Raw genomic sequence first — 141,322 nt, forward strand, 5'->3', positions numbered from 1 at the left:
GAGAGCAGAGACTGCTGTTTCTCAGATGTGTCCTTATTAGCAGCGCAGTCTCAGTGGCACATTATGCAGGAAGAGAGCAGAGACTGCTGTTTCTCAGATGTGTCCTTATTAGCAGCGCAGTCTCAGTGGCACATTATGCAGGAAGAGAGCAGAGACTGCAGTTTCTCAGATGTGTCCTTATTAGCAGCACAGTCTTAGTGGCACATCATGCAGGAAGAGAGCAGAGACTGCTTTGCTCAGATGTGTCCATATTAGCAGGCAAGTCTCAGTGGTACATCATGCAGGAAGGGAGCAGAGACTGCTGTTTCTCAGATGTGTCCTTATTAGCAGCGCATTCTCAGTGGTACATCATGCAGGAAGAGAGCAGAGACTGCTGTTTCTCAGATGTGTCCTTATTAGCTGCGCAGTCTCAGTGGCACATTATGCAGGAAGAGAGCAGAGACTGCAGTTTCTCAGATGTGTCCTTATTAGCAGTGCAGTCTCAGTGGCACATCATGCAGGAAGAGAGCGGAGACTGCAGTTTGTCAGATGTGTCCTTATTAGCAGCGCAGTCTCAGTGGCACATCATGCAGGAAGAGAGCAGAGACTGCTGTTTCTCAGATGTGTCCTTATTAGCTGCGCAGTCTCAGTGGCACATTATGCAGGAAGAGAGCAGAGACTGCAGTTTCTCAGATGTGTCCTTATTAGCAGCGCAGTCTCAGTGGCACATCATGCAGGAAGAGAGCGGAGACTGCAGTTTGTCAGATGTGTCCTTATTAGCAGCGCAGTCTCAGTGGCACATTATCCTGGAAGAGAGCGGAGACTGCTGTTTCTCAGATGTGTCCTTATTAGTAGCGCAGTCTCAGTGGCACATTATCCAGAAAGAGAGCGGAGACTGCAGTTTCTCAGATGTGTCCTTATTAGCAGTGCAGTCTCAGTGGCACATTATCCAGGAAGAGAGCGGAGACTGCTGTTGCTCAGATGTATCCCTTATTAGCAGTGCAGTCTCAGTGGCACATCATGCAGGAAGCGAGCGGAGACTGCTGTTTCTCAGATATGGCCTTATTAGCAGTGCAGTCTCAGTGGCACATTATGCAGGAAGAGAGCGGAGACTGCAGTTTCTCAGATGTGTCCTTATTAGCAGTGCAGTCTCAGTGGCACATTATCCTGGAAGAGAGCGGAGACTGCTGTTGCTCAGATGTGTCCCTTATTAGCAGTGCAGTCTCAGTGGCACATCATGCAGGAAGCGAGCGGAGACTGCTGTTTCTCAGATATGGCCTTATTAGCAGTGCAGTCTCAGTGGCACATTATGCAGGAAGAGAGCGGAGACTGCTGTTTCTCAGATGTGTCCTTATTAGCAGTGCAGTCTCAGTGGCACATTATGCAGGAAGAGAGCGGAGACTGCTGTTTCTCAGATGTGTCCTTATTAGCAGCACAGTCTCCATGGCACATTATGCAGGAAGAGAGCGGAGACTGCTGTTTCTCAGATGTGTCCTTATTAGCAGCGCAGTCTCAGTGGCACTTTATGCAGGAAGAGAGCATAGACTGCTGTTTCTCAGATGTGTCCTTATTAGCAGTGCAGTCTCAGTGGCACATTATGCAGGAAGACAGCGGAGACTGCTGTTGCTCAGATGTGTCCTTATTAGCAGCGCAGTCTCAGTGGCACATCATGCAGGAAGAGAGCGGAGACTGCAGTTTCTCAGATGTGTCCATATTAACAGCGCAGTCTCAGTGGCACATTATCCAGAAAGAGAGCGGAGACTGCTGTTTCTCAGATGTGTCCCTTATTAGCAGTGCAGTCTCAGTGGCACATTATGCAGGAAGGGATCGGAGACTGCTGTTTCTCAGATGTGTCCTTATTAGCAGTGCAGTCTCAGTGGCACATCATGCAGGAAGCGAGCGGAGACTGCTGTTTCTCAGATGTGTCCTTATTAGCAGTGCAGTCTCAGTGGCACATTATGCAGGAAGGGATCGGAGACTGCTGTTTCTCAGATGTGTCCTTATTAGCAGTGCAGTCTCAGTGGCACATTATCCAGGAAGAGAGCGGAGACTGCTGTTGCTCAGATGTATCCCTTATTAGCAGTGCAGTCTCAGTGGCACATCATGCAGGAAGCGAGCGGAGACTGCTGTTTCTCAGATATGGCCTTATTAGCAGTGCAGTCTCAGTGGCACATTATGCAGGAAGAGAGCGGAGACTGCAGTTTCTCAGATGTGTCCTTATTAGCAGTGCAGTCTCAGTGGCACATTATCCTGGAAGAGAGCGGAGACTGCTGTTGCTCAGATGTGTCCCTTATTAGCAGTGCAGTCTCAGTGGCACATCATGCAGGAAGCGAGCGGAGACTGCTGTTTCTCAGATATGGCCTTATTAGCAGTGCAGTCTCAGTGGCACATTATGCAGGAAGAGAGCGGAGACTGCTGTTTCTCAGATGTGTCCTTATTAGCAGTGCAGTCTCAGTGGCACATTATGCAGGAAGAGAGCGGAGACTGCTGTTTCTCAGATGTGTCCTTATTAGCAGCACAGTCTCCATGGCACATTATGCAGGAAGAGAGCGGAGACTGCTGTTTCTCAGATGTGTCCTTATTAGCAGCGCAGTCTCAGTGGCACTTTATGCAGGAAGAGAGCATAGACTGCTGTTTCTCAGATGTGTCCTTATTAGCAGTGCAGTCTCAGTGGCACATTATGCAGGAAGACAGCGGAGACTGCTGTTGCTCAGATGTGTCCTTATTAGCAGCGCAGTCTCAGTGGCACATCATGCAGGAAGAGAGCGGAGACTGCAGTTTCTCAGATGTGTCCATATTAACAGCGCAGTCTCAGTGGCACATTATCCAGAAAGAGAGCGGAGACTGCTGTTTCTCAGATGTGTCCCTTATTAGCAGTGCAGTCTCAGTGGCACATCATGCAGGAAGCGAGCGGAGACTGCTGTTTCTCAGATGTGTCCTTATTAGCAGAGCAGTTTCAGTGGCACATTATGCAGGAAGAGAGCGGAGACTGCTGTTTCTCAGATGTGTCCTTATTAGCAGCGCAGTCTCCGTGGCACATTACGCAGGAAGAGAGCGGAGACTGCTGTTTCTCAGATGTGTCCTTATTAGCAGCGCAGTCTCAGTGGCACATCAAGCAGGAAGAGAGCAGAGACTGATGTTTCTCAGATGTGTCCTTATTAGCAGCACAGTCTCAGTGGCACATCATGCAGGAATAGAGCAGAGACTGCTGTTTCTCAGATGTGTCCTTATTAGCAGCGCAGTCTCAGTGGCACATCATGCAGGAAGAGAGCAGAGACTGCAGTTTCTCAGATGTGTCCTTATTAGCAGCGCAATCTCAGTGGCACATTATGCAGGAAGAGAGCAGAGACTGCTGTTTCTCAGATGTGTCCTTATTAGCAGCGCAGTCTCAGTGGCACATTATGCAGGAAGAGAGCAGAGACTGCTGTTGCTCAGATGTGTCTTTATTAGCATCGCAGTCTCAGTGGAACATTATGCAGGAAGAGAGCAGAGACTGCAGTTTCTCAGATGTGTCCTTATTAGCAGCGCAGTCTCAGTGGCACATCATGCAGGAAGAGAGCAGAGACTGCTTTGCTCAGATGTGTCCATATTAGCAGTGCAGTCTCAGTGGTACATCATGCAGGAAGGGAGCAGAGACTGCTGTTTCTCAGATGTGTCCTTATTAGCAGCGTAGTCTCAGTGGTACATTATGCAGGAAGAGAGCAGAGACTGCTGTTTCTCAGATGTGTCCTTATTAGCTGCGCAGTCTCAGTGGCACATTATGCAGGAAGAGAGCAGAGACTGCAGTTTCTCAGATGTGTCCTTATTAGCAGCGCAGTCTCAGTGGCACATCATGCAGGAAGAGAGCGGAGACGGCAGTTTGTCAGATGTGTCCTTATTAGCAGCGCAGTCTCAGTGGCACATTATCCTGGAAGAGAGCGGAGACTGCTGTTTCTCAGATGTGTCCTTATTAGCAGCGCAGTCTCAGTGGCTCATTATCGAGGAAGAGAGCGGAGACTGCAGTTTCTCAGATGTGTCCTTATTAGCTGCGCAGTCTCAGTGGCACATTATCGAGGAAGAGAGCGGAGTCTGCAGTTTCTCAGATGTGTCCTTATTAGCAGTGCAGTCTCAGTGGCACATTATCCAGGAAGAGAGCGGAGACTGCTGTTGCTCAGATGTGTCCCTTATTAGCAGTGCAGTCTCAGTGGCACATCATGCAGGAAGCGAGCGGAGACTGCTGTTTCTCAGATGTGTCCTTATTAGCAGTGCAGTCTCAGTGGCACATTATGCAGGAAGAGATCGGAGGCTGCTGTTTCTCAGATGTGTCCTTATTAGCAGTGCAGTCTCAGTTGCACATTATGCAGGAAGAGAGCGGAGACTGCTGTTTCTCAGATGTGTCCTTATTAGCAGCGCAGTCTCCGTGGCACATTATGCAGGAAGAGAGCGGAGACTGCTGTTTCTCAGATGTGTCCTTATTAGCAGCGCAGTCTCAGTGGCACTTTATGCAGAAAGAGAGCATAGACTGCTGTTTCTCAGACGTGTCCTTATTAGCAGCGCAGTCTCAGTGGCACATTATGCAGGAAGAGAGTAGAGACTGCTGTTTCTCAGATGTGTCCTTATTAGCAGCGCAGTCTCAGTGGCACTTTATGCAGGAAGAGAGCAGAGACTGCAGTTTCTCAGATGTGTCCTTATTAGCAGCGCAGTCTCAGTGGCACATCATGCAGGAAGAGAGCAGAGACTGCTGTTTCTCAGATGTGTCCTTATTAGCTGCGCAGTCTCAGTGGCACATTATGCAGGAAGAGAGCAGAGACTGCAGTTTCTCAGATGTGTCCTTATTAGCAGCGCAGTCTCAGTGGCACATCATGCAGGAAGAGAGCGGAGACTGCAGTTTGTCAGATGTGTCCTTATTAGCAGTGCAGTCTCAGTGGCACATTATCCTGGAAGAGAGCGGAGACTGCTGTTTCTCAGATGTGTCCTTATTAGCAGCGCAGTCTCAGTGGCACATTATCCAGGAAGAGAGCGGAGACTGCAGTTTCTCAGATGTGTCCTTATTAGCAGTGCAGTCTCAGTGGCACATTATCCAGGAAGAGAGCGGAGACTGCTGTTGCTCAGATGTGTCCCTTATTAGCAGTGCAGTCTCAGTGGCACATCATGCAGGAAGCGAGAGGAGACTGCTGTTTCTCAGATATGGCCTTATTAGCAGTGCAGTCTCAGTGGCACATTATGCAGGAAGAGAGCGGAGACTGCAGTTTCTCAGATGTGTCCTTATTAGCAGTGCAGTCTCAGTGGCACATTATCCAGGAAGAGAGCGGAGACTGCTGTTGCTCAGATGTGTCCCTTATTAGCAGTGCAGTCTCAGTGGCATATCATGCAGGAAGCGAGCGGAGACTGCTGTTTCTCAGATATGGCCTTATTAGCAGTGCAGTCTCAGTGGCACATTATGCAGGAAGAGAGCGGAGACTGCTGTTTCTCAGATGTGTCCTTATTAGCAGTGCAGTCTCAGTGGCACATTATGCAGGAGAGAGCGGAGACTGCTGTTGCTCAGATGTGTCCTTATTAGCAGCGCATTCTCAGTGGCACTTTATGCAGGAAGAGAGCAGAGACTGCAGTTTCTCAGATGTGTCCTTATTAGCAGCGCAGTCTCAGTGGCACATTACGCAGGAATAGAGCAGAGACTGCTGTTTCTCAGATGTGTCCTTATTAGCAGCGCAGTCTCAGTGGCACATTATGCAGGAAGAGAGCAGAGACTGCTGTTTCTCAGATGTGTCCTTATTAGCAGCGCAGTCTCAGTGGCACATCATGCAGGAAGAGAGCAGAGACTGCTGTTTCTCAGATGTGTCCTTATTAGCTGCGCAGTCTCAGTGACACATTATGCAGGAAGAGAGCAGAGACTGCAGTTTCTCAGATGTGTCCTTATTAGCAGCGCAGTCTCAGTGGCACATCATGCAGGAAGAGAGCGGAGACTGCAGTTTCTCAGATGTGTCCTTATTAGCAGCGCAGTCTCAGTGGCACATTATCCAGGAAGAGAGCGGAGACTGCTGTTTCTCAGATGTGTCCTTATTAGCAGCGCATTCTCAGTGGCACATTATCCAGGAAATGAGCGGAGACTGCTGTTGCTCAGATGTGTCCCTTATTAGCAGTGCAGTCTCATCGGCACATCATGCAGGAAGCGAGCGGAGACTGCTGTTTCTCAGATGTGTCCTTATTAGCAGAGCAGTTTCAGTGGCACATTATGCAGGAAGAGAGCGGAGACTGCTGTTTCTCAGATGTGTCCTTATTAGCAGCGCAGTCTCCGTGGCACATTATGCAGGAAGAGAGTGGAGACTGCTGTTTCTCAGATGTGTCCTTATTAGCAGCACAGTCTCAGCGGCACTTTATGCAGGAAGAGAGCAGAGACTGCAGTTTCTCAGATGTGTCCTTATTAGCAGCGCAGTCTCAGTGGCACATTATGCAGGAAGAGAGCGGAGACTGCAGTTTCTCAGATGTGTCCTTATTAGCAGCGCAGTCTCAGTGGCACATCAAGCAGGAAGAGAGCAGAGACTGCTGTTTCTCAGATGTGTCCTTATTAGCAGCACAGTCTCAGTGGCTCATCATGCAGGAATAGAGCAGAGACTGCTGTTTCTCAGATGTGTCCTTATTAGCAGCGCAGTCTCAGTGGCACATCATGGAGGAAGAGAGCAGAGACTGCAGTTTCTCAGATGTGTCCTTATTAGCTGCGCAGTCTCAGTGGCACATTATGCAGGAAGAGAGCAGAGACTGCTGTTTCTCAGATGTGTCCTTATTAGCAGCGCAGTCTCAGTGGCACATTATGCAGGAAGAGAGCAGAGACTGCTGTTACTCAGATGTGTCTTTATTAGCAGCGCAGTCTCAGTGGAACATTATGCAGGAAGAGAGCAGAGACTGCAGTTTCTCAGATGTGTCCTTATTAGCAGCGCAGTCTCAGTGGCACATCATGCAGGAAGAGAGCAGAGACTGCTTTGCTCAGATGTGTCCATATTAGCAGCGCAGTCTCAGTGGTACATCATGCAGGAAGGGAGCAGAGACTGCTGTTTCTCAGATGTGTCCTTATTAGCAGCGCAGTCTCAGTGGTACATCATGCAGGAAGAGAGCAGAGACTGCTGTTTCTCAGATGTGTCCTTATTAGCTGCACAGTCTCAGTGGCACATTATGCAGGAAGACAGCAGAGACTGCAGTTTCTCAGATGTGTCCTTATTAGCAGCGCAGTCTCAGTGGCACATCATGCAGGAAAAGAGCGGAGACTGCAGTTTGTCAGATGTGTCCTTATTAGCAGCGCAGTCTCAGTGGCACATTATCCTGGAAGAGAGCGGAGACTGCTGTTTCTCAGATGTGTCCTTATTAGCAGCGCAGTCTCAGTGGCACATTATCGAGGAAGAGAGCGGAGACTGCAGTTTCTCAGATGTGTCCTTATTAGCTGCGCAGTCTCAGTGGCACATTATCGAGGAAGAGAGCGGAGTCTGCAGTTTCTCAGATGTGTCCTTATTAGCAGTGCAGTCTCAGGGGCACATTATCCAGGAAGAGAGCGGAGACTGCTGTTGCTCAGATGTGTCCCTTATTAGCAGTGCAGTCTCAGTGGCACATCATGCAGGAAGCGAGCGGAGACTGCTGTTTCTCAGATGTGTCCTTATTAGCAGTGCAGTCTCAGTGGCACATTATGCAGGAAGAGATCGGAGACTGCTGTTTCTCAGATGTGTCCTTATTAGCAGTGCAGTCTCAGTGGCACATTATGCAGGAAGAGAGCGGAGACTGCTGTTTCTCAGATGTGTCCTTATTAGCAGCGCAGTCTCCGTGGCACATTATGCAGTTAGAGAGCGGAGACTGCTGTTTCTCAGATGTGTCCTTATTAGCAGCGCAGTCTCAGTGGCACTTTATGCAGAAAGAGAGCATAGACTGCTGTTTCTCAGACGTGTCCTTATTAGCAGCGCAGTCTCAGTGGCACATTATGCAGGAAGAGAGTAGAGACTGCTGTTTCTCAGATGTGTCCTTATTAGCAGCGCAGTCTCAGTGGCACTTTATGCAGGAAGAGAGCAGAGACTGCAGTTTCTCAGATGTGTCCTTATTAGCAGCGCAGTCTCAGTGGCACATTATGCAGGAAGAGAGCAGAGACTGCTGTTTCTCAGATGTGTCCTTATTAGCAGCGCAGTCTCAGAGGCACATTATGCAGGAAGAGAGCAGAGACTGCTGTTTCTCAGATGTGTCCTTATTAGCAGCGCAGTCTCAGTGGCACATCATGCAGGAAGAGAGCAGAGACTGCTGTTTCTCAGATGTGTCCTTATTAGCTGCGCAGTCTCAGTGACACATTATGCAGGAAGAGAGCAGAGACTGCAGTTTCTCAGATGTGTCCTTAATAGCAGCGCAGTCTCAGTGGCACATCATGCAGGATGAGAGCGGAGACTGCAGTTTCTCAGATGTGTCCTTATTAGCAGCGCAGTCTCAGTGGCACATTATCCAGGAAGAGAGCGGAGACTGCTGTTTCTCAGATGTGTCCTTATTAGCAGCGCAGTCTCAGTGGCACATTATCCAGGAAGAGAGCGGAGACTGCAGTTTCTCAGATGTGTCCTTATTATCAGCGCAGTCTCAGTGGGTACATTATTCAGGAAGAGAGCGGAGACTGCTGTTGCTCTGAAGTGTCCCTTATTAGCAGTGCAGTCTCAGTGGCACATCATGCAGGAAGCGAGCGGAGACTGCTGTTTCTCAGATGTGTCCTTATTAGCAGTGCAGTCTCAGTGGCACATTATGCAGGAAGAGAGCGGAGACTGCTGTTTCTCAGATGTGTCCTTATTAGCAGAGCAGTCTCAGTGGCACATTATGCAGGAAGAGAGCAGAGACTGCTGTTTCTCAGATGTGTCCTTATTAGCAGCGCAGTCTCCGTGGCACATTATGCAGGAAGAGAGCGGAGACTGCTGTTTCTCAGAAGTGTCCTTATTAGCAGCGAAGTCTCAGTGGCACATCATGCAGGAAGAGAGCAGAGACTGCTGTTTCTCAGATGTGTCCTTATTAGCAGCACAGTCTCAGTGGCACATCATGCAGGAATAGAGCAGAGACAGCTGTTTCTCAGATGTGTCCTTATTCGCATCGCAGTCTCAGTGGCACATCATGCAGGAAGAGAGCAGAGACTGCAGTTTCTCAGATGTGTCCTTATTAGCTGCGCAGTCTCAGTGGCACATTATGCAGGAAGAGAGCAGAGACTGCTGTTTCTCAGATGTGTCCTTATTAGCAGCGCAGTCTCAGTGGCACATTATGCAGGAAGAGAGCAGAGACTGCTGTTGCTCAGATGTGTCCTTATTAGCAGCGCAGTCTCAGTGGCACATTATGCAGGAAGAGAGCAGATACTGCTGTTTCTCAGATGTGTCCTTATTAGCAGCGCAGTCTCAGTGGCACATCATGCAGGAAGAGAGCGGAGACTGCAGTTTCTCAGATGTGTCCTTATTAGCAGCGCAGTCTCAGTGGCACATTATGCAGGAAGAGAGCGGAGACTGCAGTTTCTCAGATGTGTCCTTATTAGCAGCGCAGTCTCAGTGGCACATCATGCAGGAAGAGAGCAGAGACTGCTGTTTCTCAGATGTGTCCTTATTAGCAGCACAGTCTCAGTGGCACATCATGCAGGAATAGAGCAGAGACTGCTGTTTCTCAGATGTGTCCTTATTAGCAGTGCAGTCTCAGTGGCACATCATGCAGGAAGAGAGCAGAGACTGCAGTTTCTCAGATGTGTCCTTATTAGCTGCGCAGTCTCAGTGGCACATTTTGCAGGAAGAGAGCAGAGACTGCTGTTTCTCAGATGTGTCCTTATTAGCAGCGCAGTCTAAGTGGCACATTATGCAGGAAGAGAGCAGAGACTGCTGTTTCTCAGATGTGACTTTATTAGCAGCGCAGTCTCAGTGGCACATTATGCAGGAAGAGAGCAGAGACTGCAGTTTCTCAGATGTGTCCTTATTAGCAGCGCAGTCTCAGTGGCACATCATGCAGGAAGAGAGCAGAGACTGCTTTGCTCAGATGTGTCCATATTAGCAGCGCAGTCTCAGTGGTACATCATGCAGGAAGGGAGCAGAGACTGCTGTTTCTCAGATGTGTCCTTATTAGCAGCGCAGTCTCAGTGGTACATCATGCAGGAAGAGAGCAGAGACTGCTGTTTCTCAGATGTGTCCTTATTAGCAGCGCAGTCTCAGTGGCACATCATGCAGGAAGAGAGCAGAGACTGCTTTGCTCAGATGTGTCCATATTAGCAGCGCAGTCTCAGTGGTACATCATGCAGGAAGAGAGCGGAGACTGCAGTTTCTCAGATGTGTCCTTATTAGCAGCGCAGTCTCAGTGGCACATTATCAAGGAAGAGAGCGGAGACTGCTGTTTCTCAGATGTGTCCTTATTAGCAGCGCAGTCTCAGTGGCACATTATCCAGGAAGAGAGCGGAGACTGCTGTTGCTCAGATGTGTCCCTTATTAGCAGTGCAGTCTCAGTGGCACATCATGCAGTTAGCGAGCGGAGACTGCTGTTTCTCAGATGTGTCCTTATTAGCAGAGCAGTTTCAGTGGCACATTATGCAGGAAGAGAGTGGAGACTGCTGTTTCTCAGATGTGTCCTTATTAGCAGCGCTGTCTCCGTGGCACATTATGCAGGAAGAGAGCGGAGACTGCTGTTTCTCAGATGTGTCCTTATTAGCAGCGCAGTCTCAGCGGCACTTTATGCAGGAAGAGAGCAGAGACTGCAGTTTCTCAGATGTGTCCTTATTAGCAGTGCAGTCTCAGTGGCACATTATGCAGGAAGAGAGCGGAGACTGCAGTTTCTCAGATGTGTCCTTATTAGCAGCGCAGTCTCAGTGGCACATCAAGCAGGAAGAGAGCAGAGACTGCTGTTTCTCAGATGTGTCCTTATTAGCAGCACAGTCTCAGTGGCACATAATGCAGGAATAGAGCAGAGACTGCTGTTTCTCAGATGTGTCCTTATTAGCAGCGCAGTCTCAGTGGCACATCATGCAGGAAGAGAGCAGAGACTGCAGTTTCTCAGATGTGTCCTTATTAGCTGCGCAGTCTCAGTGGCACATTATGCAGGAAGAGAGCAGAGACTGCTGTTTCTCAGATGTGTCCTTATTAGCAGCGCAGTCTCAGTGGCACATTATGCAGGAAGAGAGCAGAGACTGCTGTTTCTCAGATGTGTCATTATTAGCAGCGCAGTCTCAGTGGCACATTATGCAGGAAGAGAGCAGAGACTGCAGTTTCTCAGATGTGTCCTTATTAGCACCGCAGTCTCAGTGGCACATCATGCAGGAAGAGAGCAGAGACTGCTTTGCTCAGATGTGTCCATATTAGCAGCGCAGTCTCAGTGGTACATCATGCAGGAAGGGAGCAGAGACTGCTGTTTCTCAGATGTGTCCTTATTAGCAGCGCAGTCTCAGTGGTACATCATGCAGTAAGAGAGCAGAGACTGCTGTTTCTCAGATGTGTCCTTATTAGCTGCGCAGTCTCAGTGGCACATTATGCAGGAAGAGAGCAGAGACTGCAGTTTCTCAGATGTTTCCTTATTAGCAGCGCAGTCTCAGTGGCACATCATGCAGGAAGAGAGCAGAGACTGCTGTTTCTCAGATGTGTCCTTATTAGCAGCGCAGTCTCAGTGGCACATTATCCAAGAAGAGAGCGGAGACTGCTGTTTCTCAGATGTGTCCTTATTAGCAGCGCAGTCTCAGTGGCACATTATCCAGGAAGAGAACGGAGACTGCAGTTTCTCAGATGTGTCCTTATTAGCAGCGCAGTCTCAGTGGCACATTATCCAGGAAGAGAGCGGAGACTGCTGTTGCTCAGATGTGTCCCTTATTAGCAGTGCAGTCTCAGTGGCACATCATGCAGGAAGCGAGCGGAGACTGCTGTTTCTCAGATGTGTCCTTATTAGCAGTGCAGTCTCAGTGGCACATTATGCAGGAAGAGAGCGGAGACTGCTGTTTCTCAGATGTGTCCTTGTTAGCAGTGTAGTCTCAGTGGCACATTATGCAGGAAGAGAGTGGAGACTGCTGTTTCTCAGATGTGTCCTTATTAGCAGCGCAGTCTCCGTGGCACATTATGCAGGAAGAGAGCGGAGACTGCTGTTTCTCAGATGTGTCCTTATTAGCAGCGCAGTCTCAGTGGCACTTTATGCAGGAAGAGAGCATAGACTGCTGTTTCTCAGACGTGTCCTTATTAGCAGCGCAGTCTCAGTGGCATATTATGCAGGAGAGAGCGGAGACTGCTCTTGCTCAGATGTGTCCTTATTAGCAGCGCAGTCTCAGTGGCACTTTATGCAGGAAAAGAGCAGAGACTGCAGTTTCTCAGATGTGTCCTTATTAGCAGCGCAGTCTCAGTGGCACATTATGCAGGAAGAGAGCAGAGACTGCTGTTTCTCAGATGTGTCCTTACTAGCAGCGCAGTCTCAGTGGCACATTATGCAGGAAGAGAGCAGAGACTGCTGTTTCTCAGATGTGTCCTTATTAGCAGCGCAGTCTCAGTGGCACATCATGCAGGAAGAGAGCAGAGACTGCTGTTTCTCAGATGTGTCCTTATTAGCTGCGCAGTCTCAGTGGCACATTATGCAGGAAGAGAGCAGAGACTGCTGTTTTTCAGATGTGTACTAATTAGCAGCGCAGTCTCAGTGTCACATTATGCAGGAAGAGAGCAGAGACTGCTGTTGCTCAGATGTGTCCTTATTAGCAGCGCTGTCTCAGTGGCACATTATGCAGGAAGAGAGCGCAGACTGCAGTTTCTCAGATGTGTCCTTATTAGCAGCGCAGTCTCAGTGGCACATTATCCAGGAAGAGAGCAGAGACTGCTGTTGCTCAGATGTGTCGATATTAGCAGCGCAGTCTCAGTGGCACATTATGCAGGAAGAGAGCAGAGACTGCTGTTTCTCAGATGTGTCCTTATCCGCAGCGCACTCTCAGTGGCACATTATGCAGGAAGAGAGCAGAGACTGCAGTTGCTCAGATGTGTCCTTATTAGCAGTGCAGTCTCAGTGGCACATCATGCAGGAAGCGAGCGGAGACTGCTGTTTCTCAGATGTGTCCTTATTAGCAGTGCAGTCTCAGTGGCACATTATGCAGGAAGAGAGCGGAGACTGCTGTTTCTCAGATGTGTCCTTGTTAGCAGTGCAGTCTCAGTGGCACATTATGCAGGAAGAGAGCGGAGACTGCTGTTTCTCAGATGTGTCCTTATTAGCAGCGCAGTCTCCGTGGCACATTATGCAGGAAGAGAGCGGAGTCTGCTGTTTCTCAGATGTGTCCTTATTAGCAGCGCAGTCTCAGTGGCACTTTATGCAGGAAGAGAGCATAGACTGCTGTTTCTCAGACGTGTCCTTATTAGCAGCGCAGTCTCATTGACATATTATGCAGGAGAGAGCGGAGACTGCTCTTGCTCAGATGTGTACTTATTAGCAGCGCAGTCTCAGTGGCACTTTATGCAGGAAAAGAGCAGAGACTGCAGTTTCTCAGATGTGTCCTTATTAGCAGCGCAGTCTCAGTGGCACATTATGCAGGAAGAGAGCAGAGACTGCTGTTTCTCAGATGTGTCCTTACTAGCAGCGCAGTCTCAGTGGCACATTATGCAGGAAGAGAGCAGAGACTGCTGTTTCTCAGATGTGTCCTTATTAGCAGCGCAGTCTCAGTGGCACATTATCCAGGAAGAGAGCGGAGACTGCAGTTTCTCAGATGTGTCCTTATTAGCAGCGCAGTCTCAGTGGCACATTATCCAGGAAGAGAGCGGAGACTGCCGTTTCTCAGATGTGTCCCTTATTAGCAGTGCAGTCTCAGTGGCACATCATGCAGGAAGAGAGCAAAGACTGCTGTTTCTCAGATGTGTCCTTATTAGCTGCGCAGTCTCAGTGACACATTATGCAGGAAGAGAGCAGAGACTGCAGTTTCTCAGATGTGTCCTTATTAGCAGCGCAGTATCAGTGGCACATCATGCATGAAGAGAGCGGAGACTGCAGTTTCTCAGATGTGTCCTTATTAGCAGCACAGTCTCAGTGGCACATTATCCAGGAAGAGAGCGGAGACTGCTGTTTCTCAGATGTGTCCTTATTAGCAGCGCAGTCTCAGTGGCACATTATCCAGGAAGAGAGCGGAGACTGCAGTTTCTCAGATGTGTCCTTATTAGCAGCGCAGTCTCAGTGGCACATTATCCAGGAAGAGAGCGGAGACTGCCGTTTCTCAGATGTGTCCCTTATTAGCAGTGCAGTCTCAGTGGCACATCATGCAGGAAGCGAGCGGAGACTGCTGTTTCTCAGATGTGTCCTTATTAGCAGTGCAGTCTCAGTGGCACATTATGCAGGAAGAGAGCGGAGATTGCTGTTTCTCAGATGTGTCCTTATTTGCAGCGCAGTCTCAGTGGCACTTTATGCAGGAAGAGAGCATAGACTGCTGTTTCTCAGATGTGTCCTTATTAGCAGCGCAGTCTCAGTGGCACATTATGCAGGAAGAGAGCAGAGACTGCTGTTGCTCAGATGTGTCCTTATTATCAGCGCAGTCTCAGTGGCACTTTATGCAGGAAGAGAGCAGAGACTGCAGTTTCTCAGATGTGTCCTTATTAGCAGCGCAGTCTCAGTGGCACATTATGCAGGAGAGAGCGGAGACTGCTGTTTCTCAGATGTGTCCTTATTAGCAGCGCAGTCTCAGTGGCACATTATGCAGGAAGAGAGCGCAGACTGCAGTTTCTCAGATGTGTCCTTATTAGCAGCGCAGTCTCAGTGGCACATTATCCAGGAAGAGAGCAGAGACTGCTGTTGCTCAGATGTGTCGATATTAGCAGCGCAGTCTCAGTGGCACATTATGCAGGAAGAGAGCAGAGACTGCTGTTTCTCAGATGTGTCCTTATCCGCAGCGCACTCTCAGTGGCACATTATGCAGGAAGAGAGCAGAGACTGCAGTTGCTCAGATGTGTCCTTATTAGCAGCGCAGTCTCAGTGGCACATTATGCAGGAAGAGAGCAGAGACTGCAGTTGCTCATTTGTGTCCTTATTCGCATCGCAGTCTCAGTGGCAAATCATGCAGGAAGAGAGCGGAGACTGCAGTTTCTCAGATGTGTCCTTATTAGCAGCGCAGTCTCAGTGGCACATTATGCTGGAAGAGAGCAGAGACTGCTGTTGCTCAGATGTGTCCTTATTAGCAGCGCAGTCTCAGTGGCACATCATGCAGGAAGAGAGCAGAGACTGCAGTTTCTGAGATGTGTCCTAATTAGCAGCGCAGTCTCAGTGGCACATTATCCAGGAAGAGAGCAGAGACTGCTGTTGCTCAGATGTGTCGATATTAGCAGCGCAGTCTCAGTGGCACATCATGCAGGAAGATAGCAGAGACTGCTGTTTCTCAGATGTGTCCTTATCCGCAGCGCACTCTCAGTGGCACATTATGCAGGAAGAGAGCAGCGACTGCAGTTGCTCAGATGTGTCCTTATTAGCAGCGCAGTCTCAGTAGCACATTATGCTGGAAGAGAGCAGAGACTGCTGTTGCTCAGATGTGTCCTTATTAGCAGCGCAGTCTCAGTGGCACATCATGCAGGAAGAGAGCAGAGACTGCAGTTTCTCAGATGTGTCCTAATTAGCAGCGCAGTCTCAGTGTCACATTATGCAGGAAGAGAGCAGAGACTGCTGTTTCTCAGATGTGTCCTTATTAGCAGCGCAGTCTCAGTGGCACATTATGCAGGAAGAGAGCGGAGACTGCTGTTTCTCAGATGTGTCCTTATTAGCAGCGCAGTCTCAGTGGCACATTATGCAGGAGAGAGTGGAGACTGCTGTTGCTCAGATGTGTCCTTATTAGAAGCGCAGTCTCAGTGGCACATTATGCAGGAGAGAGCAGAGACTGCTGTTTCTCAGATGTGTCCTTATTAGCAGCGCAGTCTCAGTGGCACTTTATGCAGGAAGAGAGCGGAGACTGCTGTTTCTCAGATGTGTCATTATTAGCAGCGCAGTCTAAGTATCACATTATGCAGGAAGAGAGCGGAGACTGCTGTTTCTCAGATGTGTCCTTATTAGCAGCGCAGTCTCAGTGGCACATTATGCAGGAAGAGAGCGGAGACTGCTGTTTCTCAGATGTGTCCTAATTAGCAGCGCAGTCTCAGTGTCACATTATGCAGGAAGAGAGCAGAGACTGCTGTTGCTCAGATGTGTCCTTATTAGCTGCGCAGTCTCAGTGGCACATTATGCAGGAAGAGAGCGGAGACTGCTGTTTCTCAAATGTGTCCTTATTAGCAGCGCAGTGTCAGTGGCACATCATGCGGGAAGAGAGCGGAGACTGCAGTTTCTCAGATGTGTCCTTATTAGCAGCGCAGTCTCAGTGGCACATTATGCAGGAGAGAGCGGAGACTGCTGTTTCTCAGATGTGTCCTTATTAGCAGCGCAGTCTCAGTGGCACATTATGCAGGAGGAGAGCACAGACTGCAGTTTCTCAGATGTGTCCTTAATAGTAGCGCAGTCTCAGTGGCACATTATCCAGGAAGAGAGCAGAGACTGCTGTTGCTCAGATGTGTCGATATTAGCAGCGCAGTCTCAGTGGCACATCATGCAGGAAGAGAGCAGAGACTGCTGTTTCTCAGATGTGTCCTTATCCGCAACGCACTCTCAGTGGCACATTATACAGGAAGAGAGCAGAGACTGCAGTTGCTCAGATGTGTCCTTATTAGCAGCGCAGTCTCAGTGGCACATTATGCAGGAAGAGAGCAGAGACTGCAGTTGCTCATATGTGTCCTTATTTGCATCGCAGTCTCAGTGGCACATCATGCAGGAAGAGAGCGGAGACTGCAGTTTCTCAGATGTGTCCTTATTAGCAGCGCAGTCTCAGTGGCACATTATGCAGGAAGAGAGCAGAGACTGCTGTTGCTCAGATGTGTCCTTATTAGCAGCGCAGTCTCAGTGGCACATTATGCTGGAAGAGAGCAGAGACTGCTGTTGCTCAGATGTGTCCTTATTAGCAGCGCAGTCTCAGTGGCACATCATGCAGGAAGAGAGCAGAGACTGCAGTTTCTCAGATGTGTCCTTATTAGCTGCGCAGTCTCAGTGGCATATTATGCAGGAAGAGAGCAGAGACTGCTGTTTCTCAGATGTGTCCTTATTAGCAGCGCAGTCTCAGTGGAACATCATGCAGGAAGAGAGCAGAGACTGCTGTTTCTCAGATGTGTCCTTATTAGCAGCGCAGTCTCAGTGGCACATTATGCAGGAAGAGAGCGGAGACTGCTGTTTCTCAGATGTGTCCTTATTAGCAGCGCAGTCTCAGTGGCACATTATGCAGGAGAGAGTGGAGACTGCTGTTGCTCAGATGTGTCCTTATTAGAAGCGCAGTCTCAGTGGCACATTATGCAGGACAGAGCAGAGACTGCTGTTTCTCAGATGTGTCCTTATTAGCAGCGCAGTCTCAGTGGCACTTTATGCAGGAAGAGAGCAGAGACTGCTGTTTCTCAGATGTGTCATTATAAGCAGCGCAGTCTCAGTATAACATTATGCAGGAAGAGAGCGGAGACTGCTGTTTCTCAGATGTGTCCTTATTAGCAGCGCAGTCTCAGTGGCACATTATGTAGGAAGAGAGCGGAGACTGCTGTTTCTCAGATGTGTCCTTATTAGCAGTGCAGTCTCAGTGGCACATTATGCAGGAAGAGAGCAGAGACTGCTGTTTCTCAGATGTGTACTAATTAGCAGCGCAGTCTCAGTGTCACATTATGCAGGAAGAGAGCAGAGACTGCTGTTGCTCAGATGTGTCCTTATTAGCTGCGCAGTCTCAGTGGCACATTATGCAGGAAGAGAGCGGAGACTGCTGTTTCTCAAATGTGTCCTTATTAGCAGCGCAGTTTCAGTGGCACATCATGCGGGAAGAGAGCGGAGACTGCAGTTTCTCAGATGTGTCCTTATTAGCAGCGCAGTCTCAGTGGCACATTATGCAGGAGAGAGCGGAGACTGCTGTTTCTCAGATGTGTCCTTATTAGCAGTGCAGTCTCAGTGGCACATTATGCAGGAAGAGAGCAGAGACTGCTGTTTCTCAGATGTGTACTAATTAGCAGCGCAGTCTCAGTGTCACATTATGCAGGAAGAGAGCAGAGACTGCTGTTGCTCAGATGTGTCCTTATTAGCTGCGCAGTCTCAGTGGCACATTATGCAGGAAGAGAGCGGAGACTGCTGTTTCTCAAATGTGTCCTTATTAGCAGCGCAGTTTCAGTGGCACATCATGCGGGAAGAGAGCGGAGACTGCAGTTTCTCAGATGTGTCCTTATTAGCAGCGCAGTCTCAGTGGCACAATATGCAGGAGAGAGCGGAGACTGCTGTTTCTCAGATGTGTCCTTATTAGCAGCGCAGTCTCAGTGGCACATTATGCAGGAAGAGAGCGGAGACTGCAGTTTCTCAGATGTGTCCTTATTAGCAGCGCAGTCTCAGTGGCACATTATGCAGGAGAGAGCGGAGACTGCTGTTTCTCAGATGTGTCCTTATTAGCAGCGCAGTCTCAGTGGCACATTATGCAGGAAGAGAGCGCAGACTGCAGTTTCTCAGATGTGTCCTTATTAGCAGCGCAGTCTCAGTGGCACATTATCCAGGAAGAGAGCAGAGACTGCTGTTGCTCAGATGTGTCGATATTAGCAGCGCAGTCTCAGTGGCACATTATGCAGGAAGAGAGCAGAGACTGCTGTTTCTCAGATGTGTCCTTATCCGCAGCGCACTCTCAGTGGCACATTATGCAGGAAGAGAGCAGAGACTGCAGTTGCTCAGATGTGTCCTTATTAGCAGCGCAGTCTCAGTGGCACATTATGCAGGAAGAGAGCAGAGACTGCAGTTGCTCATATGTGTCCTTATTCGCATCGCAGTCTCAGTGGCAAATCATGCAGGAAGAGAGCGGAGACTGCAGTTTCTCAGATGTGTCCTTATTAGCAGCGCAGTCTCAGTGGCACATTATGCAGGAAGAGAGCAGAGACTGCTGTTGCTCAGATGTGTCCTTATTAGCAGCGCAGTCTCAGTGGCACATTATGCTGGAAGAGAGCAGAGACTGCTGTTGCTCAGATGTGTCCTTATTAGCAGCGCAGTCTCAGTGGCACATCATGCAGGAAGAGAGCAGAGACTGCAGTTTCTGAGATGTGTCCTAATTAGCAGCGCAGTCTCAGTGGCACATTATCCAGGAAGAGAGCAGAGACTGCTGTTGCTCAGATGTGTCGATATTAGCAGCGCAGTCTCAGTGGCACATCATGCAGGAAGAGAGCAGAGACTGCTGTTTCTCAGATGTGTCCTTATCCGCAGCGCACTCTCAGTGGCACATTATGCAGGAAGAGAGCAGCGACTGCAGTTGCTCAGATGTGTCCTTATTAGCAGCGCAGTCTCAGTAGCACATTATGCTGGAAGAGAGCAGAGACTGCTGTTGCTCAGATGTGTCCTTATTAGCAGCGCAGTCTCAGTGGCACATCATGCAGGAAGAGAGCAGAGACTGCAGTTTCTCAGATGTGTCCTAATTAGCAGCGCAGTCTCAGTGTCACATTATGCAGGAAGAGAGCAGAGACTGCAGTTTCTCAGATGTGTCCTTATTAGCAGCGCAGTCTCAGTGGCACATTATGCAGGAAGAGAGCGGAGACTGCTGTCTCTCAGATGTGTCCTTATAAGCAGCGCAGTCTCAGTAGCACATTATGCAGGAGAGAGTGGAGACTGCTGTTGCTCAGATGTGTCCTTATTAGAAGCGCCGTCTCAGTGGCACATTATGCAGGAGAGAGCAGAGACTGCTGTTTCTCAGATGTGTCCTTATTAGCAGCGCAGTCTCAGTGGCACTTTATGCAGGAAGAGAGCGGAGACTGCTGTTTCTCAGATGTGTCATTATTAGCAGCGCAGTCTAAGTATCACATTATGCAGGAAGAGAGCGGAGACTGCTGTTTCTCAGATGTGTCCTTATTAGCAGCGCAGTCTCAGTGGCACATTATGCAGGAAGAGAGCGGAGACTGCTGTTTCTCAGATGTGTCCTTATTAGCAGTGCAGTCTCAGTGGCACATTATGCAGGAAGAGAGCAGAGACTGCTGTTTCTCAGATGTGTCCTAATTAGCAGCGCAGTCTCAGTGTCACATTATGCAGGAAGAGAGCAGAGACTGCTGTTGCTCAGATGTGTCCTTATTAGCTGCGCAGTCTCAGTGGCACATTATGCAGGAAGAGAGCGGAGACTGCTGTTTCTCAAATGTGTCCTTATTAGCAGCGCAGTGTCAGTGGCACATCATGCGGGAAGAGAGCGGAGACTGCAGTTTCTCAGATGTGTCCTTATTAGCAGCGCAGTCTCAGTGGCACATTATGCAGGAGAGAGCGGAGACTGCTGTTTCTCAGATGTGTCCTTATTAGCAGCGCAGTCTCAGTGGCACATTATGCAGGAAGAGAGCACAGACTGCAGTTTCTCAGATGTGTCCTTATCCGCAACGCACTCTCAGTGGCACATTATACAGGAAGAGAGCAGAGACTGCAGTTGCTCAGATGTGTCCTTATTAGCAGCGCAGTCTCAGTGGCACATTATGCAGGAAGAGAGCAGAGACTGCAGTTGCTCATATGTGTCCTTATTTGCATCGCAGTCTCAGTGGCACATCATGCAGGAAGAGAGCGGAGACTGCAGTTTCTCAGATGTGTCCTTATTAGCAGCGCAGTCTCAGTGGCACATTATGCAGGAAGAGAGCAGAGACTGCTGTTGCTCAGATGTGTCCTTATTAGCAGCGCAGTCTCAGTGGCACATTATGCTGGAAGAGAGCAGAGACTGCTGTTGCTCAGATGTGTCCTTATTAGCAGCGCAGTCTCAGTGGCACATCATGCAGGAAGAGAGCAGAGACTGCAGTTTCTCAGATGTGTCCTTATTAGCTGCGCAGTCTCAGTGGCACATTATGCAGGAAGAGAGCAGAGACTGCTGTTTCTCAGATGTGTCCTTATTAGCAGCGCAGTCTCAGTGGAACATCATGCAGGAAGAGAGCAGAGACTGCTGTTTCTCAGATGTGTCCTTATTAGCAGCGCAGTCTCAGTGGCACATTATGCAGGAAGAGAGCGGAGACTGCTGTTTCTCAGATGTGTCCTTATTAGCAGCGCAGTCTCAGTGGGACATTATGCAGGACAGAGCAGAGACTGCTGTTTCTCAGATGTGTCCTTATTAGCAGCGCAGTCTCAGTGGCACTTTATGCAGGAAGAGAGCAGAGACTGCTGTTTCTCAGATGTGTAATTATAAGCAGCGCAGTCTCAGTATAACATTATGCAGGAAGAGGGCGGAGACTGCTGTTTCTCAGATGTGTCCTTATTAGCAGCGCAGTCTCAGTGGCACATTATGTAGAAAGAGAGTTGAGACTGCTGTTTCTCAGATGTGTCCTTATTAGCAGTGCAGTCTCAGTGGCACATTATGCAGGAAGAGAGCAGAGACTGCTGTTTCTCAGATGTGTACTAATTAGCAGCGCAGTCTCAGTGTCACATTATGCAGGAAGAGAGCAGAGACTGCTGTTGCTCAGATGTGTCCTTATTAGCTGCGCAGTCTCAGTGGCACATTATGCAGGAAGAGAGCGGAGACTGCTGTTTCTCAAATGTGTCCTTATTAGCAGCGCAGTTTCAGTGGCACATCATGCGGGAAGAGAGCGGAGAATGCAGTTTCTCAGATGTGTCCTTATTAGCAGCGCAGTCTCAGTGGCACATTATGCAGGAGAGAGCGGAGACTGCTGTTTCTCAGATGTGTCCTTACTAGCAGCGCAGTCTCAGTGGCACATTATGCAGGAAGAGAGCGGAGACTGCAGTTTCTCAGATGTGTCCTTATTAGCAGCGCAGTCTCAGTGGCACATTATGCAGGAGAGAGCGGAGACTGCTGCTTCTCAGATGTGTCCTTATTAGCAGCGCAGTCTCAGTGGCACATTATGCAGGAAGAGAGCGCAGACTGCAGTTTCTCAGATGTGTCCTTATTAGCAGCGCAGTCTCAGTGGCACATTATCCAGGAAGAGAGCAGAGACTGCTGTTGCTCAGATGTGTCGATATTAGCAGCGCAGTCTCAGTGGCACATTATGCAGGAAGAGAGCAGAGACTGCTGTTTCTCAGATGTGTCCTTATCCGCAGCGCACTCTCAGTGGCACATTATGCAGGAAGAGAGCAGAGACTGCAGTTTCTCAGATGTGTCCTTATTAGCAGCGCAGTCTCAGTGGCACATTATGCAGGAAGAGAGCAGAGACTGCAGTTGCTCATATGTGTCCTTATTCGCATTGCAGTCCCAGTGGCAAATCATGCAGGAAGAGAGCGGAGACTGCAGTTTCTCAGATGTGTCCTTATTAGCAGCGCAGTCTCAGTGGCACATTATGCAGGAAGAGAGCAGAGACTGCTGTTGCTCAGATGTGTCCTTATTAGCAGCGCAGTCTCAGTGGCACATTATGCTGGAAGAGAGCAGAGACTGCTGTTGCTCAGATGTGTCCTTATTAGCAGCGCAGTCTCAGTGGCACATCATGCAGGAAGAGAGCAGAGACTGCAGTTTCTGAGATGTGTCCTAATTAGCAGCGCAGTCTCAGTGGCACATTATCCAGGAAGAGAGCAGAGACTGCTGTTGCTCAGATGTGTCGATATTAGCAGCGCAGTCTCAGTGGCACATCATGCAGGAAGAGAGCAGAGACTGCTGTTTCTCAGATGTGTCCTTATCCGCAGCGCACTCTCAGTGGCACATTATGCAGGAAGAGAGCAGCGACTGCAGTTGCTCAGATGTGTCCTTATTAGCAGCGCAGTCTCAGTAGCACATTATGCTGGAAGAGAGCAGAGACTGCTGTTGCTCAGATGTGTCCTTATTAGCAGCGCAGTCTCAGTGGCACATCATGCAGGAAGAGAGCAGAGACTGCAGTTTCTCAGATGTGTCCTAATTAGCAGCGCAGTCTCAGTGTCACATTATGCAGGAAGAGAGCAGAGACTGCAGTTTCTCAGATGTGTCCTTATTAGCAGCGCAGTCTCAGTGGCACATTATGCAGGAAGAGAGCGGAGACTGCTGTCTCTCAGATGTGTCCTTATAAGCAGCGCAGTCTCAGTGGCACATTATGCAGGAGAGAGTGGAGACTGCTGTTGCCCAGATGTGTCCTTATTAGAAGCGCAGTCTCAGTGGCACATTATGCAGGAGAGAGCAGAGACTGCTGTTTCTCAGATGTGTCCTTATTAGCAGCGCAGTCTCAGTGGCACTTTATGCAGGAAGAGAGCGGAGACTGCTGTTTCTCAGATGTGTCATTATTAGCAGCGCAGTCTAAGTATCACATTATGCAGGAAGAGAGCGGAGACTGCTGTTTCTCAGATGTGTCCTTATTAGCAGCGCAGTCTCAGTGGCACATTATGCAGGAAGAGAGCGGAGACTGCTGTTTCTCAGATGTGTCCTTATTAGCAGTGCAGTCTCAGTGGCACATTATGCAGGAAGAGAGCAGAGACTGCTGTTTCTCAGATGTGTCCTAATTAGCAGCGCAGTCTCAGTGTCACATTATGCAGGAAGAGAGCAGAGACTGCTGTTGCTCAGATGTGTCCTTATTAGCTGCGCAGTCTCAGTGGCACATTATGCAGGAAGAGAGCGGAGACTGCTGTTTCTCAAATGTGTCCTTATTAGCAGCGCAGTGTCAGTGGCACATCATGCGGGAAGAGAGCGGAGACTGCAGTTTCTCAGATGTGTCCTTATTAGCAGCGCAGTCTCAGTGGCACATTATGCAGGAGAGAGCGGAGACTGCTGTTTCTCAGATGTGTCCTTATTAGCAGCGCAGTCTCAGTGGCACATTATGCAGGAAGAGAGCACAGACTGCAGTTTCTCAGATGTGTCCTTATCCGCAACGCACTCTCAGTGGCACATTATACAGGAAGAGAGCAGAGACTGCAGTTGCTCAGATGTGTCCTTATTAGCAGCGCAGTCTCAGTGGCACATTATGCAGGAAGAGAGCAGAGACTGCAGTTGCTCATATGTGTCCTTATTTGCATCGCAGTCTCAGTGGCACATCATGCAGGAAGAGAGCGGAGACTGCAGTTTCTCAGATGTGTCCTTATTAGCAGCGCAGTCTCAGTGGCACATTATGCAGGAAGAGAGCAGAGACTGCTGTTGCTCAGATGTGTCCTTATTAGCAGCGCAGTCTCAGTGGCACATTATGCTGGAAGAGAGCAGAGACTGCTGTTGCTCAGATGTGTCCTTATTAGCAGCGCAGTCTCAGTGGCACATCATGCAGGAAGAGAGCAGAGACTGCAGTTTCTCAGATGTGTCCTTATTAGCTGCGCAGTCTCAGTGGCACATTATGCAGGAAGAGAGCAGAGACTGCTGTTTCTCAGATGTGTCCTTATTAGCAGCGCAGTCTCAGTGGAACATCATGCAGGAAGAGAGCAGAGACTGCTGTTTCTCAGATGTGTCCTTATTAGCAGCGCAGTCTCAGTGGCACATTATGCAGGAAGAGAGCGTAGACTGCTGTTTCTCAGATGTGTCCTTATTAGCAGCGCAGTCTCAGTGGCACATTATGCAGGACAGAGCAGAGACTGCTGTTTCTCAGATGTGTCCTTATTAGCAGCGCAGTCTCAGTGGCACTTTATGCAGGAAGAGAGCAGAGACTGCTGTTTCTCAGATGTGTCATTATAAGCAGCGCAGTCTCAGTATAACATTATGCAGGAAGAGAGCGGAGACTGCTGTTTCTCAGATGTGTCCTTATTAGCAGCGCAGTCTCAGTGGCACATTATGTAGGAAGAGAGCGGAGACTGCTGTTTCTCAGATGTGTCCTTATTAGCAGTGCAGTCTCAGTGGCACATTATGCAGGAAGAGAGCAGAGACTGCTGTTTCTCAGATGTGTACTAATTAGCAGCGCAGTCTCAGTGTCACATTATGCAGGAAGAGAGCAGAGACTGCTGTTGCTCAGATGTGTCCTTATTAGCTGCGCAGTCTCAGTGGCACATTATGCAGGAAGAGAGCGGAGACTGCTGTTTCTCAAATGTGTCCTTATTAGCAGCGCAGTTTCAGTGGCACATCATGCGGGAAGAGAGCGGAGAATGCAGTTTCTCAGATGTGTCCTTATTAGCAGCGCAGTCTCAGTGGCACATTATGCAGGAGAGAGCGGAGACTGCTGTTTCTCAGATGTGTCCTTACTAGCAGCGCAGTCTCAGTGGCACATTATGCAGGAAGAGAGCGGAGACTGCAGTTTCTCAGATGTGTCCTTATTAGCAGCGCAGTCTCAGTGGCACATTATGCAGGAGAGAGCGGAGACTGCTGCTTCTCAGATGTGTCCTTATTAGCAGCGCAGTCTCAGTGGCACATTATGCAGGAAGAGAGCGCAGACTGCAGTTTCTCAGATGTGTCCTTATTAGCAGCGCAGTCTCAGTGGCACATTATCCAGGAAGAGAGCAGAGACTGCTGTTGCTCAGATGTGTCGATATTAGCAGCGCAGTCTCAGTGGCACATTATGCAGGAAGAGAGCAGAGACTGCTGTTTCTCAGATGTGTCCTTATCCGCAGCGCACTCTCAGTGGCACATTATGCAGGAAGAGAGCAGAGACTGCAGTTTCTCAGATGTGTCCTTATTAGCAGCGCAGTCTCAGTGGCACATTATGCAGGAAGAGAGCAGAGACTGCAGTTGCTCATATGTGTCCTTATTCGCATCGCAGTCCCAGTGGCAAATCATGCAGGAAGAGAGCGGAGACTGCAGTTTCTCAGATGTGTCCTTATTAGCAGCGCAGTCTCAGTGGCACATTATGCAGGAAGAGAGCAGAGACTGCTGTTGCTCAGATGTGTCCTTATTAGCAGCGCAGTCTCAGTGGCACATTATGCTGGAAGAGAGCAGAGACTGCTGTTGCTCAGATGTGTCCTTATTAGCAGCGCAGTCTCAGTGGCACATCATGCAGGAAGAGAGCAGAGACTGCAGTTTCTGAGATGTGTCCTAATTAGCAGCGCAGTCTCAGTGGCACATTATCCAGGAAGAGAGCAGAGACTGCTGTTGCTCAGATGTGTCGATATTAGCAGCGCAGTCTCAGTGGCACATCATGCAGGAAGAGAGCAGAGACTGCTGTTTCTCAGATGTGTCCTTATCCGCAGCGCACTCTCAGTGGCACATTATGCAGGAAGAGAGCAGCGACTGCAGTTGCTCAGATGTGTCCTTATTAGCAGCGCAGTCTCAGTAGCACATTATGCTGGAAGAGAGCAGAGACTGCTGTTGCTCGGATGTGTCCTTATTAGCAGCGCAGTCTCAGTGGCACATCATGCAGGAAGAGAGCAGAGACTGCAGTTTCTCAGATGTGTCCTAATTAGCAGCGCAGTCTCAGTGTCACATTATGCAGGAAGAGAGCAGAGACTGCAGTTTCTCAGATGTGTCCTTATTAGCAGCGCAGTCTCAGTGGCACATTATGCAGGAAGAGAGCGGAGACTGCTGTTTCTCAGATGTGTCCTTATTAGCAGCGCAGTCTCAGTGGCACATTATGCAGGAGAGAGTGGAGACTGCTGTTGCTCAGATGTGTCCTTATTAGAAGCGCAGTCTCAGTGGCACATTATGCAGGAGAGAGCAGAGACTGCTGTTTCTCAGATGTGTCCTTATTAGCAGCGCAGTCTCAGTGGCACTTTATGCAGGAAGAGAGCGGAGACTGCTGTTTCTCAGATGTGTCATTATTAGCAGCGCAGTCTTAGTATCACATTATGCAGGAAGAGAGCGGAGACTGCTGTTTCTCAGATGTGTCCTTATTAGCAGCGCAGTCTCAGTGGCACATTATGCAGGAAGAGAGCGGAGACTGCTGTTTCTCAGATGTGTCCTTATTAGCAGTGCAGTCTCAGTGGCACATTATGCAGGAAGAGAGCAGAGACTGCTGTTGCTCAGATGTGTCCTTATTAGCTGCGCAGTCTCAGTGGCACATTATGCAGGAAGAGAGCGGAGACTGCTGTTTCTCAAATGTGTCCTTATTAGCAGCGCAGTGTCAGTGGCACATCATGCAGGAAGAGAGCGGAGACTGCTGTTTCTCAGATGTGTCCTTATTAGCAGCGCAGTCTCAGTGGCACATTATGCAGGAGAGAGTGGAGACTGCTGTTGCTCAGATGTGTCCTTATTAAAAGCGCAGTCTCAGTGGCACATTATGCAGGAGAGAGCAGAGACTGCTGTTTCTCAGATGTGTCCTTATTAGCAGCGCAGTCTCAGTGGCACTTTATGCAGGAAGAGAGCGGAGACTGCTGTTTCTCAGATGTGTCATTATTAGCAGCGCAGTCTAAGTATCACATTATGCAGGAAGAGAGCGGAGACTGCTGTTTCTCAGATGTGTCCTTATTAGCAGCGCAGTCTCAGTGGCACATTATGCAGGAAGAGAGCGGAGACTGCAGTTTCTCAGATGTGTCCTTATTAGCAGCGCAGTCTCAGTGGCACATTATGCAGGAGAGAGCGGAGACTGCTGTTTCTCATATGTGTCCTTATTAGCAGCGCAGTCTCAGTGGCACATTATGCAGGAAGAGAGCACAGACTGCAGTTTCTCAGATGTGTCCTTAATAGTAGCGCAGTCTCAGTGGCATATTATCCAGGAAGAGAGCAGAGACTGCTGTTGCTCAGATGTGTCGATATTAGCAGCGCAGTCTCAGTGGCACATCATGCAGGAAGAGAGCAGAGACTGCTGTTTCTCAGATGTGTCCTTATCCGCAACGCACTCTCAGTGGCACATTATACAGGAAGAGAGCAGAGACTGCAGTTGCTCATATGTGTCCTTATTCGCATCGCAGTCTCAGTGACACATCATGCAGGAAGAGAGCGGGGACTGCAGTTTCTCAGATGTGTCCTTATTAGCAGCGCAGTCTCAGTGGCACATTATGCAGGAAGAGAGCAGAGACTGCTGTTGCTCAGATGTGTCCTTATTAGCAGCGCAGTCTCAGTGGCACATTATGCTGGAAGAGAGCAGAGACTGCTGTTGCTCAGATGTGTCCTTATTAGCAGCGCAGTCTCAGTGGCACATCATGCAGGAAGAGAGCAGAGACTGCAGTTTCTCAGATGTGTCCTTATTAGCTGCGCAGTCTCAGTGGCACATTATGCAGGAAGAGAGCAGAGACTGCTGTTTCTCAGATGTGTCCTTATTAGCAGCGCAGTCTCAGTGGCACATTATGCAGGAAGAGAGCAGAGACTGCTGTTTCTCAGATGTGTCTTTATTAGCAGCGCAGTCTCAGTGGCACATTATGCAGGAAGAGAGCAGAGACTGCAGTTTCTCAGATGTGTCCTTATTAGCAGCGCAGTCTCAGTGGCACATCATGCAGGAAGAGAGCAGAGCCTGCTTTGCTCAGATTTGTCCATATTAGCAGCGCAGTCTCAGTGGTACATCATGCTGGAAGGGAGCAGAGACTGCTGTTTCTCAGATGTGTCCTTATTAGCAGTGCAGTCTCAGTGGAACATCATGCAGGAAGAGAGCAGAGACTGCTGTTTCTCAGATGTGTCCTTATTAGCTGCGCAGTCTCAGTGACACATTATGCAGGAAGAGAGCAGAGACTGCAGTTTCTCAGATGTGTCCTTATTAGCAGCGCAGTCTCAGTGGCACATCATGCAGGAAGAGAGCGGAGTCTGCAGTTTCTCAGATGTGTCCTTATTAGCAGCGCAGTCTCAGTGGCACATTATCCAGGAAGAGAGCGGAGACTGCTGTTTCTCAGATGTGTCCTTATTAGCAGCGCAGTCTCAGTGGCACATTATCCAGGAAGAGAGCGGAGACTGCAGATTCTCAGATGTGTCCTTATTAGCAGCACAGTCTCAGTGGCACATTATCCAGGAAGAGAGCGGAGACTGCTGTTTCTCAGATGTGTCCCTTATTAGCAGTGCAGTCTCAGTGGCACATCATGCAGGAAGCGAGCGGAGACTGCTGTTTCTCAGATGTGTCCTTATTAGCAGTGCAGTCTCAGTGGCACATTATGCAGGAAGAGAGCGGAGACTGCTGTTTCTCAGATGTGTCCTTATTAGCAGCGCAGTCTCAGTGGCACATTATGCAGGAAGAGAGCGGAGACTGCTGTTTCTCAGATGTGTCCTTATTAGCAGCGCAGTCTCCGTGGCACATTATGCAGGAAGAGAGCGGAGACTGCTGTTTCTCAGATGTGTCCTTATTTGCAGCGCAGTCTCAGTGGCACTTTATGCAGGAAGAGAGCATAGACTGCTGTTTCTCAGACGTGTCCTTATTAGCAGCGCAGTCTCAGTGGCACATTATGCAGGAAGAGAGCAGAGACTGCTGTTGCTCAGATGTGTCCTTATTAGCAGCGCAGTCTCAGTTGTACTTTATGCAGGAAGAGAGCAGAGACTGCTGTTTCTCAGATGTGTCCTTATTAGCAGCGCAGTCTCAGTGGCACATTATGCAGGAAGAGAGCGGAGACTGCTGTTTCTCAGATGTGTCCTTATTAGCAGCGCAGTCTCAGTGGCACATTATGCAGGAAGAGAGCAGAGACTGCTGTTTCTCAGATGTGTCCTAATAAGCAGCGCAGTCTCAGTGTCACATTATGCAGGAAGAGAGCAGAGACTGCTGTTGCTCAGATGTGTCCTTATTAGCTGCGCAGTCTCAGTGGCACATTATGCAGGAAGAGAGCGGAGACTGCTGTTTCTCAAATGTGTCCTTATTAGCAGCGCAGTCTCAGTGGCACATCATGCGGGAAGAGAGCGGAGACTGCAGTTTCTCAGATGTGTCCTTATTAGCAGCGCAGTCTCAGTGGCACATTATGCAGGAGAAACGGAGACTGCTGTTTCTCAGATGTGTCCTTATTAGCAGCGCAGTCTCAGTGGCACATTATGCAGGAAGAGAGCGCAGACTGCAGTTTCTCAGATGTGTCCTTATTAGCAGCGGTCTCAGTGGCACATTATCCAGGAAGAGAGTAGAGACTGCTGTTGCTCAGATGTATCGATATTAGCAGCGCAGTCTCAGTGGCACATCATGCAGGAAGAGAGCAGAGACTGCTGTTTCTCAGATGTGTCCTTATCCGCAGCGCACTCTCAGTGGCACATTATGCAGGAAGAGAGCAGAGACTGCAGTTGCTCAGATGTGTCCTTATTAGCTGCGCAGTCTCAGTGGCACATTATGCAGGAAGAGAGCGGAGACTGCTGTTTCTCAGATGTGTCCTTATTAGCAGCGCAGTCTCAGTGGCACATTATGCAGGAAGAGAGCGGAGACTGCTGTTTCTTAGATGTGTCCTTATTAGCAGCGCAGTCTCAGTGGCACATTATGCAGGAAGAGAGCAGAGACTGCTGTTTCTCAGATGTGTCTTTATTAGCAGCGCAGTCTCAGTGGAACATCATGCAGGAAGAGAGCGGAGACTGCAGTTTCTCAGATGTGTCCTTATTAGCAGCGCAGTCTCAGTGGCACATTATGCAGGAAGAGAGCAGAGACTGCTGTTGCTCAGATGTGTCCTTATTAGCAGCGTAGTCTCAGTGGCACATTATGCTGGAAGAGAGCAGAGACTGCTGTTGCTCAGATGTGTCCTTATTAGCAGCGCAGTCTCAGTGGCACATTATGCTGGAAGAGAGCAGAGACTGCTGTTGCTCAGATGTGTCCTTATTAGCAGCGCAGTCTCAGTGGCACATTATCCAGGAAGAGAGCGGAGACTGCTGTTTCTCAGATGTGTCCTTATTAGCAGCGCAGTCTCAGTGGCACATTATCCAGGAAGAGAGCGGAGACTGCAGTTTCTCAGATGTGTCCTTATTAGCAGCACAGTCTCAGTGGCACATTATCCAGGAAGAGAGCGGAGACTGCTGTTTCTCAGATGTGTCCCTTATTAGCAGTGCAGTCTCAGTGGCACATCATGCAGGAAGCGAGCGGAGACTGCTGTTTCTCAGATGTGTCCTTATTAGCAGTGCAGTCTCAGTGGCACATTATGCAGGAAGAGAGCGGAGACTGCTGTTTCTCAGATGTGTCCTTATTAGCAGCGCAGTCTCAGTGGCACATTATGCAGGAAGAGAGCGGAGACTGCTGTTTCTCAGATGTGTCCTTATTAGCAGCGCAGTCTCCGTGGCACATTATGCAGGAAGAGAGCGGAGACTGCTGTTTCTCAGATGTGTCCTTATTTGCAGCGCAGTCTCAGTGGCACTTTATGCAGGAAGAGAGCATAGACTGCTGTTTCTCAGACGTGTCCTTATTAGCAGCGCAGTCTCAGTGGCACATTATGCAGGAAGAGAGCAGAGACTGCTGTTGCTCAGATGTGTCCTTATTAGCAGCGCAGTCTCAGTTGTACTTTATGCAGGAAGAGAGCAGAGACTGCTGTTTCTCAGATGTGTCCTTATTAGCAGCGCAGTCTCAGTGGCACATTATGCAGGAAGAGAGCGGAGACTGCTGTTTCTCAGATGTGTTCTTATTAGCAGCGCAGTCTCAGTGGCACATTATGCAGGAAGAGAGCAGAGACTGCTGTTGCTCAGATGTGTCCTAATAAGCAGCGCAGTCTCAGTGTCACATTATGCAGGAAGAGAGCAGAGACTGCTGTTGCTCAGATGTGTCCTTATTAGCTGCGCAGTCTCAGTGGCACATTATGCAGGAAGAGAGCGGAGACTGCTGTTTCTCAAATGTGTCCTTATTAGCAGCGCAGTCTCAGTGGCACATCATGCGGGAAGAGAGCGGAGACTGCAGTTTCTCAGATGTGTCCTTATTAGCAGCGCAGTCTCAGTGGCACATTATGCAGGAGAAACGGAGACTGCTGTTTCTCAGATGTGTCCTTATTAGCAGCGCAGTCTCAGTGGCACATTATGCAGGAAGAGAGCGCAGACTGCAGTTTATCAGATGTGTCCTTATTAGCAGCGGTCTCAGTGGCACATTATCCAGGAAGATAGCAGAGACTGCTGTTGCTCAGATGTATCGATATTAGCAGCGCAGTCTCAGTGGCACATCATGCAGGAAGAGAGCAGAGACTGCTGTTTCTCAGATGTGTCCTTATCCGCAGCGCACTCTCAGTGGCACATTATGCAGGAAGAGAGCAGAGACTGCAGTTGCTCAGATGTGTCCTTATTAGCAGCGCAGTCTCAGTGGCACATTATGCAGGAAGACAGCAGAGACTGCAGTTGCTCATATGTGTCCTTATTCGCATCGCAGTCTCAGTGGCACATCATGCAGGAAGAGAGCGGAGACTGCAGTTTCTCAGATGTGTCCTTATTAGCAGCGCAGTCTCAGTGGCACATTATGCAGGAAGAGAGCAGAGACTGCTGTTGCTCAGATGTGTCCTTATTAGCAGCGCAGTCTCAGTGGCACATTATGCTGGAAGAGAGCAGAGACTGCTGTTGCTCAGATGTGTCCTTATTAGCAGCGCAGTCTCAGTGGCACATCATGCAGGAAGAGAGCAGAGACTGCAGTTTCTCAGATGTGTCCTTATTAGCTGCGCAGTCTCAGTGGCACATTATGCAGGAAGAGAGCAGAGACTGCTGTTTCTCAGATGTGTCCTTATTAGCAGCGCAGTCTCAGTGGCACATTATGCAGGAAGAGAGCAGAGACTGCTGTTTCTCAGATGTGTCTTTATTAGCAGCGCAGTCTCAGTGGCACATTATGCAGGAAGAGAGCAGAGACTGCAGTTTCTCAGATGTGTCCTTATTAGCAGCGCAGTCTCAGTGGCACATCATGCAGGAAGAGAGCAGAGCCTGCTTTGCTCAGATTTGTCCATATTAGCAGCGCAGTCTCAGTGGTACATCATGCTGGAAGGGAGCAGAGACTGCTGTTTCTCAGATGTGTCCTTATTAGCAGCGCAGTCTCAGTGGAACATCATGCAGGAAGAGAGCAGAGACTGCTGTTTCTCAGATGTGTCCTTATTAGCTGCGCAGTCTCAGTGACACATTATGCAGGAAGAGAGCAGAGACTGCAGTTTCTCAGATGTGTCCTTATTAGCAGCGCAGTCTCAGTGGCACATCATGCAGGAAGAGAGCGGAGTCTGCAGTTTCTCAGATGTGTCCTTATTAGCAGCGCAGTCTCAGTGGCACATTATCCAGGAAGAGAGCGGAGACTGCTGTTTCTCAGATGTGTCCTTATTAGCAGCGCAGTCTCAGTGGCACATTATCCAGGAAGAGAGCGGAGACTGCAGTTTCTCAGATGTGTCCTTATTAGCAGCACAGTCTCAGTGGCACATTATCCAGGAAGAGGGCGGAGACTGCTGTTTCTCAGATGTGTCCCTTATTAGCAGTGCAGTCTCAGTGGCACATCATGCAGGAAGCGAGCGGAGACTGCTGTTTCTCAGATGTGTCCTTATTAGCAGTGCAGTCTCAGTGGCACATTATGCAGGAAGAGAGCGGAGACTGCTGTTTCTCAGATGTGTCCTTATTAGCAGCGCAGTCTCAGTGGCACATTATGCAGGAAGAGAGCGGAGACTGCTGTTTCTCAGATGTGTCCTTATTAGCAGCGCAGTCTCCGTGGCACATTATGCAGGAAGAGAGCGGAGACTGCTGTTTCTCAGATGTGTCCTTATTTGCAGCGCAGTCTCAGTGGCACTTTATGCAGGAAGAGAGCATAGACTGCTGTTTCTCAGACGTGTCCTTATTAGCAGCGCAGTCTCAGTGGCACATTATGCAGGAAGAGAGCAGAGACGGCTGTTGCTCAGATGTGTCCTTATTAGCAGCGCAGTCTCAGTTGTACTTTATGCAGGAAGAGAGCAGAGACTGCTGTTTCTCAGATGTGTCCTTATTAGCAGCGCAGTCTCAGTGGCACATTATGCAGGAAGAGAGCGGAGACTGCTGTTTCTCAGATGTGTCCTTATTAGCAGCGCAGTCTCAGTGGCACATTATGCAGGAAGAGAGCAGAGACTGCTGTTTCTCAGATGTGTCCTAATAAGCAGCGCAGTCTCAGTGTCACATTATGCAGGAAGAGAGCAGAGACTGCTGTTGCTCAGATGTGTCCTTATTAGCTGCGCAGTCTCAGTGGCACATTATGCAGGAAGAGAGCGGAGACTGCTGTTTCTCAAATGTGTCCTTATTAGCAGCGCAGTCTCAGTGGCACATCATGCGGGAAGAGAGCGGAGACTGCAGTTTCGCAGATGTGTCCTTATTAGCAGCGCAGTCTCAGTGGCACATTATGCAGGAGAAACGGAGACTGCTGTTTCTCAGATGTGTCCTTATTAGATGCGCAGTCTCAGTGGCACATTATGCAGGAAGAGAGCGCAGACTGCAGTTTCTCAGATGTGTCCTTATTAGCAGCGGTCTCAGTGGCACATTATCCAGGAAGAGAGCAGAGACTGCTGTTGCTCAGATGTATCGATATTAGCAGCGCAGTCTCAGTGGCACATCATGCAGGAAGAGAGCAGAGACTGCTGTTTCTCAGATGTGTCCTTATCCGCAGCGCACTCTCAGTGGCACATTATGCAGGAAGAGAGCAGAGACTGCAGTTGCTCAGATGTGTCCTTATTAGCAGCGCAGTCTCAGTGGCACATTATGCAGGAAGAGAGCGGAGACTGCTGTTTCTCAGATGTGTCCTTATTAGCAGCGCAGTCTCAGTGGCACATTATGCAGGAAGAGAGCGGAGACTGCTGTTTCTCAGATGTGTCCTTATTAGCAGCGCAGTCTCAGTGGCACATTATGCAGGAAGAGAGCAGAGACTGCTGTTTCTCAGATGTGTCTTTATTAGCAGCGCAGTCTCAGTGGAACATCATGCAGGAAGAGAGCGGAGACTGCAGTTTCTCAGATGTGTCCTTATTAGCAGCGCAGTCTCAGTGGCACATTATGCAGGAAGAGAGCAGAGACTGCTGTTGCTCAGATGTGTCCTTATTAGCAGCCTAGTCTCAGTGGCACATTATGCTGGAAGAGAGCAGAGACTGCTGTTGCTCAGATGTGTCCTTATTAGCAGCGCAGTCTCAGTGGCACATTATGCTGGAAGAGAGCAGAGACTGCTGTTGCTCAGATGTGTCCTTATTAGCAGCGCAGTCTCAGTGGCACATTATCCAGGAAGAGAGCGGAGACTGCTGTTTCTCAGATGTGTCCTTATTAGCAGCGCAGTCTCAGTGGCACATTATCCAGGAAGAGAGCGGAGACTGCAGTTTCTCAGATGTGTCCTTATTAGCAGCACAGTCTCAGTGGCACATTATCCAGGAAGAGAGCGGAGACTGCTGTTTCTCAGATGTGTCCCTTATTAGCAGTGCAGTCTCAGTGGCACATCATGCAGGAAGCGAGCGGAGACTGCTGTTTCTCAGATGTGTCCTTATTAGCAGTGCAGTCTCAGTGGCACATTATGCAGGAAGAGAGCGGAGACTGCTGTTTCTCAGATGTGTCCTTATTAGCAGCGCAGTCTCAGTGGCACATTATGCAGGAAGAGAGCGGAGACTGCTGTTTCTCAGATGTGTCCTTATTAGCAGCGCAGTCTCCGTGGCACATTATGCAGGAAGAGAGCGGAGACTGCTGTTTCTCAGATGTGTCCTTATTTGCAGCGCAGTCTCAGTGGCACTTTATGCAGGAAGAGAGCATAGACTGCTGTTTCTCAGACGTGTCCTTATTAGCAGCGCAGTCTCAGTGGCACATTATGCAGGAAGAGAGCAGAGACTGCTGTTGCTCAGATGTGTCCTTATTAGCAGCGCAGTCTCAGTTGTACTTTATGCAGGAAGAGAGCAGAGACTGCTGTTTCTCAGATGTGTCCTTATTAGCAGCGCAGTCTCAGTGGCACATTATGCAGGAAGAGAGCAGAGACTGCTGTTTCTCAGATGTGTCCTAATAAGCAGCGCAGTCTCAGTGTCACATTATGCAGGAAGAGAGCAGAGACTGCTGTTGCTCAGATGTGTCCTTATTAGCTGCGCAGTCTCAGTGGCACATTATGCAGGAAGAGAGCGGAGACTGCTGTTTCTCAAATGTGTCCCTTATTAGCAGCGTAGTCTCAGTGGCACATCATGCGGGAAGAGAGCGGAGACTGCAGTTTCTCAGATGTGTCCTTATTAGCAGCGCAGTCTCAGTGGCACATTATGCAGGAGAAACGGAGACTGCTGTTTCTCAGATGTGTCCTTATTAGCAGCGCAGTCTCAGTGGCACATTATGCAGGAAGAGAGCGCAGACTGCAGTTTATCAGATGTGTCCTTATTAGCAGCGGTCTCAGTGGCACATTATCCAGGAAGAGAGCAGAGACTGCTGTTGCTCAGATGTATCGATATTAGCAGCGCAGTCTCAGTGGCACATCATGCAGGAAGAGAGCAGAGACTGCTGTTTCTCAGATGTGTCCTTATCCGCAGCGCACTCTCAGTGGCACATTATGCAGGAAGAGAGCAGAGACTGCAGTTGCTCAGATGTGTCCTTATTAGCAGCGCAGTCTCAGTGGCACATTATGCTGGAAGAGAGCAGAGACTGCTGTTGCTCAGATGTGTCCTTATTAGCAGCGCAGTCTCAGTGGCACATTATGCTGGAAGAGAGCAGAGACTGCTGTTGCTCAGATGTGTCCTTATTAGCAGCGCAGTCTCAGTGGCACATCATGCAGGAAGAGAGCGGAGACTCCTGTTGCTCAGATGTGTCCTTATTAGCAGCGCAGTCTCAGTGGCACATCATGCAGGAAGAGAGCAGAGACTGCAGTTTCTCAGATGTGTCCTTATTAGCTGCGCAGTCTCAGTGGCACATTATGCAGGAAGAGAGCAGAGACTGCTGTTTCTCAGATGTGTCCTTATTAGCAGCGCAGTCTCAGTGGCACATTATGCAGGAAGAGAGCAGAGACTGCTGTTTCTCAGATGTGTCTTTATTAGCAGCGCAGTCTCAGTGGCACATTATGCAGGAAGAGAGCAGAGACTGCAGTTTCTCAGATGTGTCCTTATTAGCAGCGCAGTCTCAGTGGCACATCATGCAGGAAGAGAGCAGAGACTGCTTTGCTCAGATGTGTCCATATTAGCAGCGCAGTCTCAGTGGTACATCATGCAGGAAGGGAGCAGAGACTGCTGTTTCTCAGATGTGTCCTTATTAGCAGCGCAGTCTCAGTGGAACATCATGCAGGAAGAGAGCAGAGACTGCTGTTTCTCAGATGTGTCCTTATTAGTTGCGCCGTCTCAGTGGCACATTATGCAGGAAGAGAGCAGAGACTGCAGTTTCTCAGATGTGTCCTTATTAGCAGCGTAGTCTCAGTGGCACATCATGCAGGAAGAGAGCGGAGACTGCAGTTTCTCAGATGTGTCCTTATTAGCAGCGCAGTCTCAGTGGCACATTATCCAGGAAGAGAGCAGAGACTGCTGTTTCTCAGATGTGTCCTTATTAGCAGCGCAGTCTCAGTGGCACATTATCCAGGAAGAGAGCGGAGACTGCTGTTTCTCAGATGTGTCCTTATTTGCAGCGCAGTCTCAGTGGCACTTTATGCAGGAAGAGAGCATAGACTGCTGTTTCTCAGACGTGTCCTTATTAGCAGCGCAGTCTCAGTGGCACATTATGCAGGAAGAGAGCAGAGACAGCTGTTGCTCAGATGTGTCCTTATTAGCAGCGCAGTCTCAGTTGTACTTTATGCAGGAAGAGAGCAGAGACTGCTGTTTCTCAGATGTGTCCTTATTAGCAGCGCAGTCTCAGTGGCACATTATGCAGGAAGAGAGCGGAGACTGCTGTTTCTCAGATGTGTCCTTATTAGCAGCGCAGTCTCAGTGGCACATTATGCAGGAAGAGAGCAGAGACTGCTGTTTCTCAGATGTGTCCTAATAAGCAGCGCAGTCTCAGTGTCACATTATGCAGGAAGAGAGCAGAGACTGCTGTTGCTCAGATGTGTCCTTATTAGCTGCGCAGTCTCAGTGGCACATTATGCAGGAAGAGAGCGGAGACTGCTGTTTCTCAAATGTGTCCTTATTAGCAGCGCAGTCTCAGTGGCACATCATGCGGGAAGAGAGCGGAGACTGCAGTTTCTCAGATGTGTCCTTATTAGCAGCGCAGTCTCAGTGGCACATTATGCAGGAGAAACGGAGACTGCTGTTTCTCAGATGTGTCCTTATTAGCAGCGCAGTCTCAGTGGCACATTATGCAGGAAGAGAGCGCAGACTGCAGTTTCTCAGATGTGTCCTTATTAGCAGCGGTCTCAGTGGCACATTATCCAGGAAGAGAGCAGAGACTGCTGTTGCTCAGATGTATCGATATTAGCAGCGCAGTCTCAGTGGCACATCATGCAGGAAGAGAGCAGAGACTGCTGTTTCTCAGATGTGTCCTTATCCGCAGCGCACTCTCAGTGGCACATTATGCAGGAAGAGAGCAGAGACTGCAGTTGCTCAGATGTGTCCTTATTAGCAGCGCAGTCTCAGTGGCACATTATGCAGGAAGAGAGCGGAGACTGCTGTTTCTCAGATGTGTCCTTATTAGCAGCGCAGTCTCAGTGGCACATTATGCAGGAAGAGAGCGGAGACTGCTGTTTCTCAGATGTGTCCTTATTAGCAGCGCAGTCTCAGTGGCACATTATGCAGGAAGAGAGCAGAGACTGCTGTTTCTCAGATGTGTCTTTATTAGCAGCGCAGTCTCAGTGGAACATCATGCAGGAAGAGAGCGGAGACTGCAGTTTCTCAGATGTGTCCTTATTAGCAGCGCAGTCTCAGTGGCACATTATGCAGGAAGAGAGCAGAGACTGCTGTTGCTCAGATGTGTCCTTATTAGCAGCGTAGTCTCAGTGGCACATTATGCTGGAAGAGAGCAGAGACTGCTGTTGCTCAGATGTGTCCTTATTAGCAGCGCAGTCTCAGTGGCACATTATGCTGGAAGAGAGCAGAGACTGCTGTTGCTCAGATGTGTCCTTATTAGCAGCGCAGTCTCAGTGGCACATTATCCAGGAAGAGAGCGGAGACTGCTGTTTCTCAGATGTGTCCTTATTAGCAGCGCAGTCTCAGTGGCACATTATCCAGGAAGAGAGCGGAGACTGCAGTTTCTCAGATGTGTCCTTATTAGCAGCACAGTCTCAGTGGCACATTATCCAGGAAGAGAGCGGAGACTGCTGTTTCTCAGATGTGTCCCTTATTAGCAGTGCAGTCTCAGTAGCACATCATGCAGGAAGCGAGCGGAGACTGCTGTTTCTCAGATGTGTCCTTATTAGCAGTGCAGTCTCAGTGGCACATTATGCAGGAAGAGAGCGGAGACTGCTGTTTCTCAGATGTGTCCTTATTAGCAGCGCAGTCTCAGTGGCACATTATGCAGGAAGAGAGCGGAGACTGCTGTTTCTCAGATGTGTCCTTATTAGCAGCGCAGTCTCCGTGGCACATTATGCAGGAAGAGAGCGGAGACTGCTGTTTCTCAGATGTGTCCTTATTTGCAGCGCAGTCTCAGTGGCACTTTATGCAGGAAGAGAGCATAGACTGCTGTTTCTCAGACGTGTCCTTATTAGCAGCGCAGTCTCAGTGGTACATTATGCAGGAAGAGAGCAGAGACTGCTGTTGCTCAGATGTGTCCTTATTAGCAGCGCAGTCTCAGTTGTACTTTATGCAGGAAGAGAGCAGAGACTGCTGTTTCTCAGATGTGTCCTTATTAGCAGCGCAGTCTCAGTGGCACATTATGCAGGAAGAGAGCGGAGACTGCTGTTTCTCAGATGTGTCATTATTAGCAGCGCAGTCTCAGTGGCACATTATGCAGGAAGAGAGCAGAGACTGCTGTTTCTCAGATGTGTCCTAATAAGCAGCGCAGTCTCAGTGTCACATTATGCAGGAAGAGAGCAGAGACTGCTGTTGGTCAGATGTGTCCTTATTAGCTGCGCAGTCTCAGTGGCACATTATGCAGGAAGAGAGCGGAGACTGCTGTTTCTCAAATGTGTCCTTATTAGCAGCGCAGTCTCAGTGGCACATCATGCGGGAAGAGAGCGGAGACTGCAGTTTCTCAGATGTGTCCTTATTAGCAGCGCAGTCTCAGTGGCACATTATGCAGGAGAAACGGAGACTGCTGTTTCTCAGATGTGTCCTTATTAGCAGCGCAGTCTCAGTGGCACATTATGCAGGAAGTGAGCGCAGACTGCAGTTTCTCAGATGTGTCCTTATTAGCAGCGCAGTCTCAGTGGCACATTATGCAGGAAGAGAGCAGAGACTGCAGTTGCTCATATGTGTCCTTATTCGCATCGCAGTCTCAGTGGCACATCATGCAGGAAGAGAGCGGAGACTGCAGTTTCTCAGATGTGTCCTTATTAGCAGCGCAGTCTCAGTGGCACATTATGCAGGAAGAGAGCAGAGACTGCTGTTGCTCAGATGTGTCCTTATTAGCAGCGTAGTCTCAGTGGCACATTATGCTGGAAGAGAGCAGAGACTGCTGTTGCTCAGATGTGTCCTTATTAGCAGCGCAGTTTCAGTGGCACATTATGCTGGAAGAGAGCAGAGACTGCTGTTGCTCAGATGTGTCCTTATTAGCAGCGCAGTCTCAGTGGCACATCATGCAGGAAGAGAGCGGAGACTCCTGTTGCTCAGATGTGTCCTTATTAGCAGCGCAGTCTCAGTGGCACATCATGCAGGAAGAGAGCAGAGACTGCAGTTTCTCAGATGTGTCCTTATTAGCTGCGCAGTCTCAGTGGCACATTATGCAGGAAGAGAGCAGAGACTGCTGTTTCTCAGATGTGTCCTTATTAGCAGCGCAGTCTCAGTGGCACATTATGCAGGAAGAGAGCAGAGACTGCTGTTTCTCAGATGTGTCTTTATTAGCAGCGCAGTCTCAGTGGCACATTATGCAGGAAGAGAGCAGAGACTGCAGTTTCTCAGATGTGTCCTTATTAGCAGTGCAGTCTCAGTGGCACATCATGCAGGAAGAGAGCAGAGACTGCTTTGCTCAGATGTGTCCATATTAGCAGCGCAGTCTCAGTGGTACATCATGCAGGAAGGGAGCAGAGACTGCTGTTTCTCAGATGTGTCCTTATTAGCAGCGCAGTCTCAGTGGAACATCATGCAGGAAGAGAGCAGAGACTGCTGTTTCTCAGATGTGTCCTTATTAGTTGCGCCGTCTCAGTGGCACATTATGCAGGAAGAGAGCAGAGACTGCAGTTTCTCAGATGTGTCCTTATTAGCAGCGTAGTCTCAGTGGCACATCATGCAGGAAGCGAGCGGAGACTGCTGTTTCTCAGATGTGTCCTTATTAGCAGTGCAGTCTCAGTGGCACATTATGCAGGAAGAGAGCACAGACTGCTGTTTCTCAGATGTGTCCTTATTAGCAGTGCAGTCTCAGTGGCCCATTATGCAGGAAGAGAGCGGAGACTGCTGTTTCTCAGATGTGTCCTTGTTAGCAGCGCAGTCTCCGTGGCACATTATGCAGGAAGAGAGCAGAGACTGCTGTTTCTCAGATGTGTCCTTATTAGCAGCGCAGTCTCAGTGGCACATTATGCAGGAAGAGAGCAGAGACTGCTGTTTCTCAGATGTGTCCTAATTAGCAGCGCAGTCTCAGTGTCACATTATGCAGGAAGAGAGCAGAGACTGCTGTTGCTCAGATGTGTCCTTATTAGCTGCGCAGTCTCAGTGGCACATTATGCAGGAAGAGAGCGGAGACTGCTGTTTCTCAAATGTGTCCTTATTAGCAGCGCAGTCTCAGTGGCACATCATGCGGGAAGAGAGCGGAGGCTGCAGTTTCTCAGATGTGTCCTTATTAGCAGCACAGTCTCAGTGGCACATTATGCAGGAAGAGAGCGCAGACTGCAGTTTCTCAGATGTGTCCTTATTAGCAGCGGTCTCAGTGGCACATTATCCAGGAAGAGAGCAGAGACTGCTGTTGCTCAGATGTGTCGATATTAGCAGCGCAGTCTCAGTGGCACATCATGCAGGAAGAGAGCAGAGACTGCTGTTTCTCAGATGTGTCCTTATCCGCAGCGTACTCTCAGTGGCACATTATGCAGGAAGAGAGCAGAGACTGCAGTTGCTCAGATGTGTCCTTATTAGCAGTGCAGTCTCAGTGGCACATTATGCAGGAAGAGAGCAGAGACTGCAGTTGCTCATATGTGTCCTTATTCGCATCGCAGTCTCAGTGGCACATCATGCAGGAAGAGAGCGGAGACTGCAGTTTCTCAGATGTGTCCTTATTCGCAGCGCAGTCTCAGTGGCACATTATGCAGGAAGAGAGCAGAGACTGCTGTTGCTCAGATGTGTCCTTATTAGCAGCGTAGTCTCAGTGGCACATTATCCTGGAAGAGAGCAGAGACTGCAGTTGCTCAGATGTGTCCTTATTAGCAGCGCAGTCTCAGTGGCACATTATGCTGGAAGAGAGCAGAGACTGCTGTTGCTCAGATGTGTCCTTATTAGCAGCGCAGTCTCAGTGGCATATCATGCAGGAAGAGAGCGGAGACTCATGATGCTCAGATGTGTCCTTATTAGCAGCGCAGTCTCAGTGGCACATCATTCAGGAAGAGAGCAGAGACTGCAGTTTCTCAGATGTGTCCTTATTAGCTGCGCAGTCTCAGTGGCACATTATGCAGGAAGAGAGCAGAGACTGCTGTTTCTCAGATGTGTCCTTATTAGCAGTGCAGTCTCAGTGGCACATTATCCAGGAAGAGAGCGGAGACTGCAGTTTCTCAGATGTGTCCTTATTAGCAGCACAGTCTCAGTGGCACATTATCCAGGAAGAGAGCGGAGACTGCTGTTGCTCAGATGTGTCCCTTATTAGCAGTGCAGTCTCAGTGGCACATCATGCAGGAAGCGAGCGGAGACTGCTGTTTCTCAGATGTGTCCTTATTAGCAGTGCAGTCTCAGTGGTACATTATGCAGGAAGAGAGTGCAGACTGCTGTTTCTCAGATGTGTCCTTATTAGCAGTCCAGTCTCAGTGGCACATTATGCAGGAAGAGAGCGGAGACTGCTGTTTCTCAGATGTGTCCTTGTTAGTAGCGCAGTCTCCGTGGCACATTATGCAGGAAGAGAGCAGAGACTGCTGTTTCTCAGATCTGTCCTTCTTAGCAGTGCAGTCTCAGTGGCACATCATGCAGGAAGAGAGCAGAGACTGCTTTGCTCAGATGTGTCCATATTAGCAGTGCAGTCTCAGTGGTGCATCATGCAGGAAGGGAGCAGAGACTGCTGTTTCTCAGATGTGTCCTTATTAGCTGCGCAGTCTCAGTGGCACATTATGCAGGAAGAGAGCAGAGACTGCAGTTTCTCAGATGTGTCCTTATTAGCAGCGCAGTCTCAGTGGCACATCATGCAGGAAGAGAGCGGAGACTGCAGTTTCTCAGATGTGTCCTTATTAGCAGCGCAGTCTCAGTGGCACATTATCCAGGAAGAGAGCAGAGACTGCTGTTTCTCAGATGTGTCCTTATTAGCAGCGCAGTCTCAGTGGCACATTATCCAGGAAGAGAGCGGAGACTGCAGTTTCTTAGATGTGTCCTTATTAGCAGCACAGTCTCAGTGGCACATTATCCAGGAAGAGAGCGGAGACTGCTGTTGCTCAGATGTGTCCCTTATTAGCAGTGCAGTCTCAGTGGCACATCATGCAGGAAGCGAGCGGAGACTGCTGTTTCTCAGATGTGTCCTTATTAGCAGTGCAGTCTCAGTGGCACATTATGCAGGAATAGAGCGCAGACTGCTGTTTCTCAGATGTGTCCTTATTAGCAGTGCAGTCTCAGTGGCACATTATGCAGGAAGAGAGCGGAGACTGCTGTTTCTCAGATGTGTCCTTGTTAGCAGCGCAGTCTCCGTGGCATATTATGCAGGAAGAGAGCAGAGACTGCTGTTTCTCAGATGTGTCCTTATTAGCAGCGCAGTCTCAGTGGCACTTCATGCAGGAAGAGAGCATAGACTGCTGTTTTTAAGACGTGTCCTTATTAGCAGCGCAGTCTCAGTGGCACATTATGCAGGAGAGAGCGGAGACTGCTGTTGCTCAGATGTGTCCTTATTAGCAGCGCAGTCTCAGTGGCACTTTATGCAGGAAGAGAGCAGAGAATGCATTTTCTCAGATGTGTCCTTAATAGCAGCGCAGTCTCAGTGGCACTTTATGCAGGAAGAGAGCGGAGACTGCTGTTTCTCAGATGTGTCCTTATTAGCAGCGCAGTCTCAGTGGCACATTATGCAGGAAGAGAGCAGAGACTGCTGTTTCTCAGATGTGTCCTTATTAGCAGCGCAGTCTCAGTGGCACATCATGCAGGAAGAGAGCAGAGACTGCTGTTTCTCAGATGTGTCCTTATTAGCTGCGCAGTCTCAGTGACACATTATGCAGGAAGAGAGCAGAGACTGCAGTTTCTCAGATGTGTCCTTATTAGCAGCGCAGTCTCAGTGGCACATTATCCAGGAATAGAGCGGAGACTGCTGTTTCTCAGATGTGTCCTTATTAGCAGCGCATTCTCAGTGGCACATTATCCAGGAAGAGAGCGGAGACTGCAGTTTCTCAGATGTATCCTTATTAGCAGCGCAGTCTCAGTGGCACATTATCCAGGAAGAGAGCGGAGACTGCTGTTGCTCAGATGTGTCCCTTATTAGCAGTGCAGTCTCAGTGGCACATCATGCAGGAAGTGAGCGGAGACTGCTGTTTCTCAGATGTGTCCTTATTAGCAGCGCAGTCTCCGTTGCACATTATGCAGGACGAGAGCGGAGACTGCTGTTTCTCAGATGTGTCCTTATTAGCAGCGCAGTCTCAGCGGCACTTTATGCAGGAAGAGAGCAGAGACTGCAGTTTCTCAGATGTGTCCTTATTAGCAGCGCAGTCTCAGTGGCACATTATGCAGGAAGAGAGCGGAGAATGCAGTTTCTCAGATGTGTCCTTATTAGCTGCGCAGTCTCAGTGGCACATCATGCAGGAAGAGAGCAGAGACTGCTGTTTCTCAGATGTGTCCTTATTAGCAGCACAGTCTCAGTGGCACATCATGCAGGAATAGAGCAGAGACTACAGTTTCTCAGATGTGTCCTTATTAGCTGCACAGTCTGAGTGGCACATTATGCAGGAAGAGAGCAGAGACTGCTGTTTCTCAGATGTGTCCTTATTAGCAGCGCAGTCTCAGTGGCGCATTATGCAGGAAGAGAGCAGAGACTGCTGTTTCTCAGATGTGTCTTTATTAGCAGCGCAGTCTCAGTGGCACATTATGCAGGAAGAGAGCAGAGACTGCAGTTTCTCAGATGTGTCCTTGTTAGCAGCGCAGTCTCAGTGGCACATCATGCAGGAAGAGAGCAGAGACTGCTTTGCTCAGATGTGTCCATATTAGCAGCGCAGTCTCAGTGGTACATCATGCAGGAAGGGAGCAGAGACTGCTGTTTCTCAGACGTGTCCTTATTAGCAGCGCAGTCTCAGTGGTACATCATGCAGGAAGAGAGCAGAGACTGCTGTTTCTCAGATGTGTCCTTATAAGCTGCGCAGTCTCAGTGGCACATTATGCAGGAATAGAGCAGAGACTGCAGTTTCTCAGATGTGTCCTTATTAGCAGCGCAGTCTCAGTGGCACATCATGCAGGAAGAGAGCGGAGACTGCAGTTTCTCAGATGTGTCCTTATTAGCAGCGCAGTCTCAGTGGCACATTATCCAGGAAGAGAGCGGAGACTGCTGTTTCTCAGATGTGTCCTTATTAGCAGCGCAGTCTCAGTGGCACATTATCCAGGAAGAGAGCGGAGACTGCAGTTTCTCAGATGTGTCCTTATTAGCAGCGCAGTCTCAGTGGCACATTATCCAGGAAGAGAGTGGAGACTGCTGTTGCTCAGATGTGTCCCTTATTAGCAGTGCAGTCTCAGTGGCACATCATGCAGGAAGCGAGCGGAGACTGCTGTTTCTCAGAAGTGTCCTTATTAGCAGCGCAGTCTCAGTGGCACATTATGCAGGAAGAGAGCGGAGACTGCTGTTTCTCAGATGTGTCCATAATTAGCAGTGCAGTCTCAGTGGCACATTATGCAGGAAGAGAGCGGAGACTGCTGTTTCTCAGATGTGTCCTTATTAGCAGCGCAGTCTCCGTGGCACATTATGCAGGAAGAGAGCGGAGACTGCTGTTTCTCAGATGTGTCCTTATTAGCTGCGCAGTCTCAGTGACACATTATGCAGGAAGAGAGCAGAGACTGCAGTTTCTCAGATGTGTCCTTATTAGCAGCGCAGTCTCAGTGGCACATCATGCAGGAAGAGAGCGGAGACTGCAGTTTCTCAGATGTGTCATTATTAGCAGTGCAGTCTCAGTGGCACATTATCCAGGAAGAGAGCAGAGACTGCTGTTTCTCAGATGTGTCCTTATTAGCAGCGCAGTCTCAGTGGCACATTATCCAGGAAGAGAGCGGAGACTGCAGTTTCTCAGATGTGTCCTTAATAGCAGCGCAGTCTCAGTGGCACATTATCCAGGAAGAGAGCGGAGACTGCTGTTTCTCAGATGTGTCCCTTATTAGCAGTGCAGTCTCAGTGGCACATCATGCAGGAAGCGAGCGGAGACTGCTGTTTCTCAGATGTGTCCTTATTAGCAGTGCTGTCTCAGTGGCACATTATGCAGGAAGAGAACGGAGACTGCTGTTTCTCAGATGTGTCCTTATTAGCAGCGCCGTCTCAGTGGCACATTATGCAGGAAGAGAGCGGAGACTGCTGTTTCTCAGATGTGTCTTTATTAGCAGCGCAGTCTCCGTGGCACATTATGCAGGTAGAGAGCGGAGACTGCTGTTTCTCAGATGTGTCCTTATTTGCAGCGCAGTCTCAGTGGCACTTCATGCAGGAAGAGAGCATAGACTGCTGTTTCTCAGACGTGTCCTTATTAGCAGCGCAGTCTCAGTGGCACATTATGCAGGAAGAGAGCAGAGACTGCAGTTGCTCAGATGTGTCCTTATTAGCAGCGCAGTCTCATTGGCACTTTAAGCAGGAAGAGAGCAGAGACTGCTGTTTCTCAGATGTGTCCTTATTAGCAGCGCAGTCTCAGTGGCACATTATGCAGGAAGAGAGCGGAGACTGCTGTTTCTCAGACGTGTCCTTATTAGCAGCGCAGTCTCAGTGGCACATTAAGCAGGAGAGAGTGGAGACTGCTGTTGCTCAGATGTGTCCTTATTAGAAGCGCAGTCTCAGTGGCACATTATGCAGGAGAGAGCAGAGACTGCTGTTTCTCAGATGTGTCCTTATTAGCAGCGAAGTCTCAGTGGCACTTTATGCAGGAAGAGAACAGAGACTGCTGTTTCTCAGATGTGTCATTATTAGCAGCACAGTCTCAGTATCACATTATGCAGGAAGAGAGCGGAGACTGCTGTTTCTCAGATGTGTCCTTATTAGCAGCGCAGTCTCAGTGGCACATTATGCAGGAAGAGAGCAGAGACTGCAGTTGCTCAGATGTGTCCTTATTAGCAGCGCAGTCTCAGTGGCACATTATGCAGGAAGAGAGCAGAGACTGCAGTTGCTCATATGTGTCCTTATTCGCATCGCAGTCTCAGTGGCACATCATGCAGGAAGAGAGCGGAGACTGCAGTTTCTCAGATGTGTCCTTATTAGCAGCGCAGTCTCAGTGGCACATTATGCAGGAAGAGAGCAGAGACTGCTGTTGCTCAGATGTGTCCTTATTAGCAGCGTAGTCTCAGTGGCACATTATGCTGGAAGAGAGCAGAGACTGCTGTTGCTCAGATGTGTCCTTATTAGCAGCGCAGTCTCAGTGGCACATTATGCTGGAAGAGAGCAGAGACCGCTGTTGCTCAGATGTGTCCTTATTAGTAGCGCAGTCTCAGTGGCACATCATGTAGGAAGAGAGCAGAGACTGCTGTTTCTCAGATGTGTCCTTATTAGCAGCGCAGTCTCAGTGGCACATTATGCAGGAAGAGAGCGGAGACTGCTGTTTCTCAGATGTGTCTTTATTAGCAGCGCAGTCTCAGTGGCACATTATGCAGGAAGAGAGCAGAGACTGCAGTTTCTCAGATGTGTCCTTATTAGCAGCGCAGTCTCAGTGGCACATCATGCAGGAAGAGAGCAGAGACTGCTTTGCTCAGATCTGTCCATATTAGCAGCGCAGTCTCAGTGGTACATCAAGCAGGAAGGGAGCAGAGACTGCTGTTTCTCTGATGTGTCCTTATTAGCAGCGCAGTCTCAGTGGAACATCATGCAGGAAGAGTGCAGAGACTGCTGTTTCTCAGATGTGTCCTTATTAGCTGCGCAGTCTCATTGGCACATTATGCAGGAAGAGAGCAGAGACTGCAGTTTCTCAGATGTGTCCTTATTAGCAGCGCAGTCTCAGTGGCACATCATGCAGGAAGAGAGTGGAGACTGCTGTTTCTCAGATGTGTCCTTATTAGCAGTGCAGTCTCAGTGGCACATTATGCAGGAAGAGAGCGCAGACTGCTGTTTCTCAGATGTGTCCTTATTAGCAGTGCAGTCTCAGTGGCACATTATGCAGGAAGAGAGCACAGACTGCTGTTTCTCAGTTGTGTCCTTATTAGCAGTGCAGTCTCAGTGGCACATTATGCAGGAAGAGAGCGTACACTGCTGTTTCTCAGATGTGTCCTTGTTAGCAGCACAGTCTCCGTGGCACATTATGCAGGAAGAGAGCAGAGACTGCTGTTTCTCAGATGTGTCCTTATTAGCAGCGCAGTCTCAGTGGCACTTTATGCAGGAAGAGAGCATAGACTGCTGTTTCTCAGACGTGTCCTTATTAGCAGCGCAGTCTCAGTGGCACATTATGCTGGAGAGAGCGGAGACTGCTGTTCCTCAGATGTGTCCTTATTAGCAGCGCAGTCTCAGTGGCACTTTATGCAGGAAGAGAGCAGAGACTGCAGTTTCTCAGATGTGTCCTTATTAGCAGCGCAGTCTCAGTGGCACATTATGCAGGAAGAGAGCAGAGACTGCTGTTTCTCAGATGTGTCCTTATTAGCAGCGCAGTCTCAGTGGCACATTATGCAGGAAGAGAGCAGAGACTGCTGTTTCTCAGATGTGTCCTTATTAGCAGCGCAGTCTAAGTGGCACATCATGCAGGAAGAGAGCAGAGACTGCTGTTTCTCAGATGTGTCCTTATTAGCTGCGCAGTCTCAGTGACACATTATGCAGGAAGAGAGCAGAGACTGCAGTTTCTCAAATGTGTCCTTATTAGCAGCGCAGTCTCAGTGGCACATCATGCAGGAAGAGAGCGGAGACTGCAGTTTCTCAGATGTGTCCTTATTAGCAGCGCAGTCTCAGTGGCACATTATCCAGGAAGAGAGCGGAGACTGCTGTTTCTCAGATGTGTCCTTATTAGCAGCGCAGTCTCAGTGGCACATTATCCAGGAAGAGAGCGGAGACTGCAGTTTCTCAGATGTGTCCTTAGTAGCAGCACAGTCTCAGTGGCACATTATCCAGGAAGAGAGCTGAGACTGCTGTTGCTCAGATGTGTCCCTTATTAGCAGTGCAGTCTCAGTGGCACATCATGCAGGAAGCGAGCGGAGACTGCTGTTTCTCAGATGTGTCCTTATTAGCAGTGCAGTCTCAGTGGCACATTATGCAGGAAGAGAGCAGAGACTGCAGTTTCTCAGATGTGTCCTTATTAGCAGCGCAGTCTCAGTGGCACATCATGCAGGAAGAGAGCGGAGACTGCTGTTTCTCAGATGTGTCCTTATTAGCAGTGCAGTCTCAGTGGCACATTATGCAGGAAGAGAGCGCAGACTGCTGTTTCTCAGATGTGTCCTTATTAGCAGTGCAGTCTCAGTGGCACATTATGCAGGAAGAGAGCGGAGACTGCTGTTTCTCAGTTGTGTCCTTATTAGCAGTGCAGTCTCAGTGGCACATTATGCAGGAAGAGAGCGTAGACTGCTGTTTCTCAGATGTTTCCTTGTTAGCAGCGCAGTCTCCGTGGCACATTATGCAGGAAGAGAGCAGAGACTGCTGTTTCTCAGATGTGTCCTTATTAGCAGCGCAGTCTCAGTGGCACATTATCCAGGAAGAGAGCGGAGACTGCTGTTTCTCAGATGTGTCCTTATTAGCAGCGCAGTCTCAGTGGCACATTATCCAGGAAGAAAGCGGAGACTGCAGTTTCTCAGATGTGTCCTTATTAGCAGCGCAGTCTCAGTGGCACATTATCCAGGAAGAGAGCGGATACTGCTGTTGCTCAGATGTGTCCCTTATTAGCAGTGCAGTCTCAGTGGCACATCATGCAGGAAGCGAGCGGAGACTGCTGTTTCTCAGATGTGTCCTTATTAGCAGTGCAGTCTCAGTGGCACATTATGCAGGAAGAGAGCGGAGACTGCTGTTTCTCAGATGTGTCCTTATTAGCAGAGCAGTCTCAGTGGCACATTATGCAGGAAGAGATCGGAGACTGCTGTTTCTCAGATGTGTCCTTATTAGCAGCGCAGTCTCTGTGGCACATTATGCAGGAAGAGAGTGGAGACTGCTGTTTCTCAGATGTGTCCTTATTAGCAGCGCAGTCTCAGCGGCACTTTATGCAGGAAGAGAGCAGAGATTGCTGTTGCTCAGATGTGTCCTTATTAGCAGCGCAGTCTCAGTGGCACATTATGCAGGAAGAGAGCGGAGACTGCAGTTTCTCAGATGTGTCCTTATTAGCAGCGCAGTCTCAGTGGCACATCATGCAGGAAGAGAGCAGAGACTGCTGTTTCTCAGATGTGTCCTTATTAGCAGCGTAGTCTCAGTGGCACATCATGCAGGAATAGAGCAGAGACTACTGTTTCTCAGATGTGTCCTTATTAGCAGCGCAGTCTCAGTGGCACATCATGCAGGAAGAGAGCAGAGACTGCTGTTTCTCAGATGTGTCCTTATTAGCTGCACAGTCTGAGTGGCACATTATGCAGGAAGAGAGCAGAGACTGCTGTTTCTCAGATGTGTCCTTATTAGCAGCACAGTCTCAGTGGCACATTATGCAGGAAGAGAGCAGAGACTGCTGTTTCTCAGATGTGTCTTTATTAGCAGCACAGTCTCAGTGGCACATTATGCAGGAAGAGAGCAGAGACTGCAGTTTCTCAGATGTGTCCTTATTAGCAGCGCAGTCTCAGTGGCACATCATGCAGGAAGAGAGCAGAGACTGCTTTGCTCAGATGTGTCCATATTAGCAGCGCAGTCTCAGTGGTACATCATGCAGGAAGGGAGCAGAGACTGCTGTTTCTCAGATGTGTCCTTATTAGCAGCGCAGTCTCAGTGGTACATCATGCAGGAAGAGAGCAGAGACTGCTGTTGCTCAGATGTGTCCCTTATTAGCAGTGCAGTCTCAGTGGCACATCATGCAGGAAGCGAGCGGAGACTACTGTTTCTCAGATGTGTCCTTATTAGCAGTGCAGTCTCAGTGGCACATTATGCAGGAAGAGAGCGGAGACCGCTGTTTCTCAGATGTGTCCTTATTAGCAGAGCAGTCTCAGTGGCACATTATGCAGGAAGAGAGCGGAGACTGCTGTTTCTCAGATGTGTCCTTATTAGCAGCGCAGTCTCCGTGGCACATTATGCAGGAAGAGAGCAGAGACTGCTGTTTCTCAGATGTGTCCTTATTAGCAGCGCAGTCTCAGCGGCACATTATCCAGGAAGAGAGCGGAGACTGCAGTTTCTCAGATGTGTCCTTAGTAGCAGCGCAGTCTCAGTGGCACATTATCCAGGAAGAGAGCTGAGACTGCTGTTGCTCAGATGTGTCCCTTATTAGCAGTGCAGTCTCAGTGGCACATCATGCAGGAAGCGAGCGGAGACTGCTGTTTCTCAGATGTGTCCTTATTAGCAGTGCAGTCTCAGTGGCACATTATGCAGGAAGAGAGTGGAGACTGCTGTTTCTCAGATGTGTCCTTATTAGCAGAGCAGTCTCAGTGGCACATTATGCAGGAAGAGAGCGGAGACTGCTGTTTCTCAGATGTTTCCTTATTAGCAGCGCAGTCTCCGTGGCACATTATGCAGGAAGAGAGCGGAGACTGCTGTTTCTCAGATGTGTCCTTATTAGCAGCGCAGACTCAGCGGCACTTTATGCAGGAAGAGAGCAGAGACTGCAGTTTCTCAGATGTGTCCTTATTAGCAGCGCAGTCTCAGTGGCACATTATGCAGGAAGAGAGCGGAGACTGCAGTTTCTCAGATGTGTCCTTATTAGCAGCGCAGTCTCAGTGGCACATCATGCAGGAAGAGAGCAGAGACTGCTGTTTCTCAGATGTGTCCTTATTAGCAGCACAGTCTCAGTGGCACATCATGCAGGAATAGAGCAGAGACTACTGTTTCTCAGATGTGTCCTTATTAGCAGCGCAGTCTCAGTGGCACATCATGCAGGAAGAGAGCAGAGACTGCTGTTTCTCAGATGTGTCCTTATTAGCTGCACAGTCTGAGCGGCACATTATGCAGGAAGAGAGCAGAGACTGCTGTTTCTCAGATGTGTCCTTATTAGCAGCGCAGTCTCAGTGGCACATTATGCAGGAAGAGAGCAGAGACTGCTGTTTCTCAGATGTGTCTTTATTAGCAGCGCAGTCTCAGTGGCACATTATGCAGGAAGAGAGCAGAGACTGCAGTTTCTCAGATGTGTCCTTATTAGCAGCGCAGTCTCAGTGGCACATCATGCAGGAAGAGAGCAGAGACTGCTTTTCTCAGATGTGTCCATATTAGCAGCGCAGTCTCAGTGGTACATCATGCAGGAAGGGAGCAGAGACTGCTGTTTCTCAGATGTGTCCTTATTAGCAGCGCAGTCAGAGTGGTACATCATGCAGGAAGAGAGCAGAGACTGCTGTTGCTCAGATGTGTCCCTTATTAGCAGTGCAGTCTCAGTGGCACATCATGCAGGAAGCGAGCGGAGACTGCTGTTTCTTTGATGTGTCCTTATTAGCAGTGCAGTCTCAGTGGCACATTATGCAGGAAGAGAGCAGAGACTGCTGTTTCTCAGATGTGTCCTTATTAGCAGAGCAGTCTTAGTGGCACATTATGCAGGAAGAGAGCGGAGACTGCTGTTTCTCAGATGTGTCCTTATTAGCAGCGCAGTCTCTGTGGCACATTATGCAGGAAGAGAGCGGAGACTGCTGTTTCTCAGATGTGTCCTTATTAGCAGCGCAGTCTCAGTGGCACTTTATGCAGGAAGAGAGCAGAGACTGCAGTTTCTCAGATGTGTCCTTATTAGCAGCGCAGTCTCAGTGGCACATTATGCAGGAAGAGAGCGGAGACTGCAGTTTCTCAGATGTGTCCTTATTAGCAGCGCAGTCTCAGTGGCACATCATGCAGGAAGAGAGCAGAGACTGCAGTTTCTCAGATGTGTCCTTATTAGCAGCGCAGTCTCAGTGGCACATCATGCAGGAAGAGAGCAGAGACTGCTTTGCTCAGATCTGTCCATATTAGCAGCGCAGTCTCAGTGGTACATCAAGCAGGAAGAGAGCAGAGACTGCTGTTTCTCTGATGTGTCCTTATTAGCAGCGCAGTCTCAGTGGCACATTATGCAGGAAGAGAGCACAGACTGCTGTTTCTCAGTTGTGTCCTTATTAGCAGTGCAGTCTCAGTGGCACATTATGCAGGAAGAGAGCGCAGACTGCTGTTTCTCAGATGTGTCCTTATTAGCAGTGCAGTCTCAGTGGCACATTATGCAGGAAGAGAGCACAGACTGCTGTTTCTCAGTTGTGTCCTTATTAGCAGTGCAGTCTCAGTGGCACATTATGCAGGAAGAGAGCGTACACTGCTGTTTCTCAGATGTGTCCTTGTTAGCAGCACAGTCTCTGTGGCACATTATGCAGGAAGAGAGTGGAGACTGCTGTTTCTCAGATGTGTCCTTATTAGCAGCGCAGTCTCAGCGGCACTTTATGCAGGAAGAGAGCAGAGACTGCTGTTGCTCAGATGTGTCCTTATTAGCAGCGCAGTCTCAGTGGCACATTATGCAGGAAGAGAGCGGAGACTGCAGTTTCTCAGATGTGTCCTTATTAGCAGCGCAGTCTCAGTGGCACATCATGCAGGAAGAGAGCAGAGACTGCTGTTTCTCAGATGTGTCCTTATTAGCAGCACAGTCTCAGTGGCACATCATGCAAGAATAGAGCAGAGACTACTGTTTCTCAGATGTGTCCTTATTAGCAGCGCAGTCTCAGTGGCACATCATGCAGGAAGAGAGCAGAGACTGCTGTTTCTCAGATGTGTCCTTATTAGCTGCACAGTCTGAGTGGCACATTATGCAGGAAGAGAGCAGAGACTGCTGTTTCTCAGATGTGTCCTTATTAGCAGCACAGTCTCAATGGCACATTATGCAGGAAGAGAGCAGAGACTGCTGTTTCTCAGATGTGTCTTTATTAGCAGCACAGTCTCAGTGGCACATTATGCAGGAAGAGAGCAGAGACTGCAGTTTCTCAGATGTGTCCTTATTAGCAGCGCAGTCTCAGTGGCACATCATGCAGGAAGAGAGCAGAGACTGCTTTGCTCAGATGTGTCCATATTAGCAGCGCAGTCTCAGTGGTACATCATGCAGGAAGGGAGCAGAGACTGCTGTTTCTCAGATGTGTCCTTATTAGCAGCGCAGTCTCAGTGGTACATCATGCAGGAAGAGAGCAGAGACTGCTGTTGCTCAGATGTGTCCCTTATTAGCAGTGCAGTCTCAGTGGCACATCATGCAGGAAGCGAGCGGAGACTGCTGTTTCTCAGATGTGTCCTTATTAGCAGTGCAGTCTCAGTGGCACATTATGCAGGAAGAGAGCGGAGACTGCTGTTTCTCAGATGTGTCCTTATTAGCAGAGCAGTCTCAGTGGCACATTATGCAGGAAGAGAGCGGAGACTGCTGTTTCTCAGATGTGTCCTTATTAGCAGCGCAGTCTCCGTGGCACATTATGCAGGAAGAGAGCAGAGACTGCTGTTTCTCAGATGTGTCCTTATTAGCAGCGCAGTCTCAGCGGCACATTATCCAGGAAGAGAGCGGAGACTGCAGTTTCTCAGATGTGTCCTTAGTAGCAGCGCAGTCTCAGTGGCACATTATCCAGGAAGAGAGCTGAGACTGCTGTTGCTCAGATGTGTCCCTTATTAGCAGTGCAGTCTCAGTGGCACATCATGCAGGAAGCGAGCGGAGACTGCTGTTTCTCAGATGTGTCCTTATTAGCAGTGCAGTCTCAGTGGCACATTATGCAGGAAGAGAGTGGAGACTGCTGTTTCTCAGATGTGTCCTTATTAGCAGAGCAGTCTCAGTGGCACATTATGCAGGAAGAGAGCGGAGACTGCTGTTTCTCAGATGTTTCCTTATTAGCAGCGCAGTCTCCGTTGCACATTATGCAGGAAGAGAGCGGAGACTGCTGTTTCACAGATGTGTCCTTATTAGCAGCGCAGACTCAGCGGCACTTTATGCAGGAAGAGAGCAGACACTGCAGTTTCTCAGATGTGTCCTTATTAGCAGCGCAGTCTCAGTGGCACATTATGCAGGAAGAGAGCGGAGACTGCAGTTTCTCAGATGTGTCCTTATTAGCAGCGCAGTCTCAGTGGCACATCATGCAGGAAGAGAGCAGAGACTGCTGTTTCTCAGATGTGTCCTTATTAGCAGCACAGTCTCAGTGGCACATCATGCAGGAATAGAGCAGAGACTACTGTTTCTCAGATGTGTCCTTATTAGCAGCGCAGTCTCAGTGGCACATCATGCAGGAAGAGAGCAGAGACTGCTGTTTCTCAGATGTGTCCTTATTAGCTGCACAGTCTGAGCGGCACATTATGCAGGAAGAGAGCAGAGACTGCTGTTTCTCAGATGTGTCCTTATTAGCAGCGCAGTCTCAGTGGCACATTATGCAGGAAGAGAGCAGAGACTGCTGTTTCTCAGATGTGTCTTTATTAGCAGCGCAGTCTCAGTGGCACATTATGCAGGAAGAGAGCAGAGACTGCAGTTTCTCAGATGTGTCCTTATTTGCAGCGCAGTCTCAGTGGCACATCATGCAGGAAGAGAGCAGAGACTGCTTTTCTCAGATGTGTCCATATTAGCAGCGCAGTCTCAGTGGTACATCATGCAGGAAGGGAGCAGAGACTGCTGTTTCTCAGATGTGTCCTTATTAGCAGCGCAGTCAGAGTGGTACATCATGCAGGAAGAGAGCAGAGACTGCTGTTGCTCAGATGTGTCCCTTATTAGCAGTGCAGTCTCAGTGGCACATCATGCAGGAAGCGAGCGGAGACTGCTGTTTCTCAGATGTGTCCTTATTAGCAGTGCAGTCTCAGTGGCACATTATGCAGGAAGAGAGCAGAGACTGCTGTTTCTCAGATGTGTCCTTATTAGCAGAGCAGTCTTAGTGGCACATTATGCAGGAAGAGAGCGGAGACTGCTGTTTCTCAGATGTGTCCTTATTAGCAGCGCAGTCTCTGTGGCACATTATGCAGGAAGAGAGCGGAGACTGCTGTTTCTCAGATGTGTCCTTATTAGCAGCGCAGTCTCAGCGGCACTTTATGCAGGAAGAAAGCAGAGACTGCAGTTTCTCAGATGTGTCCTTATTAGCAGCGCAGTCTCAGTGGCACATTATGCAGGAAGAGAGCGGAGACTGCAGTTTCTCAGATGTGTCCTTATTAGCAGCGCAGTCTCAGTGGCACATCATGCAGGAAGAGAGCAGAGACTGCTGTTTCTCAGATGTGTCCTTATTAGCAGCACAGTCTCAGTGGCACATCATGCAGGAATAGAGCAGAGACTGCTGTTTCTCAGATGTGTCCTTATTAGCAGCGCAGTCTCAGTGGCACATCATGCAGGAAGAGAGCAGAGACTGCTGTTTCTCAGATGTGTCCTTATTAGCTGCACAGTCTGAGTGGCACATTATGCAGGAAGAGAGCAGAGACTGCTGTTTCTCAGATGTGTCCTTATTAGCAGCGCAGTCTCAGTGGCACATTATGCAGGAAGAGAGCAGAGACTGCAGTTTCTCAGATGTGTCCTTATTAGCAGCGCAGTCTCAGTGGCACATCATGCAGGAAGAGAGCAGAGACTGCTTTGCTCAGATGTGTCCATATTAGCAGCGCAGTCTCAGTGGTACATCATGCAGGAAGGGAGCAGAGACTGCTGTTTCTCAGATGTGTCCTTATTAGCAGCGCAGTCTCAGTGGCACATCATGCAGGAAGAGAGCGGAGACTGCTGTTTCTCAGATGTGTCCTTATTAGCAGTGCAGTCTCAGTGGCACATTATGCAGGAAGAGAGCGCAGACTGCTGTTTCTCAGATGTGTCCTTATTAGCAGTGCAGTCTCAGTGGCACATTATGCAGGAAGAGAGCGCAGACTGCTGTTTCTCAGATGTGTCCTTATTAGCTGTGCAGTCTCAGTGGCACATTATGCAGGAAGAGAGCGGAGACTGCTGTTTCTCAGATGTGTCCTTGTTAGCAGCGCAGTCTCCGTGGCACATTATGCAGGAAGAGAGCAGAGACTGCTGTTTCTCAGATGTGTCCTTATTAGCAGCGCAGTCTCAGTGGCACTTTATGCAGGAAGAGAGCATAGACTGCTGTTTCTCAGACGTGTCCTTAGTAGCAGCGCAGTCTCAGTGGCACATTATGCAGGAGAGAGCAGAGACTGCTGTTGCACAGATGTGTCCTTATTAGCAGCGCAGTCTCAGTGGCACTTTATGCAGGAAGAGAGCAGAGACTGCAGTTTCTCAGATGTGTCCTTATTAGCAGTGCAGTCTCAGTGGCACATTATGCAGAAAGAGAGCAGAGACTGCTGTTTCTCAGATGTGTCCTTATTAGCAGCGCAGTCTCAGTGGCACATTATGCAGGAAGAGAGCAGAGACTGCTGTTTCTCAGATGTGTCCTTATTAGCAGCGCAGTCTCAGTGGCACATCATGCAGGAAGAGAGCAGAGACTGCTGTTTCTCAGATGTGTTCTTATTAGCTGCGCAGTCTCAGTGACGCATTATGCAGGAAGAGAGCAGAGACTGCAGTTTCTCAGATGTGTCCTTATTAGCAGCGCAGTCTCAGTGGCACATCATGCAGGAAGAGAGCGGAGACTGCAGTTTCTCAGATGTGTCCTTATTAGCAGCGCAGTCTCAGTGGCACATTATCCAGGAAGAAAGCGGAGACTGCAGTTTCTCAGATGTGTCCTTATTAGCAGCGCAGTCTCAGTGGCACATTATCCAGGAAGAGAGCGGAGACTGCTGTTGCTCAGATGTGTCCCTTATTAGCAGTGCAGTCTCAGTGGCACATCATGCAGGAAGCGAGCGGTGACTGCTGTTTCTCAGATGTGTCCTTATTAGCAGTGCAGTCTCAGTGGCACATTATGCAGGAAGAGAGCGGAGACTGCTGTTTCTCAGATGTGTCCTTATTAGCAGAGCAGTCTCAGTGGCACATTATGCAGGAAGAGAGCGGAGACTGCTGTTTCTCAGATGTGTCCTTATTAGCAGCGCAGTCTCTGTGGCACATTATGCAGGAAGAGAGTGGAGACTGCTGTTTCTCAGATGTGTCCTTATTAGCAGCGCAGTCTCAGCGGCACTTTATGCAGGAAGAGAGCAGAGACTGCAGTTTCTCAGATGTGTCCTTATTAGCAGCGCAGTCTCAGTGGCACATTATGCAGGAAGAGAGCGGAGACTGCAGTTTCTCAGATGTGTCCTTATTAGCAGCGCAGTCTCAGTGGCACATCATGCAGGAAGAGAGCAGAGACTGCTGTTTCTCAGATGTGTCCTTATTAGCAGCACAGTCTCAGTGGCACATCAAGCAGGAATAGAGCAGAGACTACTGTTTCTCAGATGTGTCCTTATTAGCAGCGCAGTCTCAGTGGCACATCATGCAGGAAGAGAGCAGAGACTGCTGTTTCTCAGATGTGTCCTTATTAGCTGCACAGTCTGAGTGGCACATTATGCAGGAAGAGAGCAGAGACTGCTGTTTCTCAGATGTGTCCTTATTAGCAGCACAGTCTCAGTGGCACATTATGCAGGAAGAGAGCAGAGACTGCTGTTTCTCAGATGTGTCTTTATTAGCAGCACAGTCTCAGTGGCACATTATGCAGGAAGAGAGCAGAGACTGCAGTTTCTCAGATGTGTCCTTATTAGCAGCGCAGTCTCAGTGGCACATCATGCAGGAAGAGAGCAGAGACTGCTTTGCTCAGATGTGTCCATATTAGCAGCGCAGTCTCAGTGGTACATCATGCAGGAAGGGAGCAGAGACTGCTGTTTCTCAGATGTGTCCTTATTAGCAGCGCAGTCTCAGTGGTACATCATGCAGGAAGAGAGCAGAGACTGCTGTTGCTCAGATGTGTCCCTTATTAGCAGTGCAGTCTCAGTGGCACATCATGCAGGAAGCGAGCGGAGACTGCTGTTTCTCAGATGTGTCCTTATTAGCAGTGCAGTCTCAGTGGCACAATATGCAGGAAGAGAGCGGAGACTGCTGTTTCTCAGATGTGTCCTTATTAGCAGAGCAGTCTCAGTGGCACATTATGCAGGAAGAGAGTGGAGACTGCTGTTTCTCAGATGTGTCCTTATTAGCAGCGCAGTCTCCGTGGCACATTATGCCGGAAGAGAGCAGAGACTGCTGTTTCTCAGATGTGTCCTTATTAGCAGCGCAGTCTCAGCGGCACTTTATGCAGGAAGAGAGCAGAGACTGCAGTTTCTCAGATGTGTCCTTATTAGCAGCGCAGTCTCAGTGGCACATTATGAAGGAAGAGAGCGGAGACTGCAGTTTCTCAGATGTGTCCTTATTAGCAGCGCAGTCTCAGTGGCACATCATGCAGGAAGAGAGCAGAGACTGCTGTTTCTCAGATGTGTCCTTATTAGCAGCGCAGTCTCAGTGGCACATCATGCAGGAAGAGAGCAGAGACTGCTGTTTCTCAGATGTGTCCTTATTAGCTGCACAGTCTGAGTGGCACATTATGCAGGAAGAGAGCAGAGACTGCTGTTTCTCAGATGTGTCCTTATTAGCAGCGCAGTCTCAGTGGCACATTATGCAGGAAGAGAGCAGAGACTGCTGTTTCTCAGATGTGTCTTTATTAGCAGCGCAGTCTCAGTGGCACATTATGCAGGAAGAGAGCAGAGACTGCAGTTTCTCAGATGTCTCCTTATTAGCAGCGCAGTCTCAGTGGCACATCATGCAGGAAGAGAGCAGAGACTGCTTTGCTCAGATGTGTCCATATTAGCAGCGCAGTCTCAGTGGTACATCATGCAGGAAGGGAGCAGAGACTGCTGTTTCTCAGATGTGTCCTTATTAGCAGCGCAGTCTCAGTGGTACATCATGCAGGAAGAGAGCAGAGACTGCTGTTGCTCAGATGTGTCCCTTATTAGCAGTGCAGTCTCAGTGGCACATCATGCAGGAAGCGAGCGGAGACTGCTGTTTCTCAGATGTGTCCTTATTAGCAGTGCAGTCTCAGTGGCACATTATGCAGGAAGAGAGCGGAGACTGCTGTTTCTCAGATGTGTCCTTATTAGCAGAGCAGTCTCAGTGGCACATTATGCAGGAAGAGAGCGGAGACTGCTGTTTCTCAGATGTGTCCTTATTAGCAGCGCAGTCTCCATGGCACATTATGCAGGAAGAGAGCAGAGACTGCTGTTTCTCAGATGTGTCCTTATTAGCAGCGCAGTCTCAGCGGCACATTATCCAGGAAGAGAGCGGAGACTGCAGTTTCTCAGATGTGTCCTTAGTAGCAGCGCAGTCTCAGTGGCACATTATCCAGGAAGAGAGCTGAGACTGCTGTTGCTCAGATGTGTCCCTTATTAGCAGTGCAGTCTCAGTGGCACATCATGCAGGAAGCGAGCGGAGACTGCTGTTTCTCAGATGTGTCCTTATTAGCAGTGCAGTCTCAGTGGCACATTATGCAGGAAGAGAGTGGAGACTGCTGTTTCTCAGATGTGTCCTTATTAGCAGAGCAGTCTCAGTGGCACATTATGCAGGAAGAGAGCGGAGACTGCTGTTTCTCAGATGTTTCCTTATTAGCAGCGCAGTCTCCGTTGCACATTATGCAGGAAGAGAGCGGAGACTGCTGTTTCTCAGATGTGTCCTTATTAGCAGCGCAGACTCAGCGGCACTTTATGCAGGAAGAGAGCAGAGACTGCAGTTTCTCAGATGTGTCCTTATTAGCAGCGCAGTCTCAGTGGCACATTATGCAGGAAGAGAGCGGAGACTGCAGTTTCTCAGATGTGTCCTTATTAGCAGCGCAGTCTCAGTGGCACATCATGCAGGAAGAGAGCAGAGACTGCTGTTTCTCAGATGTGTCCTTATTAGCAGCACAGTCTCAGTGGCACATCATGCAGGAATAGAGCAGAGACTACTGTTTCTCAGATGTGTCCTTATTAGCAGCGCAGTCTCAGTGGCACATCATGCAGGAAGAGAGCAGAGACTGCTGTTTCTCAGATGTGTCCTTATTAGCTGCACAGTCTGAGCGGCACATTATGCAGGAAGAGAGCAGAGACTGCTGTTTCTCAGATGTGTCCTTATTAGCAGCGCAGTCTCAGTGGCACATTATGCAGGAAGAGAGCAGAGACTGCTGTTTCTCAGATGTGTCTTTATTAGCAGCGCAGTCTCAGTGGCACATTATGCAGGAAGAGAGCAGAGACTGCAGTTTCTCAGATGTGTCCTTATTTGCAGCGCAGTCTCAGTGGCACATCATGCAGGAAGAGAGCAGAGACTGCTTTTCTCAGATGTGTCCATATTAGCAGCGCAGTCTCAGTGGTACATCATGCAGGAAGGGAGCAGAGACTGCTGTTTCTCAGATGTGTCCTTATTAGCAGCGCAGTCAGAGTGGTACATCATGCAGGAAGAGAGCAGAGACTGCTGTTGCTCAGTTGTGTCCCTTATTAGCAGTGCAGTCTCAGTGGCACATCATGCAGGAAGCGAGCGGAGACTGCTGTTTCTCAGATGTGTCCTTATTAGCAGTGCAGTCTCAGTGGCACATTATGCAGGAAGAGAGCAGAGACTGCTGTTTCTCAGATGTGTCCTTATTAGCAGAGCAGTCTTAGTGGCACATTATGCAGGAAGAGAGCGGAGACTGCTGTTTCTCAGATGTGTCCTTATTAGCAGCGCAGTCTCTGTGGCACATTATGCAGGAAGAGAGCGGAGACTGCTGTTTCTCAGATGTGTCCTTATTAGCAGCGCAGTCTCAGCGGCACTTTATGCAGGAAGAGAGCAGAGACTGCAGTTTCTCAGATGTGTCCTTATGAGCAGCGCAGTCTCAGTGGCACATTATGCAGGAAGAGAGCGGAGACTGCAGTTTCTCAGATGTGTCCTTATTAGCAGCGCAGTCTCAGTGGCACATCATGCAGGAAGAGAGCAGAGACTGCTGTTTCTCAGATGTGTCCTTATTAGCAGCACAGTCTCAGTGGCACATCATGCAGGAATAGAGCAGAGACTGCTGTTTCTCTGATGTGTCCTTATTAGCAGCGCAGTCTCAGTGGCACATCATGCAGGAAGAGAGCAGAGACTGCTGTTTCTCAGATGTGTCCTTATTAGCTGCACAGTCTGAGTGGCACATTATGCAGGAAGAGAGCAGAGACTGCTGTTTCTCAGATGTGTCCTTATTAGCAGCGCAGTCTCAGTGGCACATTATGCAGGAAGAGAGCAGAGACTGCAGTTTCTCAGATGTGTCCTTATTAGCAGCGCAGTCTCAGTGGCACATCATGCAGGAAGAGAGCAGAGACTGCTTTGCTCAGATGTGTCCATATTAGCAGCGCAGTCTCAGTGGTACATCATGCAGGAAGGGAGCAGAGACTGCTGTTTCTCAGATGTGTCCTTATTAGCAGCGCAGTCTCAGTGGCACATCATGCAGGAAGAGAGCGGAGACTGCTGTTTCTCAGATGTGCCCTTATTAGCAGTGCAGTCTCAGTGGCACATTATGCAGGAAGAGAGCGCAGACTGCTGTTTCTCAGATGTGTCCTTATTAGCAGTGCAGTCTCAGTGGCACATTATGCAGGAAGAGAGCGCAGACTGCTGTTTCTCAGATGTGTCCTTATTAGCAGTGCAGTCTCAGTGGCACATTATGCAGGAAGAGAGCGGAGACTGCTGTTTCTCAGATGTGTCCTTGTTAGCAGCGCAGTCTCCGTGGCACATTATGCAGGAAGAGAGCAGAGACTGCTGTTTCTCAGATGTGTCCTTATTAGCAGCGCAGTCTCAGTGGCACTTTATGCAGGAAGAGAGCATAGACTGCTGTTTCTCAGACGTGTCCTTAGTAGCAGCGCAGTCTCAGTGGCACATTATGCAGGAGAGAGCAGAGACTGCTGTTGCACAGATGTGTCCTTATTAGCAGCGCAGTCTCAGTGGCACTTTATGCAGGAAGAGAGCAGAGACTGCAGTTTCTCAGATGTGTCCTTATTAGCAGTGCAGTCTCAGTGGCACATTATGCAGAAAGAGAGCAGAGACTGCTGTTTCTCAGATGTGTCCTTATTAGCAGCGCAGTCTCAGTGGCACATTATGCAGGAAGAGAGCAGAGACTGCTGTTTCTCAGATGTGTCCTTATTAGCAGCGCAGTCTCAGTGGCACATCATGCAGGAAGAGAGCAGAGACTGCTGTTTCTCAGATGTGTTCTTATTAGCTGCGCAGTCTCAGTGACGCATTATGCAGGAAGAGAGCAGAGACTGCAGTTTCTCAGATGTGTCCTTATTAGCAGCGCAGTCTCAGTGGCACATCATGCAGGAAGAGAGCGGAGACTGCAGTTTCTCAGATGTGTCCTTATTAGCAGCGCAGTCTCAGTGGCACATTATCCAGGAAGAAAGCGGAGACTGCAGTTTCTCAGATGTGTCCTTATTAGCAGCGCAGTCTCAGTGGCACATTATCCAGGAAGAGAGCGGAGACTGCTGTTGCTCAGATGTGTCCCTTATTAGCAGTGCAGTCTCAGTGGCACATCATGCAGGAAGCGAGCGGAGACTGCTGTTTCTCAGATGTGTCCTTATTAGCAGTGCAGTCTCAGTGGCACATTATGCAGGAAGAGAGCGGAGACTGCTGTTTCTCAGATGTGTCCTTATTAGCAGAGCAGTCTCAGTGGCACATTATGCAGGAAGAGAGCGGAGACTGCTGTTTCTCAGATGTGTCCTTATTAGCAGCGCAGTCTCTGTGGCACATTATGCAGGAAGAGAGTGGAGACTGCTGTTTCTCAGATGTGTCCTTATTAGCAGCGCAGTCTCAGCGGCACTTTATGCAGGAAGAGAGCAGAGACTGCAGTTTCTCAGATGTGTCCTTATTAGCAGCGCAGTCTCAGTGGCACATTATGCAGGAAGAGAGCGGAGACTGCAGTTTCTCAGATGTGTCCTTATTAGCAGCGCAGTCTCAGTGGCACATCATGCAGGAAGAGAGCAGAGACTGCTGTTTCTCAGATGTGTCCTTATTAGCAGCACAGTCTCAGTGGCACATCATGCAGGAATAGAGCAGAGACTACTGTTTCTCAGATGTGTCCTTATTAGCAGCGCAGTCTCAGTGGCACATCATGCAGGAAGAGAGCAGAGACTGCTGTTTCTCAGATGTGTCCTTATTAGCTGCACAGTCTGAGTGGCACATTATGCAGGAAGAGAGCAGAGACTGCTGTTTCTCAGATGTGTCCTTATTAGCAGCACAGTCTCAGTGGCACATTATGCAGGAAGAGAGCAGAGACTGCTGTTTCTCAGATGTGTCTTTATTAGCAGCACAGTCTCAGTGGCACATTATGCAGGAAGAGAGCAGAGACTGCAGTTTCTCAGATGTGTCCTTATTAGCAGCGCAGTCTCAGTGGCACATCATGCAGGAAGAGAGCAGAGACTGCTTTGCTCAGATGTGTCCATATTAGCAGCGCAGTCTCAGTGGTACATCATGCAGGAAGGGAGCAGAGACTGCTGTTTCTCAGATGTGTCCTTATTAGCAGCGCAGTCTCAGTGGTACATCATGCAGGAAGAGAGCAGAGACTGCTGTTGCTCAGATGTGTCCCTTATTAGCAGTGCAGTCTCAGTGGCACATCATGCAGGAAGCGAGCGGAGACTGCTGTTTCTCAGATGTGTCCTTATTAGCAGTGCAGTCTCAGTGGCACAATATGCAGGAAGAGAGCGGAGACTGCTGTTTCTCAGATGTGTCCTTATTAGCAGAGCAGTCTCAGTGGCACATTATGCAGGAAGAGAGTGGAGACTGCTGTTTCTCAGATGTGTCCTTATTAGCAGCGCAGTCTCCGTGGCACATTATGCAGGAAGAGAGCAGAGACTGCTGTTTCTCAGATGTGTCCTTATTAGCAGCGCAGTCTCAGCGGCACTTTATGCAGGAAGAGAGCAGAGACTGCAGTTTCTCAGATGTGTCCTTATTAGCAGCGCAGTCTCAGTGGCACATTATGAAGGAAGAGAGCGGAGACTGCAGTTTCTCAGATGTGTCCTTATTAGCAGCGCAGTCTCAGTGGCACATCATGCAGGAAGAGAGCAGAGACTGCTGTTTCTCAGATGTGTCCTTATTAGCAGCGCAGTCTCAGTGGCACATCATGCAGGAAGAGAGCAGAGACTGCTGTTTCTCAGATGTGTCCTTATTAGCTGCACAGTCTGAGTGGCACATTATGCAGGAAGAGAGCAGAGACTGCTGTTTCTCAGATGTGTCCTTATTAGCAGCGCAGTCTCAGTGGCACATTATGCAGGAAGAGAGCAGAGACTGCTGTTTCTCAGATGTGTCTTTATTAGCAGCGCAGTCTCAGTGGCACATTATGCAGGAAGAGAGCAGAGACTGCAGTTTCTCAGATGTGTCCTTATTAGCAGCGCAGTCTCAGTGGCACATCATGCAGGAAGAGAGCAGAGACTGCTTTGCTCAGATGTGTCCATATTAGCAGCGCAGTCTCAGTGGTACATCATGCAGGAAGGGAGCAGAGACTGCTGTTTCTCAGATGTGTCCTTATTAGCAGCGCAGTATCAGTGGTACATCATGCAGGAAGAGAGCAGAGACTGCTGTTTCTCAGATGTGTCCTTATTAGCTGCGCAGTCCCAGTGGCACATTATGCAGGAAGAGAGCAGAGACTGCAGTTTCTCAGATGTGTCCTTATTAGCAGCGCAGTCTCAGTGGCACATCATACAGGAAGAGAGCGGAGACTGCAGTTTCTCAGATGTGTCCTTATTAGCAGCGCAGTCTCAGTGGCACATTATCCAGGAAGAGAGCGGAGACTGCTGTTTCTCAGATGTGTCCTTATTAGCAGCGCAGTCTCAGTGGCACATTATCCAGGAAGAGAGCGGAGACTGCAGTTTCTCAGATGTGTCCTTATTAGCAGCGCAGTCTCAGTGGCACATCATGCAGGAAGAGAGCAGAGACTGCTGTTTCTCAGATGTGTCCTTATTAGCAGCACAGTTTCAGTGGCACATCATGCAGGAATAGAGCAGAGACTGCTGTTTCTCAGATGTGTCCTTATTAGCAGCGCAGTCTCAGTGGCACATCATGCAGGAAGAGAGCAGAGACTGCTGTTTCTCAGATGTGTCCTTATTAGCTGCACAGTCTGAGTGGCACATTATGCAGGAAGAGAGCAGAGACTGCTGTTTCTCAGATGTGTCCTTATTAGCAGCGCAGTCTCAGTGGCACATTATGCAGGAAGAGAGCAGAGACTGCTGTTTCTCAGATGTGTCTTTTTAAGCAGCGCAGTCTCAGTGGCACATTATGCAGGAAGAGAGCAGAGACTGCAGTTTCTCAGATGTGTCCTTATTAGCAGCGCAGTCTCAGTGGCACATCATGCAGGAAGAGAGCAGAGACTGCTTTGCTCAGATGTGTCCATATTAGCAGCGCAGTCTCAGTGGTACATCATGCAGGAAGGGAGCAGAGACTGCTGTTTCTCAGATGTGTCCTTATTAGCAGCGCAGTCACAGTGGCACATCATGCAGGAAGAGAGCGGAGACTGCTGTTTCTCAGATGTGTCCTTATTAGCAGTGCAGTCTCAGTGTCACATTATGCAGGAAGAGAGCGCAGACCGCTGTTTCTCAGATGTGTCCTTATTAGCAGTGCAGTCTCAGTGGCACATTATGCAGGAAGAGAGCGCAGACTGCTGTTTCTCAGATGTGTCCTTATTAGCAGTGCAGTCTCAGTGGCACATTATGCAGGAAGCGAGCGGAGACTGCTGTTTCTCAGATGTGTCCTTGTTAGCAGCGCAGTCTCCGTGGCACATTATGCAGGAAGAGAGCAGAGACTGCTGTTTCTCAGATGTGTCCTTATTAGCAGCGCAGTCTCAGTGGCACTTTATGCAGGAAGAGAGCATAGACTGCTGTTTCTCAGACGTGTCCTTATTAGCAGCGCAGTCTCAGTGGCACATTATGCAGGAGAGAGCGGAGACTGCTGTTGCTCAGATGTGTCCTTATTAGCAGCGCAGTCTCAGTGGCACTTTATGCAGGAAGAGAGCAGAGACTGCAGTTTCTCAGATGTGTCCTTATTAGCAGCGCAGTCTCAGTGGCACATCATGCAGGAAGAGAGCAGAGACTGCTGTTTCTCAGATGTGTTCTTATTAGCAGCGCAGTCTCAGTGGCACTTTATGCAGGAAGAGAGCAGAGACTGCAGTTTCTCAGATGTGTCCTTATTAGCAGTGCAGTCTCAGTGGCACATTATGCAGGAAGAGAGCGGAGACTGCTGTTTCTCAGATGTGTCCTTATTAGCAGAGCAGTCTCAGTGGCACATTATGCAGGAAGAAAGCGGAGACTGCTGTTTCTCAGATGTGTCCTTATTAGCAGCGCAGTCTCCGTGGCACATTATGCAGGAAGAGAGTGGAGACTGCTGTTTCTCAGATGTGTCCTTATTAGCAGCGCAGTCTCAGCGGCACTTTATGCAGGAAGAGAGCAGAGACTGCAGTTTCTCAGATGTGTCCTTATTAGCAGCGCAGTCTCAGTGGCACATTATGCAGGAAGAGAGCGGAGACTGCAGTTTCTCAGATGTGTCCTTATTAGCAGCGCAGTCTCAGTGGCACATCATGCAGGAAGAGAGCAGAGACTGCTGTTTCTCAGATGTGTCCTTATTAGCAGCACAGTCTCAGTGGCACATCATGCAGGAAGAGAGCAGAGACTGCTGTTTCTCAGATGTGTCCTTATTAGCAGCGCAGTCTCAGCGGCACTATATGCAGGAAGAGAGCAGAGACTGCAGTTTCTCAGATGTGTCCTTATTAGCAGCGCAGTCTCAGTGGCACATTATGAAGGAAGAGAGCGGAGACTGCAGTTTCTCAGATGTGTCCTTATTAGCAGCGCAGTCTCAGTGGCACATCATGCAGGAAGAGAGCAGAGACTGCTGTTTCTCAGATGTGTCCTTATTAGCAGCGCAGTCTCAGTGGCACATCATGCAGGAAGAGAGCAGAGACTGCTGTTTCTCAGATGTGTCCTTATTAGCTGCACAGTCTGAGTGGCACATTATGCAGGAAGAGAGCAGAGACTGCTGTTTCTCAGATGTGTCCTTATTAGCAGCGCAGTCTCAGTGGCACATCATGCAGGAAGAGAGCAGAGACTGCTTTGCTCAGATGTGTCCATATTAGCAGCGCAGTCTCAGTGGTACATCATGCAGGAAGGGAGCAGAGACTGCTGTTTCTCAGATGTGTCCTTATTAGCAGCGCAGTCTCAGTGGTACATCATGCAGGAAGAGAGCAGAGACTGCTGTTTCTCAGATGTGTCCTTATTAGCTGCGCAGTCCCAGTGGCACATTATGCAGGAAGAGAGCAGAGACTGCAGTTTCTCAGATGTGTCCTTATTAGCAGCGCAGTCTCAGTGGCACATCATGCAGGAAGAGAGCGGAGACTGCAGTTTCTCAGATGTGTCCTTATTAGCAGCGCAGTCTCAGTGGCACATTATCCAGGAAGAGAGCGGAGACTGCTGTTTCTCAGATGTGTCCTTATTAGCAGCGCAGTCTCAGTGGCACATTATCCAGGAAGAGAGCGGAGACTGCAGTTTCTCAGATGTGTCCTTATTAGCAGCGCAGTCTCAGTGGCACATCATGCAGGAATAGAGCAGAGACTGCTGTTTCTCAGATGTGTCCTTATTAGCAGCGCAGTCTCAGTGGCACATCATGCAGGAAGAGAGCAAAGACTGCTGTTTCTCAGATGTGTCCTTATTAGCTGCACAGTCTGAGTGGCACATTATGCAGGAAGAGAGCAGAGACTGCTGTTTCTCAGATGTGTCCTTATTAGCAGCGCAGTCTCAGTGGCACATTATGCAGGAAGAGAGCAGAGACTGCTGTTTCTCAGATGTGTCTTTATTAGCAGCGCAGTCTCAGTGGCACATTATGCAGGAAGAGAGCAGAGACTGCAGTTTCTCAGATGTGTCCTTATTAGCAGCGCAGTCTCAGTGGCACATTATGCAGGAAGAGAGCGCAGACCGCTGTTTCTCAGATGTGTCCTTATTAGCAGTGCAGTCTCAGTGGCACATTATGCAGGAAGAGAGCACAGACTGCTGTTTCTCAGATGTGTCCTTATTAGCAGTGCAGTCTCAGTGGCACATTATGCAGGAAGCGAGCGGAGACTGCTGTTTCTCAGATGTGTCCTTGTTAGCAGCGCAGTCTCCGTGGCACATTATGCAGGAAGAGAGCAGAGACTGCTGTTTCTCAGATGTGTCCTTATTAGCAGCGCAGTCTCAGTGGCACTTTATGCAGGAAGAGAGCATAGACTGCTGTTTCTCAGACGTGTCCTTATTAGCAGCGCAGTCTCAGTGGCACATTATGCAGGAGAGAGCGGAGACTGCTGTTGCTCAGATGTGTCCTTATTAGCAGCGCAGTCTCAGTGGCACTTTATGCAGGAAGAGAGCAGAGACTGCAGTTTCTCAGATGTGTCCTTATTAGCAGCGCAGTCTCAGTGGCACATCATGCAGGAAGAGAGCAGAGACTGCTGTTTCTCAGATGTGTTCTTATTAGCAGCGCAGTCTCAGTGGCACTTTATGCAGGAAGAGAGCAGAGACTGCAGTTTCTCAGATGTGTCCTTATTAGCAGTGCAGTCTCAGTGGCACATTATGCAGGAAGAGAGCGGAGACTGCTGTTTCTCAGATGTGTCCTTATTAGCAGAGCAGTCTCAGTGGCACATTATGCAGGAAGAGAGCGGAGACTGCTGTTTCTCAGATGTGTCCTTATTAGCAGCGCAGTCTCCGTGGCACATTATGCAGGAAGAGAGTGGAGACTGCTGTTTCACAGATGTGTCCTTATTAGCAGCGCAGTCTCAGCGGCACTTTAAGCAGGAAGAGAGCAGAGACTGCAGTTTCTCAGATGTGTCCTTATTAGCAGCGCAGTCTCAGTGGCACATTATGCAGGAAGAGAGCGGAGACTGCAGTTTCTCAGATGTGTCCTTATTAGCAGCGCAGTCTCAGTGGCACATCATGCAGGAAGAGAGCAGAGACTGCTGTTTCTCAGATGTGTCCTTATTAGCAGCACAGTCTCAGTGGCACATCATGCAGGAATAGAGCAGAGACTACTGTTTCTCAGATGTGTCCTTATTAGCAGCGCAGTCTCAGTGGCACATCATGCAGGAAGAGAGCAGAGACTGCTGTTTCTCAGATGTGTCCTTATTAGCTGCACAGTCTAAGTGGCACATTATGCAGGAAGAGAGCAGAGACTGCTGTTTCTCAGATGTGTCCTTATTAGCAGCGCAGTCTCAGTGGCACATTATGCAGGAAGAGAGCAGAGACTGCTGTTTCTCAGATGTGTCTTTATTAGCAGCGCAGTCTCAGTGGCACATTATGCAGGAAGAGAGCAGAGACTGCAGTTTCTCAGATGTGTCCTTATTAGCAGCACAGTCTCAGTGGCACATCATGCAGGAAGAGAGCAGAGACTGCTTTGCTCAGATGTGTCCATATTAGCAGCGCAGTCTCAGTGGTACATCATGCAGGAAGGGAGCAGAGACTGCTGTTTCTCAGATGTGTCCTTATTAGCAGCGCAGACTCAGTGGTACATCATGCAGGAAGAGAGCAGAGACTGCTGTTGCTCAGATGTGTCCCTTATTAGCAGTGCAGTCTCAGTGGCACATCATGCAGGAAGCGAGCGGAGACTGCTGTTTCTCAGATGTGTCCTTATTAGCAGTGCAGTCTCAGTGGCACATTATGCAGGAAGAGAGCGGAGACTGCTGTTTCTCAGATGTGTCCTTATTAGCAGAGCAGTCTCAGTGGCACATTATGCAGGAAGAGAGCGAAAACTGCTGTTTCTCAGATGTGTTCTTATTAGCAGCGCAGTCTCCGTGGCACATTATGCAGGAAGAGAGCAGAGACTGCTGTTTTTCAGATGTGTCCTTATTAGCAGCGCAGTCTCAGCGGCACTTTATGCAGGAAGAGAGCAGAGACTGCTGTTTCTCAGATGTGTCCTTATTAGCAGCGCAGTCTCAGTGGCACATTATGAAGGAAGAGAGCGGAGACTGCAGTTTCTCAGATGTGTCCTTATTAGCAGCGCAGTCTCAGTGGCACATCATGCAGGAAGAGAGCAGAGACTGCTGTTTCTCAGATGTGTCGTTATTAGCAGCACAGTCTCAGTGGCACATCATGCAGGAATAGAGCAGAGACTGCTGTTTCTCAGATGTGTCCTTATTAGCAGCGCAGTCTCAGTGGCACATCATGCAGGAAGAGAGCAGAGACTGCTGTTTCTCAGATGTGTCCTTATTAGCTGCACAGTCTGAGTGGCACATTATGCAGGAAGAGAGCAGAGATTGCTGTTTCTCAGATGTGTCCTTATTAGCAGCGAAGTCTCAGTGGCACATTATGCAGGAAGAGAGCAGAGACTGCTGTTTCTCAGATGTGTCTTTATTAGCAGCGCAGTCTCCGTGGCACATTATGCAGGAAGAGAGCAGAGACTGCAGTTTCTCAGATGTGTCCTTATTAGCAGCGCAGTCTCAGTGGCACATCATGCAGGAAGAGAGCAGAGACTGCTTTGCTCAGATGTGTCCATAATAGCATCGCAGTCTCAGTGGTACATCATGCAGGAAGGGAGCTGAGACTGCTGTTTCTCAGATGTGTCCTTATTAGCAGTGCAGTCTCAGTGGTACATCATGCAGGAAGAGAGCAGAGACTGCTGTTTCTCAGATGTGTCCTTATTAGCTGCGCAGTCCCAGTGGCACATTATGCAGGAAGAGAGCAGAGACTGCAGTTTCTCAGATGTGTCCTTAATAGCAGCGCAATCTCAGTGGCACATCATGCAGGAAGAGAGCGGAGACTGCAGTTTCTCAGATGTGTCCTTATTAGCAGCGCAGTCTCAGTGGCACATTATCCAGGAAGAGAGCGGAGACTGCAGTTTCTCAGATGTGTCCTTATTAGCAGCGCAGTCTCAGTGGCACATTATCCAGGAAGAGAGCGGAGACTGCAGTTTCTCAGATGTGTCCTTATTAGCAGCGCAGTCTCAGTGGCACATTATCCAGGAAGAGAGCGGAGACTGCTGTTGCTCAGATGTGTCCCTTATTAGTAGTGCAGTCTCAGTGGCACATCATGCAGGAAGCGAGCGGAGACTGCTGTTTCTCAGATGTGTCCTTATTAGCAGTGCAGTCTCAGTGGCACATTATGCAGGAAGAGAGCGGAGACTGCTGTTTCTCAGATGTGTCCTTATTAGCAGTGCAGTCTCAGTGGCACATTATGCAGGAAGAGAGCGGAGACTGCTGTTTCTCAGATGTGTCCTTATTAGCAGCGCAGTCTCCGTGGCACATTATGCAGGAAGAGAGTGGAGACTGCTGTTTCTCAGATGTGTCCTTATTAGCAGCGCAGTCTCAGTGGCACTTTATGCAGGAAGAGAGCATAGACTGCTGTTTCTCAGACGTGTCCTTTTTAGCAGCGCAGTCTCAGTGGCACATTATGCAGGAAGAGAGCAGAGACTGCTGTTTCTCAGATGTGTCCTTATTAGCTGCACAGTCTGAGTGGCACATTATGCAGGAAGAGAGCAGAGACTGCTGTTTCTCAGATGTGTCCTTATTAGCAGCGCAGTCTCAGTGGCACATCATGCAGGAAGAGAGCAGAGACTGCTTTGCTCAGATGTGTCCATATTAGCAGCGCAGTCTCAGTGGTACATCATGCAGGAAGGGAGCAGAGACTGCTGTTTCTCAGATGTGTCCTTATTAGCAGCGCAGTCTCAGTGGTACATCATGCAGGAAGAGAGCAGAGACTGCTGTTTCTCAGATGTGTCCTTATTAGCTGCGCAGTCCCAGTGGCACATTATGCAGGAAGAGAGCAGAGACTGCAGTTTCTCAGATGTGTCCTTATTAGCAGCGCAGTCTCAGTGGCACATCATGCAGGAAGAGAGCGGAGACTGCAGTTTCTCAGATGTGTCCTTATTAGCAGCGCAGTCTCAGTGGCACATTATCCAGGAAGAGAGCGGAGACTGCTGTTTCTCAGATGTGTCCTTATTAGCAGCGCAGTCTCAGTGGCACATTATCCAGGAAGAGAGCGGAGACTGCAGTTTCTCAGATGTGTCCTTATTAGCAGCGCAGTCTCAGTGGCACATCATGCAGGAAGAGAGCAGAGACTGCTGTTTCTCAGATGTGTCCTTATTAGCAGCACAGTCTCAGTGGCACATCATGCAGGAATAGAGCAGAGACTGCTGTTTCTCAGATGTGTCCTTATTAGCAGCGCAGTCTCAGTGGCACATCATGCAGGAAGAGAGCAGAGACTGCTGTTTCTCAGATGTGTCCTTATTAGCTGCACAGTCTGAGTGGCACATTATGCAGGAAGAGAGCAGAGACTGCTGTTTCTCAGATGTGTCCTTATTAGCAGCGCAGTCTCAGTGGCACATTATGCAGGAAGAGAGCAGAGACTGCTGTTTCTCAGATGTGTCTTTATTAGCAGCGCAGTCTCAGTGGCACATTATGCAGGAAGAGAGCAGAGACTGCAGTTTCTCAGATGTGTCCTTATTAGCAGCGCAGTCTCAGTGGCACATTATGCAGGAAGAGAGCGCAGACCGCTGTTTCAAAGATGTGTCCTTATTAGCAGTGCAGTCTCAGTGGCACATTATGCAGGAAGAGAGCGCAGACTGCTGTTTCTCAGATGTGTCCTTATTAGCAGTGCAGTCTCAGTGGCACATTATGCAGGAAGCGAGCAGAGACTGCTGTTTCTCAGATGTGTCCTTATTAGCTGCACAGTCTGAGTGGCACATTATGCAGGAAGAGAGCAGAGACTGCTGTTTCTCAGATGTGTCCTTATTAGCAGCGCAGTCTCAGTGGCACTTTATGCAGGAAGAGAGCAGAGACTGCAGTTTCTCAGATGTGTCCTTATTAGCAGCGCAGTCTCAGTGGCACATCATGCAGGAAGAGAGCAGAGACTGCTGTTTCTCAGATGTGTTCTTATTAGCAGCGCAGTCTCAGTGGCACTTTATGCAGGAAGAGAGCAGAGACTGCAGTTTCTCAGATGTGTCCTTATTAGCAGTGCAGTCTCAGTGGCACACTATGCAGGAAGAGAGCGGAGACTGCTGTTTCTCAGATGTGTCCTTATTAGCAGAGCAGTCTCAGTGGCACATTATGCAGGAAGAGAGCGGAGACTGCTGTTTCTCAGATGTGTCCTTATTAGCAGCGCAGTCTCCGTGGCACATTATGCAGGAAGAGAGTGGAGACTGCTGTTTCTCAGATGTGTCCTTATTAGCAGCGCAGTCTCAGCGGCACTTTATGCAGGAAGAGAGCAGAGACTGCAGTTTCTCAGATGTGTCCTTATTAGCAGCGCAGTCTCAGTGGCACATTATGCAGGAAGAGAGCGGAGACTGCAGTTTCTCAGATGTGTCCTTATTAGCAGCGCAGTCTCAGTGGCACATCATGCAGGAAGAGAGCAGAGACTGCTGTTTCTCAGATGTGTCCTTATTAGCAGCACAGTCTCAGTGGCACATCATGCAGGAATAGAGCAGAGACTGCTGTTTCTCAGATGTGTCCTTATTAGCAGCGCAGTCTCAGTGGCACATCATGCAGGAAGAGAGCAGAGACTGCTGTTTCTCAGATGTGTCCATATTAGCTGCACAGTCTGAGTGGCACATTATGCAGGAAGAGAGCAGAGACTGCTGTTTCTCAGATGTGTCCTTATTAGCAGCGCAGTCTCAGTGGCACATTATGCAGGAAGAGAGCAGAGACTGCTGTTTCTCAGATGTGTCTTTATTAGCAGCGCAGTCTCAGTGGCACATTATGCAGGAAGAGAGCAGAGACTGCAGTTTCTCAGATGTGTCCTTATTAGCAGCGCAGTCTCAGTGGCACATTATGCAGAAAGAGAGCGCAGACCGCTGTTTCTCAGATGTGTCCTTATTAGCAGTGCAGTCTCAGTGGCACATTATGCAGGAAGAGAGCGCAGACTGCTGTTTCTCAGATGTGTCCTTATTAGCAGTGCAGTCTCAGTGGCACATTATGCAGGAAGCGAGCGGAGACTGCTGTTTCTCAGATGTGTCCTTGTTAGCAGCGCAGTCTCCGTGGCACATTATGCAGGAAGAGAGCAGAGACTGCTGTTTCTCAGATGTGTCCTTATTAGCAGCGCAGTCTCAGTGGCACTTTATGCAGGAAGAGAGCATAGACTGCTGTTTCTCAGACGTGTCCTTATCAGCAGCGCAGTCTCAGTGGCACATTATGCAGGAGAGAGCGGAGACTGCTGTTGCTCAGATGTGTCCTTATTAGCAGCGCAGTCTCAGTGGCACTTTATGCAGGAAGAGAGCAGAGACTGCAGTTTCTCAGATGTGTCCTTATTAGCAGCGCAGTCTCAGTGGCACATCATGCAGGAAGAGAGCAGAGACTGCTGTTTCTCAGATGTGTTCTTATTAGCAGCGCAGTCTCAGTGGCACTTTATGCAGGAAGAGAGCAGAGACTGCAGTTTCTCAGATGTGTCCTTATTAGCAGTGCAGTCTCAGTGGCACATTATGCAGGAAGAGAGCGGAGACTGCTGTTTCTCAGATGTGTCCTTATTAGCAGAGCAGTCTCAGTGGCACATTATGCAGGAAGAGAGCGGAGACTGCTGTTTCTCAGATGTGTCCTTATTAGCAGCGCAGTCTCCGTGGCACATTATGCAGGAAGAGAGTGGAGACTGCTGTTTCTCAGATGTGTCCTTATTAGCAGCGCAGTCTCAGCGGCACTTTATGCAGGAAGAGAGCAGAGACTGCAGTTTCTCAGATGTGTCCTTATTAGCAGCGCAGTCTCAGTGGCACATTATGCAGGAAGAGAGCGGAGACTGCAGTATCTCAGATGTGTCCTTATTAGCAGCGCAGTCTCAGTGGCACATCATGCAGGAAGAGAGCAGAGACTGCTGTTTCTCAGATGTGTCCTTATTAGCAGCACAGTCTCAGTGGCACATCATGCAGGAATAGAGCAGAGACTACTGTTTCTCAGATGTGTCCTTATTAGCAGCGCAGTCTCAGTGGCACATCATGCAGGAAGAGAGCAGAGACTGCTGTTTCTCAGATGTGTCCTTATTAGCTGCACAGTCTAAGTGGCACATTATGCAGGAAGAGAGCAGAGACTGCTGTTTCTCAGATGTGTACTTATTAGCAGCGCAGTCTCAGTGGCACATTATGCAGGAAGAGAGCAGAGACTGCTGTTTCTCAGATGTGTCTTTATTAGCAGCGCAGTCTCAGTGGCACATTATGCAGGAAGAGAGCAGAGACTGCAGTTTCTCAGATGTGTCCTTATTAGCAGCACAGTCTCAGTGGCACATCATGCAGGAAGAGAGCAGAGACTGCTTTGCTCAGATGTGTCCATATTAGCAGCGCAGTCTCAGTGGTACATCATGCAGGAAGGGAGCAGAGACTGCTGTTTCTCAGATGTGTCCTTATTAGCAGCGCAGTCTCAGTGGTACATCATGCAGGAAGAGAGCAGAGACTGCTGTTGCTCAGATGTGTCCCTTATTAGCAGTGCAGTCTCAGTGGCACATCATGCAGGAAGCGAGCGGAGACTGCTGTTTCTCAGATGTGTCCTTATTAGCAGTGCAGTCTCAGTGGCACATTATGCAGGAAGAGAGCGGAGACTGCTGTTTCTCAGATGTGTCCTTATTAGCAGAGCAGTCTCAGTGGCACATTATGCAGGAAGAGAGCGAAAACTGCTGTTTCTCAGATGTGTTCTTATTAGCAGCGCAGTCTCCGTGGCACATTATGCAGGAAGAGAGCAGAGACTGCTGTTTTTCAGATGTGTCCTTATTAGCAGCGCAGTCTCAGCGGCACTTTATGCAGGAAGAGAGCAGAGACTGCAGTTTCTCAGATGTGTCCTTATTAGCAGCGCAGTCTCAGTGGCACATTATGAAGGAAGAGAGCGGAGACTGCAGTTTCTCAGATGTGTCCTTATTAGCAGAGCAGTCTCAGTGGCACATCATGCAGGAAGAGAGCAGAGACTGCTGTTTCTCAGATGTGTCGTTATTAGCAGCACAGTCTCAGTGGCACATCATGCAGGAATAGAGCAGAGACTGCTGTTTCTCAGATGTGTCCTTATTAGCAGCGCAGTCTCAGTGGCACATCATGCAGGAAGAGAGCAGAGACTGCTGTTTCTCAGATGTGTCCTTATTAGCTGCACAGTCTGAGTGGCACATTATGCAGGAAGAGAGCAGAGATTGCTGTTTCTCAGATGTGTCCTTATTAGCAGCGCAGTCTCAGTGGCACATTATGCAGGAAGAGAGCAGAGACTGCTGTTTCTCAGATGTGTCTTTATTAGCAGCGCAGTCTCAGTGGCACATTATGCAGGAAGAGAGCAGAGACTGCAGTTTCTCAGATGTGTCCTTATTAGCAGCGCAGTCTCAGTGGCACATCATGCAGGAAGAGAGCAGAGACTGCTTTGCTCAGATGTGTCCATATTAGCAGCGCAGTCTCAGTGGTACATCATGCAGGAAGGGAGCTGAGACTGCTGTTTCTCAGATGTGTCCTTATTAGCAGTGCAGTCTCAGTGGTACATCATGCAGGAAGAGAGCAGAGACTGCTGTTTCTCAGATGTGTCCTTATTAGCTGCGCAGTCCCAGTGGCACATTATGCAGGAAGAGAGCAGAGACTGCAGTTTCTCAGATGTGTCCTTAATAGCAGCGCAGTCTCAGTGGCACATCATGCAGGAAGAGAGCGGAGACTGCAGTTTCTCAGATGTGTCCTTATTAGCAGCGCAGTCTCAGTGGCACATTATCCAGGAAGAGAGCGGAGACTGCAGTTTCTCAGATGTGTCCTTATTAGCAGCGCAGTCTCAGTGGCACATTATCCAGGAAGAGAGCGGAGACTGCTGTTGCTCAGATGTGTCCCTTATTAGTAGTGCAGTCTCAGTGGCACATCATGCAGGAAGCGAGCGGAGACTGCTGTTTCTCAGATGTGTCCTTATTAGCAGTGCAGTCTCAGTGGCACATTATGCAGGAAGAGAGCGGAGACTGCTGTTTCTCAGATGTGTCCTTATTAGCAGTGCAGTCTCAGTGGCACATTATGCAGGAAGAGAGCGGAGACTGCTGTTTCTCAGATGTGTCCTTATTAGCAGCGCAGTCTCCGTGGCACATTATGCAGGAAGAGAGTGGAGACTGCTGTTTCTCAGATGTGTCCTTATTAGCAGCGCAGTCTCAGTGGCACTTTATGCAGGAAGAGAGCATAGACTGCTGTTTCTCAGACGTGTCCTTTTTAGCAGCGCAGTCTCAGTGGCACATTATGCAGGAGAGAGCGGAGACTGCTGTTGCTCAGATGTGTCCTTATTAGAAGCGCAGTCTCAGTGGCACTTTATGCAGGAAGAGAGCAGAGACTGCTGTTTCTCAGATGTGTCATTATTAGCAGCGCAGTCTCAGTATCACATTATGCAGGAAGAGAGCGGAGACTGCTGTTTCTCAGATGTGTCCTTATTAGCAGCGCAGTCTCAGTGGCACATTATGCAGGAAGAGAGCGGAGACTGCTGTTTCTCAGATGTGTCCTTATTAGCAGCGCAGTCTCAGTGGCACATTATGCATGAGAGAGCGGAGACTGCTGTTGCTCAGATGTGTCCTTATTAGCAGCGCAGTCTCAGTGGCACTTTATGCAGGAAGAGAGCAGAGACTGCAGTTTCTCAGATGTGTCCTTATTAGCAGCGCAGTCTCAGTGGCACATTATGCAGGAAGAGAGCAGAGACTGCTGTTTCTCAGATGTGTCCTTATTAGCAGCGCAGTCTCAGTGGCACATTATGCAGGAAGAGAGCAGAGACTGCTGTTTCTCAGATGTGTTCTTATTAGCTGCGCAGTCTCAGTGACGCATTATGCAGGAAGAGAGCAGAGACTGCAGTTTCTCAGATGTGTCCTTATTAGCTGCGCAGTCTCAGTGGCACATCATGCAGGAAGAGAGCAGAGACTGCAGTTTCTCAGATGTGTCCTTATTAGCAGCGCAGTCTCAGTGGCACATTATCCAGGAAGAGAGCGGAGACTGCTGTTGCTCAGATGTGTCCTTATTAGAAGCGCAGTCTCAGTGGCACATTATGCAGGAAGCGAGCGGAGACTGCTGTTTCTCAGATGTGTCCTTGTTAGCAGCGCAGTCTCCGTGGCACATTATGCAGGAAGAGAGCAGAGACTGCTGTTTCTCAGATGTGTCCTTATTAGCAGCGCAGTCTCATTTGCACTTTATGCAGGAAGAGAGCATAGACTGCTGTTTCTCAGACGTGTCCTTATTAGCAGCGCAGTCTCAGTGGCACATTATGCAGGAGAGAGCGGAGACTGCTGTTGCTCAGATGTGTCCTTATTAGCAGCGCAGTCTCAGTGGCACTTTATGCAGGAAGAGAGCAGAGACTGCAGTTTCTCAGATGTGTCCTTATTAGCAGCGCAGTCTCAGTGGCACATCATGCAGGAAGAGAGCAGAGACTGCTGTTTCTCAGATGTGTTCTTATTAGCTGCGCAGTCTCAGTGACGCATTATGCAGGAAGAGAGCAGAGACTGCAGTTTCTCAGATGTGTCCTTATTAGCAGCGCAGTCTCAGTGGCACATCATGCAGGTAGAGAGCGGAGACTGCAGTTTCTCAGATGTGTCCTTATTAGCAGCGCAGTCTCAGTGGCACATTATCCAGGAAGAGAGCGGAGACTGCTGTTTCTCAGATGTGTCCTTATTAGCAGCGCAGTCTCAGTGGCACATTATCCAGGAAGAAAGCGGAGACTGCAGTTTCTCAGATGTGTCCTTATTAGCAGCGCAGTCTCAGTGGCACATTATCCAGGAAGAGAGCGGAGACTGCTGTTGCTCAGATGTGTCCCTTATTAGCAGTGCAGTCTCAGTGGCACATCATGCAGGAAGCGAGCGGAGACTGCTGTTTCTCAGATGTGTCCTTATTAGCAGTGCAGTCTCAGTGGCACATTATGCAGGAAGAGAGCGGAGACTGCTGTTTCTCAGATGTGTCCTTATTAGCAGAGCAGTCTCAGTGGCACATTATGCAGGAAGAGAGCGGAGACTGCTGTTTCTCAGATGTGTCCTTATTAGCAGCGCAGTCTCCGTGGCACATTATGCAGGAAGAGAGTGGAGACTGCTGTTTCTCAGATGTGTCCTTATTAGCAGCGCAGTCTCAGCGGCACTTTATGCAGGAAGAGAGCAGAGACTGCAGTTTCTCAGATGTGTCCTTATTAGCAGCGCAGTCTCAGTGGCACATTATGCAGGAAGAGAGCGGAGACTGCAGTTTCTCAGATGTGTCCTTATTAGCAGCGCAGTCTCAGTGGCACATCATGCAGGAAGAGAGCAGAGACTGCTGTTTCTCAGATGTGTCCTTATTAGCAGCACAGTCTCAGTGGCACATCATGCAGGAATAGAGCAGAGACTACTGTTTCTCAGATGTGTCCTTATTAGCAGCGCAGTCTCAGTGGCACATCATGCAGGAAGAGAGCAGAGACTGCTGTTTCTCAGATGTGTCCTTATTAGCAGCGCAGTCTCAGTGGCACATCATGCAGGAAGAGAGCAGAGACTGCTGTTTCTCAGATGTGTCCTTATTAGCAGCACAGTCTCAGTGGCACATCATGCAGGAATAGAGCAGAGACTACTGTTTCTCAGATGTGTCCTTATTAGCAGCGCAGTCTCAGTGGCACATCATGCAGGAAGAGAGCAGAGACTGCTGTTTCTCAGATGTGTCATTATTAGCAGCGCAGTCTCAGTATCACATTATGCAGGAAGAGAGCGGAGACTGCTGTTTCTCAGATGTGTCCTTATTAGCAGCGCAGTCTCAGTGGCACATTATGCAGGAAGAGAGCGGAGACTGCTGTTTCTCAGATGTGTCCTTATTAGCAGCGCAGTCTCAGTGGCACATCATGCAGGAAGAGAGCAGAGACTGCTGTTTCTCAGATGTGTCCTTATTAGCAGCACAGTCTCAGTGGCACATCATGCAGGAATAGAGCAGAGACTACTGTTTCTCAGATGTGTCCTTATTAGCAGCGCAGTCTCAGTGGCACATCATGCAGGAAGAGAGCAGAGACTGCTGTTTCTCAGATGTGTCCTTATTAGCTGCACAGTCTGAGTGGCACATTATGCAGGAAGAGAGCAGAGACTGCTGTTTCTCAGATGTGTCCTTATTAGCAGCGCAGTCTCAGTGGCACATTATGCAGGAAGAGAGCAGAGACTGCTGTTTCTCAGATGTGTCTTTATTAGCAGCGCAGTCTCAGTGGCACATTATGCAGGAAGAGAGCAGAGACTGCAGTTTCTCAGATGTGTCCTTATTAGCAGCACAGTCTCAGTGGCACATCATGCAGGAAGAGAGCAGAGACTGCTTTGCTCAGATGTGTCCATATTAGCAGCGCAGTCTCAGTGGTACATCATGCAGGAAGGGAGCAGAGACTGCTGTTTCTCAGATGTGTCCTTATTAGCAACGCAGTCTCAGTGGTACATCATGCAGGAAGAGAGCAGAGACTGCTGTTGCTCAGATGTCTCCCTTATTAGCAGTGCAGTCTCAGTGGCACATCATGCAGGAAGCGAGCGGAGACTGCTGTTTCTCAGATGTGTCCTTATTAGCAGTGCAGTCTCAGTGGCACATTATGCAGGAAGAGAGCGGAGACTGCTGTTTCTCAGATGTGTCCTTATTAGCAGAGCAGTCTCAGTGGCACATTATGCAGGAAGAGAGCGGAGACTGCTGTTTCTCAGATGTGTTCTTATTAGCAGCGCAGTCTCCGTGGCACATTATGCAGGAAGAGAGCAGAGACTGCTGTTTTTCAGATGTGTCCTTATTAGCAGCGCAGTCTCAGCGGCACTTTATGCAGGAAGAGAGCAGAGACTGCAGTTTCTCAGATGTGTCCTTATTAGCAGCGCAGTCTCAGTGGCACATTATGAAGGAAGAGAGCGGAGACTGCAGTTTCTCAGATGTGTCCTTATTAGCAGCGCAGTCTCAGTGGCACATCATGCAGGAAGAGAGCAGAGACTGCTGTTTCTCAGATGTGTCGTTATTAGCAGCACAGTCTCAGTGGCACATCATGCAGGAATAGAGCAGAGACTGCTGTTTCTCAGATGTGTCCTTATTAGCAGCGCAGTCTCAGTGGCACATCATGCAGGAAGAGAGCAGAGACTGCTGTTTCTCAGATGTGTCCTTATTAGCTGCACAGTCTGAGTGGCACATTATGCAGGAAGAGAGCAGAGATTGCTGTTTCTCAGATGTGTCCTTATTAGCAGCGCAGTCTCAGTGGCACATTATGCAGGAAGAGAGCAGAGACTGCTGTTTCTCAAATGTGTCTTTATTAGCAGCGCAGTCTCAGTGGCACATTATGCAGGAAGAGAGCAGAGACTGCAGTTTCTCAGATGTGTCCTTATTAGCAGCGCAGTCTCAGTGGCACATCATGCAGGAAGAGAGCAGAGACTGCTTTGCTCAGATGTGTCCATATTAGAAGCGCAGTCTCAGTGGTACATCATGCAGGAAGGGAGCAGAGACTGCTGTTTCTCAGATGTGTCCTTATTAGCAGTGCAGTCTCAGTGGTACATCATGCAGGAAGAGAGCAGAGACTGCTGTTTCTCAGATGTGTCCTTATTAGCTGCGCAGTCTCAGTGGCACATTATGCAGGAAGAGAGCAGAGACTGCAGTTTCTCAGATGTGTCCTTAATAGCAGCGCAGTCTCAGTGGCACATCATGCAGGAAGAGAGTGGAGACTGCAGTTTCTCAGATGTGTCCTTATTAGCAGCGCAGTCTCAGTGGCACATTATCCCGGAAGAGAGCGGAGACTGCTGTTTCTCAGATGTGTCCTTATTAGCAGCGCAGTCTCAGTGGCACATTATCCAGGAAGAGAGCGGAGACTGCAGTTTCTCAGATGTGTCCTTATTAGCAGCGCAGTCTCAGTGGCACATTATCCAGGAAGAGAGCGGAGACTGCTGTTGCTCAGATGTGTCCCTTATTAGTAGAGCAGTCTCAGTGGCACATCATGCAGGAAGCGAGCGGAGACTGCTGTTTCTCAGATGTGTCCTTATTAGCAGTGCAGTCTCAGTGGCACATTATGCAGGAAGAGAGCGGAGACTGCTGTTTCTCAGATGTGTCCTTATTAGCAGCGCAGTCTCCGTGGCACATTATGCAGGAAGAGAGTGGAGACTGCTGTTTCTCAGATGTGTCCTTATTAGCAGCGCAGTCTCAGTGGCACTTAATGCAGGAAGAGAGCATAGACTGCTGTTTCTCAGACGTGTCCTTTTTAGCAGCGCAGTCTCAGTGGCACATTATGCAGGAGAGAGCGGAGACTGCTGTTGCTCAGATGTGTCCTTATTAGAAGCGCAGTCTCAGTGGCACATTATGCAGGAGAGAGTGGAGACTGCTGTTGCTCAGATGTGTCCTTATTAGAAGCGCAGTCTCAGTGGCACTTTATGCAGGAAGAGAGCAGAGACTGCTGTTTCTCAGATGTGTCATTATTAGCAGCGCAGTCTCAGTATCACATTATGCAGGAAGAGAGCGGAGACTGCTGTTTCTCAGATGTGTCCTTATTAGCAGCGCAGTCTCAGTGGCACATTATGCAGGAGAGAGCGGAGACTGCTGTTGCTCAGATGTGTCCTTATTAGCAGCGCAGTCTCAGTGGCACTTTATGCAGGAAGAGAGCAGAGACTGCAGTTTCTCAGATGTGTCCTTATTAGCAGCGCAGTCTCAGTGGCACATCATGCAGGAAGAGAGCAGAGACTGCTTTGCTCAGATGTGTCCATATTAGCAGCGCAGTCTCAGTGGTACATCATGCAGGAAGGGAGCAGAGACTGCTGTTTCTCAGATGTGTCCTTATTAGCAGTGCAGTCTCAGTGGTACATCATGCAGGAAGAGAGCAGAGACTGCTGTTTCTCAGATGTGTCCTTATTAGCTGCGCAGTCCCAGTGGCACATTATGCAGGAAGAGAGCAGAGACTGCAGTTTCTCAGATGTGTCCTTAATAGCAGCGCAGTTTCAGTGGCACATCATGCAGGAAGAGAGCGGAGACTGCAGTTTCTCAGATGTGTCCTTATTAGCAGCGCAGTCTCAGTGGCACATTATCCAGGAAGAGAGCGGAGACTGCTGTTTCTCAGATGTGTCCTTATTAGCAGCGCAGTCTCAGTGGCACATTATCCAGGAAGAGAGCGGAGACTGCAGTTTCTCAGATGTGTCCTTATTAGCAGCGCAGTCTCAGTGGCACATTATCCAGGAAGAGAGCGGAGACTGCTGTTGCTCAGATGTGTCCCTTATTAGTAGTGCAGTCTCAGTGGCACATCATGCAGGAAGCGAGCGGAGACTGCTGTTTCTCAGATGTGTCCTTATTAGCAGTGCAGTCTCAGTGGCACATTATGCAGGAAGAGAGCGGAGACTGCTGTTTCTCAGATGTGTCCTTATTAGCAGTGCAGTCTCAGTGGCACATTATGCAGGAAGAGAGCGGAGACTGCTGTTTCTCAGATGTGTCCTTATTAGCAGCGCAGTCTCAGTGGCACATTATGCAGGAAGAGAGTGGAGACTGCTGTTTCTCAGATGTGTCCTTATTAGCAGCGCAGTCTCAGTGGCACTTTATGCAGGAAGAGAGCATAGACTGCTGTTTCTCAGACGTGTCCTTTTTAGCAGCGCAGTCTCAGTGGCACATTATGCAGGAGAGAGCGGAGACTGCTGTTGCTCAGATGTGTCCTTATTAGAAGCGCAGTCTCAGTGGCACTTTATGCAGGAAGAGAGCAGAGACTGCTGTTTCTCAGATGTGTTCTTATTAGCAGCGCTGTCTCAGTGGCACATTATGCAGGAAGAGAGCGGAGACTGCTGTTTCTCAGATGTGTCCTTATTAGCAGCGCAGTCTCAGTGGCACATTATGCAGGAGAGAGTGGAGACTGCTGTTGCTCAGATGTGTCCTTATTAGAAGCGCAGTCTCAGTGGCACTTTATGCAGGAAGAGAGCAGAGACTGCTGTTTCTCAGATGTGTCATTATTAGCAGCGCAGTCTCAGTATCACATTATGCAGGAAGAGAGCGGAGACTGCTGTTTCTCAGATGTGTCCTTATTAGCAGCGCAGTCTCAGTGGCACATTATGCAGGAAGAGAGCGGAGACTGCTGTTTCTCAGATGTGTCCTTATTAGCAGCGCAGTCTCAGTGGCACATTATGCAGGAGAGAGTGGAGACTGCTGTTGCTCAGATGTGTCCTTATTAGAAGCGCAGTCTCAGTGGCACTTTATGCAGGAAGAGAGCAGAGACTGCTGTTTCTCAGATGTGTCATTATTAGCAGCGCAGTCTCAGTATCACATTATGCAGGAAGAGAGCGGAGACTGCTGTTTCTCAGATGTGTCCTTATTAGCAGCGCAGTCTCAGTGGCACATTATGCAGGAAGCGAGCGGAGACTGCTGTTTCTCAGATGTGTCCTTATTAGCAGTGCAGTCTCAGTGGCACATTATGCAGGAAGAGAGCGGAGACTGCTGTTTCTCAGATGTGTCCTTATTAGCAGCGCAGTCTCAGTGGCACATCATGCAGGAAGAGAGCAGAGACTGCTTTGCTCAGATGTGTCCATATTAGCAGCGCAGTCTCAGTGGTACATCATGCAGGAAGGGAGCAGAGACTGCTGTTTCTCAGATGTGTCCTTATTAGCAGTGCAGTCTCAGTGGTACATCATGCAGGAAGAGAGCAGAGACTGCTGTTTCTCAGATGTGTCCTTAATAGCAGCGCAGTTTCAGTGGCACATCATGCAGGAAGAGAGCGGAGACTGCAGTTTCTCAGATGTGTCCTTATTAGCAGCGCAGTCTCAGTGGCACATTATCCAGGAAGAGAGCGGAGACTGCTGTTTCTCAGATGTGTCCTTATTAGCAGCGCAGTCTCAGTGGCACATTATCCAGGAAGAGAGCGGAGACTGCAGTTTCTCAGATGTGTCCTTATTAGCAGCGCAGTCTCAGTGGCACATTATCCAGGAAGAGAGCGGAGACTGCTGTTGCTCAGATGTGTCCCTTATTAGTAGTGCAGTCTCAGTGGCACATCATGCAGGAAGCGAGCGGAGACTGCTGTTTCTCAGATGTGTCCTTATTAGCAGTGCAGTCTCAGTGGCACATTATGCAGGAAGAGAGCGGAGACTGCTGTTTCTCAGATGTGTCCTTATTAGCAGCGCAGTCTCAGTGGCACATCATGCAGGAAGAGAGCAGAGACTGCTGTTTCTCAGATGTGTCCTTATTAGCAGCACAGTCTCAGTGGCACATCATGCAGGAATAGAGCAGAGACTACTGTTTCTCAGATGTGTCCTTATTAGCAGCGCAGTCTCAGTGGCACATCATGCAGGAAGAGAGCAGAGACTGCTGTTTCTCAGATGTGTCCTTATTAGCTGCACAGTCTGAGTGGCACATTATGCAGGAAGAGAGCAGAGACTGCTGTTTCTCAGATGTGTCCTTATTAGCAGCGCAGTCTCAGTGGCACATTATGCAGGAAGAGAGCAGAGACTGCTGTTTCTCAGATGTGTCTTTATTAGCAGCGCAGTCTCAGTGGCACATTATGCAGGAAGAGAGCAGAGACTGCAGTTTCTCAGATGTGTCCTTATTAGCAGCACAGTCTCAGTGGCACATCATGCAGGAAGAGAGCAGAGACTGCTTTGCTCAGATGTGTCCATATTAGCAGCGCAGTCTCAGTGGTACATCATGCAGGAAGGGAGCAGAGACTGCTGTTTCTCAGATGTGTCCTTATTAGCAACGCAGTCTCAGTGGTACATCATGCAGGAAGAGAGCAGAGACTGCTGTTGCTCAGATGTCTCCCTTATTAGCAGTGCAGTCTCAGTGGCACATCATGCAGGAAGCGAGCGGAGACTGCTGTTTCTCAGATGTGTCCTTATTAGCAGTGCAGTCTCAGTGGCACATTATGCAGGAAGAGAGCGGAGACTGCTGTTTCTCAGATGTGTCCTTATTAGCAGAGCAGTCTCAGTGGCACATTATGCAGGAAGAGAGCGGAGACTGCTGTTTCTCAGATGTGTTCTTATTAGCAGCGCAGTCTCCGTGGCACATTATGCAGGAAGAGAGCAGAGACTGCTGTTTTTCAGATGTGTCCTTATTAGCAGCGCAGTCTCAGCGGCACTTTATGCAGGAAGAGAGCAGAGACTGCAGTTTCTCAGATGTGTCCTTATTAGCAGCGCAGTCTCAGTGGCACATTATGAAGGAAGAGAGCGGAGACTGCAGTTTCTCAGATGTGTCCTTATTAGCAGCGCAGTCTCAGTGGCACATCATGCAGGAAGAGAGCAGAGACTGCTGTTTCTCAGATGTGTCGTTATTAGCAGCACAGTCTCAGTGGCACATCATGCAGGAATAGAGCAGAGACTGCTGTTTCTCAGATGTGTCCTTATTAGCAGCGCAGTCTCAGTGGCACATCATGCAGGAAGAGAGCAGAGACTGCTGTTTCTCAGATGTGTCCTTATTAGCTGCACAGTCTGAGTGGCACATTATGCAGGAAGAGAGCAGAGATTGCTGTTTCTCAGATGTGTCCTTATTAGCAGCGCAGTCTCAGTGGCACATTATGCAGGAAGAGAGCAGAGACTGCTGTTTCTCAAATGTGTCTTTATTAGCAGCGCAGTCTCAGTGGCACATTATGCAGGAAGAGAGCAGAGACTGCAGTTTCTCAGATGTGTCCTTATTAGCAGCGCAGTCTCAGTGGCACATCATGCAGGAAGAGAGCAGAGACTGCTTTGCTCAGATGTGTCCATATTAGAAGCGCAGTCTCAGTGGTACATCATGCAGGAAGGGAGCAGAGACTGCTGTTTCTCAGATGTGTCCTTATTAGCAGTGCAGTCTCAGTGGTACATCATGCAGGAAGAGAGCAGAGACTGCTGTTTCTCAGATGTGTCCTTATTAGCTGCGCAGTCTCAGTGGCACATTATGCAGGAAGAGAGCAGAGACTGCAGTTTCTCAGATGTGTCCTTAATAGCAGCGCAGTCTCAGTGGCACATCATGCAGGAAGAGAGTGGAGACTGCAGTTTCTCAGATGTGTCCTTATTAGCAGCGCAGTCTCAGTGGCACATTATCCCGGAAGAGAGCGGAGACTGCTGTTTCTCAGATGTGTCCTTATTAGCAGCGCAGTCTCAGTGGCACATTATCCAGGAAGAGAGCGGAGACTGCAGTTTCTCAGATGTGTCCTTATTAGCAGCGCAGTCTCAGTGGCACATTATCCAGGAAGAGAGCGGAGACTGCTGTTGCTCAGATGTGTCCCTTATTAGTAGAGCAGTCTCAGTGGCACATCATGCAGGAAGCGAGCGGAGACTGCTGTTTCTCAGATGTGTCCTTATTAGCAGTGCAGTCTCAGTGGCACATTATGCAGGAAGAGAGCGGAGACTGCTGTTTCTCAGATGTGTCCTTATTAGCAGCGCAGTCTCCGTGGCACATTATGCAGGAAGAGAGTGGAGACTGCTGTTTCTCAGATGTGTCCTTATTAGCAGCGCAGTCTCAGTGGCACTTAATGCAGGAAGAGAGCATAGACTGCTGTTTCTCAGACGTGTCCTTTTTAGCAGCGCAGTCTCAGTGGCACATTATGCAGGAGAGAGCGGAGACTGCTGTTGCTCAGATGTGTCCTTATTAGAAGCGCAGTCTCAGTGGCACATTATGCAGGAGAGAGTGGAGACTGCTGTTGCTCAGATGTGTCCTTATTAGAAGCGCAGTCTCAGTGGCACTTTATGCAGGAAGAGAGCAGAGACTGCTGTTTCTCAGATGTGTCATTATTAGCAGCGCAGTCTCAGTATCACATTATGCAGGAAGAGAGCGGAGACTGCTGTTTCTCAGATGTGTCCTTATTAGCAGCGCAGTCTCAGTGGCACATTATGCAGGAGAGAGCGGAGACTGCTGTTGCTCAGATGTGTCCTTATTAGCAGCGCAGTCTCAGTGGCACTTTATGCAGGAAGAGAGCAGAGACTGCAGTTTCTCAGATGTGTCCTTATTAGCAGCGCAGTCTCAGTGGCACATCATGCAGGAAGAGAGCAGAGACTGCTTTGCTCAGATGTGTCCATATTAGCAGCGCAGTCTCAGTGGTACATCATGCAGGAAGGGAGCAGAGACTGCTGTTTCTCAGATGTGTCCTTATTAGCAGTGCAGTCTCAGTGGTACATCATGCAGGAAGAGAGCAGAGACTGCTGTTTCTCAGATGTGTCCTTACTAGCTGCGCAGTCCCAGTGGCACATTATGCAGGAAGAGAGCAGAGACTGCAGTTTCTCAGATGTGTCCTTAATAGCAGCGCAGTTTCAGTGGCACATCATGCAGGAAGAGAGCGGAGACTGCAGTTTCTCAGATGTGTCCTTATTAGCAGCGCAGTCTCAGTGGCACATTATCCAGGAAGAGAGCGGAGACTGCTGTTTCTCAGATGTGTCCTTATTAGCAGCGCAGTCTCAGTGGCACATTATCCAGGAAGAGAGCGGAGACTGCAGTTTCTCAGATGTGTCCTTATTAGCAGCGCAGTCTCAGTGGCACATTATCCAGGAAGAGAGCGGAGACTGCTGTTGCTCAGATGTGTCCCTTATTAGTAGTGCAGTCTCAGTGGCACATCATGCAGGAAGCGAGCGGAGACTGCTGTTTCTCAGATGTGTCCTTATTAGCAGTGCAGTCTCAGTGGCACATTATGCAGGAAGAGAGCGGAGACTGCTGTTTCTCAGATGTGTCCTTATTAGCAGTGCAGTCTCAGTGGCACATTATGCAGGAAGAGAGCGGAGACTGCTGTTTCTCAGATGTGTCCTTATTAGCAGCGCAGTCTCAGTGGCACATTATGCAGGAAGAGAGTGGAGACTGCTGTTTCTCAGATGTGTCCTTATTAGCAGCGCAGTCTCAGTGGCACTTTATGCAGGAAGAGAGCATAGACTGCTGTTTCTCAGACGTGTCCTTTTTAGCAGCGCAGTCTCAGTGGCACATTATGCAGGAGAGAGCGGAGACTGCTGTTGCTCAGATGTGTCCTTATTAGAAGCGCAGTCTCAGTGGCACTTTATGCAGGAAGAGAGCAGAGACTGCTGTTTCTCAGATGTGTTCTTATTAGCAGCGCTGTCTCAGTGGCACATTATGCAGGAAGAGAGCGGAGACTGCTGTTTCTCAGATGTGTCCTTATTAGCAGCGCAGTCTCAGTGGCACATTATGCAGGAGAGAGTGGAGACTGCTGTTGCTCAGATGTGTCCTTATTAGAAGCGCAGTCTCAGTGGCACTTTATGCAGGAAGAGAGCAGAGACTGCTGTTTCTCAGATGTGTCATTATTAGCAGCGCAGTCTCAGTATCACATTATGCAGGAAGAGAGCGGAGACTGCTGTTTCTCAGATGTGTCCTTATTAGCAGCGCAGTCTCAGTGGCACATTATGCAGGAAGAGAGCGGAGACTGCTGTTTCTCAGATGTGTCCTTATTAGCAGCGCAGTCTCAGTGGCACATTATGCAGGAGAGAGTGGAGACTGCTGTTGCTCAGATGTGTCCTTATTAGAAGCGCAGTCTCAGTGGCACTTTATGCAGGAAGAGAGCAGAGACTGCTGTTTCTCAGATGTGTCATTATTAGCAGCGCAGTCTCAGTATCACATTATGCAGGAAGAGAGCGGAGACTGCTGTTTCTCAGATGTGTCCTTATTAGCAGCGCAGTCTCAGTGGCACATTATGCAGGAAGCGAGCGGAGACTGCTGTTTCTCAGATGTGTCCTTATTAGCAGTGCAGTCTCAGTGGCACATTATGCAGGAAGAGAGCGGAGACTGCTGTTTCTCAGATGTGTCCTTATTAGCAGCGCAGTCTCAGTGGCACATCATGCAGGAAGAGAGCAGAGACTGCTTTGCTCAGATGTGTCCATATTAGCAGCGCAGTCTCAGTGGTACATCATGCAGGAAGGGAGCAGAGACTGCTGTTTCTCAGATGTGTCCTTATTAGCAGTGCAGTCTCAGTGGTACATCATGCAGGAAGAGAGCAGAGACTGCTGTTTCTCAGATGTGTCCTTAATAGCAGCGCAGTTTCAGTGGCACATCATGCAGGAAGAGAGCGGAGACTGCAGTTTCTCAGGTGTGTCCTTATTAGCAGCGCAGTCTCAGTGGCACATTATCCAGGAAGAGAGCGGAGACTGCTGTTTCTCAGATGTGTCCTTATTAGCAGCGCAGTCTCAGTGGCACATTATCCAGGAAGAGAGCGGAGACTGCAGTTTCTCAGATGTGTCCTTATTAGCAGCGCAGTCTCAGTGGCACATTATCCAGGAAGAGAGCGGAGACTGCTGTTGCTCAGATGTGTCCCTTATTAGTAGTGCAGTCTCAGTGGCACATCATGCAGGAAGCGAGCGGAGACTGCTGTTTCTCAGATGTGTCCTTATTAGCAGTGCAGTCTCAGTGGCACATTATGCAGGAAGAGAGCGGAGACTGCTGTTTCTCAGATGTGTCCTTATTAGCAGTGCAGTCTCAGTGGCACATTATGCAGGAAGAGAGCGGAGACTGCTGTTTCTCAGATGTGTCCTTATTAGCAGCGCAGTCTCCGTGGCACATTATGCAGGAAGAGAGTGGAGACTGCTGTTTCTCAGATGTGTCCTTATTAGCAGCGCAGTCTCAGTGGCACTTTATGCAGGAAGAGAGCATAGACTGCTGTTTCTCAGACGTGTCCTTTTTAGCAGCGCAGTCTCAGTGGCACATTATGCAGGAGAGAGCAGAGACTGCTGTTTCTCAGATGTGTTCTTATTAGCAGCGCTGTCTCAGTGGCACATTATGCAGGAAGAGAGCGGAGACTGCTGTTTCTCAGATGTGTCCTTATTAGCAGCGCAGTCTCAGTGGCACATTATGCAGGAGAGAGTGGAGACTGCTGTTGCTCAGATGTGTCCTTATTAGAAGCGCAGTCTCAGTGGCACTTTATGCAGGAAGAGAGCAGAGACTGCTGTTTCTCAGATGTGTCATTATTAGCAGCGCAGTCTCAGTATCACATTATGCAGGAAGAGAGCGGAGACTGCTGTTTCTCAGATGTGTCCTTATTAGCAGCGCAGTCTCAGTGGCACATTATGCAGGAAGAGAGCGGAGACTGCTGTTTCTCAGATGTGTCCTTATTAGCAGCGCAGTCTCAGTGGCACATTATGCAGGAGAGAGCGGAGACTGCTGTTGCTCAGATGTGTCCTTATTAGCAGCGCAGTCTCAGTGGCACTTTATGCAGGAAGAGAGCAGAGACTGCAGTTTCTCAGATGTGTCCTTATTAGCAGCGCAGTCTCAGTGGCACATTATGCAGGAAGAGAGCAGAGACTGCTGTTTCTCAGATGTGTCCTTATTAGCAGCGCAGTCTCAGTGGCACATTATGCAGGAAGAGAGCAGAGACTGCTGTTTCTCAGATGTGTTCTTATTAGCTGCGCAGTCTCAGTGACGCATTATGCAGGAAGAGAGCAGAGACTGCAGTTTCTCAGATGTGTCCTTATTAGCTGCGCAGTCTCAGTGGCACATCATGCAGGAAGAGAGCAGAGACTGCAGTTTCTCAGATGTGTCCTTATTAGCAGCGCAGTCTCAGTGGCACATTATCCAGGAAGAGAGCGGAGACTGCTGTTGCTCAGATGTGTCCTTATTAGAAGCGCAGTCTCAGTGGCACTTTATGCAGGAAGAGAGCAGAGACTGCTGTTTCTCAGATGTGTCATTATTAGCAGCGCAGTCTCAGTATCACATTATGCAGGAAGAGAGCAGAGACTGCTGTTTCTCAGATGTGTCCTTATTAGCAGCGCAGTCTCAGTGGCACATTATGCAGGAAGAGAGCGGAGACTGCTGTTTCTCAGATGTGTCCTTATTAGCAGCGCAGTCTCAGTGGCACATTATGCAGGAGAGAGCGGAGACTGCTGTTGCTCAGATGTGTCCTTATTAGCAGCGCAGTCTCAGTGGCACTTTATGCAGGAAGAGAGCAGAGACTGCAGTTTCTCAGATGTGTGTATTAGCAGCGCAGTCTCAGTGGCACATTATGCAGGAAGAGAGCAGAGACTGCTGTTTCTCAGATGTGTCCTTATTAGCAGCGCAGTCTCAGTGGCACATTATGCAGGAAGAGAGCAGAGACTGCTGTTTCTCAGATGTGTTCTTATTAGCTGTGCAGTCTCAGTGACGCATTATGCAGGAAGAGAACAGAGACTGCAGTTTCTCAGATGTGTCCTTATTAGCTGCGCAGTCTCAGTGGCACATCATGCAGGAAGAGAGCAGAGACTGCAGTTTCTCAGATGTGTCCTTATTAGCAGCGCAGTCTCAGTGGCACATTATCCAGGAAGAGAGCGGAGACTGCTGTTTCTCAGATGTGTCCTTATTAGCAGCGCAGTCTCAGTGGCACATTATCCAGGAAGAAAGCGGAGACTGCAGTTTCTCAGATGTGTCCTTATTAGCAGCGCAGTCTCAGTGGCACATTATCCAGGAAGAGAGCGGAGACTGCTGTTGCTCAGATGTGTCCCTTATTAGCAGTGCAGTCTCAGTGGCACATCATGCAGGAAGCGAGCGGAGACTGCTGTTTCTCAGATGTGTCCTTATTAGCAGTGCAGTCTCCGTGGCACATTATGCAGGAAGAGAGTGGAGACTGCTGTTTCTCAGATGTGTCCTTATTAGCAGCGCAGTCTCAGTGGCACTTTATGCAGGAAGAGAGCATAGACTGCTGTTTCTCAGACGTGTCCTTTTTAGCAGCGCAGTCTCAGTGGCACATTATGCAGGAGAGAGCGGAGACTGCTGTTGCTCAGATGTGTCCTTATTAGAAGCGCAGTCTCAGTGGCACTTTATGCAGGAAGAGAGCAGAGACTGCTGTTTCTCAGATGTGTTCTTATTAGCAGCGCTGTCTCAGTGGCACATTATGCAGGAAGAGAGCGGAGACTGCTGTTTCTCAGATGTGTCCTTATTAGCAGCGCAGTCTCAGTGGCACATTATGCAGGAGAGAGCGGAGACTGCTGTTGCTCAGATGTGTCCTTATTAGAAGCGCAGTCTCAGTGGCACTTTATGCAGGAAGAGAGCAGAGACTGCTGTTTCTCAGATGTGTCCTTATTAGCAGCGCAGTCTCAGTGGCACATCATGCAGGAAGAGAGCAGAGACTGCAGTTTCTCAGATGTGTCCTTATTAGCAGCGCAGTCTCAGTGGCACATTATCCAGGAAGAGAGCGGAGACTGCTGTTGCTCAGATGTGTCCTTATTAGAAGCGCAGTCTCAGTGGCACTTTATGCAGGAAGAGAGTAGAGACTGCTGTTTCTCAGATGTGTCATTATTAGCAGCGCAGTCTCAGTATCACATTATGCAGGAAGAGAGCAGAGACTGCTGTTTCTCAGATGTGTCCTTATTAGCAGCGCAGTCTCAGTGGCACATTATGCAGGAAGAGAGCGGAGACTGCTGTTTCTCAGATGTGTCCTTATTAGCAGCGCAGTCTCAGTGGCACATTATGCAGGAGAGAGCGGAGACTGCTGTTGCTCAGATGTGTCCTTATTAGCAGCGCAGTCTCAGTGGCACTTTATGCAGGAAGAGAGCAGAGACTGCAGTTTCTCAGATGTGTGTATTAGCAGCGCAGTCTCAGTGGCACATTATGCAGGAAGAGAGCAGAGACTGCTGTTTCTCAGATGTGTCCTTATTAGCAGCGCAGTCTCAGTGGCACATTATGCAGGAAGAGAGCAGAGACTGCTGTTTCTCAGATGTGTTCTTATTAGCTGCGCAGTCTCAGTGACGCATTATGCAGGAAGAGAGCAGAGACTGCAGTTTCTCAGATGTGTCCTTATTAGCTGCGCAGTCTCAGTGGCACATCATGCAGGAAGAGAGCAGAGACTGCAGTTTCTCAGATGTGTCCTTATTAGCAGCGCAGTCTCAGTGGCACATTATCCAGGAAGAGAGCGGAGACTGCTGTTTCTCAGATGTGTCCTTATTAGCAGCGCAGTCTCAGTGGCACATTATCCAGGAAGAAAGCGGAGACTGCAGTTTCTCAGATGTGTCCTTATTAGCAGCGCAGTCTCAGTGGCACATTATCCAGGAAGAGAGCGGAGACTGCTGTTGCTCAGATGTGTCCCTTATTAGCAGTGCAGTCTCAGTGGCACATCATGCAGGAAGCGAGCGGAGACTGCTGTTTCTCAGATGTGTCCTTATTAGCAGTGCAGTCTCAGTGGCACATTATGCAGGAAGAGAGCGGAGACTGCTGTTTCTCAGATGTGTCCTTATTAGCAGAGCAGTCGCAGTGGCACATTATGCAGGAAGAGAGCGGAGACTGCTGTTTCTCAGATGTGTCCTTATTAGCAGCGCAGTCTCCGTGGCACATTATGCAGGAAGAGAGCGGAGACTGCTGTTTCTCAGATGTGTCCTTATTAGCAGCGCAGTCTCAGCGGCACTTTATGCAGGAAGAGAGCAGAGACTGCAGTTTCTCAGATGTGTCCTTATTAGCAGCGCAGTCTCAGTGGCACATTATGTAGGATGAGAGCAGAGACTGCTGTTTCTCAGATGTGTCCTTATTAGCTGCACAGTCTGAGTGGCACATTATGCAGGAAGAGAGCAGAGACTGCTGTTTCTCAGATGTGTCCTTATTAGCAGCGCAGTCTCAGTGGCACATTATGCAGGAAGAGAGCAGAGACTGCTGTTTCTCAGATGTGTCTTTATTAGCAGCGCAGTCTCAGTGGCACATTATGCAGGAAGAGAGCAGAGACTGCAGTTTCTCAGATGTGTCCTTATTAGCAGCGCAGTCTCAGTGGCACATCATGCAGGAAGAGAGCAGAGACTGCTTTGCTCAGATGTGTCCATATTAGCAGCGCAGTCTCAGTGGTATATCATGCAGGAAGGGAGCAGAGACTGCTGTTTCTCAGATGTGTCCTTAATAGCAGCGCAGTTTCAGTGGCACATCATGCAGGAAGAGAGCGGAGACTGCAGTTTCTCAGATGTGTCCTTATTAGCAGCGCAGTCTCAGTGGCACATTATCCAGGAAGAGAGCGGAGACTGCTGTTTCTCAGATGTGTCCTTATTAGCAGCGCAGTCTCAGTGGCACATTATCCAGGAAGAGAGCGGAGACTGCAGTTTCTCAGATGTGTCCTTATTAGCAGCGCAGTCTCAGTGGCACATTATCCAGGAAGAGAGCGGAGACTGCTGTTGCTCAGATGTGTCCCTTATTAGTAGTGCAGTCTCAGTGGCACATCATGCAGGAAGCGAGCGGAGACTGCTGTTTCTCAGATGTGTCCTTATTAGCAGTGCAGTCTCAGTGGCACATTATGCAGGAAGAGAGCGGAGACTGCTGTTTCTCAGATGTGTCCTTATTAGCAGTGCAGTCTCAGTGGCACATTATGCAGGAAGAGAGCGGAGACTGCTGTTTCTCAGATGTGTCCTTATTAGCAGCGCAGTCTCCGTGGCACATTATGCAGGAAGAGAGTGGAGACTGCTGTTTCTCAGATGTGTCCTTATTAGCAGCGCAGTCTCAGTGGCACTTTATGCAGGAAGAGAGCATAGACTGCTGTTTCTCAGACGTGTCCTTTTTAGCAGCGCAGTCTCAGTGGCACATTATGCAGGAGAGAGCAGAGACTGCTGTTTCTCAGATGTGTTCTTATTAGCAGCGCTGTCTCAGTGGCACATTATGCAGGAAGAGAGCGGAGACTGCTGTTTCTCAGATGTGTCCTTATTAGCAGCGCAGTCTCAGTGGCACATTATGCAGGAGAGAGTGGAGACTGCTGTTGCTCAGATGTGTCCTTATTAGAAGCGCAGTCTCAGTGGCACTTTATGCAGGAAGAGAGCAGAGACTGCTGTTTCTCAGATGTGTCATTATTAGCAGCGCAGTCTCAGTATCACATTATGCAGGAAGAGAGCGGAGACTGCTGTTTCTCAGATGTGTCCTTATTAGCAGCGCAGTCTCAGTGGCACATTATGCAGGAAGAGAGCGGAGACTGCTGTTTCTCAGATGTGTCCTTATTAGCAGCGCAGTCTCAGTGGCACATTATGCAGGAGAGAGCGGAGACTGCTGTTGCTCAGATGTGTCCTTATTAGCAGCGCAGTCTCAGTGGCACTTTATGCAGGAAGAGAGCAGAGACTGCAGTTTCTCAGATGTGTCCTTATTAGCAGCGCAGTCTCAGTGGCACATTATGCAGGAAGAGAGCAGAGACTGCTGTTTCTCAGATGTGTCCTTATTAGCAGCGCAGTCTCAGTGGCACATTATGCAGGAAGAGAGCAGAGACTGCTGTTTCTCAGATGTGTTCTTATTAGCTGCGCAGTCTCAGTGACGCATTATGCAGGAAGAGAGCAGAGACTGCAGTTTCTCAGATGTGTCCTTATTAGCTGCGCAGTCTCAGTGGCACATCATGCAGGAAGAGAGCAGAGACTGCAGTTTCTCAGATGTGTCCTTATTAGCAGCGCAGTCTCAGTGGCATATTATCCAGGAAGAGAGCGGAGACTGCTGTTGCTCAGATGTGTCCTTATTAGAAGCGCAGTCTCAGTGGCACTTTATGCAGGAAGAGAGCAGAGACTGCTGTTTCTCAGATGTGTCATTATTAGCAGCGCAGTCTCAGTATCACATTATGCAGGAAGAGAGCAGAGACTGCTGTTTCTCAGATGTGTCCTTATTAGCAGCGCAGTCTCAGTGGCACATTATGCAGGAAGAGAGCGGAGACTGCTGTTTCTCAGATGTGTCCTTATTAGCAGCGCAGTCTCAGTGGCACATTATGCAGGAGAGAGCGGAGACTGCTGTTGCTCAGATGTGTCCTTATTAGCAGCGCAGTCTCAGTGGCACTTTATGCAGGAAGAGAGCAGAGACTGCAGTTTCTCAGATGTGTGTATTAGCAGCGCAGTCTCAGTGGCACATTATGCAGGAAGAGAGCAGAGACTGCTGTTTCTCAGATGTGTCCTTATTAGCAGCGCAGTCTCAGTGGCACATTATGCAGGAAGAGAGCAGAGACTGCTGTTTCTCAGATGTGTTCTTATTAGCTGTGCAGTCTCAGTGACGCATTATGCAGGAAGAGAACAGAGACTGCAGTTTCTCAGATGTGTCCTTATTAGCTGCGCAGTCTCAGTGGCACATCATGCAGGAAGAGAGCAGAGACTGCAGTTTCTCAGATGTGTCCTTATTAGCAGCGCAGTCTCAGTGGCACATTATCCAGGAAGAGAGCGGAGACTGCTGTTTCTCAGATGTGTCCTTATTAGCAGCGCAGTCTCAGTGGCACATTATCCAGGAAGAAAGCGGAGACTGCAGTTTCTCAGATGTGTCCTTATTAGCAGCGCAGTCTCAGTGGCACATTATCCAGGAAGAGAGCGGAGACTGCTGTTGCTCAGATGTGTCCCTTATTAGCAGTGCAGTCTCAGTGGCACATCATGCAGGAAGCGAGCGGAGACTGCTGTTTCTCAGATGTGTCCTTATTAGCAGTGCAGTCTCCGTGGCACATTATGCAGGAAGAGAGTGGAGACTGCTGTTTCTCAGATGTGTCCTTATTAGCAGCGCAGTCTCAGTGGCACTTTATGCAGGAAGAGAGCATAGACTGCTGTTTCTCAGACGTGTCCTTTTTAGCAGCGCAGTCTCAGTGGCACATTATGCAGGAGAGAGCGGAGACTGCTGTTGCTCAGATGTGTCCTTATTAGAAGCGCAGTCTCAGTGGCACTTTATGCAGGAAGAGAGCAGAGACTGCTGTTTCTCAGATGTGTTCTTATTAGCAGCGCTGTCTCAGTGGCACATTATGCAGGAAGAGAGCGGAGACTGCTGTTTCTCAGATGTGTCCTTATTAGCAGCGCAGTCTCAGTGGCACATTATGCAGGAGAGAGCGGAGACTGCTGTTGCTCAGATGTGTCCTTATTAGAAGCGCAGTCTCAGTGGCACTTTATGCAGGAAGAGAGCAGAGACTGCTGTTTCTCAGATGTGTCCTTATTAGCAGCGCAGTCTCAGTGGCACATCATGCAGGAAGAGAGCAGAGACTGCAGTTTCTCAGATGTGTCCTTATTAGCAGCGCAGTCTCAGTGGCACATTATCCAGGAAGAGAGCGGAGACTGCTGTTGCTCAGATGTGTCCTTATTAGAAGCGCAGTCTCAGTGGCACTTTATGCAGGAAGAGAGTAGAGACTGCTGTTTCTCAGATGTGTCATTATTAGCAGCGCAGTCTCAGTATCACATTATGCAGGAAGAGAGCAGAGACTGCTGTTTCTCAGATGTGTCCTTATTAGCAGCGCAGTCTCAGTGGCACATTATGCAGGAAGAGAGCGGAGACTGCTGTTTCTCAGATGTGTCCTTATTAGCAGCGCAGTCTCAGTGGCACATTATGCAGGAGAGAGCGGAGACTGCTGTTGCTCAGATGTGTCCTTATTAGCAGCGCAGTCTCAGTGGCACTTTATGCAGGAAGAGAGCAGAGACTGCAGTTTCTCAGATGTGTGTATTAGCAGCGCAGTCTCAGTGGCACATTATGCAGGAAGAGAGCAGAGACTGCTGTTTCTCAGATGTGTCCTTATTAGCAGCGCAGTCTCAGTGGCACATTATGCAGGAAGAGAGCAGAGACTGCTGTTTCTCAGATGTGTTCTTATTAGCTGCGCAGTCTCAGTGACGCATTATGCAGGAAGAGAGCAGAGACTGCAGTTTCTCAGATGTGTCCTTATTAGCTGCGCAGTCTCAGTGGCACATCATGCAGGAAGAGAGCAGAGACTGCAGTTTCTCAGATGTGTCCTTATTAGCAGCGCAGTCTCAGTGGCACATTATCCAGGAAGAGAGCGGAGACTGCTGTTTCTCAGATGTGTCCTTATTAGCAGCGCAGTCTCAGTGGCACATTATCCAGGAAGAAAGCGGAGACTGCAGTTTCTCAGATGTGTCCTTATTAGCAGCGCAGTCTCAGTGGCACATTATCCAGGAAGAGAGCGGAGACTGCTGTTGCTCAGATGTGTCCCTTATTAGCAGTGCAGTCTCAGTGGCACATCATGCAGGAAGCGAGCGGAGACTGCTGTTTCTCAGATGTGTCCTTATTAGCAGTGCAGTCTCAGTGGCACATTATGCAGGAAGAGAGCGGAGACTGCTGTTTCTCAGATGTGTCCTTATTAGCAGAGCAGTCGCAGTGGCACATTATGCAGGAAGAGAGCGGAGACTGCTGTTTCTCAGATGTGTCCTTATTAGCAGCGCAGTCTCCGTGGCACATTATGCAGGAAGAGAGCGGAGACTGCTGTTTCTCAGATGTGTCCTTATTAGCAGCGCAGTCTCAGCGGCACTTTATGCAGGAAGAGAGCAGAGACTGCAGTTTCTCAGATGTGTCCTTATTAGCAGCGCAGTCTCAGTGGCACATTATGTAGGATGAGAGCAGAGACTGCTGTTTCTCAGATGTGTCCTTATTAGCTGCACAGTCTGAGTGGCACATTATGCAGGAATAGAGCAGAGACTGCTGTTTCTCAGATGTGTCCTTATTAGCAGCGCAGTCTCAGTGGCACATTATGCAGGAAGAGAGCAGAGACTGCTGTTTCTCAGATGTGTCTTTATTAGCAGCGCAGTCTCAGTGGCACATTATGCAGGAAGAGAGCAGAGACTGCAGTTTCTCAGATGTGTCCTTATTAGCAGCGCAGTCTCAGTGGCACATCATGCAGGAAGAGAGCAGAGACTGCTTTGCTCAGATGTGTCCATATTAGCAGCGCAGTCTCAGTGGTATATCATGCAGGAAGGGAGCAGAGACTGCTGTTTCTCAGATGTGTCCTTATTAGCAGCGCAGTCTCAGTGGTACATCATGCAGGAAGAGAGCAGAGACTGCTGTTGCTCAGATGTGTCCCTTATTAGCAGTGCAGTCTCCGTGGCACATCATGCAGGAAGCGAGCGGAGACTGCTGTTTCTCAGATGTGTCCTTATTAGCAGTGCAGTCTCAGTGGCACATTATGCAGGAAGAGAGCGGAGACTGCTGTTTCTCAGATGTGTCCTTATTAGCAGAGCAGTCTCAGTGGCACATTATGCAGGAAGAGAGCGGAGACTGCTGTTTCTCAGATGTGTCCTTATTAGCAGCGCAGTCTCCGTGGCACATTATGCAGGAAGAGAGCAGAGACTGCTGTTTCTCAGATGTGTCCTTATTAGCAGTGCAGTCTCAGCGGCACTTTAGGCAGGAAGAGAGCAGAGACTGCAGTTTCTCAGATGTGTCCTTATTAGCAGCGCAGTCTCAGTGGCACATTATGAAGGAAGAGAGCGGAGACTGCAGTTTCTCAGATGTGTCCTTATTAGCAGCGCAGTCTCAGTGGCACATGCAGGAAGAGAGCAGAGACTGCTGTTTCTCAGATGTGTCCTTATTAGCAGCATAGTCTCAGTGGCACATCATGCAGGAATAGAGCAGAGACTGCTGTTTCTCAGATGTGTCCTTATTAGCAGCGCAGTCTCAGTGGCACATAATGCAGGAAGAGAGCAGAGACTGCTGTTTCTCAGATGTGTCCTTATTAGCTGCACAGTCTGAGTGGCACATTATGCAGGAAGAGAGCAGAGACTGCTGTTTCTCAGATGTGTCCTTATTAGCAGCGCAGTCTCAGTGGCACATTATGCAGGAAGAGAGCAGAGACTGCTGTTTCTCAGATGTGTCTTTATGAGCAGCGCAGTCTCAGTGGCACATTATGCAGGAAGAGAGCAGAGACTGCAGTTTCTCAGATGTGTCCTTACTAGCAGCGCAGTCTCAGTGGCACATCATGCAGGAAGAGAGCAGAGACTGCTTTGGTCAGATGTGTCCATATTAGCAGCGCAGTCTCAGTGGTACATCATGCAGGAAGGGAGCAGAGACTGCTGTTTCTCAGATGTGTCCTTATTAGCAGCGCAGTCTCAGTGGTACATCATGCAGGAAGAGAGCAGAGACTGCTGTTTCTCAGATGTGTCCTTATTAGCTGCGCAGTCCCAGTGGCACATTATGCAGGAAGAGAGCAGAGACTGCAGTTTCTCAGATGTGTCCTTATTAGCAGCGCAGTCTCAGTGGCACATCATGCAGGAAGAGAGCGGAGACTGCAGTTTCTCAGATGTGTCCTTATTAGCAGCGCAGTCTCAGTGGCACATCATGCAGGAAGAGAGCTGAGACTGCTTTGCTCAGATGTGTCCATATTAGCAGCGCAGTCTCAGTGGTACATCATGCAGGAAGGGAGCAGAGACTGCTGTTTCTCAGATGTGTCCTTATTAGCAGCGCAGTCTCAGTGGTACATCATGTAGGAAGAGAGCAGAGACTGCTGTTTCTCAGATGTGTCCTTATTAGCTGCGCAGTCTCAGTGGCACATTATGCAGGAAGAGAGCAGAGACTGCAGTTTCTCAGATGTGTCCTTATTAGCAGCGCAGTCTCAGTGGCACATCATGCAGGAAGAGAGCGTAGACTGCAGTTTCTCAGATGTGTCCTTATTAGCAGCGCAGTCTCAGTGGCACATTATCCAGGAAGAGAGCGGAGACTGCTGTTTCTCAGATGTGTCCTTATTAGCAGCGCAGTCTCAGTGGCACATTATCCAGGAAGAGAGCGGAGACTGCAGTTTCTCAGATGTGTCCTTATTAGCAGTGCAGTCTCAGTGGCACATTATCCAGGAAGAGAGCGGAGACTGCTGTTGCTCACATGTGTCCCTTATTAGCAGTGCAGTCTCAGTGGCACATCATGCAGGAAGCGAGCGGAGACTGCTGTTTCTCAGATGTGTTCTTATTAGCAGTGCAGTCTCAGTGGCACATTATGCAGGAAGAGAGCGGAGACTGCTGTTTCTCAGATGTGTCCTTATTAGCAGTGCAGTCTCAGTGGCACATTATGCAGGAAGAGAGCGGAGACTGCTGTTTCTCAGATGTGTCCTTATTAGCAGCGCAGTCTCCGTGGCACATTATGCAGGAAGAGAGCGGAGACTGCTGTTTCTCAGATGTGTCCTTATTAGCAGCGCAGTCTCATTGGCACTTTATGCAGGAAGAGAGCATAGACTGCTGTTTCTCAGATGTGTCCTTTTTAGCAGCACAGTCTCAGTGGCACATTATGCAGGAGAGAGCGGAGACTGCTGTTGCTCAGATGTGTCCTTATTAGCAGCGCAGTCTCAGTGGCACTTTATGCAGGAAGAGAGCAGAGACTGCAGTTTCTCAGATGTGTCCTTATTAGCAGCGCAGTCTCAGTGGCACATTATGCAGGAAGAGAGCAGAGACTGCAGTTGCTCAGATGTGTCCTTATTAGCAGCGCAGTCTCAGTGGCACATTATGCAGGAAGAGAGCAGAGACTGCAGTTGCTCATATGTGTCCTTATTCGCATCGCAGTCTCAGTGGCACATCATGCAGGAAGAGAGCGGAGACTGCAGTTTCTCAGATGTGTCCTTATTAGCAGCGCAGTCTCAGTGGCACATTATGCAGGAAGAGAGCAGAGACTGCTGTTGCTCAGATGTGTCCTTATTAGCAGCGTAGTCTCAGTGGCACATTATGCTGGAAGAGAGCAGAGACTGCTGTTGCTCAGATGTGTCCTTATTAGCAGCGCAGTCTCAGAGGCACATTATGCTGGAAGAGAGCAGAGACTGCTGTTGCTCAGATGTGTCCTTATTAGCAGCGCAGTCTCAGTGGCACATCATGCAGGAAGAGAGCGGAGACTCATGTTGCTCAGATGTGTCCTTATTAGCAGCGCAGTCTCAGTGGCACATCATGCAGGAAGAGAGCAGAGACTGCTGTTTCTCAGATGTGTCTTTATTAGCAGCGCAGTCTCAGTGGCACATTATGCAGGAAGAGAGCAGAGACTGCTGTTTCTCAGATGTGTCTTTATTAGCAGCGCAGTCTCAGTGGCACATTATGCAGGAAGAGAGCAGAGACTGCAGTTTCTCAGATGTGTCGTTATTAGCAGCGCAGTCTCAGTGGCACATCATGCAGGAAGAGAGCAGAGACTGCTTTGCTCAGATGTGTCCATATTAGCAGCGCAGTCTCAGTGGTACATCGTGCAGGAAGGGAGCAGAGACTGCTGTTTCTCAGATGTGTCCTTATTAGCAGCGCAGTCTCAGTGGAACATCATGCAGGAAGAGAGCAGAGACTGCTGTTTCTCAGATGTGTCCTTATTAGCTGCGCAGTCTCAGTGGCACATTATGCAGGAAGAGAGCAGAGACTGCTCTTTCTCAGATGTGTCCTTATTAGCAGCGCAGTCTCAGTGGTACATCATGCAGGAAGAGAGCAGAGACTGCTGTTTCTCAGATGTGTCCTTATTAGCTGCGCAGTCCCAGTGGCACATTATGCAGGAAGAGAGCAGAGACTGCAGTTTCTCAGATGTGTCCTTATTAGCAGCGCAGTCTCAGTGGCACATCATGTAGGAAGAGAGCGGAGACTGCAGTTTCTCAGATGTGTCCTTATTAGCAGCGCAGTCTCAGTGGCACATTATCCAGGAAGAGAGCGGAGACTGCTGTTTCTCAGATGTGTCCTTATTAGCAGCGCAGTCTCAGTGGCACATTATCCAGGAAGAGAGCGGAGACTGCAGTTTCTCAGATGTGTCCTTATTAGCAGCGCAGTCTCAGTGGCACATTATCCAGGAAGAGAGCGGAGACTGCTGTTGCTCAGATGTGTCCCTTATTAGCAGTGCAGTCTCAGTGGCACATCATGCAGGAAGCGAGCGGAGACTGCTGTTTCTCAGATGTGTCCTTATTAGCAGTGCAGTCTCAGTGGCACATTATGCAGGAAGAGAGTGGAGACTGCTGTTTCTCAGATGTGTCCTTATTAGCAGTGCAGTCTCAGTGGCACATTATGCAGGAAGAGAGCGGAGACTGCTGTTTCTCAGATGTGTCCTTATTAGCAGCGCAGTCTCCGTGGCACATTATGCAGGAAGAGAGTGGAGACTGCTGTTTCTCAGATGTGTCCTTATTAGCAGCGTAGTCTCAGTGGCACATTATGCTGGAAGAGAGCAGAGACTGCTGTTGCTCAGATGTGTCCTTATAAGCAGCGCAGTCTCAGAGGCACATTATGCTGGAAGAGAGCAGAGACTGCTGTTGCTCAGATGTGTCCTTATTAGCAGCGCAGTCTCAGTGGCACATCATGCAGGAAGAGAGCGGAGACTGCTGTTTCTCAGATGTGTCCTTATTAGCAGCGCAGTCTCAGTGGCACATTATGCAGGAAGAGAGCAGAGACTGCTGTTTCTCAGATGTGTCTTTATTAGCAGCGCAGTCTCAGTGGCACATTATGCAGGAAGAGAGCAGAGACTGCAGTTTCTCAGATGTGTCGTTATTAGCAGCGCAGTCTCAGTGGCACATCATGCAGGAAGAGAGCAGAGACTGCTTTGCTCAGATGTGTCCATATTAGCAGCGCAGTCTCAGTGGTACATCATGCAGGAAGGGAGCAGAGACTGCTGTTTCTCAGATGTGTCCTTATTAGCAGCGCAGTCTCAGTGGAACATCATGCAGGAAGAGAGCAGAGACTGCTGTTTCTCAGATGTGTCCTTATTAGCTGCGCAGTCTCAGTGGCACATTATGCAGGAAGAGAGCAGAGACTGCTCTTTCTCAGATGTGTCCTTATTAGCAGCGCAGTCTCAGTGGTACATCATGCAGGAAGAGAGCAGAGACTGCTGTTTCTCAGATGTGTCCTTAGTAGCTGCGCAGTCCCAGTGGCACATTATGCAGGAAGAGAGCAGAGACTGCAGTTTCTCAGATGTGTCCTTATTAGCAGCGCAGTCTCAGTGGCACATCATGCAGGAAGAGAGCGGAGACTGCAGTTTCTCAGATGTGTCCTTATTAGCAGCGCAGTCTCAGTGGCACATTATCCAGGAAGAGAGCGGAGACTGCTGTTTCTCAGATGTGTCCTTATTAGCAGCGCAGTCTCAGTGGCACATTATCCAGGAAGAGAGCGGAGACTGCAGTTTCTCAGATGTGTCCTTATTAGCAGCGCAGTCTCAGTGGCACATTATCCAGGAAGAGAGCGGAGACTGCTGTTGCTCAGATGTGTCCCTTATTAGCAGTGCAGTCTCAGTGGCACATCATGCAGGAAGCGAGCGGAGACTGCTGTTTCTCAGATGTGTCCTTATTAGCAGTGCAGTCTCAGTGGCACATTATGCAGGAAGAGAGCGGAGACTGCTGTTTCTCAGATGTGTCCTTATTAGCAGTGCAGTCTCAGTGGCACATTATGCAGGAAGAGAGCGGAGACTGCTGTTTCTCAGATGTGTCCTTATTAGCAGCGCAGTCTCCGTGGCACATTATGCAGGAAGAGAGTGGAGACTGCTGTTTCTCAGATGTGTCCTTATTAGCAGCGCAGTCTCAGTGGCACATTATCCAGGAAGAGAGCGGAGACTGCTGTTTCTCAGATGTGTCCTTATTAGCAGCGCAGTCTCAGTGGCACATTATCCAGGAAGAGAGCGGAGACTGCAGTTTCTCAGATGTGTCCTTATTAGCAGCGCAGTCTCAGTGGCACATTATCCAGGAAGAGAGCGGAGACTGCTGTTTCTCAGATGTGTCCTTATTAGCAGCGCAGTCTCAGTGGCACAATATCCAGGAAGAGAGCGGAGACTGCAGTTTCTCAGATGTGTCCTTATTAGCAGCGCAGTCTCAGTGGCACATTATCCAGGAAGAGAGCGGAGACTGCTGTTGCTCAGATGTGTCCCTTATTAGCAGTGCAGTCTCAGTGGCACATCATGCAGGAAGCGAGCGGAGACTGCTGTTTCTCAGATGTGTCCTTATTAGCAGTGCAGTCTCAGTGGCACATTATGCAGGAAGAGAGCGGAGACTGCTGTTTCTCAGATGTGTCCTTATTAGCAGTGCAGTCTCAGTGGCACATTATGCAGGAAGAGAGCGGAGACTGCTGTTTCTCAGATGTGTCCTTATTAGCAGCGCAGTCTCCGTGGCACATTATGCAGGAAGAGAGTGGAGACTGCTGTTTCTCAGATGTGTCCTTATTAGCAGCGCAGTCTCAGTGGCACATTATCCAGGAAGAGAGCGGAGACTGCTGTTTCTCAGATGTGTCCTTATTAGCAGCGCAGTCTCAGTGGCACATTATCCAGGAAGAGAGCGGAGACTGCAGTTTCTCAGATGTGTCCTTATTAGCAGCGCAGTCTCAGTGGCACATTATCCAGGAAGAGAGCGGAGACTGCTGTTGCTCAGATGTGTCCCTTATTAGCAGTGCAGTCTCAGTGGCACATCATGCAGGAAGCGAGCGGAGACTGCTGTTTCTCAGATGTGTCCTTATTAGCAGTGCAGTCTCAGTGGCACATTATGCAGGAAGAGAGCGGAGACTGCTGTTTCTCAGATGTGTCCTTATTAGCAGTGCAGTCTCAGTGGCACATTATGCAGGAAGAGAGCGGAGACTGCTGTTTCTCAGATGTGTCCTTATTAGCAGCGCAGTCTCCGTGGCACATTATGCAGGAAGAGAGTGGAGACTGCTGTTACTCAGATGTGTCCTTATTAGCAGCGCAGTCTCAGTGGCACTTTATGCAGGAAGAGAGCATAGACTGCTGTTTCTCAGACGTGTCCTTTTTAGCAGCGCAGTCTCAGTGGCACATCATTGAGGAAGAGAGCAGAGACTGCTGTTTCTCAGATGTGTCTTTATTAGCAGCGCAGTCTCAGTGGCACATTATGCAGGAAGAGAGCAGAGACTGCAGTTTCTCAGATGTGTCGTTATTAGCAGCGCAGTCTCAGTGGCACATCATGCAGGAAGAGAGCAGAGACTGCTTTGCTCAGATGTGTCCATATTAGCAGCGCAGTCTCAGTGGTACATCATGCAGGAAGGGAGCAGAGACTGCTGTTTCTCAGATGTGTCCTTATTAGCAGCGCAGTCTCAGTGGAACATCATGCAGGAAGAGAGCAGAGACTGCTGTTTCTCAGATGTGTCCTTATTAGCTGCGCAGTCTCAGTGGCACATTATGCAGGAAGAGAGCAGAGACTGCAGTTTCTCAGATGTGTCCTTATTAGCAGCGCAGTCTCAGTGGCACATCATGCAGGAAGAGAGCGGAGACTGCAGTTTCTCAGATGTGTCCTTATTAGCAGCGCAGTCTCAGTGGCACATTATCCAGGAAGAGAGCGGAGACTGCTGTTTCTCAGATATGTCCGTATTAGCAGCGCAGTCTCAGTGGCACATTATCCAGGAAGAGAGCGGAGACTGCAGTTTCTCAGATGTGTCCTTATTAGCAGCACAGTCTCAGTGGCATATTATCCAGGAAGAGAGCGGAGACTGCAGTTGCTCAGATGTGTCCCTTATTAGCAGTGCAGTCTCAGTGGCACATCATGCAGGAAGCGAGCGGAGACTGCTGTTTCTCAGATGTGTCCTTATTAGCAGCGCAGTCTCCGTGGCACATTATGCAGGAAGATAGCGGAGACTGCTGTTTCTCAGATGTGTCCTTATTAGCAGCGCAGTCTCAGTGGCACATTATGCAGGAGAGAGCGGATACTGCTGTTGCTCAGATGTGTCCTTATTAGCAGCGCAGTCTCAGTGGCACTTTATGCAGGAAGAGAGCAGAGACTGCTGTTTCTCAGATGTGTCCTTATTAGCTGCGCAGTCTCAGTGACACATTATGCAGGAAGAGAGCAGAGACTGCAGTTTCTCAGATGTGTCCTTATTAGCAGCGCAGTCTCAGTGGCACATCATGCAGGAAGAGAGCGGAGACTGCAGTTTCTCAGATGTGTCCTTATTAGCAGCGCAGTCTCAGTGGCACATTATCCAGGAAGAGAGCGGAGACTGCTGTTTCTCAGATGTGTCCTTATTAGCAGCGCAGTCTCAGTGGCACATTATCCAGGAAGAGAGCGGAGACTGCAGTTTCTCAGATGTGTCCTTATTAGCAGCGCAGTCTCAGTGGCACATTATCCAGGAAGAGAGCGGAGACTGCTGTTGCTCAGATGTGTCCCTTATTAGCTGTGCAGTCTCAGTGGCACATCATGCAGGAAGCGAGCGGAGACTGCTGTTTCTCAGATGTGTCCTTATTAGCAGTGCAGTCTCAGTGGCACATTATGCAGGAAGAGAGCGGAGACTGCTGTTTCTCAGATGTGTCCTTATTAGCAGAGCAGTCTCAGTGGCACATTATGCAGGAAGAGAGCGGAGACTGCTGTTTCTCAGATGTGCCCTTATTAGCAGCGCAGTCTCAGCGGCACATTATCCAGGAAGAGAGCGGAGACTGCAGTTTCTCAGATGTGTCCTTATTAGCAGCGCAGTCTCAGTGGCACATTATCCAGGAAGAGAGCGGAGACTGCTGTTGCTCAGATGTGTCCCTTATTAGCTGTGCAGTCTCAGTGGCACATCATGCAGGAAGCGAGCGGAGACTGCTGTTTCTCAGATGTGTCCTTATTAGCAGTGCAGTCTCAGTGGCACATTATGCAGGAAGAGAGCGGAGACTGCTGTTTCTCAGATGTGTCCTTATTAGCAGAGCAGTCTCAGTGGCACATTATGCAGGAAGAGAGCGGAGACTGCTGTTTCTCAGATGTGCCCTTATTAGCAGCGCAGTCTCAGCGGCACATTATGCAGGAAGAGAGCAGAGACTGCAGTTTCTCAGATGTGTCCTTATTAGCAGCGCAGTCTCAGTGGCACATCATGCAGGAAGAGAGCAGAGACTGCTGTTTCTCAGATGGGACCTTATTAGCAGCGCAGTCTCAGTGGCACATCATGCAGGAAGAGAGCAGAGACTGCTGTTTCTCAGATGTGTCCTTATTACCTGCACAGTCTGAGTGGCACATTATGCAGGAAGAGAGCAGAGACTGCAGTTTCTCAAATGTGTCCTTATTAGCAGCGCAGTCTCAGTGGCACATTATGCAGGAAGAGAGCAGAGACTGCTGTTTCTCAGATGTGTCTTTATTAGCAGTGCAGTCTCAGTGGCACATTATGCAGGAAGAGAGCAGAGACTGCAGTTTCTCAGATGTGTCCTTATTAGCAGCGCAGTCTCAGTGGCACATCATGCAGGAAGAGAGCTGAGACTGCTTTGCTCAGATGTGTCCATATTAGCAGCGCAGTCTCAGTGGTACATCATGCAGGAAGGGAGCAGAGACTGCTGTTTCTCAGATGTGTCCTTATTAGCAGCGCAGTCTCAGTGGTACATCATGTAGGAAGAGAGCAGAGACTGCTGTTTCTCAGATGTGTCCTTATTAGCTGCGCAGTCTCAGTGGCACATTATGCAGGAAGAGAGCAGAGACTGCAGTTTCTCAGATGTGTCGTTATTAGCAGCGCAGTCTCAGTGGCACATCATGCAGGAAGAGAGCAGAGACTGCTTTGCTCAGATGTGTCCATATTAGCAGCGCAGTCTCAGTGGTACATCATGCAGGAAGGGAGCAGAGACTGCTGTTTCTCAGATGTGTCCTTATTAGCAGCGCAGTCTCAGTGGAACATCATGCAGGAAGAGAGCAGAGACTGCTGTTTCTCAGATGTGTCCTTATTAGCTGCGCAGTCTCAGTGGCACATTATGCAGGAAGAGAGCAGAGACTGCAGTTTCTCAGATGTGTCCTTATTAGCAGCGCAGTCTCAGTGGCACATCATGCAGGAAGAGAGCGGAGACTGCAGTTTCTCAGATGTGTCCTTATTAGCAGCGCAGTCTCAGTGGCACATTATCCAGGAAGAGAGCGGAGACTGCTGTTTCTCAGATATGTCCGTATTAGCAGCGCAGTCTCAGTGGCACATTATGCAGGAAGAGAGCGGAGACTGCTGTTTCTCAGATGTGCCCTTATTAGCAGCGCAGTCTCAGCGGCACATTATGCAGGAAGAGAGCAGAGACTGCAGTTTCTCAGATGTGTCCTTATTAGCAGTGCAGTCTCAGTGGCACATTATGCAGGAAGAGAGCGGAGACTGCAGTTTCTCAGATGTGTCCTTATTAGCAGCGCAGTCTCAGTGGCACATCATGCAGGAAGAGAGCAGAGACTGCTGTTTCTCAGATGTGTCCTTATTAGCAGCGCAGTCTCAGTGGCACATCATGCAGGAAGAGAGCAGAGACTGCTGTTTCTCAGATGTGTCCTTATTACCTGCACAGTCTGAGTGGCACATTATGCAGGAAGAGAGCAGAGACTGCAGTTTCTCAAATGTGTCCTTATTAGCAGCGCAGTCTCAGTGGCACATTATGCAGGAAGAGAGCAGAGACTGCTGTTTCTCAGATGTGTCTTTATTAGCAGTGCAGTCTCAGTGGCACATTATGCAGGAAGAGAGCAGAGACTGCAGTTTCTCAGATGTGTCCTTATTAGCAGCGCAGTCTCAGTGGCACATCATGCAGGAAGAGAGCTGAGACTGCTTTGCTCAGATGTGTCCATATTAGCAGCGCAGTCTCAGTGGTACATCATGCAGGAAGGGAGCAGAGACTGCTGTTTCTCAGATGTGTCCTTATTAGCAGCGCAGTCTCAGTGGTACATCATGTAGGAAGAGAGCAGAGACTGCTGTTTCTCAGATGTGTCCTTATTAGCTGCGCAGTCTCAGTGGCACATTATGCAGGAAGAGAGCACAGACTGCAGTTTCTCAGATGTGTCCTTATTAGCAGCGCAGTCTCAGTGGCACATCATGCAGGAAGAGAGCGGAGACTGCAGTTTCTCAGATGTGTCCTTATTAGCAGCGCAGTCTCAGTGGCACATTATCCAGGAAGAGAGCGGAGACTGCTGTTTCTCAGATGTGTCCTTATTAGCAGCGCAGTCTCAGTGGCACATTATCCAGGAAGAGAGCGGAGACTGCAGTTTCTCAGATGTGTCCTTATTAGCAGTGCAGTCTCAGTGGCACATTATACAGGAAGAGAGCGGAGACTGCTGTTGCTCAGATGTGTCCCTTATTAGCAGTGCAGTCTCAGTGGCACATCATGCAGGAAGCGAGCGGAGACTGCTGTTTCTCAGATGTGTTCTTATTAGCAGTGCAGTCTCAGTGGCACATTATGCAGGAAGAGAGCGGAGACTGCTGTTTCTCAGATGTGTCCTTATTAGCAGTGCAGTCTCAGTGGCACATTATGCAGGAAGAGAGCGGAGACTGCTGTTTCTCAGATGTGTCCTTATTAGCAGCGCAGTCTCCGTGGCACATTATGCAGGAAGAGAGCGGAGACTGCTGTTTCTCAGATGTGTCCTTATTAGCAGCGCAGTCTCAGTGGCACTTTATGCAGGAAGAGAGCATAGACTGCTGTTTCTCAGATGTGTCCTTTTTAGCAGCGCAGTCTCAGTGGCACATTATGCAGGAGAGAGCGGAGACTGCTGTTGCTCAGATGTGTCCTTATTAGCAGCGCAGTCTCAGTGGCACTTTATGCAGGAAGAGAGCAGAGACTGCAGTTTCTCAGATGTGTCCTTATTAGCAGCGCAGTCTCAGTGGCACATTATGCAGGAAGAGAGCAGAGACTGCAGTTGCTCAGATGTGTCCTTATTAGCAGCGCAGTCTCAGTGGCACATTATGCAGGAAGAGAGCAGAGAATGCAGTTGCTCATATGTGTCCTTATTCGCATCGCAGTCTCAGTGGCACATCATGCAGGAAGAGAGCGGAGACTGCAGTTTCTCAGATGTGTCCTTATTAGCAGCGCAGTCTCAGTGGCACATTATGCAGGAAGAGAGCAGAGACTGCTGTTGCTCAGATGTGTCCTTATTAGCAGCGTAGTCTCAGTGGCACATTATGCTGGAAGAGAGCAGAGACTGCTGTTGCTCAGATGTGTCCTTATTAGCAGCGCAGTCTCAGAGGCACATTATGCTGGAAGAGAGCAGAGACTGCTGTTGCTCAGATGTGTCCTTATTAGCAGCGCAGTCTCAGTGGCACATCATGCAGGAAGAGAGCGGAGACTCATGTTGCTCAGATGTGTCCTTATTAGCAGCGCAGTCTCAGTGGCACATCATGCAGGAAGAGAGCAGAGACTGCAGTTTCTCAGATGTGTCCTTATTAGCTGCGCAGTCTCAGTGGCACATTATGCAGGAAGAGAGCAGAGACTGCTGTTTCTCAGATGTGTCCTTATTAGCAGCGCAGTCTCAGTGGCACATTATGCAGGAAGAGAGCAGAGACTGCTGTTTCTCAGATGTGTCTTTATTAGCAGCGCAGTCTCAGTGGCACATTATGCAGGAAGAGAGCAGAGACTGCAGTTTCTCAGATGTGTCGTTATTAGCAGCGCAGTCTCAGTGGCACATCATGCAGGAAGAGAGCAGAGACTGCTTTGCTCAGATGTGTCCATATTAGCAGCGCAGTCTCAGTGGTACATAATGCAGGAAGGGAGCAGAGACTGCTGTTCTCAGATGTGTCCTTATTAGCAGCGCAGTCTCAGTGGAACATCATGCAGGAAGAAAGCAGAGACTGCTGTTTCTCAGATGTGTCCTTATTAGCTGCGCAGTCTCAGTGGCACATTATGCAGGAAGAGAGCAGAGACTTCTCTTTCTCAGATGTGTCCTTATTAGCAGCGCAGTCTCAGTGGTACATCATGCAGGAAGAGAGCAGAGACTGCTGTTTCTCAGATGTGTCCTTATTAGCTGCGCAGTCCCAGTGGCACATTATGCAGGAAGAGAGCAGAGACTGCAGTTTCTCAGATGTGTCCTTATTAGCAGCGCAGTCTCAGTGGCACATCATGCAGGAAGAGAGCGGAGACTGCAGTTTCTCAGATGTGTCCTTATTAGCAGCGCAGTCTCAGTGGCACATTATCCAGGAAGAGAGCGGAGACTGCTGTTTCTCAGATGTGTCCTTATTAGCAGTGCAGTCTCAGTGGCACATTATCCAGGAAGAGAGCGGAGACTGCAGTTTCTCAGATGTGTCCTTATTAGCAGCGCAGTCTCAGTGGCACATTATCCAGGAAGAGAGCGGAGACTGCTGTTGCTCAGATGTGTCCCTTATTAGCAGTGCAGTCTCAGTGGCACATCATGCAGGAAGCGAGCGGAGACTGCTGTTTCTCAGATGTGTCCTTATTAGCAGTGCAGTCTCAGTGGCACATTATGCAGGAAGAGAGCGGAGACTGCTGTTTCTCAGATGTGTCCTTATTAGCAGTGCAGTCTCAGTGGCACATTATGCAGGAAGAGAGCGGAGACTGCTGTTTCTCAGATGTGTCCTTATTAGCAGCGCAGTCTCGGTGGCACATTATGCAGGAAGAGAGTGGAGACTGCTGTTTCTCAGATGTGTCCTTATTAGCAGCGCAGTCTCAGTGGCACTTTATGTAGGAAGAGAGCATAGACTGCTGTTTCTCAGACGTGTCCTTTTTAGCAGCGCAGTCTCAGTGGCACATTATGCAGGAGAGAGCGGAGACTGCTGTTGCTCAGATGTGTCCATATTAGCAGCGCAGTCTCAGTGGTACATCATGCAGGAAGGGAGCAGAGACTGCTGTTTCTCAGATGTGTCCTTATTAGCAGCGCAGTCTCAGTGGATCATCATGCAGGAAGAAAGCAGAGACTGCTGTTTCTCAGATGTGTCCTTATTAGCTGCGCAGTCTCAGTGGCACATTACGCAGGAAGAGAGCAGAGACTGCTCTTTCTCAGATGTGTCCTTATTAGCAGCGCAGTCTCAGTGGTACATCATGCAGGAAGAGAGCAGAGACTGCTGTTTCTCAGATGTGTCCTTATTAGCTGCGCAGTCCCAGTGGCACATTATGCAGGAAGAGAGCAGATACTGCAGTTTCTCAGATGTGTCCTTATTAGCAGCGCAGTCTCAGTGGCACATCATGCAGGAAGAGAGCGGAGACTGCAGTTTCTCAGATGTGTCCTTATTAGCAGCGCAGTCTCAGTGGCACATTATCCAGGAAGAGAGCGGAGACTGCTGTTTCTCAGATGTGTCCTTATTAGCAGTGCAGTCTCAGTGGCATTATCCAGGAAGAGAGCGGAGACTGCAGTTTCTCAGATGTGTCCTTATTAGCAGCGCAGTCTCAGTGGCACATTATCCAGGAAGAGAGCGGAGACTGCTGTTGCTCAGATGTGTCCCTTATTAGCAGTGCAGTCTCAGTGGCACATCATGCAGGAAGCGAGCGGAGACTGCTGTTTCTCAGATGTGTCCTTATTAGCAGTGCAGTCTCAGTGGCACATTATGCAGGAAGAGAGCGGAGACTGCTGTTTCTCAGATGTGTCCTTATTAGCAGTGCAGTCTCAGTGGCACATTATGCAGGAAGAGAGCGGAGACTGCTGTTTCTCAGATGTGTCCTTATTAGCAGCGCAGTCTCCGTGGCACATTATGCAGGAAGAGAGTGGAGACTGCTGTTTCTCAGATGTGTCCTTATTAGCAGCGCAGTCTCAGTGGCACTTTATGTAGGAAGAGAGCATAGACTGCTGTTTCTCAGACGTGTCCTTTTTAGCAGCGCAGTCTCAGTGGCACATTATGCAGGAGAGAGCGGAGACTGCTGTTGCTCAGATGTGTCCTTATTAGAAGCGCAGTCTCAGTGGCACTTTATGCAGGAAGAGAGCAGAGACTACTGTTTCTCAGATGTGTCCTTATTAGCAGCGCAGTCTCAGTGGCACATTATGCAGGAGAGAGTGGAGACTGCTGTTGCTCAGATGTGTCCTTATTAGAAGCGCAGTCTCAGTGGCACATTATGCAGGAGAGAGCAGAGACTGCTGTTTCTCAGATGTGTCCTTATTAGCAGCGCAGTCTCAGTGGCACTTTATGCAGGAAGAGAGCAGAGACTGCTGTTTCTCAGATGTGTCATTATTAGCAGCGCAGTCTCAGTATCACATTATGCAGGAAGAGAGCGGAGACTGCTGTTTCTCAGATGTGTCCTTATTAGCAGTGCAGTCTCAGTGGCACATTATGCAGGAAGAGAGCAGAGACTGCAGTTGCTCAGATGTGTCCTTATTAGCAGCGCAGTCTCAGTGGCACATTATGCAGGAAGAGAGCAGAGACTGCAGTTGCTCATATGTGTAGTTATTCGCATCGCAGTCTCAGTGGCACATCTTGCAGGAAGAGAGCGGAGACTGCAGTTTCTCAGATGTGTCCTAATTAGCAGCGCAGTCTCAGTGGCACATTATGCAGGAAGAGAGCAGAGACTGCTGTTTCTCAGATGTGTCCTTATTAGCAGCGCAGTCTCAGTGGCACATTATGCAGGAAGAGAGCAGAGACTGCTGTTTCTCAGATGTGTCTTTATTAGCAGCGCAGTCTCAGTGGCACATTATGCAGGAAGAGAGCAGAGACTGCAGTTTCTCAGATGTGTCGTTATTAGCAGCGCAGTCTCAGTGGCACATCATGCAGGAAGAGAGCAGAGACTGCTTTGCTCAGATGTGTCCATATTAGCAGCGCAGTCTCAGTGGTACATCATGCAGGAAGGGAGCAGAGACTGCTGTTCTCAGATGTGTCCTTATTAGCAGCGCAGTCTCAGTGGAACATCATGCAGGAAGAAAGCAGAGACTGCTGTTTCTCAGATGTGTCCTTATTAGCTGCGCAGTCTCAGTGGCACATTATGCAGGAAGAGAGCAGAGACTGCTCTTTCTCAGATGTGTCCTTATTAGCAGCACAGTCTCAGTGGTACATCATGCAGGAAGAGAGCAGAGACTGCTGTTTCTCAGATGTGTCCTTATTAGCTGCGCAGTCCCAGGGGCACATTATGCAGGAAGAGAGCAGAGACTGCAGTTTCTCAGATGTGTCCTTATTAGCAGCGCAGTCTCAGTGGCACATCATGCAGGAAGAGAGCGGAGACTGCAGTTTCTCAGATGTGTCCTTATTAGCAGCGCAGTCTCAGTGGCACATTATCCAGGAAGAGAGCGGAGACTGCTGTTTCTCAGATGTGTCCTTATTAGCAGTGCAGTCTCAGTGGCACATTATCCAGGAAGAGAGCGGAGACTGCAGTTTCTCAGATGTGTCCTTATTAGCAGCGCAGTCTCAGTGGCACATTATCCAGGAAGAGAGCGGAGACTGCTGTTGCTCAGATGTGTCCCTTATTAGCAGTGCAGTCTCAGTGGCACATCATGCAGGAAGCGAGCGGAGACTGCTGTTTCTCAGATGTGTCCTTATTAGCAGTGCAGTCTCAGTGGCACATTATGCAGGAAGAGAGCGGAGACTGCTGTTTCTCAGATGTGTCCTTATTAGCAGTGCAGTCTCAGTGGCACATTATGCAGGAAGAGAGCGGAGACTGCTGTTTCTCAGATGTGTCCTTATTAGCAGCGCAGTCTCCGTGGCACATTATGCAGGAAGAGAGTGGAGACTGCTGTTTCTCAGATGTGTCCTTATTAGCAGCGCAGTCTCAGTGGCACTTTATGTAGGAAGAGAGCATAGACTGCTGTTTCTCAGACGTGTCCTTTTTAGCAGCGCAGTCTCAGTGGCACATTATGCAGGAGAGAGCGGAGACTGCTGTTGCTCAGATGTGTCCATATTAGCAGCGCAGTCTCAGTGGTACATCATGCAGGAAGGGAGCAGAGACTGCTGTTTCTCAGATGTGTCCTTATTAGCAGCGCAGTCTCAGTGGAACATCATGCAGGAAGAAAGCAGAGACTGCTGTTTCTCAGATGTGTCCTTATTAGCTGCGCAGTCTCAGTGGCACATTATGCAGGAAGAGAGCAGAGACTGCTCTTTCTCAGATGTGTCCTTATTAGCAGCGCAGTCTCAGTGGTACATCATGCAGGAAGAGAGCAGAGACTGCTGTTTCTCAGATGTGTCCTTATTAGCTGCGCAGTCCCAGTGGCACATTATGCAGGAAGAGAGCAGAGACTGCAGTTTCTCAGATGTGTCCTTATTAGCAGCGCAGTCTCAGTGGCACATCATGCAGGAAGAGAGCGGAGACTGCAGTTTCTCAGATGTGTCCTTATTAGCAGCGCAGTCTCAGTGGCACATTATCCAGGAAGAGAGCGGAGACTGCTGTTTCTCAGATGTGTCCTTATTAGCAGTGCAGTCTCAGTGGCACATTATCCAGGAAGAGAGCGGAGACTGCAGTTTCTCAGATGTGTCCTTATTAGCAGCGCAGTCTCAGTGGCACATTATCCAGGAAGAGAGCGGAGACTGCTGTTGCTCAGATGTGTCCCTTATTAGCAGTGCAGTCTCAGTGGCACATCATGCAGGAAGCGAGCAGAGACTGCTGTTTCTCAGATGTGTCCTTATTAGCAGTGCAGTCTCAGTGGCACATTATGCAGGAAGAGAGCGGAGACTGCTGTTTCTCAGATGTGTCCTTATTAGCAGTGCAGTCTCAGTGGCACATTATGCAGGAAGAGAGCGGAGACTGCTGTTTCTCAGATGTGTCCTTATTAGCAGCGCAGTCTCCGTGGCACATTATGCAGGAAGAGAGTGGAGACTGCTGTTTCTCAGATGTGTCCTTATTAGCAGCGCAGTCTCAGTGGCACTTTATGTAGGAAGAGAGCATAGACTGCTGTTTCTCAGACGTGTCCTTTTTAGCAGCGCAGTCTCAGTGGCACATTATGCAGGAGAGAGCGGAGACTGCTGTTGCTCAGATGTGTCCTTATTAGAAGCGCAGTCTCAGTGGCACTTTATGCAGGAAGAGAGCAGAGACTGCTGTTTCTCAGATGTGTCCTTATTAGCAGCGCAGTCTCAGTGGCACATTATGCAGGAGAGAGTGGAGACTGCTGTTGCTCAGATGTGTCCTTATTAGAAGCGCAGTCTCAGTGGCACATTATGCAGGAGAGAGCAGAGACTGCTGTTTCTCAGATGTGTCCTTATTAGCAGCGCAGTCTCAGTGGCACTTTATGCAGGAAGAGAGCAGAGACTGCTGTTTCTCAGATGTGTCATTATTAGCAGCGCAGTCTCAGTATCACATTATGCAGGAAGAGAGCGGAGACTGCTGTTTCTCAGATGTGTCCTTATTAGCAGTGCAGTCTCAGTGGCACATTATGCAGGAAGAGAGCAGAGACTGCAGTTGCTCAGATGTGTCCTTATTAGCAGCGCAGTCTCAGTGGCACATTATGCAGGAAGAGAGCAGAGACTGCAGTTGCTCATATGTGTAGTTATTCGCATCGCAGTCTCAGTGGCACATCTTGCAGGAAGAGAGCGGAGACTGCAGTTTCTCAGATGTGTCCTAATTAGCAGCGCAGTCTCAGTGGCACATTATGCAGGAAGAGAGCAGAGACTGCTGTTTCTCAGATGTGTCCTTATTAGCAGCGCAGTCTCAGTGGCACATTATGCAGGAAGAGAGCAGAGACTGCTGTTTCTCAGATGTGTCTTTATTAGCAGCGCAGTCTCAGTGGCACATTATGCAGGAAGAGAGCAGAGACTGCAGTTTCTCAGATGTGTCGTTATTAGCAGCGCAGTCTCAGTGGCACATCATGCAGGAAGAGAGCAGAGACTGCTTTGCTCAGATGTGTCCATATTAGCAGCGCAGTCTCAGTGGTACATCATGCAGGAAGGGAGCAGAGACTGCTGTTCTCAGATGTGTCCTTATTAGCAGCGCAGTCTCAGTGGAACATCATGCAGGAAGAAAGCAGAGACTGCTGTTTCTCAGATGTGTCCTTATTAGCTGCGCAGTCTCAGTGGCACATTATGCAGGAAGAGAGCAGAGACTGCTCTTTCTCAGATGTGTCCTTATTAGCAGCGCAGTCTCAGTGGTACATCATGCAGGAAGAGAGCAGAGACTGCTGTTTCTCAGATGTGTCCTTATTAGCTGCGCAGTCCCAGTGGCACATTATGCAGGAAGAGAGCAGAGACTGCAGTTTCTCAGATGTGTCCTTATTAGCAGCGCAGTCTCAGTGGCACATCATGCAGGAAGAGAGCGGAGACTGCAGTTTCTCAGATGTGTCCTTATTAGCAGCGCAGTCTCAGTGGCACATTATCCAGGAAGAGAGCGGAGACTGCTGTTTCTCAGATGTGTCCTTATTAGCAGTGCAGTCTCAGTGGCACATTATCCAGGAAGAGAGCGGAGACTGCAGTTTCTCAGATGTGTCCTTATTAGCAGCGCAGTCTCAGTGGCACATTATCCAGGAAGAGAGCGGAGACTGCTGTTGCTCAGATGTGTCCCTTATTAGCAGTGCAGTCTCAGTGGCACATCATGCAGGAAGCGAGCGGAGACTGCTGTTTCTCAGATGTGTCCTTATTAGCAGTGCAGTCTCAGTGGCACATTATGCAGGAAGAGAGCGGAGACTGCTGTTTCTCAGATGTGTCCTTATTAGCAGTGCAGTCTCAGTGGCACATTATGCAGGAAGAGAGCGGAGACTGCTGTTTCTCAGATGTGTCCTTATTAGCAGCGCAGTCTCCGTGGCACATTATGCAGGAAGAGAGTGGAGACTGCTGTTTCTCAGATGTGTCCTTATTAGCAGCGCAGTCTCAGTGGCACTTTATGTAGGAAGAGAGCATAGACTGCTGTTTCTCAGACGTGTCCTTTTTAGCAGCGCAGTCTCAGTGGCACATTATGCAGGAGAGAGCGGAGACTGCTGTTGCTCAGATGTGTCCATATTAGCAGCGCAGTCTCAGTGGTACATCATGCAGGAAGGGAGCAGAGACTGCTGTTTCTCAGATGTGTCCTTATTAGCAGCGCAGTCTCAGTGGAACATCATGCAGGAAGAAAGCAGAGACTGCTGTTTCTCAGATGTGTCCTTATTAGCTGCGCAGTCTCAGTGGCACATTATGCAGGAAGAGAGCAGAGACTGCTCTTTCTCAGATGTGTCCTTATTAGCAGCGCAGTCTCAGTGGTACATCATGCAGGAAGAGAGCAGAGACTGCTGTTTCTCAGATGTGTCCTTATTAGCTGCGCAGTCCCAGTGGCACATTATGCAGGAAGAGAGCAGAGACTGCAGTTTCTCAGATGTGTCCTTATTAGCAGCGCAGTCTCAGTGGCACATCATGCAGGAAGAGAGCGGAGACTGCAGTTTCTCAGATGTGTCCTTATTAGCAGCGCAGTCTCAGTGGCACATTATCCAGGAAGAGAGCGGAGACTGCTGTTTCTCAGATGTGTCCTTATTAGCAGTGCAGTCTCAGTGGCACATTATCCAGGAAGAGAGCGGAGACTGCAGTTTCTCAGATGTGTCCTTATTAGCAGCGCAGTCTCAGTGGCACATTATCCAGGAAGAGAGCGGAGACTGCTGTTGCTCAGATGTGTCCCTTATTAGCAGTGCAGTCTCAGTGGCACATCATGCAGGAAGCGAGCGGAGACTGCTGTTTCTCAGATGTGTCCTTATTAGCAGTGCAGTCTCAGTGGCACATTATGCAGGAAGAGAGCGGAGACTGCTGTTTCTCAGATGTGTCCTTATTAGCAGTGCAGTCTCAGTGGCACATTATGCAGGAAGAGAGCGGAGACTGCTGTTTCTCAGATGTGTCCTTATTAGCAGCGCAGTCTCCGTGGCACATTATGCAGGAAGAGAGTGGAGACTGCTGTTTCTCAGATGTGTCCTTATTAGCAGCGCAGTCTCAGTGACACTTTATGTAGGAAGAGAGCATAGACTGCTGTTTCTCAGACGTGTCCTTTTTAGCAGCGCAGTCTCAGTGGCACATTATGCAGGAGAGAGCGGAGACTGCTGTTGCTCAGATGTGTCCTTATTAGAAGCGCAGTCTCAGTGGCACTTTATGCAGGAAGAGAGCAGAGACTGCTGTTTCTCAGATGTGTCCTTATTAGCAGCGCAGTCTCAGTGGCACATTATGCAGGAGAGAGTGGAGACTGCTGTTGCTCAGATGTGTCCTTATTAGAAGCGCAGTCTCAGTGGCACATTATGCAGGAGAGAGCAGAGACTGCTGTTTCTCAGATGTGTCCTTATTAGCAGCGCAGTCTCAGTGGCACTTTATGCAGGAAGAGAGCAGAGACTGCTGTTTCTCAGATGTGTCATTATTAGCAGCGCAGTCTCAGTATCACATTATGCAGGAAGAGAGCGGAGACTGCTGTTTCTCAGATGTGTCCTTATTAGCAGTGCAGTCTCAGTGGCACATTATGCAGGAAGAGAGCAGAGACTGCAGTTGCTCAGATGTGTCCTTATTAGCAGCGCAGTCTCAGTGGCACATTATGCAGGAAGAGAGCAGAGACTGCAGTTGCTCATATGTGTAGTTATTCGCATCGCAGTCTCAGTGGCACATCTTGCAGGAAGAGAGCGGAGACTGCAGTTTCTCAGATGTGTCCTAATTAGCAGCGCAGTCTCAGTGGCACATTATGCAGGAAGAGAGCAGAGACTGCTGTTGCTCAGATGTGTCCTTATTAGCAGCGTAGTCTCAGTGGCACATTATGCTGGAAGAGAGCAGAGACTGCTGTTGCTCAGATGTGTCCTTATGAGCAGCGCAGTCTCAGAGGCACATTATGCTGGAAGAGAGCAGAGACTGCTGTTGCTCAGATGTGTCCTTATTAGCAGCGCAGTCTCAGTGGCACATCATGCAGGAAGAGAGCGGAGACTCATGTTGCTCAGATGTGTCCTTATTAGCAGCGCAGTCTCAGTGGCACATCATGCAGGAAGAGAGCAGAGACTGCAGTTTCTCAGATGTGTCCTTATTAGCTGCGCAGTCTCAGTGGCACATTATGCAGGAAGAGAGCAGAGACTGCTGTTTCTCAGATGTGTCCTTATTAGCAGCGCAGTCTCAGTGGCACATTATGCAGGAAGAGAGCAGAGACTGCTGTTTCTCAGATGTGTCTTTATTAGCAGCGCAGTCTCAGTGGCACATTATGCAGGAAGAGAGCAGAGACTGCAGTTTCTCAGATGTGTCGTTATTAGCAGCGCAGTCTCAGTGGCACTTCATGCAGGAAGAGAGTGGAGACTGCTGTTTCTCAGATGTGTCCTTATTAGCAGCGCAGTCTCAGTGGCACATTATGCAGGAAGAGAGCAGAGACTGCAGTTGCTCAGATGTGTCCTTATTAGCAGCGCAGTCTCAGTGGCACATTATGCAGGAAGAGAGCAGAGACTGCAGTTGCTCATATGTGTCCTTATTCGCATCGCAGTCTCAGTGGCACATCATGCAGGAAGAGAGCGGAGACTGCAGTTTCTCAGATGTGTCCTTATTAGCAGCGCAGTCTCAGTGGCACATTATGCAGGAAGAGAGCAGAGACTGCTGTTGCTCAGATGTGTCCTTATTAGCAGCGTAGTCTCAGTGGCACATTATGAAGGAAGAGAGCAGAGACTGCTGTTGCTCAGATGTGTCTTTATTAGCAGCGCAGTCTCAGAGGCACATTATGCTGGAAGAGAGCAGAGACTGCTGTTGCTCAGATGTGTCCTTATTAGCAGCGCAGTCTCAGTGGCACATCATGCAGGAAGAGAGCGGAGACTCATGTTGCTCAGATGTGTCCTTATTAGCAGCGCAGTCTCAGTGGCACATCATGCAGAAAGAGAGCAGAGACTGCAGTTTCTCAGATGTGTCCTTATTAGCTGCGCAGTCTCAGTGGCACATTATGCAGGAAGAGAGCAGAGACTGCTGTTTCTCAGATGTGTCCTTATTAGCAGCGCAGTCTCAGTGGCACATTATGCAGGAAGAGAGCAGAGACTGCTGTTTCTCAGATGTGTCTTTATTAGCAGCGCAGTCTCAGTGGCACATTATGCAGGAAGAGAGCAGAGACTGCAGTTTCTCAGATGTGTCGTTATTAGCAGCGCAGTCTCAGTGGCACATCATGCAGGAAGAGAGCAGAGACTGCTTTGCTCAGATGTGTCCATATTAGCAGCGCAGTCTCAGTGGTACATCATGCAGGAAGGGAGCAGAGACTGCTGTTTCTCAGATGTGTCCTTATTAGCAGCGCAGTCTCAGTGGAACATCATGCAGGAAGAGAGCAGAGACTGCTGTTTCTCAGATGTGTCCTTATTAGCTGCGCAGTCTCAGTGGCACATTACGCAGGAAGAGAGCAGAGACTGCAGTTTCTCAGATGTGTCCTTATTAGCAGCGCAGTCTCAGTGGTACATCATGCAGGAAGAGAGCAGAGACTGCTGTTTCTCAGATGTGTCCTTATTAGCTGCGCAGTCCCAGTGGCAGATTATGCAGGAAGAGAGCAGAGACTGCAGTTTCTCAGATGTGTCCTTATTAGCAGCGCAGTCTCAGTGGCACATCATGCAGGAAGAGAGCGGAGACTGCAGTTTCTCAGATGTGTCCTTATTAGCAGCGCAGTCTCAGTGGCACATTATCCAGGAAGAGAGCGGAGACTGCTGTTTCTCAGATGTGTCCTTATTAGCAGCGCAGTCTCAGTGGCACATTATCCAGGAAGAGAGCGGAGACTGCAGTTTCTCAGATGTGTCCTTATTAGCAGCGCAGTCTCAGTGGCACATTATGCAGGAAGAGAGTGGAGACTGCTGTTTCTCAGATGTGTCCTTATTAGCAGCGCAGTCTCAGTGGCACTTTATGCAGGAAGAGAGCATAGACTGCTGTTTCTCAGACGAGTCCTTTTTAGCAGCGCAGTCTCAGTGGCACATTATGCAGGAGAGAGCGGAGACTGCTGTTGCTCAGATGTGTCCTTATTAGAAGCGCAGTCTCAGTGGCACTTTATGCAGGAAGAGAGTAGAGACTGCTGTTTCTCAGATGTGTCCTTATTAGCAGCGCAGTCTCAGTGGCACATTATGCAGGAAGAGAGCGGAGACTGCTGTTTCTCAGATGTGTCCTTATTAGCAGCGCAGTCTCAGTGGCACATTATGCAGGAGAGAGTGGAGACTGCTGTTGCTCAGATGTGTCCTTATTAGAAGCGCAGTCTCAGTGGCACATTATGCAGGAGAGAGCAGAGACTGCTTTTTCTCAGATGTGTCCTTATTAGCAGCGCAGTCTCAGTGGCACTTTATGCAGGAAGAGAGCAGAGACTGCTGTTTCTCAGATGTGTCATTATTAGCAGCGCAGTCTCAGTATCACATTATGTAGGAAGAGAGCGGAGACTGCTGTTTCTCAGATGTGTCCTTATTAGCAGCGCAGTCTCAGTGGCACATTATGCAGGAAGAGAGCAGAGACTGCAGTTGCTCAGATGTGTCCTTTTTAGCAGTGCAGTCTCAGTGGCACATGATGCATGAAGAGAGCAGAGACTGCAGTTGCTCATATGTGTCCTTATTCGCATCGCAGTCTCAGTGGCACATCATGCAGGAAGAGAGCGGAGACTGCAGTTTCTCAGATGTGTCCTTATTAGCAGCGCAGTCTCAGTGGCACATTATGCAGGAAGAGAGCAGAGACTGCTGTTGCTCAGATGTGTCCTTATTAGCAGTGTAGTCTCAGTGGCACATTATGCTGGAAGAGAGCAGAGACTGCTGTTGCTCAGATGTGTCCTTATTAGCAGCGCAGTCTCAGAGGCACATTATGCTGGAAGAGAGCAGAGACTGCTGTTGCTCAGATGTGTCCTTATTAGCAGCGCAGTCTCAGTGGCACATCATGCAGGAAGAGAGCAGAGACTCATGTTGCTCAGATGTGTCCTTATTAGCAGCGCAGTCTCAGTGGCACATCATGCAGGAAGAGAGCAGAGACTGCAGTTTCTCAGATGTGTCCTTATTAGCTGCGCAGTCTCAGTGGCACATTATGCAGGAAGAGAGCAGAGACTGCTGTTTCTCAGATGTGTCCTTATTAGCAGCGCAGTCTCAGTGGCACATTATGCAGGAAGAGAGCAGAGACTGCTGTTTCTCAGATGTGTCTTTATTAGCAGCGCAGTCTCAGTGGCACATTATGCAGGAAGAGAGCAGAGACTGCAGTTTCTCAGATGTGTCGTTATTAGCAGCGCAGTCTCAGTGGCACATCATGCAGGAAGAGAGCAGAGACTGCTTTGCTCAGATGTGTCCATATTAGCAGCGCAGTCTCAGTGGTACATCATGCAGGAAGGGAGCAGAGACTGCTGTTTCTCAGATGTGTCCTTATTAGCAGCGCAGTCTCAGTGGAACATCATGCAGGAAGAGAGCAGAGACTGCTGTTTCTCAGATGTGTCCTTATTAGCTGCGCAGTCTCAGTGGCACATTATGCAGGAAGAGAGCAGAGACTGCAGTTTCTCAGATGTGTCCTTATTAGCAGCGCAGTCTCAGTGGCACATCATGCAGGAAGAGAGCGGAGACTGCAGTTTCTCAGATGTGTCCTTATTAGCAGCGCAGTCTCAGTGGCACATTATCCAGGAAGAGAGCGGAGACTGCTGTTTCTCAGATGTGTCCGTATTAGCAGCGCAGTCTCAGTGGCACATTATCCAGGAAGAGAGCAGAGACTGCAGTTTTTCAGATGTGTCCTTATTAGCAGCACAGTCTCAGTGGCATATTATCCAGGAAGAGAGCGGAGACTGCTGTTTCTCAGATGTGTCCTTATTAGCAGTGAAGTCTCAGTGGCACATTATGCAGGAAGAGAGCGCAGACTGCTGTTTCTCAGATGTGTCCTTATTAGCAGTGCAGTCTCAGTGGCACATTATGCAGGAAGAGAGCGGAGACTGCTGTTTCTCAGATGTGTCCTTGTTAGCAGCGCAGTCTCCGTGGCACATTATGCAGGAAGAGAGCGGAGACTGCTGTTTCTCAGATGTGTCCTTATTAGCAGCGCAGTCTCAGTGGCACTTTATGCAGGAAGAGAGCATAGACTGCTGTTTCTCAGACGTGTCCTTATTAGCAGCGCAGTCTCAGTGGCACATTATGCAGGAGAGAGCGGATACTGCTGTTGCTCAGATGTGTCCTTATTAGCAGGGCAGTCTCAGTGGCACTTTATGCAGGAAGAGAGCAGAGACTGCAGTTTCTCAGATGTGTCCTTATTAGCAGCGCAGTCTCAGTGGCACATCATGCAGGAAGAGAGCAGAGACTGCTGTTTCTCAGATGTGTCCTTATTAGCTGCGCAGTCTCAGTGACACATTATGCAGGAAGAGAGCAGAGACTGCAGTTTCTCAAATGTGTCCTTATTAGCAGCGCAGTCTCAGTGGCACATCATGCAGGAAGAGAGCGGAGACTGCAGTTTCTCAGATGTGTCCTTATTAGCAGCGCAGTCTCAGTGGCACATTATCCAGGAAGAGAGCGGAGACTGCTGTTTCTCAGATGTGTCCTTATTAGCAGCGCAGTCTCAGTGGCACATTATCCAGGAAGAGAGCGGAGACTGCAGTTTCTCAGATGTGTCCTTATTAGCAGCGCAGTCTCAGTGGCACATTATCCAGGAAGAGAGCGGAGACTGCTGTTGCTCAGATGTGTCCCTTATTAGCTGTGCAGTCTCAGTGGCACATCATGCAGGAAGCGAGCGGAGACTGCTGTTTCTCAGATGTGTCCTTATTAGCAGTGCAGTCTCAGTGGCACATTATGCAGGAAGAGAGCGGAGACTGCTGTTTCTCAGATGTGTCCTTATTAGCAGAGCAGTCTCAGTGGCACATTATGCAGGAAGAGAGCGGAGACTGCTGTTTCTCAGATGTGTCCTTATTAGCAGCGCAGTCTCCGTGGCACATTATGCAGGAAGAGAGCGGAGACTGCTGTTTCTCAGATGTGTCCTTATTAGCAGCGCAGTCTCAGCGGCACTTTATGCAGGAAGAGAGCAGAGACTGCAGTTTCTCAGATGTGTCCTTATTAGCAGCGCAGTCTCAGTGGCACATTATGCAGGAAGAGAGCGGAGACTGCAGTTTCTCAGATGTGTCCTTATTAGCAGCGCAGTCTCAGTGGCACATCATGCAGGAAGAGAGCAGAGACTGCTGTTTCTCAGATGTGTCCTTATTAGCAGCGCTGTCTCAGTGGCACATCATGCAGGAAGAGAGCAGAGACTGCTGTTTCTCAGATGTGTCCTTATTACCTGCACAGTCTGAGTGGCACATTATGCAGGAAGAGAGCAGAGACTGCAGTTTCTCAGATGTGTCCTTATTAGCAGCGCAGTCTCAGTGGCACATTATGCAGGAAGAGAGCAGAGACTGCTGTTTCTCAGATGTGTCTTTATTAGCAGTGCAGTCTCAGTGGCACATTATGCAGGAAGAGAGCAGAGACTGCTGTTTCTCAGATGTGTCCTTATTAGCAGCGCAGTCTCAGTGGCACATCATGCAGGAAGAGAGCTGAGACTGCTTTGCTCAGATGTGTCCATATTAGCAGCGCAGTCTCAGTGGTACATCATGCAGGAAGGGAGCAGAGACTGCTGTTTCTCAGATGTGTCCTTATTAGCAGCGCAGTCTCAGTGGTACATCATGTAGGAAGAGAGCAGAGACTGCTGTTTCTCAGATGTGTCCTTATTAGCTGCGCAGTCTCAGTGGCACATTATGCAGGAAGAGAGCAGAGACTGCAGTTTCTCAGATGTGTCCTTATTAGCAGCGCAGTCTCAGTGGCACATCATGCAGGAAGAGAGCGGAGACTGCAGTTTCTCAGATGTGTCCTTATTAGCAGCACAGTCTCAGTGGCACATTATCCAGGAAGAGAGCGGAGACTGCTGTTTCTCAGATGTGTCCTTATTAGCAGCGCAGTCTCAGTGGCACATTATCCAGGAAGAGAGCGGAGACTGCAGTTTCTCAGATGTGTCCTTATTAGCAGTGCAGTCTCAGTGGCACATTATCCAGGAAGAGAGCGGAGACTGCTGTTGCTCAGATGTGTCCCTTATTAGCAGTGCAGTCTCAGTGGCACATCATGCAGGAAGCGAGCGGAGACTGCTGTTTCTCAGATGTGTTCTTATTAGCAGTGCAGACTCAGTGGCACATTATGCAGGAAGAGAGCGGAGACTGCTGTTTCTCAGATGTGTCCTTATTAGCAGTGCAGTCTCAGTGGCACATTATGCAGGAAGAGAGCGGAGACTGCTGTTTCTCAGATGTGTCCTTATTAGCAGCACAGTCTCCGTGGCACATTATGCAGGAAGAGAGCGGAGACTGCTGTTTCTCAGATGTGTCCTTATTAGCATCGCAGTCTCAGTGGCACTTTATGCAGGAAGAGAGCATAGACTGCTGTTTCTCAGATGTGTCCTTTTTAGCAGCGCAGTCTCAGTGGCACATTATGCAGGAAGAGAGCGGAGACTGCTGTTTCTCAGATGTGTCCTTATTAGCAGCGCAGTCTCAGTGGCACATTATGCAGGAGAGAGTGGAGACTGCTGTTGCTCAGATGTGTCCTTATTAGAAGCGCAGTCTCAGTGGCACATTATGCAGGAGAGAGCAGAGACTGCTTTTTCTCAGATGTGTCCTTATTAGCAGCGCAGTCTCAGTGGCACTTTATGCAGGAAGAGAGCAGAGACTGCTGTTTCTCAGATGTGTCATTATTAGCAGCGCAGTCTCAGTATCACATTATGTAGGAAGAGAGCGGAGACTGCTGTTTCTCAGATGTGTCCTTATTAGCAGCGCAGTCTCAGTGGCACATTATGCAGGAAGAGAGCAGAGACTGCAGTTGCTCAGATGTGTCCTTATTAGCAGTGCAGTCTCAGTGGGACATGATGCATGAAGAGAGCAGAGACTGCAGTTGCTCATATGTGTCCTTATTCGCATCGCAGTCTCAGTGGCACATCATGCAGGAAGAGAGCGGAGACTGCAGTTTCTCAGATGTGTCCTTATTAGCAGCGCAGTCTCAGTGGCACATTATGCAGGAAGAGAGCAGAGACTGCTGTTGCTCAGATGTGTCCTTATTAGCAGTGTAGTCTCAGTGGCACATTATGCTGGAAGAGAGCAGAGACTGCTGTTGCTCAGATGTGTCCTTATTAGCAGCGCAGTCTCAGAGGCACATTATGCTGGAAGAGAGCAGAGACTGCTGTTGCTCAGATGTGTCCTTATTAGCAGCGCAGTCTCAGTGGCACATCATGCAGGAAGAGAGCAGAGACTGCAGTTTCTCAGATGTGTCCTTATTAGCTGCGCAGTCTCAGTGGCACATCATGCAGGAAGAGAGCAGAGACTGCAGTTTCTCAGATGTGTCCTTATTAGCTGCGCAGTCTCAGTGGCACATTATGCAGGAAGAGAGCAGAGACTGCTGTTTCTCAGATGTGTCCTTATTAGCAGCGCAGTCTCAGTGGCACATTATGCAGGAAGAGAGCAGAGACTGCTGTTTCTCAGATGTGTCTTTATTAGCAGCGCAGTCTCAGTGGCACATTATGCAGGAAGAGAGCAGAGACTGCAGTTTCTCAGATGTGTCGTTATTAGCAGCGCAGTCTCAGTGGCACATCATGCAGGAAGAGAGCAGAGACTGCTTTGCTCAGATGTGTCCATATTAGCAGCGCAGTCTCAGTGGTACATCATGCAGGAAGGGAGCAGAGACTGCTGTTTCTCAGATGTGTCCTTATTAGCAGCGCAGTCTCAGTGGAACATCATGCAGGAAGAGAGCAGAGACTGCTGTTTCTCAGATGTGTCCTTATTAGCTGCGCAGTCTCAGTGGCACATTATGCAGGAAGAGAGCAGAGACTGCAGTTTCTCAGATGTGTCCTTATTAGCAGCGCAGTCTCAGTGGCACATCATGCAGGAAGAGAGCGGAGACTGCAGTTTCTCAGATGTGTCCTTATTAGCAGCGCAGTCTCAGTGGCACATTATCCAGGAAGAGAGCGGAGACTGCTGTTTCTCAGATGTGTCCGTATTAGCAGCGCAGTCTCAGTGGCACATTATCCAGGAAGAGAGCAGAGACTGCAGTTTTTCAGATGTGTCCCTTATTAGCTGTGCAGTCTCAGTGGCACATCATGCAGGAAGCGAGCGGAGACTGCTGTTTCTCAGATGTGTCCTTATTAGCAGTGCAGTCTCAGTGGCACATTATGCAGGAAGAGAGCGGAGACTGCTGTTTCTCAGATGTGTCCTTATTAGCAGAGCAGTCTCAGTGGCACATTATGCAGGAAGAGAGCGGAGACTGCTGTTTCTCAGATGTGTCCCTTATTAGCTGTGCAGTCTCAGTGGCACATCATGCAGGAAGCGAGCGGAGACTGCTGTTTCTCAGATGTGTCCTTATTAGCAGTGCAGTCTCAGTGGCACATTATGCAGGAAGAGAGCGGAGACTGCTGTTTCTCAGATGTGTCCTTATTAGCAGAGCAGTCTCAGTGGCACATTATGCAGGAAGAGAGCGGAGACTGCTGTTTCTCAGATGTGTCCTTATTAGCAGCGCAGTCTCCGTGGCACATTATGCAGGAAGAGAGCGGAGACTGCTGTTTCTCAGATGTGTCCTTATTAGCAGCGCAGTCTCAGCGGCACTTTATGCAGGAAGAGAGCAGAGACTGCAGTTTCTCAGATGTGTCCTTATTAGCAGCGCAGTCTCAGTGGCACATTATGCAGGAAGAGAGCGGAGACTGCAGTTTCTCAGATGTGTCCTTATTAGCAGCGCAGTCTCAGTGGCACATCATGCAGGAAGAGAGCAGAGACTGCTGTTTCTCAGATGTGTCCTTATTAGCAGCGCTGTCTCAGTGGCACATCATGCAGGAAGAGAGCAGAGACTGCTGTTTCTCAGATGTGTCCTTATTACCTGCACAGTCTGAGTGGCACATTATGCAGGAAGAGAGCAGAGACTGCAGTTTCTCAGATGTGTCCTTATTAGCAGCGCAGTCTCAGTGGCACATTATGCAGGAAGAGAGCAGAGACTGCTGTTTCTCAGATGTGTCTTTATTAGCAGTGCAGTCTCAGTGGCACATTATGCAGGAAGAGAGCAGAGACTGCTGTTTCTCAGATGTGTCCTTATTAGCAGCGCAGTCTCAGTGGCACATCATGCAGGAAGAGAGCTGAGACTGCTTTGCTCAGATGTGTCCATATTAGCAGCGCAGTCTCAGTGGTACATCATGCAGGAAGGGAGCAGAGACTGCTGTTTCTCAGATGTGTCCTTATTAGCAGCGCAGTCTCAGTGGTACATCATGTAGGAAGAGAGCAGAGACTGCTGTTTCTCAGATGTGTCCTTATTAGCTGCGCAGTCTCAGTGGCACATTATGCAGGAAGAGAGCAGAGACTGCAGTTTCTCAGATGTGTCCTTATTAGCAGCGCAGTCTCAGTGGCACATCATGCAGGAAGAGAGCGGAGACTGCAGTTTCTCAGATGTGTCCTTATTAGCAGCGCAGTCTCAGTGGCACATTATCCAGGAAGAGAGCGGAGACTGCTGTTTCTCAGATGTGTCCTTATTAGCAGCGCAGTCTCAGTGGCACATTATCCAGGAAGAGAGCGGAGACTGCAGTTTCTCAGATGTGTCCTTATTAGCAGTGCAGTCTCAGTGGCACATTATCCAGGAAGAGAGCGGAGACTGCTGTTGCTCAGATGTGTCCCTTATTAGCAGTGCAGTCTCAGTGGCACATCATGCAGGAAGCGAGCGGAGACTGCTGTTTCTCAGATGTGTTCTTATTAGCAGTGCAGACTCAGTGGCACATTATGCAGGAAGAGAGCGGAGACTGCTGTTTCTCAGATGTGTCCTTATTAGCAGTGCAGTCTCAGTGGCACATTATGCAGGAAGAGAGCGGAGACTGCTGTTTCTCAGATGTGTCCTTATTAGCAGCACAGTCTCCGTGGCACATTATGCAGGAAGAGAGCGGAGACTGCTGTTTCTCAGATGTGTCCTTATTAGCATCGCAGTCTCAGTGGCACTTTATGCAGGAAGAGAGCATAGACTGCTGTTTCTCAGATGTGTCCTTTTTAGCAGCGCAGTCTCAGTGGCACATTATGCAGGAGAGAGCGGAGACTGCTGTTGCTCAGATGTGTCCTTATTAGCAGCGCAGTCTCAGTGGCACTTTATGCAGGAAGAGAGCAGAGACTGCAGTTTCTCAGATGTGTCCTTATTAGCAGCGCAGTCTCAGTGGCACATTATGCAGGAAGAGAGCAGAGACTGCTGTTTCTCAGATGTGTCCTTATTAGCAGCGCAGTCTCAGTGGCACATTATGCAGGAAGAGAGCAGAGACTGCTGTTTCTCAGATGTGTCCTTATTAGCAGCGCAGTCTCAGTGGCACATCATGCAGGAAGAGAGCAGAGACTGCTGTTTCTCAGATGTGTCCTTATTAGCTGCGCAGTCTCAGTGACACATTATGCAGGAAGAGAGCAGAGACTGCAGTTTCTCAGATGAGTCCTTATTAGCAGCGCAGTATCAGTGGCACATCATGCAGGAAGAGAGCGGAGACTGCAGTTTCTCAGATGTGTCCTTATTAGCAGCGCAGTCTCAGTGGCACATATTTACCAGGAAGAGAGCGGAGACTGCTGTTTCTCAGATGTGTCCTTATTAGCAGCGCAGTCTCAGTGGCACATTATCCAGGAAGAGAGCGGAGACTGCAGTTTCTCAGATGTGTCCTTATTAGCAGCGCAGTCTCAGTGGCACATTATCCAGGAAGAGAGCGGAGACTGCTGTTTCTCAGATGTGTCCTTATTAGCAGTGCAGTCTGAGTGGCACATTATGCAGGAAGAGAGCGGAGACTGCTGTTTCTCAGATGTGTCCTTATTAGCAGCGCAGTCTCAGTGGCACATTATGCAGGATGAGAGCGGAGACTGCTGTTTCTCAGATGTGTCCTTATTAGCAGCGCAGTCTCAGTGGCACATTATGCAGGAAGAGAGCGGAGACTGCTGTTTCTCAGATGTGTCCTTATTAGCAGCGCAGTCTCCGTGGCACATTATGCAGGAAGAGAGCGGAGACTGCTGTTTCTCAGATGTGTCCTTATTTGCAGCACAGTCTCAGTGGCACTTTATGCAGGAAGAGAGCATAGACTGCTGTTTCTCAGCCGTGTCCTTATTAGCAGCGCAGTCTCAGTGGCACATTATGCAGGAAGAGAGCAGAGACTGCTGTTGCTCAGATGTGTCCTTATTAGCAGCGCAGTCTCAGTGGCACTTTATGCAGGAAGAGAGCAGAGACTGCTGTTTCTCAGATGTGTCCTTATTAGCAGCGCAGTCTCAGTGGCACATTATGCAGGAAGAGAGCGGAGACTGCTGTTTCTCAGATGTGTCCTTATTAGCAGCGCAGTCTCAGTGGCACATTATGCAGGAGAGAGTGGAGACTGCTGTTGCTCAGATGTGTCCTTATTAGAAGCGCAGTCTCAGTGGCACATTATGCAGGAGAGAGCAGAGACTGCTGTTTCTCAGATGTGTCCTTATTAGCAGCGCAGTCTCAGTGGCACTTTATGCAGGAAGAGAGCAGAGACTGCTGTTTCTCAGATGTGTCATTATTAGCAGCGCAGTCTCAGTATCACATTATGCAGGAAGAGAGCGGAGACTGCTGTTTCTCAGATGTGTCCTTATTAGCAGTGCAGTCTCAGTGGCGCATTATGCAGGAAGAGAGCGGAGACTGCTGTTTCTCAGATGTGTCCTTATTAGCAGTGCAGTCTCAGTGGCACATTATGCAGGAAGAGAGCAGAGACTGCTGTTTCTCAGATGTGTCCTAATTAGCAGCGCAGTCTCAGTGTCACATTATGCAGGAAGAGAGCAGAGACTGCTGTTGCTCAGATGTGTCCTTATTTGCTGCGCAGTCTCAGTGGCACATTATGCAGGAAGAGAGCGGAGACTGCTGTTTCTCAAATGTGTCCTTATTAGCAGCGCAGTCTCAGTGGCACATCATGCGGGAAGAGAGCGGAGACTGCAGTTTCTCAGATGTGTCCTTATTAGCAGCGCAGTCTCAGTGGCACATTATGCAGGAGAGAGCGGAGACTGCTGTTTCTCAGATGTGTCCTTATTAGCAGCGCAGTCTCAGTGGCACATTATGCAGGAAGAGAGCGCAGACTGCAGTTTCTCAGATGTGTCCTTATTAGCAGCGCAGTCTCAGTAGCACATTATCCAGGAAGAGAGCAGAGACTGCTGTTGCTCAGATGTGTCGATACTAGAAGCGCACTCTCAGTGGCACATTATGCAGGAAGAGAGCAGAGACTGCAGTTGCTCAGATGTGTCCTTATTAGCAGCGCAGTCTCAGTGGCACATTATGCAGGAAGAGAGCAGAGACTGCAGTTGCTCATATGTGTCCTTATTCGCATCGCAGTCTCAGTGGCACATCATGCAGGAAGAGAGCGGAGACTGCAGTTTCTCAGATGTGTCCTTATTAGCAGCGCAGTCTCAGTGGCACATTATGCAGGAAGAGAGCAGAGACTGCTGTTGCTCAGATGTGTCCTTATTAGCAGCGCAGTCTCAGTGGCACATTATGCTGGAAAAGAGCAGAGACTGCAGTTGCTGAGATGTGTCCTTATTAGCAGCGCAGTCTCAGTGGCACATTATGCTGGAAGAGAGCAGAGACTGCTGTTGCTCAGATGTGTCCTTATTAGCAGCGCAGTCTCAGTGGCACATCATGCAGGAAGAGAGCGGAGACTCCTGTTGCTCAGATGTGTCCTTATTAGCAGCGCAGTCTCAGTGGCACATCATGCAGGAAGAGAGCAGAGACTGCTGTTTCTCAGATGTGTCCTTATTAGATGCGCAGTCTCAGTGGTACATTTTGCAGGAAGAGAGCAGTGACTGCTGTTTCTCAGATGTGTCCTTATTAGCAGCACAGTCTCAGTGGCACATCATGCAGGAAGAGAGCGGAGACTGCAGTTTCTCAGATGTTTCCTTATTCGCAGCGCAGTCTCAGTGGCACATTATGCAGGAAGAGAGCAGAGACTGCTGTTGCTCAGATGTGTCCTTATTAGCAGTGCAGTCTCAGTGGCACATTATGCAGGAAGAGAGCAGAGACTGCAGTTTCTCAGATGTGTCCTTATTAGCAGCGCAGTCTCAGTGGCACATCATGCAGGAAGAGAGCAGAGACTGCTGTTTCTCAGATGTGTCCTTATTAGCAGCGCAGTCTCATAGGCACATCATGCAGGAAGAGAGCAGAGACTGCAGTTTCTCAGATGTGTCCTTATTAGCTGCGCAGTCTCAGTGGCACATTATGCAGGAAGAGAGCAGAGACTGCAGTTTCTCAGATGTGTCCTTATTAGCAGCGCAGTCTCAGTGGCACATTATGCAGGAAGAGAGCAGAGACTGCTGTTTCTCAGATGTGTCTTTATTAGCAGCGCAGTCTCAGTGGCACATTATGCAGGAAGAGAGCAGAGACTGCAGTTTCTCAGATGTGTCCTTATTAGCAGCGCAGTCTCAGTGGCACATCATGCAGGAAGAGAGCAGAGACTGCTGTTTCTCAGATGTGTCCTTATTAGCAGCGCAGTCTCAGTGGCACATCATACAGGAAGAGAGCGGAGACTGCAGTTTCTCAGATGTGTCCTTATTAGCAGCGCAGTCTCAGTGGCACATTATCCAGGAAGAGAGCGGAGACTGCTGTTTCTCAGATGTGTCCTTATTAGCAGCGCAGTCTCAGTGGCACATTATCCAGGAAGAGAGCGGAGACTGCAGTTTCTCAGATGTGTCCTTATTAGCAGCGCAGTCTCAGTGGCACATTATCCAGGAAGAGAGCGGAGACTGCTGTTGCTCAGATGTGTCCCTTATTAGCAGAGCAGTCTCAGTGGCACATCATGCAGGAAGCGAGCGGAGACTGCTGTTTCTCAGATGTGTCCTTATTAGCAGTCCAGTCTCAGTGGCACATTATGCAGGAAGAGAGCGGAGACTGCTGTTTCTCAGATGTGTCCTTATTAGCTGCGCAGTCTCAGTGGCACATTATGCAGGAAGAGAGCGGAGACTGCTGATTCTCAGATGTGTCCTTATTAGCAGCGCAGTCTCCGTGGCACATTATGCAGGAAGAGAGCAGAGACTGCTGTTTCTCAGATGTGTCCTTATTAGCAGCGCAGTCTCAGTGGCACTTTATGCAGGAAAAGAGCATAGACTGCTGTTTCTCAGATGTGTCCTTATTAGCAGTGCAGTCTCAGTGGCACATTATGCAGGAGAGAGCGGAGACTGCTGTTGCTCAGATGTGTCCTTATTAGCAGCGCAGTCTCAGTGGCACTTTATGCCGGATGAGAGCAGAGACTGCAGTTTCTCAGATGTGTCCTTATTAGCAGCGCAGTCTCAGTGTCACATTATGAAGGAAGAGAGCAGAGACTGCTGTTTCTCAGATGTGTCCTTATTAGCAGCGCAGTCTCAGTGGCACATTATGTAGGAAGAGAGCAGAGACTGCTGTTTCTCAGATGTGTCCTTATTAGCAGCGCAGTCTCAGTGGCACATTATGCTGGAAGAGAGCAGAGACTGCTGTTTCTCAGATGTGTCCTTATTAGCTGCGCAGTCTCAGTGGCACATTATGCAGGAAGAGAGCAGAGTCTGCAGTTTCTCAGATGTGTCCTTATTAGCAGCGCAGTCTCAGTGGCACATCATGCAGGAAGAGAGCGGAGACTGCAGTTTCTCAGATGTGTCCTTATTAGCAGCGCAGTCTCAGTGGCACATTATCCAGGAATAGAGTGGAGACTGCTGTTTCTCAGATGTGTCCTTATTAGCAGTGCAGTCTCAGTGGCACATTATGCAGGAAGAGAGCAGAGACTGCGTTGCTCAGATGTGTCCTTATTAGCAGTGCAGTCTCAGTGGCACATTATGCAGGAAGAGAGCAGAGACTGCAGTTTCTCAGATGTGTCCTTATTAGCAGCGCAGTCTCAGTGGCACATCATGCAGGAAGAGAGCAGAGACTGCTGTTTCTCAGATGTGTCCTTATTAGCAGCACAGTCTCAGTGGCACATCATGCAGGAAGAGAGCAGAGACTGCTGTTTCTCAGATGTGTCCTTATTAGCAGCGCAGTATCAGTGGCACATCATGCAGGAAGAGAGCAGAGACTGCAGTTTCTCAGGTGTGTCCTTATTAGCTGCGCAGTCTCAGTGGCACATTATGCAGGAAGAGAGCAGACACTGTAGTTTCTCAGATGTGTCCTTATTAGCAGCGCAGTCTCAGTGGCACATTATGCAGGAAGAGAGCAGAGACTGCTGTTTCTCAGATGTGTCCTTATTAGCAGCGCAGTCTCAGTGGCACATCATGCAGGAAGAGAGCAGAGACTGCTTTGCTTAGATGTGTCCATATTTGCAGCGCAGTCTCAGTGGTACATCATGCAGGAAGGGAGCAGAGACTGCTGTTTCTCAGATGTGTCCTTATTAGCAGCGCAGTCTCAGTGGTACATCATGCAGGAAGAGAGCAGAGACTGCTGTTTCTCAGATGTGTCCTTATTAGCTGCGCAGTCTCAGTGGCACATTATGCAGGAAGAGAGCAGAGACTGCAGTTTCTCAGATGTGTCCTTATTAGCAGTGCAGTCTCAGTGGCACATTATCCAGGAAGAGAGCGGAGACTGCTGTTTCTCAGATGTGTCCTTATTAGCAGCGCAGTCTCAGTGGCACATTATCCAGGAAGAGAGCGGAGACTGCAGTTTCTCAGATGTGTCCTTATTAGCAGCGCAGTCTCAGTGGCACATTATCCAGGAAGAGAGCGGAGACTGCTGTTGCTCATACGTGTCCCTTATTAGCAGTGCAGTCTCAGTGGCACATCATGCAGGAAGCGAGCGGAGACTGCTGTTTCTCAGATGTGTCCTTATTAGCAGTGCAGTCTCAGTGGCACATTATGCAGGAAGAGAGCGGAGACTGCTGTTTCTCAGATGTGTCCTTATTAGCAGCGCAGTCTCAGTGGCACATTATACAGGAAGAGAGCGGAGACTGCTGATTCTCAGATGTGTCCTTATTAGCAGCGCAGTCTCCGTGGCACATTATGCAGGAAGAGAGCAGAGACTGCTGTTTCTCAGATGTGTCCTTATTAGCAGCGCAGTCTCAGTGGCACTTTATGCAGGAAGAGAGCATAGACTGCTGTTTCTCAGATGTGTCCTTATTAGCAGTGCAGTCTCAGTGGCACATTATGCAGGAGAGAGCGGAGACTGCTGTTGCTCAGATGTGTCCTTATTAGCAGCGCAGTCTCAGTGGCACTTTATGCCGGATGAGAGCAGAGACTGCAGTTTCTCAGATGTGTCCTTATTAGCAGCGCAGTCTCCGTGGCACATTATGCAGGAAGAGAGCGGAGACTGCTGTTTCTCAGATGTGTCCTTATTTGCAGCACAGTCTCAGTGGCATTTTATGCAGGAAGAGAGCAGAGACTGCTGTTTCTCAGATGTGTCCTTATTTGCAGCACAGTCTCAGTGGCATTTTATGCAGGAAGAGAGCATAGACTGCTGTTTCTCAGACGTGTCCTTATTAGCAGCGCAGTCTCAGTGGCACTTTATGCAGGAAGAGAGCAGAGACTGCTGTTTCTCAGATGTGTCCTTATTAGCAGAGCAGTCTCAGTGGCACATTATGCAGGAAGAGAGCGGAGACTGCTGTTTCTCAGATGTGTCCTTATTAGCAGCGCAGTCTCAGTGGCACATTATGCAGGAGAGAGCAGAGACTGCTGTTTCTCAGATGTGTCCTTATTAGCAGCGCAGTCTCAGTGGCACTTTATGCAGGAAGAGAGCAGAGACTGCTGTTTCTCAGATGTGTCATTATTAGCAGCGCAGTCTCAGTATCACATTATGCAGGAAGAGAGCGGAGACTGCTGTTTCTCAGATGTGTCCTTATTAGCAGCGCAGTCTCAGTGGCACATTATGCAGGAAGAGAGCGGAGACTGCTGTTTCTCAGATGTGTCCTTATTAGCAGTGCAGTCTCAGTGGCACATTATGCAGGAAGAGAGCAGAGACTGCTGTTTCTCAGATGTGTCCTAATTAGCAGCGCAGTCTCAGTGTCACATTATGCAGGAAGAGAGCAGAGACTGCTGTTGCTCAGATGTGTCCTTATTTGCTGCGCAGTCTCAGTGGCACATTATGCAGGAAGAGAGCGGAGACTGCTGTTTCTCAAATGTGTCCTTATTAGCAGCGCAGTCTCAGTGGCACATCATGCGGGAAGAGAGCGGAGACTGCAGTTTCTCAGATGTGTCCTTATTAGCAGCGCAGTCTCAGTGGCACATTATGCAGGAGAGAGCGGAGACTGCTGTTTCTCAGATGTGTCCTTATTAGCAGCGCAGTCTCAGTGGCACATTATGCAGGAAGAGAGCGCAGACTGCAGTTTCTCAGATGTGTCCTTATTAGCAGCGCAGTCTCAGTAGCACATTATCCAGGAAGAGAGCAGAGACTGCTGTTGCTCAGATGTGTCGATACTAGAAGCGCACACTCAGTGGCACATTATGCAGGAAGAGAGCAGAGACTGCAGTTGCTCAGATGTGTCCTTATTAGCAGCGCAGTCTCAGTGGCACATTATGCAGGAAGAGAGCAGAGACTGCAGTTGCTCATATGTGTCCTTATTCGCATCGCAGTCTCAGTGGCACATCATGCAGGAAGAGAGCGGAGACTGCAGTTTCTCAGATGTGTCCTTATTAGCAGCACAGTCTCAGTGGCACATTATGCAGGAAGAGAGCAGAGACTGCTGTTGCTCAGATGTGTCCTTATTAGCAGCGCAGTCTCAGTGGCACATTATGCAGGAGAGAGCAGAGACTGCAGTTGCTGAGATGTGTCCTTATTAGCAGCGCAGTCTCAGTGGCACATTATGCTGGAAGAGAGCAGAGACTGCTGTTGCTCAGATGTGTCCTTATTAGCAGCGCAGTCTCAGTGGCACATCATGCAGGAAGAGAGCGGAGACTCCTGTTGCTCAGATGTGTCCTTATTAGCAGCGCAGTCTCAGTGGCACATCATGCAGGAAGAGAGCAGAGACTGCTGTTTCTCAGATGTGTCCTTATTAGATGCGCAGTCTCAGTGGTACATTTTGCAGGAAGAGAGCAGAGACTGCTGTTTCTCAGATGTGTCCTTATTAGCAGCGCAGTCTCAGTGGCACATCATGCAGGAAGAGAGCGGAGACTGCAGTTTCTCAGATGTTTCCTTATTCGCAGCGCAGTCTCAGTGGCACATTATGCAGGAAGAGAGCAGAGACTGCTGTTGCTCAGATGTGTCCTTATTAGCAGCACAGTCTCAGTGGCACATCATGCAGGAAGAGAGCAGAGACTGCTGTTTCTCAGATGTGTCCTTATTAGCAGCGCAGTCTCATAGGCACATCATGCAGGAAGAGAGCAGAGACTGCAGTTTCTCAGATGTGTCCTTATTAGCTGCGCAGTCTCAGTGGCACATTATGCAGGAAGAGAGCAGAGACTACAGTTTCTCAGATGTGTCCTTATTAGCAGCGCAGTCTCAGTGGCACATTATGCAGGAAGAGAGCAGAGACTGCTGTTTCTCAGATGTGTCTTTATTAGCAGCGCAGTCTCAGTGGCACATTATGCAGGAAGAGAGCAGAGACTGCAGTTTCTCAGATGTGTCCTTATTAGCAGCGCAGTCTCAGTGGCACATCATGCAGGAAGAGAGCAGAGACTGCTGTTTCTCAGATGTGTCCTTATTAGCAGCGCAGTCTCAGTGGCACATCATACAGGAAGAGAGCGGAGACTGCAGTTTCTCAGATGTGTCCTTATTAGCAGCGCAGTCTCAGTGGCACATTATCCAGGAAGAGAGCGGAGACTGCTGTTTCTCAGATGTGTCCTTATTAGCAGCGCAGTCTCAGTGGCACATTATCCAGGAAGAGAGCGGAGACTGCAGTTTCTCAGATGTGTCCTTATTAGCAGCGCAGTCTCAGTGGCACATTATCCAGGAAGAGAGCGGAGACTGCTGTTGCTCAGATGTGTCCCTTATTAGCAGAGCAGTCTCAGTGGCACATCATGCAGGAAGCGAGCGGAGACTGCTGTTTCTCAGATGTGTCCTTATTAGCAGTCCAGTCTCAGTGGCACATTATGCAGGAAGAGAGCGGAGACTGCTGTTTCTCAGATGTGTCCTTATTAGCTGCGCAGTCTCAGTGGCACATTATGCAGGAAGAGAGCGGAGACTGCTGATTCTCAGATGTGTCCTTATTAGCAGCGCAGTCTCCGTGGCACATTATGCAGGAAGAGAGCAGAGACTGCTGTTTCTCAGATGTGTCCTTATTAGCAGCGCAGTCTCAGTGGCACTTTATGCAGGAAAAGAGCATAGACTGCTGTTTCTCAGATGTGTCCTTATTAGCAGTGCAGTCTCAGTGGCACATTATGCAGGAGAGAGGGGAGACTGCTGTTGCTCAGATGTGTCCTTATTAGCAGCGCAGTCTCAGTGGCACTTTATGCCGGATGAGAGCAGAGACTGCAGTTTCTCAGATGTGTCCTTATTAGCAGCGCAGTCTCAGTGTCACATTATGAAGGAAGAGAGCAGAGACTGCTGTTTCTCAGATGTGTCCTTATTAGCAGCGCAGTCTCAGTGGCACATTATGTAGGAAGAGAGCAGAGACTGCTGTTTCTCAGATGTGTCCTTATTAGCAGCGCAGTCTCAGTGGCACATTATGCTGGAAGAGAGCAGAGACTGCTGTTTCTCAGATGTGTCCTTATTAGCTGCGCAGTCTCAGTGGCACATTATGCAGGAAGAGAGCAGAGTCTGCAGTTTCTCAGATGTGTCCTTATTAGCAGCGCAGTCTCAGTGGCACATCATGCAGGAAGAGAGCGGAGACTGCAGTTTCTCAGATGTGTCCTTATTAGCAGCGCAGTCTCAGTGGCACATTATCCAGGAATAGAGCGGAGACTGCTGTTTCTCAGATGTGTCCTTATTAGCAGTGCAGTCTCAGTGGCACATTATGCAGGAAGAGAGCAGAGACTGCGGTTGCTCA

Source organism: Taudactylus pleione, unplaced genomic scaffold (genome assembly GCF_031769625.1).
Source record: "Taudactylus pleione unplaced genomic scaffold, aTauple2 ptg000370l, whole genome shotgun sequence".
NCBI lineage: Eukaryota > Metazoa > Chordata > Amphibia > Anura > Myobatrachidae > Taudactylus > Taudactylus pleione.